Genomic DNA, 144,179 nt, shown 5'->3' on the forward strand with positions numbered 1-144,179 from the left:
GCTCAATCCCGATATGACCCAACCGGATTAGGCCCTTTCGGTACAAGATATAGCTGGCCCAAACCGCGTGGGCACGAGCCTCCTAATCCCAGTCCATTTCCTAGCTCCATGGGCGAATCTAGAGCCCACAGCCTCCTTAGAATACTTTCCTACTCCTGATCAATCTCCCATTCAAGGTCACCTTCCTATTCTTGATCACTTTCTTACTCGGAGTTACTCTCCTAATCAGAATCACCTTCCTATCCGGACACTGGTAAGACAGCTTACCACGGCCCTAATTCTTCTAGGGTTTGCATTAGAGTCACACTAGGACTCCTACTTCTGCCAGGATTGGGAGACCAGACAGTCACTATATAAACAGAGACCAGCCCTCTCACAAGGGAGAGGACATTACACCTTCACACCGAAAGCTTTGACTTGAGAGCTTCACATCACCGCCGTAGTCACAATCCCCAACTAGACTTCCGGTAACCTCTACTCCCTAGCCCTCACTATATTAGCCACTCTCAGCCTTGCTGACTTAAGCGTCGGAGTGCCTACGGCAAACACCACTCCGGTGTTTTCCGTTCGCTTCACGCGTGTGTTTCTCTACGTGTGAAGGTGCAGCGGATCGTTAGTAACCTCAACCTCACGGGATCAAACCCCCGTACAGGTAGATTTTTACATCTACAATACCCTGACTTGTTTTTATTGTGCTCGATAGAATAGCGGTTGGGGATAGAGTTGACTTGCACCCTTATAGAAAAGCAAACCCTCTCAAGGATCATTTTTGAGTTTTGCAACAGTTGAAGACCAAATTTCATATACGACACGTTGTATTTACTAGTGAACCCCTTGAACCTTTTTGGGTGTTAACAATATTATTAATCTGATGTAGAATTATAAAGGATCATCATACACTATTTCAGATTTTGATTTGCCTAACGTTAATTTCATATGACATTTTGAAAATGGAAGAAATATCATTTTAAATTTGAAATAGTCAACTACTTTAGAAACAAGTATGACAGATCCAACCTCTTCGAAGTAAAAAATCAGCCGAATACCATCTTATTTTGCTCAATCTCACAACCACAGAAGGACAAATTTCCCTCTTTGCACTTAATCACAACCATACACGTTGCTCTGCCTCACCTAAAACTCTTCAACCATCCCCACTTTTATTTAATATTCAACCCACTTTATCACATGCATTCCCCAATTTCCACTATTTTTCTTTTTCCTAAATATCAATAATCACATCTTTTCTTTTTTTTTTGGTGGTGGCTCTATTTAATTTAATGGAATTATTTGAAGTTTGGTTGAAATTCCATAATATTAATATTAATCTAAGTATCTAACAACCAAACCACACCTCACCTACCAACAAATAAAATAAGATTCCAAGCAGAAAGAAAGAATATTTTTTTTGAAAAAAAAAAAAAAAAAGAAGAAAACAGAAATTAAGATTATATTTTAATTAAGCTTAAAATATGACTGAATTTACATAGACCACACAAATTGACAATACTACCCCCACCAGCAACAACTATCACGTCCGACGCCGCCGACCCCCATCACCACATGAAACCACGCCCCGCAAAGACACAACAAATATCTCAAATCTCAAATCTTTTGAAGCTTCTCAGCCTTAATAACAGGATTAGCCTTGGCGATCTGCTCCTTCCCCATCTCCTTGAAATCAAACGTGCATTGGTGCTGTTCCGGGTACCTGTGGGTCCCACAAAACAACGACCCACACCTGCACTTGAACCCCGTCAATCCCACGCGCCTCCTACACGTCAAGCACCTGTTCACCCCCGTCGCCACCTCGACATGTTTCTTTTCCTCCTCTTTCACGACCGGAGCCGAAACCGTAATCATCTTCTCGACGACTTCAACGGCCGGAGATGGAACCGATGACGATGCCGAAGAGGAGATCAGGGTTTGGTTAAGGGCTTGTTTGGCCGAGGAAGATTGTTGTTCTTTTAACGCAAGATCTCGGTAACATTTAGAACAGAGATTTTGAGTCGCCGGACTCCCGAAAAATCCGCAGTTGTTTACGCACAAACGCGGTGCTTGGCATCTGTGTTCTTCCGCCATGGTTTTTCTTTTTCTTTTTCTCGTGAACAACCTGGAAAAAATTAAAATCCATAAAACTAATAAATAATAAAGATAATAAAAACAGAAAAGAAAATCTGATGAAAGAGGAGATGAATCAGTGGTGGTGGTTACCTGAAATGGAGATTGGTGATTGATTTGAGAAAAAAAAAAAAGCGTAGAGGGAGAGATTTAAAAGAGAGAATTTGAGAGAAATTTAAAAATTGTTTGCTTGGAGAGAGAGAAAACAGAAGGGAAAAGAAAGGAAAGGAATATAAGGGAAAGGAGAAGAGTGACGGGTTGGGTTCCTCCTCCACATAAAAGGAAAGGGAAAGGGAAAGGGAAAGACAAACTCTAAAGTCTTAAGAGAGAGAGGAATCCTGGTCCTGGGTGAAGATTCCAGCCACCTTCTTTTCTCTTTTAGAAACCAAACAAACAAAACAAAACAAACTCTCTTTTTAAATTACGCGGCGTTGAAACATAATTATACTAATAAATAAATAAAACGGTTTCAATTGGATGGTTTTAGCCTGTTACGAAGCTTCAGCCGTTTAAGTTACTCCAGAGGCAGACGCCAACTTGGACCATTTCTCTTCATCCTTTTTGGAATGTTAAATTATTCAATTAATTGAATAATAGGAGAAGATGTATGTAGTGGGTTGAGGTTCTATTTTAATAGGAAACCATACGGCTACGCGGATGTTAGTTGGCCGATGGTCACAACGTGTATCATCTCCACCCCATACCACAATTATATTTAAGAAACCACACTCACTACAGTTTAATTTTTTAAAGTAAAATTAAACAATGCTTATTATTATGTCACCAAACACTAAACAATAATTCTAATTTACAAAATGTCACAAATCAACATCTCAATAATATACTCGTTGTGATGAATTTGACAAATTAGATGGAAGATGTTTACGTCTTCAGGTTGAGCCAGGTAAATAATTTACTTGAATTTTGTTGTTAAAATAATTAGTGAAAACATGTATCATTGGGAGAAAGTAATTAAAAAGCATAAACTTTTTTTTAAAGAAAATGATAGTTCTATTCTATTTATTTGCCGAAAATGAAACAAATTCTCTTGTTATTGGTGGTCTTGATGAGTTTTTGAAATTATGAGGATAGCAAGTGCCAATAAAAACCAAAAGCGTTGCAGGGGTATTGAGTGAAATTTGTCCATTTAAAAAAAAAAAACATAATTATACTAGTTAATTATCTTAACTCTTATCTTATTTTCATGAGTAAAATTTTCAATTACAATGTCAAGTATAATATATTAATATATAAGTTGTGAAAATACAAACGTATAACGAGGAACAAGGTACTGAAAAACAAAATGGGATCGGTTTTTTATATTTTTGAATATGGGTGGGACACCTATCACAGGACTCGTACATCCATTATAGAAAAAAAGAAAAAAAAGTTGATAACTACTTGGTAATTACCATTAGGGTTGTGCAAAAAAATCCGATATCCGATATCCAATCCTGATTCGATCCGCTCTGATTCGAAAATATCAAATATCCGAAAATTCAGATCGGATACGGATCGTTATTTTAAAAAATCCAATTTCAGATTTAAGATTTAAGATTAATTTTGTTTTTTGGAGTTGATTTTCTAATTTTAATTAGTATTTTAGTTGGTTTTCTAAGTTTAGTTAGGATTTTACATTTGGAAGTTTAATTATTTTAGGATTTTAGTTAAATTAGGAAGATTTGTTTTAGTTAGTTGTTGCTTTCTTATGGTAAGACTGCTAGTACTAGTAGAATGAAGGTTTTTATATTCTTATTATAGTAGTATTTAGGATTACTTTAGTATAAATATGTTTGTTATCCTACAAACAATTATCAATGGATTATTAATAAAATTTCTCAACGAGTTGTTTCGTCAGGAGTCATTGTTTGTGAATTCGAGCCACTATGTTAGAGCATATCTAATGTTTGTTCTTATTGAAGAAAGAAAGGAACATAACCACTAAAATACTGAAGTGGTCAAAGTTTTGACATCTAAACATTTGACTGCCATTTGCAATCAAAAATCATAGGGTGCGTTTGGTTCAATATTTCTACCCATATTCTCAATCCTATTCTTCAAATATTGTTTGGCACATTATTCCAGAAATAATACTATATATTTTTAATTACTTTTAGACCCCTTAAGTTCATTAAATACCCCTCCAAAAAAAAGTTTAAAAATTAACAAAAACACCTCCATTAACCCACACTTGCCAGATTCTGGCAACCACCGTCGGTGGTAGCCGAAATCTGTACAACGGTCTACACCACGATGGACACTGGCCGGTAGGTTATCGATCTGGCCTTTTCCGGCCAGATCCACAGTGTTTGTCGTGTAGGTTATTGATCTGGCCTTTTCCAGCCAGATCCACAGTGGATCTGGCCGGAAAAGGCCAGATCTAGTCATCAACGACAGCCAAATCTTGGCCATTGTTGATAGAAAATGACGGCCATATCTTTGCCCTTTTCTGACCGTTGACGGCCACATTTGGCCGTAGATCTGGCCTTTTCTGGCCAATCCGTGTTACGACACAGATCTGACCAGTCTGTGTCGTAATGTAATTTTTCGGCCAGATTCTGACGGTGGTGGCCGGAATCTGGCACTGCAGGTGATGGAGGTGTTTTTGTCATTTTATATGTTGGGGTGTTTAATTAAATTAGTAAACCTAGGGGTTTTTTTATAAATTTTTAAATTTTACCTCGTAATACTCTTCTATTCAACTACCCAATATTATTTCCAAAATCCTATCCAAAATAATAAATCAAAAGCACTCATACATTTTTGGACTGAGATGACCATGCCGTTGGGTAAAAAAGAATTTAAGGATTATTTCCATGAGTAATACTACACATACATCATTTTCATACAACATTTCCCATATAATATTATGTGACAAGATATGATTGGCTAATTTAAAGTTAAAATTAAACTTTCACCCAATTATATCTTGTCAAGTATTGTTGTATGAGAAATGTTGTATAAAAATGATGTATGTATAGTATTATTCTTATTTTCATATAAACGGTTTCGCTGGAAAAACTATTGAGATGGTGAACATCGACGACAATTAAAGTAATTTAGTGATAATCATTTTATTTTGAAATTTTATATTAAATAAAATAATTATACTAATTATAATTGTTTAAAAAGGGTTATGGGACCCTTGTGGTATGATAAAACAACAAAAATCTCTTTGACATTTCTAAAATAACAAAAAATTCCTTGCCATTAATGAACTGTTAGTGAGTCGTTAAAATTTACACTGTTAAGAGTTTGTAAGTATTACTAAATTACCCTTCTACCATTTATTTTAACACTTAAAAGTTAACAGTTAGGGGATTTATACTATTTCTGAAACCTCAGAGAGACTTATGTTATTTTATCATAGCTAGAAGTATTAATTCATTAACCCTTGTATAAAAAATTAAATTAGTGGGCAACCCAAACCCAGCCATACCCATTACAAGCCCAAAAGATTTACCCAAATATAACCCAATCCTTAATGGGGTGAACCCAACCCAGGCTTCATCCGCCTTTGGAAATGTTGGATCCTTTAATATGTCTAAAAATTCTCTCTTAATACTGACAAAAATTGACTCTGGAAGAAGCGAAGTACTCAACCATTAATGTCAATTTCCCTCCATAATGTAGTTAAAAGACAAAGAAAAACTCTACTCTCTAAAACACATTCGTACTCCTGCTCATTATAATACTAGGCCTTTGGATACGATTCAGAGTAACTGTTGATGCGATTCCAGTGGTGGGTTTTGCCAAAGGATCATTCTCTTCTACAGGTTAGTATAGGTTAACATTTAATGTTTCTGTTTCTGTCTTGAAATGCTGATTTTCATATGTTTCTTTGATCAATCAAACTTGGTTAAACATATAGGGGCTAGTGGTACTGAGGAGACAAATTAAAATTTTATCATTAACAATTTCTAAACAAATAAGTCATAAGTAATTTCATGTTATATCTCAATCTTCTAATTTTATATGTTTTTCAATTCTCAATGTTTTCATTGTATCTTTAGTTTCGTGAAGAGACTTCAAAATTGGCTTATATCTGGTTTAACAAATAAGGATGAAGGTTAAAGAGTGGCTCATTGCAATACTCTTTGTCTGCGTTAAGTTCCTTTATCCCTCCTCAGTTTCGGTTGTGACTAATGGGAGTGAAGTTGATTAGCTTATTTTCTTCTTCCCCGGAAACTTTGTAATATGACATTAATTAACTGCTCTAAGAAATGTGTTTTGTGCAGGATCCCGAATTCTACCTCCTTAAAGAATATGATTCCCCATGCATTCTTGGCTTAATTGATAAACAAAGATGGACCTATGCCTGTGCAAAGCAGATGATTGAAAGGCTAATATATGGTACATTAATTTTTTTATTTGGCTTTTTGAATCTCTGTGTGTTATACTATCTAAACCTTGTTTCAACTTACACCTGTAGCTGAATCTGCATAGCGTTCCCTCGAGTTTACGATTGTAGGACCTTTCAATTGGATTGGTCGAAGGATGGACTTCATTCCAGGCACTGAAAGAGGAGAAGGAGTTCCATCAGTTTTAGCTTGCTTTACCAGTGTAACTCAAGCTTCTTTCACTTCCAACACTGTTTTTTCTTTAATTTTTACAGTACATTTTTTTTTTCTTCCTAATGGTGCACTCAAGCTTTTTGATGGTGGGAAGTCTCAGAGGAGCTTCTGCTATATCAATGATGCCGTTGAAGCTGTTCTTTAATGATTGTAATTTCAATTTAGTACCAATCATTATTGATCTGAAAGCTGCTATAGAACTGGCCCTTTACAAACTAATCTTTTGCAGGAAAACCCAGCGCGAGCAAATGGCAAGATTTTTAATGTGGGTAATCCTAAAGACGCCACCTAGTTTCCTTTTTGGCTTCTGTTCTTCATTTAACACAAAAATTTGCTAAGAGTTTTGACATTCTTCCCATTTTGTATTTTGTTATAGGTTGGACGCCTAAAATGCCCCTTCGTACTATTTTAACACTTTTGCTTATGTCCAGAACGTGGATGAGGAACTATCAGGTCTGAAAGAAGCTTTGAAGTTGACATCTGAAACGATTTCCTTCTGTGCTGCTCCTTTGTTTTCCCTTCCATACAAGATATTAACCACCTCTATAAATTATTATCCATTTCCTCTCTTATAACCTGACTTGTAGTAAAGGAGAAAAAAATGAGGTCCAAACTGATAACAATGTATAATGATCATGCAATAAAATCAGGGAATAGGCCCTTCTGTTAAGGCCACAATGTAGAATATCCATCATTGCATTTGCTATGGAACTGACTGGTTATCTTGATAAAAAAATTACTCAACAAAACTGTCAATTTTAAAAAGGCAGAATTCTCTATGATAGAAGCAGACCCAGTGAAGCAAATGAGAGAAGAGGGCTTAAAATATTGATAAACCCATAGGCCTGAAGAATCCTGGTTTCCTTTTCTCCTCTTTTGCTTTTGTTTTATTTAACACAAATATTTTCCCTAAGGTTTATGCAGAAAGATCTGGTGAGTCTGCCTCTAAGCCATTACTGTCATAAATTTTTTCTTTGACGTAACCTTTTCAATAAGAAGATCAATCTTTTCTGGTATTCGTTGCATGTAACTAACTGAAATTTGTGCGACTTTTATTGTATTTACTAAACTACCCCTCCTTGTTGGTTAATCCCCTGCTTCGTTTCCCTCCATAAAGCAGTTATAAGATTCTCCAAAACACATTCATTCTTGACACTCTCTCCCCAAACCTGGTGACTCCATTTTTGTTTATTCAATGGAAAGATTCAACTTAGACGGTGAAAAAATCAAACCCTTAACAATCTGCTTGATTGGTGGCGGTGGCTTTATCGGCTCACACCTTTGCGAGAAGCTCCTCTACAAAACTCAACACACTGCCATAATCATTGATGTCTCCTCCACCAAGATAAAACATCTCTTGCGTCCTTATTCTTGCTGGTTTGGTCGAGTTCAGTTTCATGAAATTAATGTCAAGCGTGACACGCTACACCAGCACCTTGAACCCCTCATTGCAGCCTCTGATCTTGTAAATGACTTTTCTTGTTTTAACTTCTTTGTCTACTTCACTATTTCTCTTGGATGTTTAATTTCCGGGAATTGATCGAGTTTTTTTTTTGGGTAGGTTATTAATCTTGCAGCCATTCGCACTCCTGCTAATTATAATACTAGGCCTTTGGATACGATTAAAAGTAACTCTGTTGATGCGATTCCAGTGGTGAGTTTTGCATTTTTGTAAAACTTGGTTGCTATTTGGTTATTTTTGCTGTAAATTTGAGTATTTTGTGATCTGGGTTTGATCTTTTTCGGTTAGGTTGAGTTCTGTATCAAGTACAAAAAGCGATTGATCCATTTCTCTTCTTGTGAAGTCTATGGAAAGACTATTGGAAGCTTTTTACCAAAGGATCATGCTCTTCAAAATGTAAGTATAGGTTAACATTTTAAGGCCTCTCGTTTGTTTCACTGAACCAGTTTTCTTATGATAGATAATCTTACTTTCTTGAAATGTTGAATTTCATTGGTTTCTTGTGTAATTCTTTGGTCAATCAAACTTGGTTAATCAAGATTAACCAAACTTTGTGATTAATCGCTCTAAGAAATGTTGTTGGATGATGGTAATTGTCAGTTTTTGAATGAACATTAATATTGCCGTTTGTGCAGGTATCCGAACTCTACCTCCTTAAAGAATATGATTCCCCATGTATTTTTGGCTCAATTGATAAACAGAGATGGACCTATGCCTGTGCAAAGCAGATGATTGAAAGGCTAATATATGGTACTGTAATTTTTTCATTTGGCTCTTTGAATCTCATTGTGTTATACTATCTAAACCTTGTTTCAACTTACACCTGTAGCTCAATCTGCATTGCATTCCCTCGAGTTTACCATTGTAAGACCTTTCAATTGGATTGGTCCAAGAATGGACTTTATTCGAGGCATTGATGGTCCAAGAGAAGCAGTTCCAAGAGTTTTAGCTTGCTTCACCGGTGTAACTTAAGCTTCTTTTATTCCCAACACTTTGCTTTCGCTTCTTTAACTTCTGCTGTGCGCGTTTTTATTTTCTTCCTAATAGTTCTGAATTGCAGAATCTCCTGCGTGGAAAACCACTTAAGCTTGTTGATGGTGGGCAGTCCCAGAGAAGCTTCTGTTATATCAAGGAAGCCATTGAAGGTGTTCTTTTAATTATTGTAAGTTCATTTTAGAATCATCATTCATCTGAAAACTGCTATAGAAATGGCCCTTCAATTACAAACCAATCTTTTGCAGGAAAACCCAGCACGAGCGAATGGCAAGATTTTTAATGTGGGTAATCCTGAAAATGATGTTACAATAAAGCAATTAGCAGAGTTGATGATAGAGGTATACTTAAGCCTAAAGATGCCGCCTAGTTTCCTTTTTCGCTTCTGATATTCATTTAACACACAAAAATTTTCCATTAAGGTTTATGCAGATGTAACTAAACAGCCTGCCTCCAAGTTTACAACCATTGATGTAAGCTCAAACAATTTCTACGGTCCAGGATATGATGACAGCGATAAGCGGATCCCTGACATTACAATTATCAACAGAGAGCTTGGTAAGCAACCACTTTTTCTTCACTCTATGCAGTTTTGTTGCCAAGATTTTTGAAACTCTTCTCATTTGTGTTTTTGTACAGGTTGGAAGCCTGCAATGCGCCTTCGTACTATTCTAAAACTGTGCCTTGACCACGCGATAGATGAGTATAAGTCGGCAATTAAGAATGAATGTGACAGTCTGTTGGAGTTTCACACTGGTTATGAATATTTCTCTGGTTCTGAATAAATTCTTCAGATTCAATGCAATTTTGTTTTTGTAGATAGGTTCCACAGTTCTAAGAGCCATTTCTGACCATTAGTCTTGCTGAGGCCATTGTTGCAAACGTGGGTGTATTGTATATCTCTGCTTTTGTTCAGTTGTCTTGCTTCAAAGTTCAGTGGAACCAATTTTACACTTCGGATAATGAATGAAAATCTAAAGTGCAGTAAACGAGCAGAAATGAAGCGAAGGGCTAGATGTCCAAACTGATAACAATGTATAATGATCATGAAAAAATTTGCTTTTGTCTTCAAATCAGGGAATGGGCCCCTTTGTTAAGACCACAATGTGGAATATCTCTCCTTGCATTTGCAATGGGGTACAACACTAAATTATTTCATTACTCTGCTAATTTTAGGTGGTTCTGTCTCTTACTAAAGCTTGATTCCTTTATTTGTTCTTTATTCAAGCATTTAAGTTCAATATTATATCCCTATTCTATTCTACTATTATATCCTAAAAACCCAAAAAATACATTTGTTTCAATATTCTCAAAATCTTATTCTACTTTATTCATCTCACAAAACATTAATAATTATCTTTCTTGTAAAGATAACCCAATTTTACTTTTTTCTTTTTCTAAATACTATTTTAAAAATCATCCAATAATGAACCAAATGAAGCCTTAACTATTAAGAAAAGAATGGAGGTTATTACAAAATTGGGAATCAATTAAAAATTTTAATCTTTTAAGATATAAGTGTTTTCATTGTCCCAAATACAAAATTTTGATTACCTATTTATATTGGGAACAATATCCAATAAAATATGAAGAATTTAGTTAAACTATTTAATCTGCGTGAACACCTAAGCCCATTGTAAACACCCTTAATTTCAACTTGAAAAATACCAACAGTCACTCAATCAATCTTCCCCCGCCTCTCGAATTTCATTGTTTTTCATTCAATCATTTAAAAATACCAAACTGATCATGGAGGTGGTCACCAAAATCCCTTCGGCTAAGACGTACAAAGCCTTTGTCCTTGAAAAATGACTTAGGAAACCAAGATAAGACCCTCTCCAGACGGTGGATCCATGTGCAAGAGCATCAGCAGGTACTATAGCATTGGTGAGTTTGAGATCAATGAAGAACAAATTAAGGCTGGCAAAGAAAAGGCTAAAAGAATGGTCAAGGCTATTGAAGCTTACCTTTTGGCAAATCCCGATGCCTATTAAACACAAGTCTTGGTGATTGTGACCCCCAAGTGGCTCGTAACTTTCTATATGAACAAAGAGTCTTGAGAGTAATAAATTTACTGATAAGAATTATCTTGGAGCCTCTCTACATATCACTTGCAATTGATGGGTGCACTTTGTTCCAAATTTTGGAAAAACAAGGCAATTATAAGAGCAATGTTCAGAATGATTCCATGTGAGCAAAACTAGACCTATTTTTAAGACTTGCTGGTGAATTTTCATTAACTAGTCGATGTACTGCTAACATTGTTAAACAATCCAAAGAAATAATAATAAAAAAGAGGAGGCTAGGGTTTCATTGATACTGCAAAATTCAATTGAATACTAAAAGTATGATTTAACCTAAATACAAAGATATATATAGACTAAACAAAGGAAATAATGAAAAGACAGATCTACCTTTAATAAACAATAAAACAAAATAACCTATATTTCTTAACAAGATCACCAATGATGCAATCACTTTTAACGAATGCGAAAATATAAATATGGGTTTACATTGGATCTCACCCGAATCGCCCATCTATCCTCTAAGGAAGAGTTTGGTTTTGACTAATTACTGTTTGACAAAAGTCTAGGAAAGGTAAAATTGTTAGAATTTAAGTCTGAGGAATTTCCAAGTTTAAGACAAGAATATTATTTCTGACAACACAAAAAGAAAGTCATGGTGATGTTTCTGAAATATCCTTTTCTTTAACTAGCCCAAAAGAATGTCGTGGTTTAAAAATGATGGTGCTATGAGCATCTAATCAAACCAGCAGATTGCTTAATGGACCTTTTGTAAAGATACTGAGTATAACAAACAAGGAACCACGGGCTAACCCAGATAGACAGGAGGGGCAAAAACCACATTATTTGACACTGATGAGGCCTAAAGAGATTGTCGAAATTAGTTGCTATAACTGTATAACCTAACTGTCTGCATACATTTCTTGAAGCTAAAATCTTATATGGTAAACATCATTCCAGATGGAAACTTCATAGTAACCTCCACTCCGCATGGTCAATACAGGATTCTTACGGGTGTTAACTGGTTTCGTTTAGCAATCAAGTAATTCTACAAAACATCTACTGACTGAGTTGGCATATTGGGAATTTTCTTGATTATATGTTGTTCTGACTATACTAATATCCATGTACCGTAAGGTTCATACTGTTTTTAGAAAGAAAAAAAGGAAGCATACAAATTCAGAGACTATAAGATAAATTTGAGAAATCCTGAATGCATGACAGTTATCATACAAATATAGTTTTGAAACCTAAAATTTGTAAGGGAAATTAACCAAAAAAAAAAAAAAAAAAGACGTGAGAGTTTACAGCCTTGAAAGTATTTGTTTCACCAACCACTTGCTCACAGGAGCAACTGTCTCAGCAACATTAAGAAGTTCTACCAAAGGAGGAGCTCCGGATTGACTAGGCAACAGCAACAATATATGCATTCCAAGCATCTTTCTGTTGAAAACTTCTAACCTCTTCATACTTCGCATCTTGTGCAACTCCAAAGCCCTCTGTACTTCTGTTTTCTTGCGTGTCTGGCATCTCACGAAGCCAAAAATGGACAGATTGGAACCCGGCTTCTTCTAAGCAGTCCTTAATCTCCGGTAGTGACCACCTGGGAGATGAGCAACCATATTCCAATATTTAAAAGAATTTACCAGAACATGATTTAGTAAAAGTCAATATGAATTACAAGGGGAAAGCCCTGAGCTCATGTGCAATTATGTAGAATGCATTGAATACTTACAGCCTCCAGCTGTATGAAAATGCATGTCGAAGTTTTTTCTGCTGCTTTTGAAGATGAAAGTGGAGGCTAATTCTTGTTTTTCGCTCAACAATGTCAAACTCAGCTTGCTCCCAAACATACTGTGAACACATAATAAGCAAAATGGAATTTGATACAAAAAGCTTCCCATGTCAAACAGATATCAATTTACAATTAGACTGGAAAAGTTCAATAATCAAGAGAGGTGAAAAAAATTAGATATCCCTTGCCTTGATACTTCTTAAATGCTTTGATGTTGACAACATATATGACTTCTAATGAAAAAATTCTAAGCGTTTTCAAATGTTTGACAATCCTGGTTCAGAATTAATAACACTCAAATAATTAAATTAAGGTCAAATATTGTGGAGCACTGTGTGTATCTTATATAAGTTCCGCTGCAAACCTTGTGCTGATAACAATTCATGTCAGACATTTTACATTTCTGTTAAAAAGGACATTGACCCATCATGTTAAATTTTGTATTTGGAGTGTTCAAACTAATGTTATGATAGTCAAGAATTTTTGGAGTGGGATAGATTATACCGTAAAATTGGCAAATCTCCTCTGGAGTCTTAACTTCTGCTCTGATGATGTGCCACCATATAAATCCATCACAAATATACCACCTTTTTTAGACAGGGCACCAAGAGCATGCTTGAAATACAAAACCAAATCTGCACGTTTGTGGAGACAACAACAGCTGTAATTGAAAGCACACACAATGTCTCTTGCCTGCAGTGGATAAGTCCTCATTGAGCAGTTGTTATCACTAGAAGCAGTAGAGCCATCTTGCCTCGCAGAATCCAAAGTGGAAGCCTCAGAACTATTGTCATTCTCCTTTAATGTAATGTTCCTTACCAACTCTTGAGGGTCACATCTCACTAGTTTGGCCTCAAGAGGTTGCAAAACATTCCCATGAAAAAGGGATATTCTGGAATAACAATCAGCGCCAACTTTGTTAACATTATTCTCCATGCACCATTCTAGTGCCTCCAGGTCCAAATCCAAACCCACAGCGGTCCGTCTTGAGTCACTCCGGAGCCATTCTGTACTGTCAAACAAATAGCATAACAGTCATGTTATGTATTTAGGAACATATGTTGGCAGTTGAGAAGCATCAGGACTGTGTATTTGCAATAAACCATTTAAGATTCTAATAGAAAAGAAATGTCTTGTTGATTAGCCACATCCTGAAAATTACACTGAAACCCATAAACTACCTTACATTGTTAAGAAGTTAGAACAGTGAGAGAGTAAGTGCATGACAGTTTGTACATACATTCAAAAAACTCTTGAAATTGCAAAAAGACTGCAAATTCACTCACCATGGCTTTTATTAAAAAAGATCATGGCTCATAAAACGTAACTTTCTTTGCCGAGATGACAATCTCTTCATAGATTCTAATACAATTGATGACCAGTTAAAATCTTTGAGAAACATGTAGTTCTGCCTATCTGCATTAATTAATATAATTTCAGAGAAGGTGAATTTCATTTTATTTTGCTAATGATATCAGTGTTTTAGGTGTTATACCAAGCGGGGGTGTTTAACCCTGCATAAAGTCTCAAATCAACCTAAAAATTACAAAGATCAAACATTTCATCAAATGAAAGCAGTCTATACTACAAACCCATCCAACACATTCATTTGTTCTACAAATTCATATCACAAACTCCCAAAAAAAAAAAAAAAGAAAAAAAAAAAAAAAAAGAAGGAAGTCCTAAAATGAAAGCAAGTACCTAAGTAAAGCAGTGCCACAAAAATCTTCTTGAAGATGAAGTGGCTGCCTCCCACCGACATACATCAAAAAGAACTTCTGCAAATAACTTATGTCCCCTTTTGGTGACTGCATTCAAAACACAATTCACAAAATCCCATTAAACTTTTACTGCATAAAACAATCCAATTCTGTTAATTCAAATTCACTTGTATATATCCTAAGATGAAAAGTTGGTTCATATTGATACCTGTACGGATTGCTGGTAGAGAAGAAACTTAGAGGGCATGTTTGTTGATGGGTGAGGGTCATTTTGATCATCTTGTTCTTGTAGACCATCATCATCATCATTATCAAAAATTTGAGGCAGTTCTTGATCAGAAGAGGAGGGTAAACTTGAAGGGTAGCTATAGTCAGCTTCATAACCTTCTTCATGGTCTTGAGCGTTGTATGAAAAGTCACCTCTTCGTGAAGCTGAAGCTTTTTGTTGGTGCTTCTGTTTCTTCTCTTTCTTTCCCATTCTTCAAAATATCAAATCCGCCGCCAACACTCTCCACCTACTCTGAATTTTACCAATTTTCAATCGTTAACCTATAACTTGATTGTGACATCTTTATTGTTTGATTTTTATTACCTAAATTTCTAACCATTCATTTGTTTATTTAATCTAACGGTTTAAAGACTGAAAATTAGGTCAAGGCTGTAAATATTATTTATTTATTCAAAAATTTAAATTGTTAATTTAAGTCAAAATTTTGGAATTTTTGTTTTCTTTATTCAAAAGATTAAACACACAGTAACCCTTTCACAAATATTATTTATGATATAATAAATTAATATAGTTTATTCAACAATTAAAACATATGGGGTAAAAGAAATCACGAGGATTGAAATAAATAAAACAATTCATTTATCTATCAAATAAAATGCTTTAATTTGAAAAGGAGAATAGCATAAAATACAGTTAAGGTTTCTGACTTTAGTTTTAAGACAACATTTTTTGTTATTTTTAAATGGATTCTCAAAAATTAAAAATTGTATAATTAATACCTTTATCTTATCAAATGGGCCTTCAAAATTTAATCACTGACATCTTTTTTCCCTATTTTTATTAAATTTACAAACATTTTTTATATGAACAAAATTGTCATTTTCAGAAGGTTATTATTTTACCCATCTAACTCTAATGATAACACGACAAATATTTAAAATTTTTATTTTGGTATCTTTGCCCTAACTCAATTATATTGCTATTAAGTTTACAAAACACTTCCTTATATGATCAAATTGATCATTTTACTCATCTAATAAAAAATTATTAATGATACAATTTTTAAATTTTGAAGGTGCTTTTAATAAAACTTGCAAAAGTTGTCAGAAAAATAAATTCAAAAACATTAATTCACAAAGGGAGAAAAATTAAATTATTTAAAAAGTTAACAAAAAAAAGGAAGTAGAAAAATATACAAGAAGTAATCTAGCGTTTGTAGTCCATTAAACGGAAAGGGCGGAATTGGTACGCTTGAAAGCTTAAGCCTTTGGATTTTGGCCCGTCCCTTCCCAGAAACCACACCATTTCTTTTAGTTAAATCCCATCTCACAACACGCTTTTTCACTTTGACATTTAATCAAACGAATCAGAAATTATCTATTTCGCTCTTTTTTTTTTTCTTTTTTCTTTTTTTCAACATCAATTTCATCAATCTATCTATCTCTCATGCGATTCGATCCAAAGCCCTAAAAATATGTACAGCAACTTCAAAGAACAAGCAATCGAGTACGTCAAACAAGCCGTGCTGGAAGACAATGCCGGAAATTACGCTAAAGCCTTCCCTCTTTACATGAACGCTTTGGAGTACTTCAAGACCCATTTGAAGTACGAGAAGAATCCCAAGATTAAAGAAGCTATTACCCAGAAGTTTACCGAATATCTCCGTCGTGCCGAGGAGATCCGTGCCGTTTTGGACGATGGTGGGCCCGGTCCGGCCCATAACGGCGACGCTGCTGTGGCCACCCGCCCCAAGACGAAGCCCAAGGATGGTGGTGGCGAAGGTGGCGATGGGGAGGATCCCGAACAGGCCAAGCTGCGTGCCGGCTTGAATTCGGCGATTATTAGAGAGAAGCCCAACATCAAGTGGAATGACGTGGCGGGTCTCGAGAGCGCCAAGCAGGCGTTACAGGAGGCTGTGATTTTGCCTGTTAAATTCCCTCAGTTTTTTACGGGTGGGTTTGTTTTTATTTTGTTGTGGGATTGTTTATTTGGTTGTTATTGAGTTGATTGCGATCGAATTTTTGGGATTTGTGAGATTGAATTGAATTCTTTTGAGTTGTTTGTTCTAATCATGCTTTTATATTTGTTGTTAAGGCGATTGAATAATTGATTTGTGTTACAAACTGGTTCAAAGTTAGATTAGATTTTATGAAGAGGGAAATTTGCTGTTTTTGTTTCTGGTTGGCACTTACGTTAGGGATCATGTTGGTAGAATTGAACATAGGGAGGATAGTGGCTAATTATGCTGAGTTTTCTGATTGTTGGTGGATTTTAAGAGGTAAATTTTGGTTTTGGCACTTCTGCTCTTGTTGCAGTTAACATCAGATAGACTATGCAGTGCTGGACTTGTAAAGGAGTAGGAGTTTCAGCGTTCTTTTTTAATGAGATTCTGCATTGACTGTTGTGGAAAGGCTGTGGTGAATGTTGAGGTTTTTTCTGTATCTGCCATTTTGGCTATGCAACAGTCACAATTGTTTCTGCTGTTTGATAAAGCAGGGAGGGCAAATTAGATTAGTGAATTGTGTATCTTATGATATATTTCTTTCTTTCTTTTTTTAAACAGTTCTGTTCTTTATTATATAGCACATTCTAGTTGTGGGTTTGTTCTTTCATTCATTTTGTTTAAATTCTAAGCTTTTCATGCTTGTTTTATTTCAGGCAAGAGACGACCATGGAGGGCTTTTCTATTGTATGGGCCACCTGGAACTGGGAAGTCATATCTAGCCAAGGCTGTTGCTACTGAAGCTGATTCTACATTTTTCAGGTGACATTCATCAGCTAACAAAATGCAAGATTGTTGTGCTGCTATTATACATGTATAGAAAAAAATTAAAGGCTAGAGCATATGGCAATTTATGCATTGGTCATGTTACGAAGATGCAGGGATCTTGGGTATTTGTACCATAAGTTTAAGTTTTTTGAATATTTTTTTATCACATCCCGAGTTGTGTATCCTTTTGGCTGACCACTTTACCAAGATATGAGGGCATGAAAATATAAGTATTCCAAACTTAAATGATGACCTTTTCATCCCTGATGGCCGGAGTCAACAAGGCCTCATAATTGGTTATGATTATAATATTGTTGCTACACTTGCATACGATGATTTTTATCGTTAACTTTTCTGTCAAACTCAAAATCAAATTATATATGTTTTCACACCGGTTCTCTGCATCTCCACTATATGAATTTCTGCTGAGATTTTCTATGTTTATGGATGTAGGTCAATAAATGGCATGTGCTTATTGCTGGTGATTAATATATTCTTTTTTCTTGGTGGATAGTGTTTCTTCTTCAGACTTGGTTTCAAAGTGGATGGGTGAAAGTGAAAAGCTTGTTTCAAGCCTCTTCCAGATGGCTCGTGAAAGTGCTCCTTCTATTATCTTCATTGATGAGATAGATTCATTATGTGGAACACGTGGAGAAGGAAATGAGAGTGAAGCTTCTAGACGTATCAAAACTGAACTTCTTGTGCAGATGCAGGTATTGTTTTCTTTTGATAAAAAAATTATCTACTTAAATGTCTAAAGTATATCATTTATATCTGCTAAATATGTTTTCCTATTTGGCCAAGAAAATGTAGTAACTGTCATGGCACTAGAATAGTTAAATTAATGTGTATGAATATTTGCAGCTTCCCTCTCCTTCATCATCTTTGTCTTCTTTCTTAAATGACATCATCCCATGACAGCATGGGAATGGGGGTTAGTAAAGCTGTATTGGATAATGTATAAGTAATTTAATATTTTGGGTGATAGGAAAATTTACTACATTTTATGACACTCGTACAAATTATTTGGGTAATATGTGTAATAAATACTTCTGTTTAATGCATATTGAATTTTGATGTCAGCTTTTAGTTTACAGCCTTCTTATGTTTAGGAGCCAGGCATGATAATTGTAGTTTGGTAGCTCTCTTATATAATTGATTTTTTTTGAAGTACAATAGTTGGATTTTTTTTTTTTTTTTAATGAATCGTTTATGAAATTTTGATGCTGGCATTGCTGTTTTGTTTTTGTGTTCTGGATTCTGCATCTGTAGAGTGCTTCCACTTGTATTTGTTGTGCTGCTTTGCAGTTAGGTTGCAAAGCCATGCCTTGATCACGTGCAAATACTAAGTACATTTTTAATCCAGTCTTGAGCTTGAGTTGTTAATCAATTGAACAAGCCTAAGGTAAACTTAGTGGAGCTAGGTTTGGTGAGTTCCTAAGCTGAAACTTTCTGAGTCAGAATTATCCTAAAATTAATCTCAAGGTTTGGTTTGAGCAGTTAAAATTTTTGGTTTTGATCAAGAGGCCAGGTTTTAACTCCCTTTTGGGCCACATACTTAGAATATGGTCTCCCACAAGTTCTCTAATTACAAAAATTGCAGGGTTTGACAGTAGTTTCTAACTTAAAGGTCGAGGGATTTATGGGTGATGTAAAATAAAAAAGCATTATCCCAACATTGGGTTGCAGTGGGTTTAATCAAGATGATATTGATATGATCAACCTTTTCTTTGGCAAGAAAATTGGGAAACAGAGTCGGAGATGTGATGTTCGTTAGCAATCATTTGAGGGAAACTAAGGCTAAATATTTAGCATTTTGCTTTGCGGTATGTATTTATTCTTTAAGGAGACGAGTTGCTGGATTGTATGAAGCTAATGGATGATGAAGAAATCTACTTCTATTTTGTTACTGATGCCAACTTAAGCGCTGATATAAGCTAAAATTGAGTTCTCGTTGCCATGTAAGCTGGTTCTTGTTTTTAGTGTATAAGGTGACTGGGGGTTGGTGGTCACAATTCAAGTAATTTTAGTTGAGGAGGTAATTAGCATGATTAGTTCTGATTGTTTTGGTCTCTCTTTTCTCATGTATTTTGTCATAAATATTGCAGCACACCATCTCCAAATCAAGGTGGATGCTAGTCTGTAATTTTTTGGTCACCTCTCATTAACCTTAATTTTTAAGTGTATGTAAACTATGAGGCATATTGTAGTCATGTTACAACCGAAATATATCTTTTTAGGTAGAAAGGCATTGATTACTTATTATTAGCTTAAGCTGCATGTTATATAATATTGTGATCAATATCAAATCGTAGATGCCTAAATTTGCCAGCTCCAGGCTACCTTTTTTCTTGAGTATAATTGTCTTACCATTTGTCCTTATGATTACGCATTTGTGCTTTTGATGCCAATGCTTTCAAAATTGCTTATGAACAAATTGGTTATTGAAGGTAGACAAGTGCTGAAGCTGGAAAGATTTGTTCTAAGGATGTGTTTGTATTTACAGTGAGATTTGTAAATCCAGTGTGATGATTAGTCTTGTTGACTAATTTGTGTGTTAAGTTTGTGCTGATGGAGAAGATATTTAGATAATGGCATAGAACTTGCGATGTAGCCCATTTAACTTCTTGTATTGCATTGCTGTGAATATGAATTATAAGTTTTAACTTCTGCTTTGTGATGTATTTCTTGCCAAATTCATGGATGTTGATCAGCTCTTTTCTTTGTTTGCAATCTTAGTCCTCAGCTGTACCTTATCTATCTCACTTGTTTTTAGGGTGTAGGACACAATGATCAGAAAGTTCTTGTTCTTGCAGCAACAAATACTCCCTATGCCCTAGATCAGGTAAAAGGAATGTTTGGGCAATTATTTTTGTGATTTCATCTTGCATATTTGGATTATTATGTACTGTCGTTAATAATAGTAACTACAGGCCATCAGACGGCGTTTTGACAAGCGTATATATATCCCACTTCCAGATTTGAAGGCACGACAGCACATGTTCAAAGTATGTGAACTTGCCCATTATTTTTTGTTTTTGTTTAAAATGTTATTGCTAAAAAATATTTGGCTACTCTGTTTTTTTCCCCTGTGGTGAACAATTTACCTTACTTGTTTGGCTTAAAAAACTGAACAGGTGCATCTAGGAGATACTCCACACAACTTGACTGAAAGTGACTTTGAAAGTTTAGCTCGCAAAACTGAGGGGTTTTCGGGTTCAGATATTGCTGTTTGTGTAAGTGTCATGCTTATATGAGATGCTGTCAATAGAGTTGATTGAAACTAGCCAACTGTTGCCTTTTGTTGTGTGGTCTCAACCAATGTTTCTGTTCGGCCATGGTTGTTTCAGGTTAAGGATGTCCTTTTTGAACCTGTTCGGAAAACTCAGGATGCCATGTTTTTCTTTCAAACTCCTAATGATATGTGGATGCCATGTGGACCAAAGCAGCAAGGTGCTGTCCAAATTACCATGCAGGATCTGGCAGGACAAGGACTTGCAGCTAAGGTATGGAGCATTGCAATTTTATGAACTTGCTATGCTGCTTTGGTTAAGATATTTGGGTTTTGCTTGTTTCAAAATTTCTGTATACCACAGTTTTGTAGTTTATCAGACATCTAACAGATTCCATTTTTAAACTTTTCTTCTGACCAAAGAAGAGAAAACAAAGTTGCATAAGATATCCAGAAACATTAGATTTTTATTTAGTATGTTTAGATTGGTTAACCTATTGCTGATTCATGCCGATGCAGATACTTCCTCCCCCAATCTCAAAAGCAGATTTTGATAAGGTACTTGCGAGACAGAGGCCAACAGTGAGCAAGGCTGATCTTGAAGTTCAGGAGAGATTCACAAAGGAGTTTGGAGAGGAAGGTTAACGAGACGAAGAATATGACAGTGAGTCACACTAGTGAGTGCAACCACTATGATTGTATTTTTATTTATCACTTATGGAGCCAATGATTTACTTAAAATGGGGAAGGTGACTTGACTTCCCTTTTTCTGTATTCTGATGGAAAAACTGGAGTTTGATACTTGTTAATTGTTGTTTCAAATTGTGTAAAGAACAGTTCCGAAATTACTGCCTATGTTGAACAAGATGCATATATTGCTGGTTGCCTTCATTGTTCAGACCAATGATTTTCGCCAACTAATTTTATCTGGTTTGATAGATTTTTTGTTTTCCAGATATGTTTCAGAAATTGCTATAAAAAACGTATTGGAAAGGCTGAGATGGCTGGAGGCAGCAGCAATTGTGTATTTTGTGAATTTATTTCTGGTTTTTTGTTCCTCATCCTTTCTTCTTCTTTTTTTTTTTTTTTTTTTTTTTTTTAGGTCTAATAGGTTTGGAAAATGTGATTATATTCATTAACATAGCATATAACTTGTCAATAAATGTGTAGACAATTTTATGTTCTAAGTTGGTATTATGGGATATGAAATCATGCATTTAATTAATTATGCAATTATACGACATTTCCACCTGTTATTTTTACTCAAAGAAACGACACTTTCCACTTGGTTTGTTTATCATCTGGAACTCTGATTTTGATGACCAAGTATTCATTACATTATTGATAATTATTGTTTTCATTACAGAGAGGACGCAGCCAGCAGAAATGTAAAATTACAATATGATATTTCAACATTTAAAATTATATACTTTGAAAATTTAGTGTTACAATTAAAAATATATATTTTATATCTTCCTAATTATACATTGTTATATATTTCTAATTCTAGATTATTTGGAACAATGTCAACATTTTTATCATTTTTAATTACTTTTCACCTAAAGCTATGTTCACTTCTTGGAATCGACAATGAATGGAATGATATTGGGAGATTGAGAATGAATGAGATTATCTTCTTTACTAAATGAAGGAAATAGAATGAAAGATATAATATATGAACAAAATATCCTTAAATTTACATAATTTTATCTTAACTTTAACAAGAAATAGGATATTAACAAATTATTTAGAAAAGGAAAAAATTACCCAATGATTTAAAATATTTCATAATAAAAATTAGATATTATAAGTTAAGTCAACGGCAATCAATAATGGTCAATGTCGACCAACTAATATTAACATTTATAAATATCTATTTTAATAATCTATTAATTTTATTTAATACCCAAACTTGTCAAAGTATTTTTATATACATAAGAATTTCATATAAATTTAGTAATTACCTATAATAATTTGTTTATTCTAAGTTTACTCTTAGGATGCTTTTCTTAAATGAATGTTGAATTATTGAGAATGTCATATTAATGGAAAAATAAATTACCTTGAGGGTGCGTTTGGTTCAGGGGATGTTGGATTACTGAAAAGTTATATTACTTTGAAGATTACTGGAAAGTTAGATTACCTTGAAAATTACTAGAATCTTCAAGAAAATGTGTTTGGTTAGTTAGTAGGTATGTTATATTTGGTTGGAAGGAATAAATTGGTGTGTATGTTATTTAAATTACTGAATTGTCATTTAATTAAATATTATTATTATATTATTTTTTAATATTGATTATTATTTAGATTATTATAACCCCCCTGCATTTAAAAACTTAGCAAAAACAACACCATAATAAAAGTTTAGAAAATTAACAAAGCACCCCCACCAACTCAGCCACTGCCGGCCGCCAGCAACCACCGTAGGCCGTTGACAACAGACAACTTAACGACGCACGGAAGGCAGGAAATGGCCTTCGTGCACCGTATGGCCATTTCCGGCCAGATATTTGGTCAGAAACGGCCATATCAGCGCATGGCCACCATTTCCGGCCTTTCGTGTGCCATTCCAGCAGTGGTTGCCAGCAGCAGGTGGGTAGGGGTGGTGGCTAGGGTGGGCTGCAATTTGTTTTGAATTCAAGGGTAATTTTGTCCAAAAAGTTAATTAATTGGGGTGAAATAGTAAAAGTCATATTCATGTAAATAAACTTAAAAATAAGGGCATTATTGTCCTAAAATTTTATGAATAAGGGATAGAATTGTAACAAAAAAAAGATTACCTTGGTAATCTTAAAATACCTAAGAAAATGGAGGTAATCAGATTACCTCCAATATTACCAACAGTAACTACTATTGGTATTTGAAGATTATCGGAATTTTATATTACTTGACAACCAAACGTGGTAGTCAAGTAATATAAGATGACATAACTCCAGTAATTCCACATTACCCCCAACCAAACGCCCCCTGAAGATTATTGTCAATGTTTAGGGAAATGTGTTTGGTTAAGTTAGAATAAATTGGTGGGTATGTTATATAGATTACTAAATTGCTATCCTTTATAGATATTAATATAATATTATTTTTTAAATCATTTCTTTTAACCCCCTACATTTGAGATTTTGCTAAAACACCTCAGCTATATAAAAGTTTAATTTCTAACAAAATCACCCCCACCTACCCCAAGTCACTACCGGTTGTGGGCAGTTGCTGGAACAACGCATGATAGGCTGTATATGGCCGATCGTGTGCCAATATGACCGTTTTCGGCCAGATCAACAGTGGATCTGACATTTTCCGACTATATCTATGACCAGATCTGACTATTAACAACGACCAGATTTTGGCCATCGTTGTCGACTAGTTCTCTAGCCGTAAATATAGTCGGAAACGGCCAAATCAATGCACGATAGACCAGATTCAGCCGATAGTGCACTGTTTCAGCCAGGTCGGCCTATGGTGATGGTCTTGGGTGACTTGCAATTTGTTTTAAATACAAGGGCATTATTGTTCAAAAACTTAATTGATTAGGGTAAAATTGTGATACAGGTTTATGTAAATTAATTTCAAAATAAGGGCATTATTGTCCAAAAATTTATTAATAAAGGATAAAACTGTAACAAAATTAACATTGCTAAGTAATCTTAAGATAATTAAGAAAATGGAGGTCATCAGATTATCACTTATATTACCAACAATAATTATTCTTGGTTTTGGAAGATTATTAGAATCTTATATTACTTGATAACCAAACATGATAATTTGATAATATAAGATGATATTACCTTAATAATGAGAGCTAACCTCCAACCAAACACCCCCTCAGGGTGCGTTTGGTTAGGAGTTTGGGAAGATTACTCCTATAATCTATCTTTTATTACGGGTATTAAGTTGTTGGTTGTCAAGTGATAAGAAATTATGGTAATCTCTCATTGCCAATAGTTGTTACTGTTGGTAATATAGTGGGTCATTAGATTACTTTCTCAACAGGTGTTATTAGAAGAGTACTAGGGTAATCCACTATTCATACCAATTTTACCCGTAATTAAAAAACACTTCGGACATAAATGTCCTCATATATCTACCAAATAACAATTACCCAATTGTGCAAAATGACTTCTATAACCTCCAAATTTTTTTTCGATAGAAATGCCCCTACTATTTATATGAATGCCACCCAAAATATTTACCACTGCAGATGACTGCGGCCACTCCACTGTTGCCTGCCATCAATAGTCGTCGAAACGGCGTACAATGGGTCAGATCTAGGTGATTGTGTGTCGGTATGTTCGTTTTCGGCTAGATTGAATGCCGAAAACAGCCAGATGGCCTTGGATCTAGCCAAAAATGGCCAGATCCACGACCATCTAGCCGTTTTCGGCTTTCGATTTGGCCAACAACGATCAGATCGGTGCACAATCGACCAAATCCGATCGGTCATACGCTCCGGTGATTGCCGGAGGAGCCTATCGGTGGTGGCCGACGGCCAGCAATTGTCTGCACTAGCTAGGGGCATTTTGTTAAAATTTAAACTTTTGTTGTTGGGGTGTTTTAGTAAATTCTTAAATGTAGGGGTTAAAAGTAATCTATCTAAATAATAATAATAATATTATTATTATTATAAAAAAAGGAAGGACAATTCAGTAAAAACCTCTATTGATAATATTTTATCCTTCCCAACCAAACATTTTAATTATTTATATCCACCAATCTAACCAAACATATTGATATAAAATTCTTCCATAATCTTCAAGGTAATCTATCTCATTGGTAATCCTACTTTTTCAGTAGTAAAATATTCCCCGAACCAAATGCACCCTTATAATTACAGTATAATAATATTTACTCATTTCTAAAAAATAGTAACAAAAGAAACAGATTGAGGGGGCATTTGGATTATATAATGTTTTATAATGGGGGTATATTATATTAACGGAAAAAAAATTATCTTGAAGATTACTGGGAATATTTAAAAAATATGTTTGGTTGGTTCGAATAAATTGGTGAATAATATGTTTGGTTGGGAGGATAAATAGATGGGTATATTATATAAATTACTAAATTGCCTTCCTTTTTAAATATTAATATAATAGGATTTTTTATTATTATTTTTTGAATCATTTCTTTTAACCTTCTACATTTGAAATTTTGCTAAAATAATCCAACCATATAAAACTTTAATTTTGTAGCAAAATCACCTCCACCCACCCCAAGCCAATGCCCGCAGCCAGCCATCACTACTGATAGTCGACAGAATGATGTACGACTGGCCGCATATGGCCGACTGTGCACCGGCAAAGTCAGAAATGGCCATGGATCACAAATCCATGGCCTTTTCAAGGCCAAAGATGTGGATGTGAAACGACCACAAATTGGGTAGTGAAAAGGCTAGATCTTTGGTCGTGAAATGTCATAACCAAAGATCTGGCATTTTCACGGCCATAGAAACGCTAGATCTAGTAGTTTTCAGCCATGGATATGTGATCCATGGCCGAAAAAGGCCTTATTGGCACACGACCGGCCAGATCCCACCGGTCGTGCACCATTACGGCGACTGACACTGGTGGCCGACGATGGTGAGTCATGGTCGACGGTGGTCTTGGATGGCTAGGGGTATTTTGTTAACTTTTAAACTATTTTGTGGCTGTGATGTTTTAGCTAATTTCTCAAATGTAGGAGGGCTGGGTAATTGTTATTTGGTAGACATTTGAGGGTAATTATGTCCAAAATAGATTTTAATTAAGGGCAAAATAGGAAGAAAAATCATATTACCCTGATAATGTTTTAATAACAGTCTCTAGCAAGGTAATAAGATTACCCCCATATTACTAACAGCAACCACTATTTGCAATAAAAGATTATTGTAATATTTTATTACTTGCAAACCAAACACATGAATCTTACAAAATAAACTAATATTACCCCCGTTATCTTATTTACCCTCGATCCAAACGGCATTGAAAGGTAAAAGTAGCATCTTAGTCAAAATACTTGCCGGAAAAGGCATCAATTTAACTGATATCACTAGAAAAACAAGTGTTAAATGTTTTAATAGTGAGGAAACGTGGTTTTTAAATCATGCTATTTATACAGATGTTGAGCTTGAGTAAGCATACTCTTCTGTACTTAATGATATAATCCATTGGAATACGTCAAATTGACAAATGAAATTCGACTCATAGGCATTTGACCCAACACTAATTGCCCTCCAATAATAATCATGTTCTAAGGCCAGGTTTGGAAGCTAGTTTTGAAAAAGCCGGCTATAAGAAGTCCCAGTTGCATGCAACAAATTATCACAAGCCTTAACCAAAAAAACAAATATGGCATTTGAATACTTCAACTTATCACTTGTGCAAACAACTGATAATAGATTAGCCGGCATTTGGATTTTGATAATATCTAAGTTGAGCTCTCTCTCTTTATATCTATATATATTTGAAGAACATGAATCCTACTGCTAAGTGACTTCAGCAGCTTCAATTTTTAATTGCAATGAAGAGAGTTGCTCAAGTTATCACTCTTCTCTTTTTCATTAACTTTGCTTTGGTGCACGGAGCCACCAACACCAAGGTAGTAAATGGAATTGGTATTAACCACTAGTAGTACTAATGTTATTATCAAATTAATTCTAATTGTTGGTAATGTTATTGGTAAATTCGCAGCATTACATAGTTTACATGGGAAAACATTCTCTCCCCAACTCAGAATTTGTCACCACTGCCAACTGCTATTTACTTGCTTCAGTTACTGGAAGGTAATGCCTATAAACTTACAAGGTGATGAATTAATAATTCATTGGCACTATTCTTAACCCAGAAATTATTGGATATTCTGTTGCTAAAACTTGTGTTGAATCATTTCAGTTTACATGGAGCACAAAAAGTGGCACTTCATCATTATACTAAAAGCTTCAGAGGTTTCTCAGCAATGCTTACACCACAAGAAGCTCAACAACTTGCCCGTATTGCAATTTTAACCCTACTCACCTTTGACTCTTCTATGAATACTCGTAATTTCGGTATAAAGATTATAGGAAAACAACAAAGCCAAACTTGAGTGACATGGTTGTTACAGTTTCATGATCCCATATTACAAATTTGAACAAAGAGAGCTGAAATCTTCGAGGAAATATTACAGGTTCAAAAGACAAATGAATGCAATACATAGCATAGATGTGGTATACATTCTCTAATTTGTATCACTTCTTTTTTGCAGAAAAAGACGCAGTTGTTTCTGTATTCGAGAGCCGAATGAACCCAGTTCACACCACACGTTCATGGGACTTCTTAGACATAGACTCCATTAACCAATATAATCAATTACCTATGAACTTGAAATCTGACGTTGTTATTGGTGTCATCGACTCCGGTAATTCTTCATATAGTTCTGATCTTGTCTTCCTTGCTATGCCATCATAACACTGTAGTTACATCATCTACACTTACTTTATTTTGCAGGAGTTTGGCCTGAGTCGGAGAGCTTCAATGACAACGAATTAGGTCCTGTGCCCGAAAAATTCAAGGGACAATGCGTTCCTGGAGACAATTTTACATTGACCAACTGCAACAGGTACCTAGCATTTTATCGAGCAATAAATAAATAAAGTAAATTATTAAGTGGTCAATACTTTCTAGTGAAACTTCTTTGTGGATTTCACCACACTAAAGACATGATCATATGCACTCAACATACACAATGAATGCAAGCTAACCAAGAATCCAAAATGTCGCTTCAAATGGAAATTTCAGGAAAATTATAGGTGCACGGTTCTATTCGAAAGCGTTTGAAGCAGAAAATGGTCCTCTTGAATCTTCCAACAGCATCTTTTTCCGTTCACCTCGGGACAGTGATGGGCATGGAACCCACACTGCCTCAACCATAGCTGGACATATGATACGAAACGTCAGTTTATTTGGTATGGCTAGAGGAATTGCAAGAGGTGGTGCACCAAATGCGAGACTGGCCATTTACAAGGCTTGTTGGTTTAACCTATGTAGTGATGCTGATATTCTTTCTGCCATGGATGATGCAATTAATGATGGCGTTGATATCTTATCACTTTCCCTCGGCCCTGTTCCTCCCGAACCCAGTTACTTTGAAAATGCAATATCAGTTGGAGCTTTCCATGCATTCCAGGAAGGAATTCTCATTTCTGCTTCAGCTGGAAACTCTTTTTTCCCAAAAACTGCAACCAATGTTGCTCCCTGGATCCTCACTGTCGCTGCAAGCTCCGTTGACAGGCAATTTAACACAAATATATATCTTGGAAATTCAAAAATTTTGAAGGTAATCTTTTCTAATATATTCCACACTACCTGCCTCCTCTACTCACCCCCTTCTCTTTAAAGGGGAAAAGTTACTGCTGAAAAAAGGTTAAAAAACTAGGAACTTCTGTGCTTTCAGGGCTTTTCTTTAAATCCTTTGCAAATGGGAACTTTTTATGGTTTAATAGCTGGGAGTGCTGCAGCTGCCCCGGGAGTTCCAGCAGCGAATGCAAGGTATCTTCTACAGCTGATGGAATGAACAATATATCAATGCTTGTTACAGACATAGTCGTCACATTCAGAAGTACTAATTATATTGCATTAATGTTATGAAATTTTGGAATTTAATTTTATAAAGTTACCCCTCAAAATAAATACGGCATCAATATACAATATTATAAATATGAGTTGTAGTCATCGTAGATATCACAAATGGCATGCGTATGGCACTGCTAGCTCAGCAGTAGTTAGCCAGATGGTCTATACCTGACCTCCAAGAAAAGTCAGCATTCACATGCTCTAAAAGCTTTGGTGTTACATTGTGTATCAGCATTTGCAAGAACAATACACTAGACCCAACCTTAGTCAAGGGGAAGATAGTGGTGTGCACATTGGAGGAAGTTACTGATGACAGAAGAGAAAAGGCCATATTTGTAAGACAAGGTGGTGGTGTTGGAATGATACTCATTGATCCATTTGCCAAAGATGTTGGCTTTCAGTTTGTAATCCCAGGAACCCTAATTGGTCAAGAAGAAGCACATGAACTTCAAGCATATATGACTATGGAAAAGTGAGTTTTTGAGATTCCCATGCTTGAAGAACATAAGTACTTTAAAAAATTATATTCGCAGTGTCAATATTGAAAAAAAGAAAATTGAATAATTATCATTTTATAAAAACTTTGGCTGTTACAGAAATCCAGTAGCCAGAATCTATCCAACACAGACAGTTCTGAAAACCAAACCTGCACCACAAGTGGCTGTGTTTTCCTCAAGGGGACCAAATATTATTACGTCAGATATCATTAAAGTAAGTTCTACTAAATTTTCCAGTTTATCTTTCGACACATACATTGCAATAAACCTCAAAGTTTAATATTAATAATGGCATGGGGAAAATGAAAAGAAAGTGTTAGAGCTATAGAATGAAAGAAGTTAATCGAACAGTCCATGAAAATAGTACCTTACTATTTACAATGCAATTACAGCCAGATGTTACTGGACCTGGACTGAATATCTTGGCCGCATGGTCTCCAGTAGCAACTGAAGTCACAGGTGAACGATCTGTTAGTTACAATATAATCTCGGGGACCTCCATGTCCTGCCCACATGTTTCCGCTGTTGCAGCAATTATAAAATCATACCGACCTTCTTGGAGCCCAGCAGCCATAATGTCTGCAATAATGACAACAGGTTAGTTGCTTCAACAATAAAAAGTCATCAGAATATTTTCTATTTATTTAACCACAAACTGAATCTCCTTTCAATTCATTTTGCTGTTACAGCTACAGTCCTAGATAACAACAACCAACTTATTGGAAGAGATCCAAATGGTACTGAGGCCACACCTTTTGACTATGGATCTGGACACATAAACCCATTGGCAGCTATAAATCCTGGATTAATTTATGACTTTGATTCCCACAACATCATCAATTTTCTCTGCAGCACAGGTGCAAGCCCTGCACAACTGAAAAATCTCACAGGAGAGATAATTCATTGCCAAAATCCTCCCACATCCTCCCACAATTTTAACTACCCCTCAATAGGCGTTTCCAACATGAATGGAAGTTTATCTATTTATAGAATAGTTACATATTTTGGCGAAGGCCCAACAGTATATGTTGCACAAATAAATCACCCAACTGGTGTAAATGTCAGTGTTACACCTGCTAAACTGAAGTTCACAACAACTGGGGAGAAGATGTCTTTCAGGATTGATTTCATACCTTTTGAGAAAACTGATGGAAGTTTTGTGTTTGGTGATTTGACATGGAGCAATGGCATCCATAGAGTCAGGAGTCCTCTTGCTTTGAATGTTCTTTCCCTGTAGGAAAAAGTGTTTTGATATATATTTTGAATTCAAAAGAAATTAGACTTTGTCTAGTGGGTTACACCGTCATGGATCTATATGCATCCACAGCTGAAAGGGTTTAATATGAATACAGCCTGTACTGTACAAGCAAACCATATGATTTTCCAAAAATTTCTCCTCTTCACTTATCCTTCATTTGGAGGAAATCAAACGTTCATGCTCAAGCTATTCATAATTTGGTGGTTTTGGTTGGAAAGATCTATTTAATCAACTCCTAAAACATTACCATATGATTTTCAATTTTGAGCATACTGTAAATTGTTATGCTGTTTTTCATTGACTCGATTTTCTATCATTTTACAAAAACCTTTCCAATGTCAGAGAGGTTTAACACAGAGAAATGCTCCATTCAATGTAACAACAGTCAATTCCATAGAAACTGAAAATTTGGTAATGTATATAATTTAATCCTCAGATATATCTTACAAAAATAATTTTTCTGCAAGTTATAACCTTCATTCTAAAATTTGAATGCCAGAAACTTTAAGAACCAACTCATTTAATTTCAACATCTCAATCATATCAAGATTGACACCTGAGTGCTTTATGCTAATGTCATGGGAAATCTGGCTATAACTGTGGAGCAAAACGCATACTGCAACTCAAAAACCGAAAATTGGCAGGGAAGCATCACAAATAAGATATAGATGAAACCAAATGAATCCAGTTGATATAATTTGTGTAGAAGCAGAACAAAAAACCGCAGGTAAGCCTTTGTATTACACAACTGGAAGTCATGTCAGATAAAATTTCATTTTTTAAGTAAGGCAGAGATAAAATCAAATATCTTCATATATTAAGGAACCTAAATGCATTAACAGAATGAGATAATATACCACAGAAGAATCAAACAGAAAACTTCCGCATTTACGATATTAATCCACAAATGCCTCTGAAGCAGCATGTGTTTGATGAAACTTGGAAGAAATCATCCATTGTGACAATTTATCAACCAATCAATGTGAGTCAAGGTCCCTTTGGCAGCAGTTAAGACCTACAAAACCTTGGCAGCTTTCCACTGATGTAATCAAACTTTATAATTTGATGTTATCCAATTTCAATACATCTTCTTCTTGGAATGAACAACAAACAAGTTTATACTGACTATGATATCAGATCCTGACTATCCATCAAGCTTCTTGATGAACCTTTGCTAATTAAATTGGCAAATACCTGATTTAAATTGTGTAACCCTCTTTGCATCTCTTCCAAATGATAAGTAGTATGCAGTACATGGAAGTACTCCTTTGACAGACAAGAATCATTCCACGACTGCTAGACTGTCACCAATAGTCCCCACAAGAGCAAAAACCTTCCTTAAAGTGGTGAAATCGGTTTGTATCTCTAACAACAATCTCTCTCCCTTCAATATTTGATATTAACTTAATGACATTATGACAGTCTCCACAGACTCTAAGGTTCTTAACAATCTGTAAAGGAACCCCTGCAGGGGTGGTAACCAATCCAAAAGCAATGGCCAACCTCTCGCTGTGTTGAGAAAGAATGGCTTCTTTGTGTTCATCATCAATGTCCTGAAGCACATAATTTAAATCAGGCTGATAACCTGCATCCTTTAATCGGGTACTTAACTCCTCAAGTTTAGAATAAATTCGACCCGACATTGGATGTGAAAGATCACCAGCCAAGAATGAGTAGGTTTTGTTCTTTACCTCAATCCAGCTGTAACCAGCTTCTTTTTTCACTTTTCTGTCATCCATTAATTTCCTCGTTTTAGCTCTCTCCTGCCAATGTCCTGCTGCAGCATACAAATTGGAGAGCAATACATATGCTGCTGAGTCTTCTGGCTGAAGTGAAATGAGCTTTTCCCCAGCAAGTTTTCCCAGATCTAAATTACGGTGAACACAGGAAGCAGCCAAGATAGTTCGCCACACAGTTGCGCCTGCAGCAAATGGCATTGTGTTGATGATATTCAAGGCTTTTTCAAGCATTCCAGCTCGGCTATATAGATCAACCATGCAAGAATAGTGCTCCATTGTCAGATTAATGCGGTGATCTTTTACCATGATATCGAAATATAGTTGACCTTCATCCACAAGTCCAGCATGAGTGCAGGCAGTAATGACACCAATGAATGTTATACCATCCATTTCCAAGTTCTGTCGTTGCATTTCCCTAAATACCTCAAGAGCCTTCTTCCCATCACCATGCTGAGCATATCCGGAAATCATTGAGTTCCATGACACCAAGTCTCTCTCGCCTTGCCTCTTGAAAACTTCATTTGCACTCTCAATATTCCCCTTCTTTGCATACATGGTAACAAGAGCACTACTGACACATAAAGCATTATTCAGCCTTGATTTGATTGAGTACGCATGAAATTGCTTCCCCTGTTCCACTGCTGCTATAGGTGCAGCACAGGCATTTATGACACTAGAAAAGGTAAACTCATTAGGTTTAACTACTTCAGTTGCAATATTTTTGAATAGATTAACAGCTCCTTCAGTGTCTCCTATTTGAGCATATCCAGCTAGCATGGCTGACCATGCCACAATGTCCTTCTCATCAATTAGTTCAAAAACTTTTGCAGCTTCATTGATGTTTCCTAACTTAACATAAGCATCTAAAAGGGCAGTTCCAACAGAAGATGATTTCTCATAATTAGTTTTGATGACTTGTGCATGTACTTGAAAAGGTGAAACAACAGGCTGAGCTGTCAGAATTACAGAATAAGTAAAATGGTTTGGTCTGACACCTTCACTGTTCATTTGGCGAAAAAAGTTCACAGCTTGTTCAGTTCCACCATTCTGCAAATAGCCAGTAATCATGGCAGTCCATGAGACCACATTTCTAGTTTCATGCATCGCTGAGAATATTTTACTGGCATATTCCATTTCACTGCACTTACTGTAAGCAACCATGAGTACTGTTCTAATGTTGTGATTAAATCCAATCCCATTCTTCAAGACCTGAGAATGAAGCTGCTGCAAGAATGCCAATTTCTTAAGATTAGCACATAACTTAATAACAGAGGCAAAAGTTGACTGAGTCAGGTTTGCACCTGCAAGCCCCATATGGTGAAATATTTTAAAAGCTTCCATATCAAGCCCATTAGTAATGTAACCTGCAACCATACAATTCCAAGTAACCGAATCCCTAACCACCATATCATCAAAAACAAGCTTAGCATATCTAACCATCTTTGACTTAAAGTACATACTAATCAAAGCATTGCAGACAGAGGTAACCGCTTCAAATCCATTCTTTATAACAGTGGTATGAACTTGAACTCCTTTCTCAACCATCCCCTCATCTGCTAAAGCTCCAAGAACAGTCGCAAAGGTAAACGGATTAGGCTTTATACCCTCAACCCGCATTCTAAGAAACAACTCTAGCACACTCCCATTCATTCCATTGCACGCATAACCTGTTAACAACGAAGTCCAAGATATCACATTCCTCTCATTCATCTCATCAAAAACTCTCCTTCCATCTTCAACATGATCCGTCTTCATATACATATCTACGAGGGAAGTACCTACACTAACATCCTCCAAAAGACCAGACTTAACACACTCAGAGTGCACTTGTCTACCAGTAACATGGTCAAACAAACATCCACAAACCTTCAACACGCAAGACAGGGTGGACCCATCAACAGGTAAACCCGAACGATGAATACCCAGAAAGAGATTAAGTGCCTGATGGTTGAGGTTATCACGAGAGTACCCAAAAAGCAGGTGGTTGTATTCCGCCACATCTTTTTGGGGACTTCTGTCGAACGGGTGGTGTTGCAGTCTGAGAGGGTCGAATTTGGAGACGTCTGGAGGGATTTGAGGATTTAAGTGAGAATGAAATGATGCTAATTTAAGAATGTTGAAAGGTTGCTTTGTTGATCTTAGAATCATGATTTCTTTTTAGTTAAAGAATGTTAATTCAACAGTTACTGCACTCGCATCTGTTTGTAATCGACGAGAGCGCGGGAGAGAGAAAGAAGAAGACTTGAAAATGTTTGATAAAAAAAAAACAAAATTATTGTGCCAAGACCAATGTACTAACTACTAAACATGAAATATTATAATAAGATTTATTTTATTTATTCTTATATTTTCCAAATTATATGTTTATCTTATTTACTATTGTTATGTTATTCACTTAGCCACTATTTTATTTATATCTTAATATTAACTTTTAAGATAATTTTTAGGATGTGTAATATTGATTAATTCAATAATATTATTTACACAAAAATAATTAAAATAATCTTCATTAAATATATATATATATAAAAAAAAACCAATAAAAGGTATAGCATGAGTAGTATCCTTGAACCTTTCTAATTTTGGTTTTGGTTTTGGGCACATGGCCTTGTTGAGGAAAAATGGAAATGATAAATTAACATAAAAAGCAACACATAGTTTTGTTTGTGGTTCAACAAATGAAGTCATTCAAAAAAAGGGCAAACAAAATCCCTAAACACAACTTAACATTATTTCAATCTAATCTAACATTCTCTCTTCCTTTGTCCTTTTCATATCCATTTCCAATTCTTCCAAAAACTTCTAACCCTACCCTTCTTTGTCTTTTACTTTGCCCTTACAAATTTATTAATTAATTGAAAATTTCTTTTTCTACTTTTTCTTTTTTGTTTTTATTTTCTTAAGTTCTATTCTAAGCAACCTCACAATCTGCTAGGACTTGGAGATAGATTTTGACCGTTAAATAACTTAGATCTTCCTCTTTTCTTTAACCCCAATTAGGGTTTAACATTTTTTTTTTTTAAATTTCAATTTAGGGCTTTTCTTGTACCAATTTGTGTACCCATTAAGCTTCAATTGTTTTTCTTCTTTCAAGACTCTTAATTCGCTTACTGGGTTACTGGGTTTTCGAGGAAAAGAGGTAAAGATTGTTCTTTTAACACTGTGTGTTCTTGTATATAGTTGGGTTTATCGTCATTGATCCATCTCTTTTCCTTATGCAGGAAAAATATGAACTTGTGTATTCTTTTGGTGGGTTTTGAAGAAACTATTTAGAGGAAGCTGGTTGAGTTAGTTTTTCGAAGAGAAACGCAAGATGATTGCGGAGAAACCCGGTTGGGTTAGGCATGAGGGAATGCAAATTTTCTCCATTGATATTCAACCTGGGGGGCTCAGGTTTGCTACTGGTGGAGGTGACCACAAGGTATATTTACTTCTCATTACTCTGCATGTTCTATTTGGTTCCTAGTGAACTGCACAATGCGAATACCGAGCATTTTAGATGTGTTTAAACGGAAAATTTTGTTTCTATTCAAAGTTCTGTTCTCTTTTCTTTACTTATTCCACTATACGGATGTTTTAAGTGAAGCTTTATTTATTAGCTCTTCTTCCACTGTGATTTGATATTGCTAGAATTTGTGCTACACATTATGTTTTTTCTTCATTGATTATTGCTATGGGCTCATTGGGGTGCAATGTGTTAATTTTTATATGTGTGTTTCTTCTGTTTCAAAACTCTTGAAGATCTGTTACTCTATGTGGCAATTTTGTGTGGCAGTGGCATCTTTTGTATGTATTGTTATAATCCAGTGCTGCTACATACTAGAGCCAGCATAAAGTTGACATTGTAGGTGGAGCTGATGATAATGTTGGTTGAATCAGTGGTGCATATTCATGGTTCAATTTTTAAATTTTAACATATTGCAACAATAATTTTAGCAGTATAAAATCTTTAGTACTTGCAACTGTATGGAGCTATGGATTGTTAATATAACTTTTCTAGTTAATCGCGAGCGACTGGGTTCCACTCTCATACATGATTCCTGAAGGCTTTCGATGTAAATTTGTTCAGTTACATTGCTTCAATGGCTTTGATTTGCAGAGCAGTTGCTATATACATAAATTTTTTAATTGTTATTCTCAAGCATGATTACTATTTTTCTCCTTCATTACTTGCAGGTTCGAATTTGGAACTTGAAGTCTGCTGGCAGGAGTTTGGAAAATGATGAATCAACACACAGGCTTCTTGCAACCCTCCGTGATCATTTTGGGTCAGTCAACTGTGTTAGGTGGGCTAAGCATGGTCGGTATATTGCATCAGGGTCTGATGATCAGGTGATTTTGGTTCATGAGAGGAAACCTGGTTCTGGAACTACTGAGTTTGGTAGTGGAGAGCCCCCAGATATTGAGAACTGGAAAGTTGCTATGACTTTGAGAGGACACACTGCCGATGTGGTAATTAAATTGATGCTATTGTGGTGATGTTTTGACTTCAAATAAAAGCAAAATTGTCCATTCTCCTGTTTTTGAATTGCGTTTATTTTGGTCACTTTTTTCCACTAACGAATTCTTTTGTTATCAAAATACCTGTTTTTGCATATAAAGAGAACAAAACAAATATATAAACAGATTAAAGTGAAAGATTTAGCTTAACATGTCACTTGAATGTGTTAATTTGAGATAATAATTGCTAATAGTTCCTCTGGTACTGTCTAACTGGGGAACTATATTTTCATGCGTAAAGTAGGTGGATCTTAATTGGTCTCCTGATGACTCAATACTGGCTAGTGGAAGTTTAGACAACACCATCCACATATGGAATATGAGCAATGGCATTTGTACTGCTGTTCTTAGGGGTCATTCAAGCCTGGTTAAAGGAGTTACTTGGGATCCCATTGGTTCCTTCATAGCAAGTCAATCTGATGATAAGACTGTCATTATATGGCGAACAAGTGACTGGAGTCTTGCTCACAGAACAGATGGCCACTGGGCAAAATCAGTATGTTCTTAATTGTCCAATTTCCTTTCTTTCTGAGTTTTGGTTTTGTTTCTAATGGGAGTGTGTCCTTTTCAGCTTGGATCTACGTTTTTTAGACGGCTTGGATGGTCTCCCTGTGGCCATTTCATAACAACCACTCATGGTTTCCAGAAGCCAAGGCATTCTGCACCTGTTCTAGAGAGGGGGGAGTGGGCAGCAACATTTGACTTCCTAGGACATAATGCCCCAATTATAGTGGTGAAGTTTAATCATTCAATGTTCAGGAGGAATTCTGCCAATTCACAGGAAGTGAAAGCTGCACCTGTTGGGTGGACAAATGGGACATCTAAGATTGGAGGCAAAGAATCTCAGCCGTATAATGTTATTGCAATTGGAAGTCAGGATCGCACTATTACTGTATGGACGACTGCAAGTCCTCGCCCTCTCTTTGTAGCCAAGCATTTTTTTTCTCAAAGTGTTGTGGATTTATCCTGGTAAATTTATAATGTTCTGGCACGAGAGAACATTAGGTTATTGATTTGTGTCTTCCATTTCAATTTTGACATTTATGTTTTTGCATCCAATGTCTCTTTTTTTCCTTCTCATAAATTGTTCGTTTCCAAATTCTTGAAACAGGAGTCCTGATGGGTATTCACTTTTTGCCTGTTCCTTAGACGGAACAGTTGCTACTTTCCACTTTGAGGCAAAAGAACTGGGTCATAGACTGAGTGATACTGAACTTGATGAGTTAAAGCGGAGTCGTTATGGTGATGTCAGAGGTCGACAGGCAAATCTAGTAGAGAGTCCGGCACAGTTATTGCTTGAAGCAGCCTCAACTAAGCAAAACACAACTAAAAAAGTGGTTTCAGATGTTCAGCCAATTCAGACACCTTCAAAGTCTACTGTCAATGTAGAGGTTACCACAAAGACTTCTGAGCCTCAGGTTGATGATGGGAAGAAAAGTGGGGCAGCTGCTGGTGATGGTGGGTTAAATAAAGTGGCAACTTCAGGCCGAATTTCCAGTCCAGTAAAACAAAGAGAATACAGACGCCCTGATGGCAGAAAAAGGATCATTCCAGAAGCAGTGGGAGTGCCTGTTCAGCAGGAAAATATTACTGGTGGTGCGGCATCTCAAACGCTGGAGTTCCCTTCTGTGCCATGTGATAACAGAAAGCATAATGGGGTGGTTCCAGCGGATGGTGGTACGAGAGAAGTTGTGAGGGGAACACTTGGCAGAAGCTCCGACATAAAGGAGCGTACTGGAGTTACTGCCAAGGCTAGTGTTTCTGAGAGCCTGGTTATTGAGAAGGTTCTGGTATCTGCGGGCGGAGATGGAAGTGTTAATGTGGAACAATCTGGGAGTGCAAAGGCTTCTGGTTCTTTGGCTGCTAGCAGTACAACTCTTTCTATTAGGGTATTTGATAAGAAAGAAGTGGTAGATACTATACCAGTTTGCTTGGAAGCTCGTCCTAGAGAGCATGCTGTAAATGATATTGTTGGAATGGGGAATACATGTATGATGAAAGAAACAGAAGTTGTTTGCACAAGAGGAACCCAAATTCTTTGGTCTGATAGGATTACTGGGAAAGTCACTGTTTTAGCTGGAAATGCTAACTTCTGGGCTGTTGGGTGTGAAGATGGTTGCCTGCAGGTAAGTTAATACCAGTTAATCCAACCTTTGCTTGTTAAATTTTTGTAACTGTCTGCTTAACATGGCCATTGGCTTATAAGTTAAAGATGCTCTCTCAATATAGTTAAGTCATAATACTTTGGTTTTTGCTCATCTCATATCGCTGTTGTGAAAATTTATCTTGATTGATTTTGGTTTTTATCACTTCTATATAAATTTCTGATGCCATTGTCAAACATTTTGTTCTAGTTATTGATGTTTGTGAATTTCCACAAGGAATCTGTAGTTTTTATGCCTAGTCTTTTAAATTTTATGTGAATTTGGATTGAATACTGCGAATCTAATTTGTATTTAGATTAAAAAATAATGTGTATCTTCTGAAGAATGGTTATGCCATTGTTTAGAATTCTAAAGTTAGTCAAGCATCCAAATGTACATGTGTAGATGAAACTCTTAAGAAACAATTTACTGTAGTTTTGGCATATGGTTGCCAATGTAATATATAGCTGCACAACTTGATATTAGTAAGATAAATGTGAGAGGCAGGGACCATTCTCAATGAAGAGTTATTTTTTAATTTTATTTTTCTGTATGAATATTCTAATATGCTAAGCAATATTGAAATTATTGAGAGAGTTCTTGCTGCTGATTTATTGTACGCTGAGATTGAATCTGCAAATTAGAGCTGTCAGAAATTCAACTTTGTTTCCATATGACCACAATGAGGAAAATTGAAAATGAAACAACAATTTTTATGGTAATGCAGATTTGGTTTTGGAGGCTGGTTCTAAAGTAGTTATTTTGATGTCCTCTATGCGTCCTCAATTTGTAACTCAAATCCGTAGACAAATTTCATCTCATAGCAATATGATTTTTATTCATTCACGATTTATAACAATCAGGGGTTTGTGACCCTTCTCACCTGGTAACTTATCCAAAATATCATTACTTCTTATTTAGACTTCTGTTTTTCTATATATGCATTAACACCTCATTTGTTTCTAGCTTTCAACAGCTAGAACTGTCTAGCTTTGTAATAATTTTTTATTTTTATTTTCTTAAAGTCTTGCAAATATACTACATATGGGAGATTAGCATGTTCCTGTTTTTAGTGGACTTTGATCCTTAATTTTATCTCTTTTACAGTCATGTATGACCTTCCCCCTCATTTCATGGTTTTATCTGGCTAGAGTCATGTCATCATAATAATAACCAAAGTCACCCACCAACTGTATAAATTAGTCTTACCTTGTGTTTTTCCCTGTCACATTTCTTATGATTCTGGTGATAATGGTTATTAACTTGGCTTGTAGAGACATAGGGCTTTTGATAAGAATGCAGTGATGAGGGTAGAATTGATTGTTGTGGTTCATGATGGTGCTGATGCTTGATGAGGTAATTACAGTGCAGGAGTTTGAGTGATTGATTTTGATCTAGATGGTCAATTGGGGTGCCTTAGATCATTCCTGTTAGAAGCTCAGATTGCAGGTCTCTATAATAACCAGTGTGGTTGTGAATGCATTGGAATTTGAGAGACAATGAAAGTTCCAGTTCTGTAACAAAGTATTACATGGATGTGAACTAGTATTACTCAAGTTGTAAACCTTTTCTCCCTAGAAATATGATCCTTTTGTGGAATGATTGCATCCAAATTACGTTAAATGTATAAAATTTAATACATATTTGGTAATAGGATTTTGCCAACTTAATTTCTAAACTTTCTTTTCAAATATATATTTAGGATGTCAAAATTGTTTTTGATGAACATAATAAATTATCTTTTTCCCTTTCCTTTTCGGGTACATTAAGTAATACCTAGTAGCTAGTACTTGGCCTTCGACCTGACACTTGATTCTGATAACCCCTCATCACAATGGTTGTCCTTTAGTCTGTCTTTTGTCCTTTTTCCTTTTCCTTTTATACCCTTTCAATAGATGTGCTTGTATTAAATTTTATGTGAGAAAAGAATTATACATAAAATTCAATAAGTTGATGAAGAGAGTTTGGAAATTCGTATGATAATCTTTTTGTTCATGTTGAGAAGGTTTACACTAAATGCGGAAGACGAGCTATGCCAACCATGATGCTGGGATCTGCTGCCACATTCATTGACTGTGATGAGAGTTGGAAATTGTTACTTGTCACGAGGAAGGGATCCTTGTATGTATGGGATCTCTTCAACAAGAAGTGTCTCCTTCACGACTCATTGGCATCTCTTATCACTGCAGACCTTAATTCTTCTGCTAAAGGTGCAGGTAGTCTGTAAACTTGGACCTGTATTGGAACTAGAAAATTTGTTACAACAGTTGCTCATAATCCATAATGAAGTTTTAATATTTGGAGTGGGTTTCTTGTGTATTGCCTGACAACTATGTTTTAATTGGATGTTTCTACTTTTCATCACCTTTTCAGGTACAATCAAAGTCATATCTGCCAAATTATCAAAATCAGGTTCTCCCCTTGTTGTTCTGGCCACGCGCCATGCCTTCCTTTTTGACACAAGTCTCATGTGTTGGCTGAGGGTTGCGGATGATTGCTTCCCAGCATCAAATTTTGCTAGCTCCTGGAATTTCGGCTCAGTTCAGAGTGGTGAGCTGGCTACATTGCAGGTGGACGTTAGGAAATATTTAGCGAGAAAGCCCGGCTGGAGCAGGTTTTTATATGATTTGACCCTTTTCTACATTTGAAATTTTTTGAAGAATTATTAGATTCTGTGACAAATATTAAAGGGTCTCTTTGATATAAAATTTAAGTAGAGTTTTTCGTTTTAAAAAAAAAAAATGGATGAAAAAAACTTTATGAAAACTTGTTTGGTTGAAATGAGTTGAAATGTTTTCAAAAATAGTCTTAGGATTCCTAAAAATTAATGTAAAATTATTAAGCAAAAGTTGTTTCCTCAATTTTTTGTAGTTTTTAACTTTGAAAATGATTTTAAAATATTATATTCAACATATTTTTAGATATTAATAATATTGTGATACAACTCAGATATTTTAATTGAATTTTAGTTTTTGAACATTGTTTTCAGCCTGCAAAACAAACAGACCCTAAGAAATTTCTTTTGGGTGAATATTTGTGCTTGTGTATGTGTCTGTTTTATGCTTGTGCATGTGTATGTGCATGTGCGTGCACATCATTTTAGGTATTCTCTACTTTCAATTTATTCTTGAGCTGTTATTATGCTATAAGAATCCTGCTTCTGTAATTTGATCAGTTCTCATATCTTGTAACAGGGTAACTGATGATGGAGTGCAGACACGTGCTCATTTGGAATCTCAGTTGGCATCTTCGTTGGCTTTGAGATCTCCCAATGAATATCGCCAGTGCCTCCTTTCCTACATCCGCTTCCTAGCAAGGTTTGATTCACGCTTATTCTTTTATTTCCCAGATGCATGTAATATTTATACTAGGGAGTAGATTGGATTGGCTTTCTGCTATTATGTTACTAATCATGGTGCTCTTTTTATCGTCATCATCATTACCATCATCATCATCATCATGAAGCAGTGCAATATAACGTTTGCATACCTTTAATTGCAGAGAAGCAGATGAATCTCGTTTACGAGAAGTATGCGAAAGTTTTCTTGGACCTCCAACTGGGATGGTTGAAGCCACATCTGCAGATTTAAAGAATCCAGCATGGGAACCCTGTGTACTTGTAAGGCTTTTTATACACTTTTAAAGTGCCATATAAATTCAATGAAATATTGAAATACATATTTCCTTTGAGCATTGCACCATATAAATACTTTTTTGAGAAGATTTGTTTTGGAATAATACATTTGAGATGCTTTGTGCACTTTTAAAGTGCCATATAAATTCAGTGAATATTGGAATACATATTTTCTTAGCACATAGCACCATATAAACATATTTTTGGAAGAAGGTTTGTTTTGGAACTATACATTTGAGATGCTTTGTGCATCCTGTTCCCTCTGTTGATTTTTATCCATCATTTGTTACTATTTGTACATATATATGCATACATATACATACACAAGACATGCGCATGCTTATGTAGAGGGCTATAGTTGGCTGATATCTTCTGCATGATCCTCAAAGCCACTTCAGATTGTGTTGTAATTTTTTCAACTGGTTGCTAATGTTTTGAAATATCTATTGGTTGATGATTTGATGAGCTAAAAATTTATGCAGGCTTTTATGTGACTTCATGAAAATGCTATTTTATGAGTTAAACGGACTGAATATTTATCATATCGATGCATTGAAAAATGTGTTAACTCTGCCCTGTGGACAAAATAAGTTATAATAGAGCATCTGTTGTCCCATTGACTCTGCCCTGGGGATCCACCTGTCTGCATGGCCTATCACATTGTATCAAATTTAAGGGTACTGTCTCAACAACTGATTTGAGTTCCAGTTCGACCTCTTAGTGTGTACACTGATTAAGTTGCTTATAGCATATTCAGGATATATACAAGCTCTTAGACAGTGACTTCATGTTCTTGTGGTTTTAATGTTTTGAACTATCCTTAAATTTCATGTTTGGACTTCTTCAGGGAATGAGAAAGCACAAACTTTTAAGAGAAGATATTCTTCCTGCAATGGCAACAAATAGGAAAGTCCAGAGGTTGCTCAATGAGTTTATGGATCTCTTGTCTGAATATGAAAGCACTGAAATTAACATAGACTAAAAGGATCCTGCACCTCCCACTAGATCTGCATTAGCAACTGAGAAAACGGACTCTGCCCCACCAGCAACTGATCAAATGGACTCTGCCCCACTGGCAACTGATAAAATGGACTCTGTCCCTACAGCAACTGATCCAATGGACTCCACCCCACCGGCAACTGACCAAATGGACACTGCCATCCCAGCAACTGAGCAAATGGACACTGCCGCGCCAGCAACTGACCAGATGGACTCTGCCCCGTCAGCAACTGACCAGATGGACTCAACCTCAATAGCAACTGACCAGATGAACCCTGCCCCGGAGGCAAATGACCAGATGGACCCTGTCCCACCAGCAACTGATCAGATGGACTCTGCCTTCCCTACCACTGATCAAAAGGACTCCGCTACATTGGCTACAGATGGGAAGGAATCTGCATCTTTAGCGTCAGATATAGTGAATTCAGTTTTACCAATGACAGAACAAGTAAATCCTGAGCCCGTTCCGGATCAAGGTAATCTGGCCCCAGCTGCACAAGAATCTGGTTCCTGAATTTTGCATCTTTGGGATGATAAGAATCAGAGGTAATTTTTGAGTATAAGAGCTTACGTACTCATGGTGTTGCTGTAGAGGGAAGTGAAGAAAGATACATCTTTTGGTTTTTGGTTTATTTTGCCCTCTTCAGCTTATTGCATGAAATACATCCTCCTATAGGCTATAGTATATGCAGTAAAAAAGCTATTTCAGTTTAAATAGCTCTGGTTTCTCTCTTAAGTTCGTTGACGCTTCACCTTGGAATGTAACAGAGGATCTCACTCCTTTAGTTAACAAATTTTCAATATCTTCCCGTTTATAGGTTTGTGTAACCAATTTGATGGATTTTATTTCTTGTAAAAATTTTAAGCATAATGTGAATTAGATTAGTGGCTAAGTTAGGTTATCCTCATTTTCAGTTGTAAATTTGTTACCCATATGGGTTAGAGATTTATAGCTAACATCTTACATGGCTCAAAATTTGTTGAGGTTTGACCGTTCGAGGTTGTGACATCTCCGAATCATTTATACTTAAGACTGCTGCATATCGAAGCTGACTACCAGGATTGTATAATTTTGTGATGTTTTATGTGTGTTTTTGTTGGCTGCATCATTTTTTTGCACACAATCTTGAATATCAGAATTTGTTTGTGGTGTAGGAAAATTAGATATGTATTTCGACCGTTTTTGTTCGACTACGCAAGTATTTGTCTAGCTTGAAGGTATAGTATAGATAATTTGAGATTCTTTTTTAAGGGCTGATCCTTGATACATTTAAATTTCAGAGGCTTATGAAGTGAAGAATTCGTATTAATGAATGGGGGTTATTTAATTCTTTGTTTTTCCTAAAGGTTTGATGTAATATAAAATGGATGTTGAAATTTATTAGGAATTTTCCTTGTACTTCATTCTAAAATCACTTTGGATTTTGCCAATCAAGTAATGAAATGTGCATACGAAAACGAAATTATAAATTATTAAACTTGTAGTTTATTGTTATGCTTCTTCTCAATACCACAGAGAGTCCCTTGGAATGTAAATGTATGATCCTGGAAACCTTTACAAACTCAATACATGAAATCTATTTAAAAAATAACTGATTAATATTTAGGGAGGAAGTAAAGGAACTCAAAAAATTCTCTCTTATTTTCAACTCTTTTTTAGGAAATAACTTCAAGATTCTGTGAGAGAGTTTTTAGAAATATACATTGAAATTGCTAATTAAACATACAATAAAATCTCTATACTCTATATAAGAATAATCTCTATATAATCATAAAAAAATTTAGTCTCAACTAAAGATAATTATAAATAAGAATAAACTTTACATTGTAATAAATTATAATTTTTCTAATTCTCGTCTTAAAAAAGTTGTTTTCACATAGTAATAATTATATGTATATTACTAAAAAAATATATGCTATGTTATATTAAAGGTCTAAAATAAAATAAATTTTTTATCTAAAGTTGTTTGGGACAATGAGTTATGCTTTAGGACACCTTCTTGTTAAAACCAAAATATTTCTAACTTCTCAAGCATGTTTATAGTTTCTTGGCGTGAAACTTCTTGTATTTTCTTACTATCATCGTCAAGTCATTTCTCTTCTTGTCTAATTACATCAAGATTACTAAAACAATGAATTGAAATCTTAATACATACTACTAAAATGTGAATTATAAAATAAGAAATCAAAACAGTAATTTTTGTAACTACATATCTATTAAGTTATAACCTTTTTATAATAATAAATTAGTTTAATTTCACTATTGCAACTATAGAAAAGTTTTACTGTATATTTTATAAATTACGTGTAAATGTTCTAATTATGGAAAGAATTAGATGATGATAAATTAAAAATTAAGGCATTCAAGCACGCAACTAAGTTAATCATACTCTCCCTCATGTGGTTAATGTGCAAAAATGTAAAATATAAGACACATTAATCCATATCAATAAAGATTGACTCATAATCTAATCTCACAAACTCTCTCTCACAATCCTGACGTAACAGCTCGCAATTGGTTAGGCGGGGTTTTATCAGAAACTAATTGCGAGCTACCATGTCGGGGTTATGAGAGAAAGTTTGTGAGATTGAGTTATTAATGTAGTATTGTCCAATCCTTATAATGTTAAAGATCAAATGTTTGCTACTTGCTAGGTTAAAGGTACAACTATTAGTAGAGACACATCAATTGAGGTGACTTAGCCTCTAAACTTGGTTACATTAAGATATGAGTTTATCTAACTAAGAGTTACTTCCTTAAAACTTGTATGCAAACATTCTCCAATTGTGACCAAATTTTGATATCACCTACCATGATCAGACAATCACTACAGCAATATTATTTCTTTAAGAGTAATACTACAGCCACCGACGGTAATGCATCGAATTTGTGCACTGAATGACGTGATAAAATCCTGACCGTTGATTAATATTAAGTTAAAATTAATTAACGGTCAGGATTTTGTTACGTCATTCGATGCACAAATTCAGTACACTATCATCGATAACTGTATTATTTTTCTTTCCTTAAACTGATCATAAGTCAACAATTTGAGGTGACTTCCCGAGGTACAATACTTGCTCAAGAAACATATGAAACATGGACAGAATCACCGAAAATTTAAAAGATGTAATAAGTATTTCTTGGTTTTTCTTTTTAATATGGTTGAAAGTTGAAACTTTCAACTAAAAAAATAATGATAACAAGACTAGTAGTACTAGAAGAAACAAAATGTTGGCCTTCGACTTATTGGCTCGTTTATGTGTAAAAACGTAGGATACGGTTTGATGAATCATATTGGAGAGGACCATGAATCAACTAATAATTATATTGAAATAGGTTGGAGAATTGACATGTTGATGAATATTAATTATAGTTGATGACTTAGTTGAATCTTTTGAAATCCAAATATCCTACTCCAGTCCTTGATATTTTGATTTGGCTAAATATTACATAAACATTTGTTGATGTTGATCGTCATAAATAATAAATTGAATAAATGAATCCTCAAAATTAGGTAGACTTTTATTGACGAAATGGATCTTCTAAATCAGAAGTTAATTAATTGTCAACATGTGTCAATCATCATAAACAAGAAATGTATGGGTTCTTAGGACTATTATGTGATAATTGTTGAAATTGAAAGTAAACACGTTACAAGAAAAACATGGAATAATAATATAATACAATGATTTATCCTTATTTGTTTCCTTTAAGGAACCATGTCTAAGATTCAAATAGAGCAATTTTATTGAATATTAGAAAATTGTAGAATACAAATATGAATAGTATTGACAACTTACTTTTCTCTTTTAACAATAATAATTTATACTACAGTAGATGATGGGGTACTTTGAATTATGTCTTCAATTTAATATAATTTAACAAATATAACTTGTGCTTAAGAAATTTGACCTTAAGGTCACACAATTTGCCGTCTTAATTTTATTTAGGGACTTGTAGTTTTAACTTATGTACAAACCAATTACTAACTATATTAATCATATTATTAATGTCTTCACTTTCTTTTACTTGTTAACAAAATCTTAAAAGCAAAAGGGTGATCGATCATTCACCTTTATATATGTTTAATTTTTGATAAATTTTAGTTTGGTGAAATGCTTTATATGACAAAATTAGCTGGATTCAAAACGTGTTTAATTACAAGTGTTTTTACAGAAATTGTTTTCCAAATATATAAGAATTAGAATTTCTACAAGTAATGTAATTTCTTTTCTAAGCTAAATGGATTAAATAAGGTATTTTATGTATCTAATTTAGCGGATTACTATTTACTATCAAACAGAAATAAAAAAATCTTTTGACTAGCTATTGAAAATGTTTGCTTCAATCGATTCAAATATATTAAACTTGAGAAATAATTTTGTTTAAATAAAGAAACAGAGCTTAATTTATATTTTAAAAACCTTTATTTTTTGACCATATGAGAAGCCATATGATTCGGGGCCTGTTAGCAGGAAATTGTCTCCTGATTAGATATTGACTTTTTCAAGCTCTCTAAAATCATCCCTTCTTATTCGTCTTCTTGTCACTATAATCTAATAACTTAAACGAAACTTGATTCACCATTATAGTATATTATAATAAACCTTTAATTTTCGGTCTGAACAAAGTTAATTATTTATCATTTCAATAGACGACATTGATTGTTTACCTATATGTCCAAAGAAATTGACCAAGTTTTCGACACTTTGCACATGGTCCAATTGCTATATCTTATACACTTTCTTAAATTTTGTCCTTCTTTAATATGTCTGTATTGTTAATAATAAATTAGATTGTTCACCAGTGTCCTACGATATTGACCTTGAGATAAGCTTGCTCAAGGTCTTCTCCATTATTATATTCATTAGGGCAAATTATTAAGTGTGAATTGGTCGATCGACCGGGCCTAACTACAGTGATATTTCAAACCTATTTTTGGCAGCAATTCTTTTTCTGGGCATATTTAACATACAACAGTTAGATCAACTTCCATTTATGTTCTTTAAAGAAAAATAAATTACTATTTTAAGATGGGAAACATGGACAAAAGATGTATTATTTAAAAGATTATTAAAACGTTCATGGTCTTTCCAGCGACCATCTCACCAAATCCATAAAGAGACTGCTCACCTAATTCTAATTTACCAATATTGATTAGGGATATTCATGTCACCGATTATGTAAACCATAGTAATAAGAAATGCATCGAGACTTGTCGTGTCGAAATTATATGTTAAGCCACCAAATTTACATCCTATTTGAGCCAATTATAACAGAATGCTTAACATGAAAACGATTTGCATGCTTAATTTGTTGAGATTTGTTTGATGGCAAAGCAAGCTTATATAAGGACAAAACTTTTCATTCATTATATTAAATATATCATGTGAGATATCATTCAAGATCTCATCTTTGTAGTGTTCATATTTTGAATGATCTTACAAGTTACAATAACAATTGCTAATAAGGATTGTTTTATTGATCAAGTGGTTAATTTTTGTGAGAAAAGCTTGTATTTTAAACATGTTATCGCCGGTGTTCACTATTCTTTTTTTTTTTTTTTTAAACAATTGGGGTATCTGATCTAACTTGTACAGATTTTAGCTAATTTTTAAGGTTCATTGAACACCCTACAAACCTAATATTCTAAGTAAACCACAAATGTAAAGATATAAAGAGAGCAAATCTATCAATAGTGCTGTCTAAATCTAGTATATATATTTTCATCCACTAGCTCACTTTGAAATAAAATAACAATAGAAACAATAATTATTAATTATAAGAGTCCACAATGGACATTATTAGGGTAAACTTTACACCCTAAAGGTTTTTATAATATCATAAGAAACCCATACCCTAAGTTATTTTAATAATTAGAGATGTGAAATAATGCATGATTTGTTCCCTTTTCCAATTTTTTTATAATTCATATTAACAAAATCTTATATCTCTAACCATCTTTTTAATTAAAGGCATAGGAGGTTTGATGATATTCTCGAAATCATTGAGCTATAAGGGAAAGGGAGATAAAGGTTTTAAACCATATTATTTATTGTGAAATACACCATGTGGGAAACCTGGACGAGAAATTAAGCATCCACCTTGAAAGGAATGTGAAAACGTGAAAAAATTAAGCTACATTCCCATACAGAAGAAGAGGAATTTTTTTTCTTCTTTTTCTTCCTTAATTATATTTTGGAATGTAAGCCATATGCAATGTATTTCTTAAATGTGCTCCATAACTTGTGACATTCTTTGCCCACAACGCCCATAAATTAAGCCGTCGGCGATGGATGTGTTGACCGTTGAAGGATCCCAAACCCAGTAAAGTAAAATTAATTATATGATGGCCAACTCCTAGTGTTCCAACTTCCAACCTCGTAGTCCCTTGCTTTGTCCTATTTTTACTAAACCAACTGCCCTTTAATCTTTGATTCAGGGACTGGAATTCAAGACTTTTGAATACACCATATCCATTCAAACTTTTATTCTAAGATGAGTATTAGTCATACCGTTCTCACTTCTCAGTCGGGTGTGAAGGGACATATTGCTATTTCCAGTACTGTTATATATATATATATATAAACCAATGAAATTAATCAAAAGGATTCCGAGTGTAATACTATAGATGAGCTAATGAAATTAATTAACAGGGTTTCAACTCACGTTCCACAATGTATCGTGTTATTTACAAATATTACTGTACTAAAGAGGGTATTACGAGACAGCTTCGACGCTGTAATAGACCCTTTTTCCTTTTATTGTTAAGAATCTTATAAATATTCCATCTTTTTAATTTTTTTTCTTATTTTGTTCAATAGTTTTCAGAATTCAGATATTTTTATAAATAATAATAATGCAATATAAAGCCTTCATAAGCAACAAAACAATATTATAATCGAGACCGAGACCGAGACCAAGCAAATAATTAATCAAAACATGCGCGCAATGGCCTTCCTTACAGCAACAGGATGGGCAAGGAGAGAAACAAATAAATGATCCCACTGTCATTATTCCAGGTTAGGTGGATCTATGTATGCATTAATTAATTAATTAATTTGCCAGTGAAATTCTTGTATGAATTCTCAGTTTCCGAATGGACATTCATTCACTACTTTAAATTTAATACCTCAATAATCACATATACTTATATACAGTAAAACCTCTCTATAGTCATAATGATGGGACTAACTAATTTTATTACTGTAATGAGGTTATAACTTAATAAAGTTGTAGTTACAAAAATTATAGTTTTGATTTCTTAGACTCCGTTTGGTTCCCTTTTGGGAATACTACCATTAGTATTCCCAATAAAGTTAATAAGTAAAATTGTAAAAACTCACAAAATTATTCAATATTATTCAACTTTTTTTAAACCCCCTAAATTTGTTAATTTAATTAAATACCCCTAAATTTTTTTTTAGAAATTGCAAAAAAACCCCAGCAACCCATATTTACCAGATTCCGGCCACCACCGTCGGAAAATGACCAGAATCTGGTATAATAGCGCACTACCAGCTGAATCTGGCCGGTAGTGGCCAAAGATTTGACCGTCCGTAGCCAGTCGTCAACGACGGCCAACACATGGTCGTCGTTGACCATCAACGACGGCCGTATCTTTGGCCGTCGTTGACGAGAAAATATGGCCAGATATGGCTATCAATGGCCAGATCTAGCCATAGATCTGGCCTTTGCCGGCCATATCGGCGCACGACCGGCAAGATCCAGTCGGTCATGCGCCGATACGACGACTCCGGCCGCCCTCCGACGGTGGTGGCCGGCTGTCCATATTTAATGGGTGGGTTATGGGTGTTTTTGTTAACTTTTAATATTTTATTATAAGGGTGTTTAGTAAATAAACAAATATAAGAGGTATTTTTATTTATTTCCAAATCCTACATCGTAATACCCGCCCAATTCAACTTTTTTTAACTTTTTTCTAAATTTTTTTCTAAAAAGTGTAAAAAAGTGAACCAAATAGAGTCTTATTTTTTAATTCATGTTTTAGTAGTACAATATTAGGATTTTAATTCATATTTTAGTAGTATTAGAATTTTAGTTCAGCGTTTCACTGGCCTACTTTTGAATAGATAGAAGACCGTGTCTTGGAACCAGCAAAAATAAGTGTCATTGATGAAACTATAAATGCAGTTGATGCATGGTCAATTGATGTGAAACCACAGATAATTGCCAATGGTTTTAAGCATTGCAAAATTAGGACTCCCGATTTCGATGAATTGCAACTTACAAATGAAGTGGACAAGAAAAATAAAAGAGTCATTGCAAAATTGAGTGATCAGATTCGACAATTTCACTACATTAATCGAATAGATATTAATGTCATCCTCGATCATCCAAATGAGCAACAAATCATGTATACTTTAACCGAAGAATAAATCATTACTACAATTAGACAAGAAGGTAAAGGAAATAATCTTAAGGATGATTGTATGGAAATATAAAAAGTTTCGTGTCATGAATCTCTAAACATACTTGAGAAGCTAAAAATATTTTGACTTCAACAAAAATGTATTTATGCTAGCAAGTTATTACATACTAGTAAGGTAAAAGATGTAGAAACAACTCTAAAAATATAAATCATTGTCCCAAACAACTTTAGATAAATATTTTATTTCATCTTAAACCTTTAATGTAACATAACATATATTTTTTTGGTAATATACAGATAATTATTACTATATGGAGGTGACTTTCCTTAAGACGGGAATTAGAAAAATTATAACTTATTACAATGTGAAGTTTATTCTTATTTATAATTATCCTAAATTGGGACTAGATTTTTTTATGACTATATAGAGTTTATTTCTATATTGAATATCATTATAGAGGAGTTTTACTGTATATATCTATTGTCTTCATTTATCTTAGTTGATGAAGGCACAACAAATGGCTGGCTGCCTGTCGGCTGAGCTCTCCCGAGTCTCAAATGCCAACCAATTTTGTTATTAATTTGTGCTTTAAACGTGATATCTTGAAGATGAACTGTTCAGACATGTTTAATTTTAAAGAACAGTTAATCTATCAAAAATAATTCCAAAAAAAAAAAAAAAAGAAGTCGGTTCAAAGTATATATTGAAAGCCATCGTAATTAATATTTAGCCCCATTTCTGTTCACAAGTCAAATTCATTGAACCAAATAAAAGTAGTACAGAGACTTTATGATGAACCAAATTTGAAAGCAATTTGTACCCAAAATACAGACTTGAAAGCCTATGTTTTTATACTTACACGTGTATGCATCAGAACTCAGAAAAGTCGACTGACCTGAAGTGAACAGCAGCAATTACTGAATATCAAAATCAAGTAAATATCAGATAAACACCTAATAAAAGTTGGCTTCATATTAATACAATTCTTAATAATTTAAAAATCGTAGTGACAGTCCAATATTAGGGTATTTTATTTTAATAAAAATTATTTTAACTATTGACTTATTTTGAAATGTGAAATTCAAAGACAAATATATCTTAGCTTTTCTTTTGCAACTTCAATTAAAGTCAACTTCATTTTGTATTATGAAGCAAAAGGAAAGGGATGTTCATTATTTTATTAAAAAATTTCAGTAGTCAATATAGTATGTTCTCAAACTTCTAAGGGGTGTAGATGAAGTTATCCATAATGTGAATGGGTAGATATAGCAGCAGCGAGCCAAGACAGTCTTATTCCTAGACGGCAGGGCGCGTAAATATCTGAAGAGGTTAGGTCAAGAACCCTATCCAACAGTGTGACATGTAAAATGGCTTTGTGTAGGTGACCATCTCACCCAAATGCATCACAGCAAATAATTAAAGTTATTAAACCCGTATAGTATTTTATTAAAGAATTCGGTGTAGTGTTATATTGTTTGATTAAAAAAGAGAAAAAAAAAATGGTTCAAGTAAACTGACAACCAATCTACCAGGGAAAATAATGAGCAACTGTTAGCGTGCACTCAACCTCATAAATGCTGTCTCTTCCTAGGGTCTATATCAACTCAAGGCTCCAGCCACATATTTTCCTTAAACCATTCTGCCAATTTGTTTCTCTTCAACGTTCAGTACTACTAGTACTACTACTACTCATTCATTTCTCTCTGTTTAATATCATTCCAATGGAGTTGGGAAGTATTCTCCAGTTTCTTGAAAATAAAAGCATTCTAGTCACTGGTGCAACTGGGTTCTTGGCAAAGAGTATATACATATGCTTCTTGTTTCTCTTCTCTTTCTTTGTCAGCTTTTTCTTTTTAATATTGTACTGATCGGTTTTGTTGTTTCAGTTTTTCTGGAAAAAATTTTGAGGGTTCAACCAAATGTGAAGAAGTTGTATCTTCTCTTGAGAGCTGCAGATGCTAAAGTAGCCACTCATCGCTTCCATAATGAGGTATATAAATATGTATACGTAGTTGAATATTTTAATTTCCTTCTCAACTAAACATGACATGAACGATGAAGAAGAAATGGCAATCTTGTTTTATGCTGTTTATCTTCTTTCTCCTTTTTTTAGCTACAATGAATTATTCGTTAAAAGGCTAAATAATATATCATCTAATCTTTTCATTATTGATTTATTCTACCAATTTATTTACAGGTGATAGCGAAGGACTTGTTTAGGGTTCTAAAGGAAAAATGTGGTACAAATCTAAATTCGATTTTCTCAGAGAAGACCACTCTAGTCCCTGGAGACATTTCTTTGGAGAACTTGGGATTGAAGGACTCTAATTTAAGAGAAGAGATGTTGAAAGAATTAGATGTCGTCATTAATTTAGCCGCGACAACCAACTTTGATGAAAGGTGACGAATCAAGTAATCATCAACTGTTTGATTAAACAATTTATTCTGAAAAATAGATAAAAAAAAATTAATTCAAATTCCTTCTAATTTTTATGCAGATATGATGTTGCACTTGGTATTAACACATTGGGAGCTAAGAATGTCTTGAACTTCGCAAAGAAATGTAATAAGCTAAAGGTCTTTGTTCATGTATCCACTGGTAAGTATAATCATTAATAATTTATTTAATGTGTTATGTGTTTATAGAAAAAAATAAAAAACTTTGATATTAATTAAGCAAGTGATTTCGTAATTTCAGCTTATGTTAGTGGGGAAACGCCAGGATTGTCACTAGAGAAGTCATATCGTATGGGCGAGACACTTAATGGTACATCTGGATTAGATATTGATGTGGAGAAGAAAGTGATGGAGCAAGAACTTAACGAACTCCAAGCCGAGGGAGCTACAGAAGATGAAATTAAATTGGCCATGAAAGATTTGGGACTCAAAAGGTTCGTGAAACATATACCAAATCATAAATTAATCTCTATAAGTTATTTCAATTTCAAAGTTTTTTTATTGAAGTTTTCTTTACAATAATCAATTTCCTAGTACTAGAACCTTGAATTAATTTCTCTTTAATCTTACTTATCTTTTTATTAATATCACTACGTATGCAGCTTGCTATATCTAGGACTATTTCCATGTGCATATATAAGAAGAAAATTAATAATTCCGTTAGGTCATAGGTCCTTATTGACATGATAAATCCTCTATTATTCATGCAAGAAGATAGCTGGACCGGGCTGATAATATTTAAAAGAGGAATTCTATTAAATTGTTTGTCCTCAATTAAGGGATCTCAGATAGTCTGTTACCACATCAATTAATTATTTCTTAATTTGTGGAAGTTGGTATGTATGGTTACCGGCTAAAGTAATAAGGACAAAGTTGCTTGGTATTGCATATGTCCAAATATTGACACTAGAAATATACTAATGGCAACAAAATTTTAAACAAAAGTCTTAGTCGCTCCTGCTGTCATTGTTTAACAGTGTAGTTAAAATGTTGAATAATTTACTCAATTTGCCACCACTGGGTAGATTGATTAACATGCTCATCAAAAGCTTAAAATATAAACCACCGTTGGATGGTCCGCGGTTGACTAAGACTCTTGGATGTATTATTTATAAGGTTTTGAATTTGACCGACCTGAGTTGTTAATAAGGGATGGCCATTGAGGAAATTTATCCAACCGTTAACTTCTGAGCTCCAGAGGATTAGTTAGGGTGCATACAAGCTGATTCGAACACACTCAATCACCAAAAAATGAAAAGGCTTAAAATATAGTAATTCATAAATAAAGCACATTAAGTAAAGCTTATATTTCATATTGAGGATAATCCAAGAGTGGCTAGTGGGTTAACCCCAATGATGGAACACTTAAGTGAAATCACTCATATTAATTATTTAAGTTGGGGTATTTTCAACTCAGATCTAGGATAAATAACACGTATAAACGTCACACTCGAGTTTAGAGGTCTTAGCTTATAAGTGAACGTCCATTCTACCTTTAGCTATCACATTTTTGGTTGCCTCGAAGTCCATTCAGTGCACTCCTATCAGAATATTTATTACTTAAATTGACTCACCACCCAAACATCGGCCTCAGCTTCTCAAATTGATGGAAGGAATCGTCAATTCTTCCAGTTATTCAGAAGCTGGCAGACCTCAGAACATGCACTACCAACTCACGAGTTGGTTAAGCTTTAATTAATTCCATGCTGACTACAAAAGGAAAATTAAGAGCTTCATAAATGCTATTTTAATTAGTAAAATGATAGAGTTACCGAAAATTACACATCGAATCTATGCACCGAATGATGTGGTATAATCTTGACTGTTGATTAATATTAATTTATAATGAATTAACTTTCAGGATTGCGCTACATCATTTGGTGCACTAATTTGGTGTTCATCCTTTGTTAACTATAGTATTACTTTTTTAATTATATAATTGATTTTTCATAAATGTTTTAGCTTAGTTGAATTAATTAACATCTACTAATAAATGATCAAAAATATTTTTCTTGAATTTGCGTATGAAGATTTTATTACTCAAAGTTGTTTTATATATGTTTGGTAAATTTTTTTTTTTTTTTTCCAGCTATAGTGTCTTTTGAGATAACGCTAAATTAATAGGTCGCTGTCCAACAATTAGACCCATATCATATGCATCTTAAACTACTATGATCAATCTTTTTTTTTTTTTTTGGTTGAAACAACGTTGGATGTTGATATTTATCTGTAATTTTATTTCTTTTTGGGTCTTATGTTTATGTTAATTCAGTATGTGTAGTTACTTTTAGTGAGTTCATCTTCCATTTACAAACTTGGGCCACCATTTTTTCCTTGGTTTTACCAACAGTCCTTTTAAGTTTATGTCACTCAGCCGAAACTGATAATTGTGACAAATTTATCAGAGCAAAGATGTATGGATGGCCGAACACATATGTATTCACAAAGGCAATGGGAGAGATGCTAGTAGATGACTTGAAAGAAAATTTATCTGTGGTCACCATTCGCCCTACTATCGTAACCAGTACTTACAAAGAACCATTCTCCGGCTGGGCTGAAGGTATAAGGTAGGTCATTCTATTCTTATAATTGCACACTATTTCCTATTTTATCCATCCAAATTCGAACTTTATCATTCATTTGGATTGTAGCATTATCTTAAATTAGGGTTTCTGAAAGTGTATAATTTTTGTTTACAGAACAATTGATAGCTTAGCCGTTGGCTATGGTAAAGGGAGATTAACTTGCTTTCTGGGAGACCTCAATGCAGTTATTGACGCGGTAATCCTATTTCCTTTAACTTATTTTTACGTGTATTTAATTACATTTGGATATAGAATAAGCACATGCATACTTTGCTCTTCGGCTTTTAAAATTTAAAAGGTTGTTAATTATGCAGATACCGGCTGATATGGTGGTGAATGCTATAATTGTGGCTATGGTCGCTCATGCAAAGCAACAATCTGGTAATGTAATTTACCAGGTCGGATCCTCTTTAAGAAATCCTCTGAGATACAGCGACCTTCAAGATTACGGCTATCGATATTTTACTAAGAGACCATGGATTAATAAGGATGGAAAGCCAGTCATGGTTGGCAAGATTAATGTCATGGATAGCATGGCTAGCTTTCACAGATACATGGCCATTCGTTACATGCTACCGCTCAAGGTGTACTACTAAACCTCTAGTTATATTATATTTTCGCAAAACATATATACAAGGTATTATTATTTGGAGGGCACCTGGTTTAAAAACTAAATTAAAAAAGAACACAAACTTGTTTGTACAACTTTTTTATCAATCAACGAACACTACTCTGTCACTAAATAAACAGAGTATTTTACACGTTTTATTAGTAAACGAATACTTTTTTCTCGAAACGTACGTTAAAAAGTGTCATTTGAATTTTAGCATAATATCTTCAATTTGACCTTGGTTGAATACCATTTACAGGGATTAGAATTGGTAAATACAGCATTTTGCCAATACTTTAAGGGGATGCATAGTGATCTCAGTCGGAAGATAAAATTCGTGATGCGATTAGTGGAACTTTACCGGCCATACTTATTCTTCAATGGCATGTACGTATCTATGCTTAATTTTAGTGATACATCTACCAAAGTAAACTAAATTCATTACTTGATGATGATCATATCGGAAATATAATTAACTATTTGTTTTGCATGTATATATATATAAATATATATAGATTCGATGACAAAAACACGGTGAAGTTGCTAACGGCAGCCAGAGAAGATAGTTCAGTAGAGACAGACATATTTTACTTCGATTCCAAGTGCATTGATTGGGAAGATTACTTCATGAATACTCATATTCCTGGAATTGTGAAACATGTATTCAAATGAAAGCCACAAGTAATGCGTTTCCAAGAATTGGTAATGGCATCTCAAAATACGTATGTGTAGAAGTAAAATTGTTTAGCGTCATTTATTGAAGTATGATTTTAATCTGACATGTTCAGGTACCTCCGTCAAATTTATCCGATATAATATATTTTCTATAATTTTTGTTCTTATATTTACATGAATTATGTTCAACCATTGTTGGGATTATTAATATGTCACAAAGTTTGTGAGGGTCAGAATTGAAAAGATGTACTCATATATTCTTCAATTTGTTGTTATGTTGTGCTCTGATTAATGTAAAAGAAAAAATTGGAAGATTTCTCCACTTTGTTCTTTTCAAGAAATGAAGAATAAAATAATTGCTTTATTATTCTATATCTACTATTGCATGTACAGCAGTATATTTATACAACTATCAAAACAAGAATCGTGAGAGTCTCGCTAAGATAGAAACAAAACATAAAAGGATAAAAACATGAAAATCTTGCTGATATGATCTGCAGCAAATCAAAATTCTGGTGCGAATATCTTGGGATCTTCTTGTCGTTTGACTGGGTAATCAAATACCGTTCAATATGCCCCCTCAAGATGGTGTGTTTACGTCATAAACACCCATCTTGGATAGTAAAGAGGAAAAGGGTCGATAACCAAGTGCTTTTGTGCAGATGTCAGACAATTGATTCTCAGTACAAACATGATGAGTTTTGATTGCACCATTTTGTATCAGCTCCCGAATGAAATGACAGTTTACTTTGACGTGTTTTGTACGTTCATGATAAACCGGATTTGCTGCTATATGAAGGGCAACCTAATTATCACAAAATAAGAGTGCTGGTTGAGAATGTTCAATTGATAAATCCCTAAGTAGCTACAGCAACCATACTAATTCAGATGCAGTAGAACTCATTGCTCTGTATTCTGCTTCAGCAGAAGACCTAGAGACAGTCTTTTGCTTTTTTGATTTCCATGACATAAGAGAATTCCCAAGAAAAATACATGTCCATATGACTGATCGCCTTATGTCAATACAACCTACCCAATCTGAATCAGAAAACCCTTTTAGATGAACTTGTGATTGACAAGAATAAAATATCCCTTGTGCTAAAGCAAGTTTGATGTACTGGAGAACTCTTATAGTAGCATCCCAATGTGGTTTTCTCAGCTCAGCAAGAAACTAACTAAGAGTTTGAACTGCATATGACAAATCGGCCTTGTGATAGTTAGATACAACAATCGTCTAATCAATCTTCGATACTGCGTTGCATCTGTAAGCAATTCACCCTCCAATCTTGACAATTTAATCTATGTATCCATAGGAAATTTAGCAGGTCTGGCAGCAAGAAGACCAGTCTCCTCTAACAATTCCAAAGCATATTTACGTTGACACAAAGTAATCCCATTTTTAGCTCTAGAAATTTCCAAGCCAAGAAAATATTTCAAAGGACCTAAATCCTTTAATTTGAACTGTGCATTTAAATATGTAGTGAAGTCTTGAATTCGATGAGAGTCATTTGAAACTAAGACAATATCATCTACATAAACCAATAAAGCAATAAAGAAGTTACCATCTTCTTTGATAAACAATGAGTTGTCTATCCTCGATTTTTGAAAGCCACTAGACAAAAAAGTGTTTGAAGATTTGGCAAACCATTGTCTTGAAGCTTGCTTTAATCCATAGAGGGACTTGTTTAATTTCAACACTTGTGATGGTTTCGTAGCATGAAAATCAAGAGGCATCGCCATATAAACTTCTTCATCCAACCCACCATGCAAAAAAAACATTATTAACATCAAGTTGATGAAGATACCAATCATGAATTGCTGCTAAAGCAAGTATAGTACGCACTGTTGTTATTTTCACAGCTAGTGAAAAAGTTTCAAAATAGTCAATTCCTTCACGTTAAGTATAACCCTTAGCTACCAAACGTCTTTGTATTTTTCTATACTTTCATCAGAATTGTGTTTAGCTTTGTATACCCATTTACACCTAATGGGGATTTTACCAGATGGCAATTAGTAAGTGTCCAAGTATTGTTATCCTCAAGTGCTCTAATTTTTAAATCCATAACATTCTGCCACTGAGGTAAACTACAAGCTTCATGATAGTTTTTAGGTTCATAATGTTTAGATATAGCTAAAGAAAAAAATTATGTGTAGGAGACAAGCGATGATAAGATAAATAGAGGCAAGAGGATACTATTGGAGTCCCACACCGACTAGGCACGCTCAAGCCTACTGGTTTATAAGAGTGGGTAATCTTCCAATTCCACAAGACTTTATTGGGTGAGGAGTCAGGCCCACCTCAAATTTTATCATGGTATTAGAGCTAGGCCCAATTGAGTTGAGTGCTTGAGTAGCGGGTGAAGAGTTACAGCTAGCAACTACCTCCATCAATAGGCATGACCCAATATATGGACTTGACCGTGAGGGGGAGTGTTAGAGTCCCACACCGACTAGGCACGCTCAAGCCTACTGGTTTATAAGAGGGGGTAATCATCTCATTCAACAAGACCTTATTGGATGAAGAGTTAGGCCCACCTCAAATTCTATCATACAAAGCACCAGATGGTATTGATTGATCCTTGGATTGGACAGAGTGACAGCGGAAGTCTTCAAATATCTTGGTTGTTGCCAGGTTCTTTTTGACCTTCTAGGAGGTACAAAATCTGTAGGAGAGAGTGTGTTATATTCGAAGGTGTTGAATTTTGCTGATTCAAGTTTGCAACAGATGGATGAGGTTCATAAATGGATGGACTTTCGGAGGATGGATTAGATGGACCTTAAGTAGCCATTCGAGATTAATCATCTTTAAAATTGCTAGGGTCTGATCTATATTGTCTAGGGAAAAAATCAAACAAGTCATATGTATTAGAGGAACATGGCCCACAAGAATCAAAATTTTGTAGTTCAACGATGTATTTTTGTGTGGCAAGGGGAAACAAAGACTCATGGCATATGACATTTTGAGAGATAAAACAATATGATTGGTCATATCATACAATTTATATCCTTTAACACCATGTGGATAGCCAAGAAAAATACAAGGTTTGGCTCATAGTTCAAACTTGGTTATATTATGCATGAAAGTAGAAGCATAACATAAACAACTAGTTTTGAGATGTGAGTATGAGGGTGAGGTAGAAAATAGAATTTCAAAAGGTGATTTGCCCCCTAAAACTAAGGATGGTATGCGATTTATAAGATAAGTAGCAGTCAAGATGCTTTCACCCTAAATTTTAATTAAGCAGCCACCTGAAAGGAATGTGAAAACGTGAAAAAATTAAGCTACATTCCCATACAGAAGAAGAGGAATTTTTTTTTCTTCTTTTTCTTCCTTAATTAATTTTGGAATGTAAGCCATATGCAATGTATTTCTTAAATTGCCCATAACTTGTGACATTCTTTGCCCACAACGCCCTAAATTAAGCCGTCGGCGATGGATGTGTTGACCGTTGAAGGATCCCAACCCAGTAAAGTAAAATTAATTTATATGGGCCAACGCCTAGTGTTCCAACTTCCAACCTCGTAGTCCCTTGCTTTGTCCTATTTTTACTAAACCAACCGTCCTTTATCTTGATTCAGGACTGAATTCAAGACTTTTGAATACACCATATCCATTCAAACTTATTCTAAGATGAGTATTAGTCATACCGTTCTCACTTCTCAGTCGGGTGTGAAGGGACATATTGCTATTTCCAGTACTGTTATATATATAAACCAATGAAATTAATCAAAGGATCCGAGTGTAATACTATAGATGAGCTTGAAAAATTAATTCCAGGTTTCAGCTCACGTTCCACAATGTATCGTGTTATTTACAAATATTACGTACAAAAGAGGTATTCGAGACAGCTTCGACGCTGGTAATAGACCCTTTTTTTCCTTTATTGTTAAGATCTTATAAATATTCCATCTTTTAATTTTTTTCTTATTTTGTTCAATAGTTTTCAGAATTCAGATATTTTTAAATAATAATAATGCAATATAAAGCCTTCATAAGCAACAAAACAATATTATAATCCACCGAGACCAAGCAAATAATTAATCAAAACATGCGCGCAATGGCCTTCCTTACAGCAACAGGATGGGCAAGGAGAGAAACAAATAAATGTACCCACCGTCATTATTCCAGGTTCGGTGATCTATGTATGCATTATTAATTAATTAATTTGCCAGTGAAATTCTTGTATGAATTCTCAGTTTCCGAATGGACATTCATTCACTACTTTAAATTTAATACCTCAATAATCACAATACTTATATACAGTAAAACCTCTCTATAGTCTAATGATGGGACTAACTAATTTTATTACTTTAATGAGTTATAACTTAATAAAGTTGTATTACAAAAATTATAGTTTTGATTTCTTAACTCCGTTTGGTTCCCTTTTGGGAATACTACCTTAGTATTCCCAATAAAGTTAATAAGTAAAATTGTAAAAACCACAAAATATTCAATATTATTCAACTTTTTTTAAACCCCCTAAATTGTTAATTTAATTAATACCCCTAAATTTTTTTTTAGAAATTGCAAAAAAAACCCCAGCAACCCATATTTACCAGATTCGGCCACCACCGTCGAAAATGACCAATCGTGTATAATAGCGCACTACCAGCTGAATCGGGCCGGTAGTGGCCAAGATTTGACCGTCCGTAGCCAGTCTCAACACGGCCAACACATGGTCGTCGTTGACCTCAACGACGGCCGTATCTTTGGCCGGTTGACGAAAATATGGCCAGATATGGCTATCAATGCCAGATCTAGCCATAGATCGGCCTTTGCCGGCCATATCGGCGCACGACCGGCAAGATCCAGTCGTCATGCGCCGATACGACGACTCCGGCCGCCCTCCGACGGTGGTGGCCGGCTGTCCATATTTAATGGGTGGGTTATGGTGTTTGTTTTGTAACTTTTAATATTTTATTATAAGGGTGTTTAGTAAATAAACAATATAAGAGGTTTTTTTATTTATTTCCAAATCCTACATCGTAATACCCCGCCCAATCTCACTTTTTTTAACTTTTTTCTAAATTTTTTTCTAAAAAGTGTAAAAAGTGAACCAAATAGAGTCTTATTTTTTAATTCATGTTTTAGTAGTACATATTAGTTATTTTAATTCATATTTTAGTAGTATTAGAATTTTAGTTCAGCGTTTCACTGGCCTACTTTTGAATGATGAAGACCGTGTCTTGGAACCAGCAAAAATAAGTGTCATTGATGAAACTATAAATGCAGTTGATGCATGGTCAATTGATGTGAAACCACAGATAATTGCCAATGGTTTTAAGCATTGCAAAATAGGACTCCCGATTTTTCGATAATTGCAACTTACAAATGAATGGACAAGAAAAATAAAAGAGTCATTGCAAATTGGTGATCAGATTCGACAATTTCACTACATTAATCGAATAGATATAATGTCATCCTCGATCATCCAATGAGCAACAAATCATGTATACTTTAACCGAAGAATAATCATTACTACAATTAGACAAGAAGTAAAGGAAATACTCTAGGATGATGTATGAAATATAAAAAGTTTCGTGTCATGAATCTCTAAACATACTGAGAAGCTAAAAATATTTGCTTCAAACAAAATGTATTTATGCTAGCAAGTTATTACATACTAGTAAGGTAAAAGATGTAGAAACAACTCTAAAAATATAAATCATTGCCCAAACAACTTTAGAAATATTTTATTTCATCTTAAACCTTTAATGTAACATAACTTATTTTTTGGTAATATACAGATAATTATACTATTGGAGGTGACTTTCCTTAAGACGGGAATTAGAAAAATTATAACTTATTACAATGTGAAGTTTTTTCTTATTATAATTATCCTAAATTGGGACTAGATTTTTTTATGACTATATAGAGTTTATTTCTATATTGAATATCATATAAGGAGTTTTACTGTATATATCTATTGTCTTCATTTATCTTAGTTGATGAAGGCACAACAAATGGCTGCTGCCTGTCGGCTGAGCTCTCCCGAGTCTCAAATGCCAACCAATTTTGTTATTAATTTGTGCTTTAAACGTGATATCTTGAAGATGAACTGTTCAGACATGTTAATTTTAAAGAACAGTTAATCTATCAAATAATTCCAAAAAAAAAAAAAAAGAAGTCGTTCAAAGTATATATTGAAAGCCATCGTAATTAATATTTAGCCCCATTTCTGTTCACAGGTCAAATTCATTGAACCAAATAAAAGTATACAGAGACTTTAGATGAACCAAATTTGAAAGCAATTTGTACCCAAAATACAGACTTGAAAGCCTATGTTTTTATACTTACACGTGTATGCCAGCAACTCGAAAAAGTCGACTGACCTGAAGTGAACAGCAGCAATTACTGAATATCAAAATCAAGTAAATATCACATAAACACCTAATAAAAGTTGGCTTCATATTAATACAATTCTTAATAATTTAAAATCGTAGTGACAGTCCAATTAGGGTATTTTATTTTAATAAAATTATTTAACTATTGACTTATTTTGAAATGTGAAATTCAAAGACAAATATATCTTAGCTTTTCTTTTGCACCTTCAATTAAAGTCAACTTCATTTTGTATTATGATGCAAAGGAAAGGGTGTTCATTATTTTATTAAAAAATTTCAGTAGTCAATATAGTATGTTCTCAAACTTCTAAGGGGTGTAGATGAATTATCCATATGTGAATGGGTAGATATAGCAGCAGCGACCAAGACGTCTTATTCCTAGACGGCAGGGCGCGTAAATATCTGAAGAGGTTAGGTCAGAACCCTATCCAACAGTGTGACATGTAAAATGGCTTTGTGTAGGTGACCATCTCACCCAAATGCATCACAGCAATAATTAAGTTATTACCCGTATAGTATTTTATTAAAGAATTCGGTGTAGTGTTTATTGTTTGATTAAAAAAGAGAAAAAAAAAAATGGTTCAAGTAAACTGACACAACCAATCTACCAGGAAAAATAATGAGCAACTGTTAGCGTGCACTCAACCCATAAATGCTGTCTCTTCCTAGGGTCTATATCAACTCAAGGCTCCAGCCCATATTTTCCTTAAACCATTCTGCCAATTTGTTTCTCTTCAACGTTCAGTACTACTAGTACTACTACTACTCATCATTTCTCTCTGTTTAATATCATTCCAATGGGTTGGGAAGTATTCTCCAGTTTCTTGAAAATAAAGCATTCTAGTCACTGGTGCAACTGGGTTCTTGGCAAGAGTATATACATATGCTTCTTGTTTCTCTTCTCTTTCTTTGCCAGCTTTTTCTTAATATTGTACTGATCGGTTTTGTTGTTTCAGTTTTTCTGGAAAAAATTTGAGGGTTCAACCAAATGTGAAGAAGTTGTATCTTCTCTTGAGAGCTGCAGATGCTAAAGTAGCACCATCGCTTCCATAATGAGGTATATAAATATGTAACGAGTTGATATTTTAATTTCCTTCTCAACTAAACATGACATGAACGATGAAAAGAAATGGCAATCTTGTTTTATGCTGTTTATCTTCTTTCTCCTTTTTTAGCTACAATGAATTATTCGTTAAAAGGCTAAATAATATATCATCTAATCTTTTCATTATTGATTTATTCTACCAATTTATTTCAGGTGATAGCGAAGGACTGTTTAGGGTTCTAAAGGAAAAATGTGGTACAAATCTAAATTCGATTTTCTCAGAGAAGACCACTCTAGTCCCTAGACATTTCTTTGGAGAACTTGGGATTGAGGACTCTAATTAAAGAAGAGATGTTGAAAGAATTAGATGTCGTCATTAATTTGCCGCGACACCCACTTGATGAAAGGTAACGAATCAAGTAATCATCAACTGTTTGATTAAACAATTTATTCTGAAAAATAGATAAAAAAAATTAATTCAAATTCCTTCTAATTTTTATGCAGATATGATGTTGCACTTGGTATTAACACATTGGAGCTAAGAATGTCTTGAACTTCGCAAAGAAATGTAATAGCTAAAGGTCTTTGTTCATGTATCCACTGGTAAGTATAATCATTAATAATTTATTTAATGTGTTATGTGTTTATAGAAAAAAAAAAAACTTTGATATTAATTAAGCAAGTGATTTCGTAATTTCAGCTTATGTTATGGGGAACGCCAGGATTGTCACTAGAGAATCATATCGTATGGGCGAGACCCTTAATGGTACATCTGGATTAGACATTGATGTGGAGAAGAAGATGGGCAAGAACTTAACGCCTCCAAGCCGAGGGAGCTACAGAAGATGAAATTAAATTGGCCATGAAAGATTTGGGACTCAAAAGGTTCGTGAAACATATACCAAATCATAAATTAATCTCTATAGTTATTTCAATTTCAAAGTTTTTTTATTGAAGTTTTCTTTACAATAACAATTTCCTAGTACTAGAACCTTGAATTAATTTCTCTTTAATCTTACTTACTTTTATTAATATCACTACGTATGCAGCTTGCTATATCTAGGACTATTCCATGTGCATATATAAGAAGAAAATAATAATTCCGTAGGTCATAGGTCCTTATTGACATGATAATCTCTATTATTCTGCAAGAAGATAGCTGGACCGGGCTGATAATATTTAAAAGAGGAATTCTATTAAATTGTTTGTCCTCAATTAAGGGATCTCAGATAGTCTGTTACCACATCAATTAATTATTTTTTAATTTGTGGAAGTTGGTATGTATGTTACCGGCTAAAGTATAAGGACAAAGTTCTTGGTATTGCATATGTCCAATATTACACTAGAAATATACTAATGGCAACAAAATTTAAACAAAAGTCTTAGTCGCTCCTGCTGTCATTGTTTAACAGTGTAGTTAAAATGTTGAATATTTACTCAATTTGCCACCACTGGGTGATTGATTAACATGCTCATCAAAAGCTTAAATATAAACCACCATTGGATGGCCCAGCGGTTGATTAAACTCTTGGATGTATTATTTATAAGGTTTGAGTTTGACTGTGTTGTTAATAAGGGGTGGCCTTGAGGAATTTATCCGGCCGTACTTCTAAGCTCTGGAAGATTAGTTAAGGTACATACAAACTGATTCAAACACACCGATCGCCAAAAAATAAAAAGGCTTAAATATAGTATTCATAAATAAAGCATATTAACTAAAGCTTATAGTTCATATTGAGGATAATCCAAGAGTGTTAGTGGGTTAACCCCAATGATGGAACACTAACTGAAATCACTCATATTAATTATTTAAGTTGGGTATTTTCAACTAGATCTAGGATAAATCACACGTATAACGTCACACGCAGTTTAGAGGTCTTAGCTTATAATTGAACGTCCATTCTACCTTTAGTATCACATTTTTTGCTTGCCTCGAGTCCATTCAGTGCACTCCTATCAAATATTTATTACTTAAATGACTCACCACCCAAACATCGGCCTCAGCTTCTACAATTGATGGAAGAATCGTCAATTCTTCCGTTTTCAGAAGCTGGCAGACCTCAGCACTGCACTACCAACTCACGAGTTGGTTAAGCTTTAATTAATTTCATGCTGAATACCAAGGAAAAATAAGACTTCATAAATGCTATTTTAATTAGGAATGATAGAGTTACCAAAAATTACACACCGAATCTATGCACCGAATGATGTGGTATAATCCTAACCTGATTAATATTAACTTATAATGAATTACGGTCAGGATTGCGCTACATCATTGGTGCACAAATTTGGTGTACATCCTTCGATAACTAAGTATTACTCTTTTAATTATATAGTTGATTTTCTAAGTTTTAGATTAGTTGAATTAATTAACATCTACTATAAATGATCAAAAATATTTTCTTGAATTTGCGTTGAAGATTTATTACTCAAAGTTGTTTATATATGTTTGGTAAAAAAAAAATTTTTCCAGCTATTGTCTTTTGAGTACGCTAATTAATAGGTCGCTGTCCAACAATTATGATCCATATCATGCATCATAACTAGTATGATCAATATTTTTTTTTTTTTTTTTTTTTTTTTTGAAACAACGTTGGATGTTGATATTTATCTGTATTTTATTTCTTTTTGGGTCTTATGTTTATGTTAATTCAGTATGTGTAGTTACTTTTAGTGAGTTCATCTTCCATTTACAAACTTGGCACACCATTTTTTCCTTGGTTTTACCAACAGTCCTTTTAAGTTTATGTCACTAGCCAGCGAAACTGATAATTGTGACAAATTTATCAGAGCAAAGATGTATGGATGGCCGACACATATGTATTCACAAAGGCAATGGAGAGATGCTAGTAGATGACTTGAAAGAAAATTTATCTGTGGTCCCATTCGCCCTACTATCGTAACCAGTACTTACAAAGAACCATTCTCCGCTGGGCTGAAGGTATAAGGTAGGTCATTCTATCTTAATTGCACACTATTTCCTATTTTATCCATCCAAATCTGAACTTTATCATTCATTTGGATTGTAGCATTATCTTAAATTAGGGTTTCTGAAAGTGTATAATTTTTGTTTCAGAACAATGATAGCTTAGCCGTTGGCTATGGTAAAGGGAGATTAACTTGCTTTCTGGGAGACCTCAATGCAGTTATTGACCGGGTAATCCTATTTGCTTTAACTTATTTTTACGTGTATTTAATTACATTTGGATAAGAATAAGCACATGCATACTTGCTCTTCGGCTTTTAAAATTTAAAAGGTTGTTAATTATGCAGATACCGGCTGATATGGTGTGAATGCTATAATTGTGGCTATGGTCGCTCATGCAAAGCAACAATCTGGTAATGTAATTTACCAGGTCGGATCCTCTTTAAGAAATCCTCTGAGATACAGCGACCTTCAAGATTACGGCTATCGATATTTTACTAAGACCATGGATTAATAAGGAGGGAAGCCAGTCAGGTTGGCAAGATTATGTCTGGATAGCATGGCTAGCTTTACAGATACATGGCCATTCGTTACATGCTACCGCTCAAGGTGTACTACTAAACCTCTAGTTATATTATATTTTCGCAAATAATATACAGGGTATTATTTTTGGAGGGCACTTGGTTTAAAAACTAAATGAAAAAAGAACACAAACTTGTTTGTACAACTTTTTATCATCAACAACACTACTCTGTCACTAAATAAACAGAGTATTTTACACGTTTTATTAGTAAACGAATACTTTTTTCTCGAAACTACGTTAAAAAGTGTCATTTGAATTTTAGCATAATATCTTCAATTTGACCCTGGTTGAATACCATTTACAGGGATTAGAATTGGTAAATCAGCATTTTGCCAATACTTTAAGGGGATGCATAGTGATCTCAGTCGGAAGTAAAATTCGTGATGCGATAGTGAACTTTAACCGGCCTAACTTATTCTCACTGGCATGTACGTATATTGCTTAATTTAGTGATACATCTACCAAAGTAAACTAAATTCATACTTGATGATGATCATATCGAAATATAATTACAATTTGTTTTGCATGTATATATATATATAATATATATATATATAATATTATAGATTCGATGACAAAAACACGGTGAGTTGCTAACGGCAGCCAGAAATAGTTCAGTAAGACAGACATATTTTACTTCGATCTCAAGTGCATTGATTGGGAAGATTCTTCATGAATACTCATATCCTGGAATTGTGAAACATGTATTCAAATGAAAGCCACAAGTAATGCATTTCCAAGAATTGGTAATGGCATCTCAAAATACGTATGTGTAAAAGTAAAATTGTTTAGCGTCATTTATTGAAGTATGATTTTAATCTGACATGTTCAGGTACCTCCGTCGAATTTATCCGATATATATTTTCTATAATTTTTGTTCTTATATACATGAATTATGTTCAACCATGTTGGGATTATTAATATGTCACAAAGTTTGTGAGGGTCAGAATTGAAAAGATGTACTCATATATTCTTCAATTTTTTGTTATGTTGTGCTCTGATTATGTGTAAAGAAAAAATTGAAGATTTCTCCACTTTGTTCTTTTCAAGAAATGAAGATAAAATATTGCTTTATTATTCTATATCTACTATGCATTACAGCAGTATATTTATACAACTATCAAAACAAGAATCGTGAGAGTCTCCTAAGATAGAAACAACATAAAAGGATAAAAACATGAAAATCTTGCTGATATGATCTGCAGCAAATCAAAATTCTGGTGCGAATTCTTGGGATCTTCTTGTCGTTTGACTGGGTAATCAAATACCGTTCAATATGCCCCCTCAAGATGGTGTTTTACGTCATAAACACCCATCTTGGATAGTAAAGAAAAAGGGTCGATAACCAAGTGCTTTTGCAGATGTCAGACAATTGATTCTCAGTACAAACATGATGAGTTTTGATTGCACCATTTTGTATCAGCTCCCGAATGAAATGACAGTTTACTTTGACGTGTTTTGTATCGTCATAATGCATGATTTGTTCCCTTTTCCAATTTTTTTATAATTCATATTAACAAAATCTTATATCTCTAACCATCTTTTTAATTAAAGGCATAGGAGGTTTGTGATATTCTTGATATAGAGGTTCAAAGACCCGTGTATATGTGACTGAAATCCTCAATGAATATTGAGGCAATCTGTTTCATTATATAAAGTGTATTTAGAATAGGAAAGTCCTATAATAAAATATATGCAGTTGAGATTATCCTATAAAATATAAATACAGGATATTTAAGATAAATACAGTATACAATCATCTAAGATCAAGGAAAGACTAATCCGAAGAGGATTCATCCTTATCACCCCCCTTCAAGCTGAGCGTGGCAGAAGGAAGCACGTGAAGTTTGTTACGGAAAAGTAGAAACTGAGGCTTGGTGACGCCCTTGGTAAATGAATCGGCAAGCTGAAGATGGGAGGGAACAAAGGCGACTTTGAGAGAACCATTGGCAATTAATTCACGAACAAAATGGTAGTCAATTGCAATATGTTTAGAGCGAGGTCGAGTGACAGGATTGACAGCCATAAAAATAGCACTCTTGTTGTTGCATAATATTTTTGGAGGAGAAGGCATTTGAAGATGTAGATCACGGAGTAGCTGAACAATCCAAGCAACTTCAGCGGTAGCAACGACTAATGATCTATACTCAGCTTCGACACTAGAGCGAGACACAGTGGATTGTTTCTTGGAGCACCAAGAAACAAGATTGGCACCCAAAAAGATAACATAGCCGGTGGTAGACCGACGTGTATCAGGACATCCCGCCCAATCCGCATTAGAATAAGCAAGCAACTCACGGGAGGAGGTGCGGTGGAGTTGTAGACCATGATGGACCGTGCCTTTAACATAACGCAATATGCGTTTGAGTGCGCGAAAGTGTTCTTCAGTTGGAGCATGCATGTACTGGCAAATGGAATTGACACTGAATGAGAGATCAGGCCGAGTAATTGTCAAATACTGTAGAGCTCTAGCAAGAGACCGGAAAAGGGTGGGATCCGAGAAGAGCTTCCCTTCGGTAGAGAGATGTTGTCCAACTACAAAGGGAGTGGTAATGGGTTTGGCATCAACCATGTCAGCACGCTGTAGCAGATGAAGAGCATACTTGGTTTGGCTAAGAAATAAGCCTTGAGAATTAGGTTGAACTTTGACACCAAGGAAATAGTGGAGAGAACCCAAATCTTTCATAGCAAATTCGGTGGATAACCGTGTAATAAGAGTCTTGATCAAAGCGGGATTATTGCCAGTAAGCACCATGTCATCAACATAGAGCAAGAGATAAACCGTGCCAACCGTGGTGTGATGAACAAACAGGGAAGAGTCAGCCTGACTGAGACAAAACCCAAGTTTATGCAAAAAGGAGCCAAAGCGTTGGAACCAAGCACGAGGGGCTTGTTTGAGACCATAAAGAGCACGCTTCAAATGGCACACATGTTGAGGAAATTGTGGATCGGTGTAGCCAGGTGGTTGATCCATGTATACTTCTTCAGAAAGATGACCATGGAGAAAGACATTCTTAACATCTAATTGATTTAAACGCCATCCAGAAGTGACGGCAATGGATAGAGTAATCCGAACAGTAGCAGGTCGTACCACAGGACTGAACGTATCTTCAAAATCAAGTCCATGAATCTGAGAGTAGCCCTTGGCCACAAGGCGAGCCTTATGATGTTCAATAGAACCATCAGCATGAAGTTTGGTCTTAAAGATCCAACGACAACCAACCACATTGTGATTACGAGGGCGAAGTACAAGAGCCCAAGTATCATTTTTCGTCAAAGCTTGTATTTCATCATCCATAGCCGAGAGCCATTCAGGGTGCTTGGCAGCATTGAGCTATAAGGGAAAGGGAGATAAAGGTTTTAAACCATATTATTTATTGTGAAATACACCATGTGGGAAACCTGGACGAGAAATTAAGAGCACTGAAAGGAATGTGAAAACGTGAAAAAATTAAGCTACATTCCCATACAGAAGAAGAGGAATTTTTTTTCTTCTTTTTCTTCCTTAATTATATTTGGAATGTAAGCCATATGCAATGTATTTCTTAAATGTGCTCCATAACTTGTGACATTCTTTGCCCACAACGCCCATAAATTAAGCCGTCGGCGATGGATGTGTTGACCGTTGAAGGACCCAAACCCAGTAAAGTAAAATTATTATATGGGCCAACGCTAGTGTTCCAACTTCCAACCTCGTAGTCCCTTGCTTTGTCCTATTTTTACTAAACAACCGTCCTTTAATCTTTGATTCAGGGCTGGAATTCAAGACTTTTGAATACACCATATCCATTCAAACTTTTATTCTAAGATGAGTATTAGTCATACCGTTCTCACTTCTCAGTCGGGTGTGAAGGGACATATTGCTATTTCCAGTACTGTTATAATATAAACCAATGAAATTAATAAAAGGATTCCGAGTGTAATACTATAGATGAGCTAATGAAATTAATTAACAGGGTTTCAGCTCACGTTCCACAATGTATCGTGTTATTTACAATTACTGTACAAAAGAGGGTATTACGAGACAGCTTCGACGCTGTAATAGACCCTTTTCCTTTTATTGTTAAGAATCTTATAAATATTCCATCTTTTTAATTTTTTTTCTATTGTCAATAGTTTTCAGAATTCGAATTTTATAAATAAATAATGCAAATAAAGCTCATAAGCAACAAAACAATATTATAATCCGACCGAGACAAGCAAATAATTAATCAAAACATGCGCGCAATGGCCTTCCTACGCAACAGGATGGGCAAGGAGAGAAACAAATAAATGATCCCACCGTCATTATTCCAGGTTCGGTGAATCTATGTATGCATTAATTAATTAATTAATTTGCCAGTGAAATTCTTGTATGATCTCAGTTTCCGAATGGACATTCATTCACTACTTAAATTTAATACCTCAATAATCACATACTTTATACAGTAAAACCTCTCTATAGTATAATGATGGGACTAACTATTTTATTACTGTAATGAGGTTATAACTTAATAAAGTTGTAGTTACAAAAATTATGTTTTGATTTCTTAGACTCCGTTTGGTTCCCTTTTGGGAATACTACCATTAGTATTCCCAATAAAGTTAATAAGTAAAATTGTAAAACTCACAAAATTATTCAATATTATTCAACTTTTTTTAAACCCCCTAAATTGTTAATTTAATTAATACCCCTAAATTTTTTTTTAGAAATTGCAAAAAAAACCCAGCCACCCATATTACCAGATCCGGCCACCACCGTCGGAAAATGACCAGAATCTGGTATAATAGCGCACTACCAGCTGAATTGGCCGGTAGTGGCCAAAGATTTGACCGTCCGTAGCCAGTCGTCAACGACGGCCAACACATGGTCGTCGTTGACCATCAACGACGGCCGTATTTTGGCCGTCGTTGACGAGAAAATATGGCCAGATATGGTATCAATGGCCAGATTCGCATAGATCTGGCCTTTGCGGCCATATCGGCGCACGACCGGCAAGATCCAGTCGGTCCTGCCGCGATACGACGACTCCGGCCGCCCTCCGACGGTGGTGGCCGGCTGTCCATATTTAATGGTGGGTTATGGGTGTTTTTGTAACTTTTAATATTATAAGGGTGTTTAGTAAATAAACAAATATAAGAGGTATTTTTATTTATTTCCAAATCCTACATCTAATACCGCCCAATTCAACTTTTTTTAACTTTTTCTAAATTTTTTTCTAAAAAGTGTAAAAAAGTGAACCAAATAGAGTCTTATTTTTTAATTCATGTTTTAGTAGTACAATATTAGGATTTTAATTCATATTTTAGTAGTATTAGAATTTTAGTTCAGCGTTTCACGGCCTACTTTTGAATAGATAGAAGACCGTGTCTTGGAACCAGCAAAAATAAGTGTCATGATGAAACTATAAATGCGTTGATGCATGGTCAATTGATGTGAAACCAAGATAATTGCCAATGGTTTTAAGCATTGCAAAATTAGGACTCCCGATTTCGATGAATTGCAACTTACAAATGAAGTGGACAAGAAAAATAAAAGAGGTCATTGCAAAATTGAGTGATCAGATTCGACAATTTCAATACATTAATCGAAAGATATTAATGTCATCCTCGATCATCCAAATGAGCAACAAATCATGTATACTTTAACGAAGAATAAATCATTACTACATTAGACAAGAAGGTAAAGGAAATAATCTTAAGGATGATTGTATGGAAATATAAAAAGTTTCGTGTCATGAATCTCTACAACATACTGAGAAGTAAAAATATTTGACTTCAACAAAAATGTATTTATGCTAGCAAGTTATTACATACTAGTAAGGTAAAAGATGTAGAAACAACTCTAAAAATATAAATCATTGTCCCAAACAACTTTAGAAAATATTTTATTTCATCTTAAACCTTTAATGTAACATAACATATATTTTTTGGTAATATACAGATAATTATTACTATATGGAGGGGACTTTCCTTAAGACGGGAATTAGAAAAATTATAACTTATTACAATGTGAAGTTTATTCTTATTTATAATTATCCTAAATTGGGACTAGATTTTTTATGACTATATAGAGTTTATTTCTATATGAATATCATTATAGAGGAGTTTTAGTATATATCTATTGTCTTCATTTATCTTAGTTGATGAAGGCACAACAAATGGCTGGCTGCCTGTCGGCTGAGCTCTCCCGAGTCTCAAATGCCAACCAATTTTGTTATTAATTTGTGCTTTAAAGTGATATCTTGAAGATGAACTGTTCAGACATGTTTAATTTTAAAGAACAGTTAATCTATCAAAATAATTCCAAAAAAAAAAAAAAAGAAGTCGGTTCAAAGTATAATGAAAGCCATGTAATTAATATTTAGCCCATTTCTGTTCACAGGTCAAATTCATTGAACCAAAATAAAGTAGTACAGAGACTTTATGATGAACCAAATTTGAAAGCAATTTGTACCCAAATACGACTTGAAAGCCTATGTTTTTACTTACACGTGTATGCATCAGAACTCAGAAAAGTCGACTGACCTGAAGTGAACAGCAGCAATTACTGAATATCAAAATCAAGTAAATATCACATAAACACCTAATAAAAGTTGGCTTCATATTAATACAATTCTTAATAATTTAAAATCGTAGTGACAGTCCAATATTAGGGTATTTTATTTTAATAAAAATTATTTTAACTATTGAATATTTTGAAATGTGAAATTCAAGACAAATATATCTTAGCTTTTCTTTTGCACCTTCAATTAAAGTCAACTTCATTTGTATTATGATGCGAAAGGAAAGGGGTGTTCATATTTTATTAAAAAATTTCAGTAGTCAATATGTATGTTCTCAAACTTCTAAGGGGTGTAGATGAAGTTTCCATAATGTGAATGGGTAGATATAGCAGCAGCGAGCCAAAGCAGTTTATTCAGACGGCAGGGCGCGTAATATGAAGAGGTTAGGTCAAGAACCCTATCCAACAGTGTGGACATGTAAAATGGCTTTGTGTAGGTGACCATCTCACCCAAAGCATCACAGCAAATAATTAAAGTTATTAAACCCGTATAGTATTTTATAAAGAATTCGGTGTAGTGTTATATGTTTGATTAAAAAAGAGAAAAAAAAAAAGGTTCAAGTAAACTGACAACCAATCTACCAGGAAAAATAATGAGCAACTGTTAGCGTGCACTCAACTCATAAATGCTGTCTCTTCCTAGGGTCTATATCAACTCAAGGCTCCAGCCACATATTTCTTAAACCATTCTGCCAATTGTTTCTCTTCAACGTCAGTACTACTAGTACTACATACTCATTCATTCTCTCTGTTTAATATCATTCCAATGGAGTTGGGAAGTATTCTCCAGTTCTTGAAAATAAAAGCATTCTAGTCACTGGTGCAACTGGGTTCTTGGCAAAGAGTATATACATATGCTTCTGTTCTCTCTCTTTCTTTGCCAGCTTTTTCTTTAATATTGTACTGATCGGTTTTGTTGTTTCAGTTTTTCTGGAAAAAATTTTGAGGGTTCAACCAATGTGAAGAAGTTGTATCTTCTCTTGAGAGCTGCAGATGCTAAAGTAGCCACTCATCGCCCATAATGAGGTATATAAATATGTATACGTAGTTGAATATTTTTAATTTCCTTCTCAACTAAACATGACATGAACGATGAAGAAGAAATGGCAATCTTGTTTTATGCTGTTTATCTTCTTTCTCCTTTTTAGCTACAATGAATTATTCGTTAAAAGGCTAAATAAATATATCATAATCTTTCATATTTGATTTATTCTACCAATTTATTTACAGGTGATAGCGAAGGACTTGTTTAGGGTTTCAAGGAAAAATGTGGTACAAATCTAAATTCGATTTCTCAGAGAAGACCACTCTAGTCCCTGGAGACATTTCTTGGAGAACTTGGGATTGAAGGACTCTAATTTAAAAGAGAGAATGTTGAAAGAATTAGATGTCGTCATTAATTTAGCCGCGACAACCAACTTTGTGAAAGGTAACGAATCAAGTAATCATCAACTGTTTGATTAAACAATTTATTCTGAAAAATAGATAAAAAAAATTAATTCAAATTCCTTCTAATTTTTATGCAGATTGATGTTGCACTTGGTATTAACACATTGGGAGCTAAGAATGTCTTGAACTTCGCAAAGAATGTAATAAGCTAAAGGTCTTTGTTCATGTATCCACTGGAAGTATAATCAAATAATTATTATTTTTGTTATGTGTTATAGAAAAAAATAAAAAACTTTGTATTAATTAAGCAAGTGATTTCGTAATTTCAGCTTAGTTAGTGGGGAAACGCCAGGATTGTCACTAGAGAAGTCAATTACGTATGGGCGAGACACTTAATGGTAATCTGGATTAGACATTGATGTGGAGAAGAAAGGATGGAGCAAGAACTTAACGAACTCCAAGCCGAGGGAGCTACAGAAGATGAAATTAAATGGCCATGAAAGATTTGGGACTCAAAAGGTTCGTGAAACATATACCAAATCATAAATTAATCTCTATAAGTTATTTCAATTTCAAAGTTTTTTTATTGAAGTTTTCTTTACAATAATCAATTCCTAGTACTAGAACCTTGAATTAATTTCTCTTTAATCTTACTTATCTTTTTATTAATACATAGTATGCAGCTTGCTATATCTAGGACTATTTCCATGTGCATATATAAGAAGAAAATTAATAATTCCGTTAGGTCATAGGTCCTTATGACATGATAAATCCTCTATTATTCATGCAAGAAGATAGCGGACCGGGCTGATAATATTTAAAAGAGGAATTCTATTAAATTGTTTGTCCTCAATAAGGGATCTCAGATAGTCTGTTACCACATCAATTAATATTTCTTAATTTGGAAGTTGGTATGTATGGTTACCGGCTAAAGTAATAAGGACAAAGTTGCTGGTATTGCATATGTCCAAATATTGACACTAGAAATATACTAATGGCAACAAATTTTAAACAAAAGTTAGTCGCTCCTGTGTCATTGTTTAACAGGGTAGAAAATGTTGAATATTACATCAATTTGCCACCACTGGGTAGATTGATAACATGCTCATCAAAAGCTTAAATATAAACCACCATTGGATGGCCCAGCGGTTGATTAAGACTCTTGGATGTATTATTATAAGGTTTGAGTTTGACTGTGTTGTTAATAAGGGTGGCCATTGAGGAAATTTATCGGCCGTTAACTTCTAAGCTCTGGAAGATTAGTTAAGGTACATACAAAATGATTCGAACACATCGATCGCCAAAAAATAAAAAGGCTTAAAATATAGTAATTCATAAATAAAGCATATTAACTAAAGCTTAGTTCATATTGAGGATAATCCAAGAGTGGTTAGTGGGTTAACCCCAATGATGGACACTTAACTGAAATCACTCATATTAATTATTTAAGTTGGGGTATTTTCAACTCAGATCTAGGAAAATCACACGTAAAACGTCACACTCGAGTTTAGAGGTCTTAGCTTATAAGTGAACGTCCATTCTACCTTTAGCTATCACATTTTTTGCTTGCCTCGAAGTCCATTCAGTGCACTCCTATCAGAATATTTATTACTTAAATTGACTCACCACCCAAACATCGGCCTCAGCTTCTCAAATTGATGGAAGGAATCGTCAATTCTTCCAGTTATTCAGAAGCTGGCAGACCTCAGAACATGCACTACCAACTCACGAGTTGGTTAAGCTTTAATTAATTTCATGCTGAATACCAAAGGAAAAATAAGAGCTTCATAAATGCTATTTTAATTAGGAAAATGATAGAGTTACCAAAAATTACACACGAATCTAGCACCGAATGATGTGGTATAATCCTAACAGATTAATATTAACTTATAATGAATTAACGGTCAGGATTGCGCTACATCATTTGGTGCACAAATTTGGTGTACATCCTTCGATAAACTATAGTATTACTCTTTAATTATATAGTTGATTTTTCATAAATGTTTTAGATTAGTTGAATTAATTACATCTACTAATAAATGATCAAAAATATTTTTCTTGAATTGCGTATGAAGATTTATTAACTCAAAGTTGTTTATATATGTTTGGTAAAAAAAAAAATTTTCCAGCTATACTGTCTTTTGAGATAACGCTAAATTAATAGGTCGCTGTCCAACAATTATGATCCATATCATATGCATCATAAACTAGTATGATCAATATTTTTTTTTTTTTTTTTTTTTTTTTTGAAACAACGTTGGATGTTGATATTTATCTGTAATTTTATTTTTTTTGGGTCTATGTTTATGTTAATTCAGTATGGTAGTTACTAGTGAGTTCATCTTCATTTACAAACTTGGGCCACCATTTTTTCCTTGGTTTTACCAACAGTCCTTTTAAGTTTATGTCACTCAGCCGAAACTGATAATTGTGAAAAATTTATCAGAGCAAAGATGTATGGATGGCCGAACACATATGTATTCACAAAGGCAATGGGAGAGATGCTAGTAGATGACTGAAAGAAAATTATCTGTGGTCACCATTCGCCCTACTATCGTAACCAGTACTTACAAAGAACCATTCTCCGGCTGGGCTGAAGGTATAAGGTAGGTCATTCTATTCTTATAATTGCACACTATTCCTATTTTATCCATCCAAATCTGAACTTTATCATTCATTTGGATTGTAGCATTATCTTAATTAGGGTTTCTGAAAGTGTATAATTTTTGTTACAGAACAATTGATAGCTTAGCCGTTGGCTATGGAAAGGGAGATTAACTTGCTTTCTGGGAGACCTCAATGCAGTTATTGACGCGGTAATCCTATTTGCTTTAACTTATTTTTACGTGTATTAATACATTGGATATAGAATAAGCACATGCATACTTTGCTCTTCGGCTTTAAAATTTAAAAGGTTGTTTATATGCAGATACCGGCTGATATGGTGGTGAATGCTATAATTGGGCTATGGTCGCTCATGCAAAGCAACAATCTGGTAATGTAATTTACCAGGTCGGATCCTCTTTAAGAAATCCTCTGAGATACAGCGACCTTCAAGATTACGGCTATCGATATTTTACTAAGAGACCATGGATTAATAAGGATGGAAAGCCAGTCAGGGTTGGCAAGATTAATGTCATGGATAGCATGGCTAGCTTTCACAGATACATGGCCATTCGTTACATGCTACCGCTCAAGGTGTACTATAAACCTCTAGTTATATTATATTTTCGCAAAATATATATACAGGGTATTATTATTTGGAGGGCACTTGGTTTAAAAACTAAATGAAAAAAGAACACAAACTTGTTTGTCAACTTTTTTATCAATCAACGAACACTACTCTGTCACTAAATAAACACAGAGTTTTACACGTTTTATTAGTAAACGAATACTTTTTTCTCGAAACGTACGTTAAAAAGTGTCATTTGAATTTTAGCATAATATCTTCAATTTGACCCTGGTTATACCATTTACAGGGATTAGAATTGGTAAATACAGCATTTTGCCAATACTTTAAGGGGATGCATAGTGATCTCAGTCGGAAGATAAAATTCGTGATGCGATTAGTGGAACTTTACCGGCCATACTTATTCTTCACTGGCAGTACGTTATATGCTTAATTTTAGTGATACATCTACCAAAGTAAACTAAATTCATTACTTGATGATGATCATATCAGAAATATAATTAACTATTTGTTTTGCATGTATATATATATATATATATATATATAATATAAAATTCGATGACAAAAACACGGTGAAGTTGCTAACGGCAGCCAGAGAAGATAGTTCAGTAGAGACAGACATATTTTACTTCGATTAAGTGCATTGATTGGGAAGATTACTTCATGAATACTCATATTCCTGGAATTGTGAAACATGTATTCAAATGAAAGCCACAAGAATGCATTTCCAAGAATTGGTAATGGCATCTCAAATACGTATGTGTAGAAGTAAAATTGTTTAGCGTCATTTATTGAAGTATGATTTTAATCTGACATGTTCAGGTACCTCCGTCGAATTTATCCGATATAATATATTTCTATAATTTTGTTCTTATATTTACATGAATTATGTTCAACCATTGTGGGATTATTAATGTCACAAAGTTTGTGAGGTCAGAATTGAAAAGATGTACTCATATATTCTTCATGTGGATGTGTGCTCTGATTAATGTAAAAGAAAAAATTGGAAGATTTCTCCACTTTGTTCTTTTCAAGAAATGAAGAATAAAATAATTGCTTTATTATTCTATATCTACTATTGCTGTACAGCAGTATATTTATACAACTATCAAAACAAGAATCGTGAGGTCTCGCTAAGATAGAAACAAAACATAAAAGGATAAAAACATGAAAATCTTGCTGATATGATCTGCAGCAAATCAAAATTCTGGTGCGAATATCTTGGGATCTTTGTCGTTTGACTGGGTAATCAAATACCGTTCAATATGCCCCCTCAAGATGGTGTGTTTACGTCATAAACACCCATCTGGATAGTAAAGAGGAAAAGGGTCGATAACCAAGTGCTTTTGTGCAGATGTCAGACAATTGATTCTCAGTACAAACATGATGAGTTTTGATTGCACCATTTTGTATCAGCTCCGAATGAAATGACGTTTACTTTGACGTTTTGTACGTTCATGATAAACCGGATTTGCTGCTATATGAAGGGCAACCTAATTATCACAAATAAGAGTGCGGTGAGAATGTTCAATTGATAAATCCCTAAGTAGCTACAGCAACCAACTAATTCAGATGCAGTAGAACTCATTGCCTGATTCTGCTTCAGCAGAAGACCTAGAGACAGTCTTTTGCTTTTTTGATTTCCTGACATAAGAGAATTCCAAGAAAAATACATGTCCATATGACTGATCGCCTTATGTCAATACAACCTACCCAATCTGAATCAGAAAACCTTTTAGATGAACTTGTGATTGACAAGAAAATATCCCTTGGGCTAAAGCAAGTTTGATGTACTGAAGAATCTTATAGTAGCATCCCAATGTGGTTTTCTCAGCTCAGCAAGAAACTAACTAAGAGTTTGAACTGCATATGACAAATCGGCCTTGGATAGTTAGATACAACAATCGTCTAATTAATCTTCGATACTGCGTTGCATCTGTAAGCAATTCCCTCCCAATCTTGACAATTTAATCTATGTATCCATAGGAAATTTAGCAGGTCTGGCAGCAAGAAGACCAGTCTCCTCTAACAATTCCAAAGCATATTTACGTTGACACAAAGTAATCCCATTTTTAGCTCTAGAAATTTCCAAGCCAAGAAAATATTTCAAAGGACCTAAATCCTTTAATTTGAACTGTGCATTTAATATGTAGTGAAGTCTTGAATTCGATGAGAGTCATTTGAAACTAAGACAATATCATCTACATAAACAATAAAGCAATAAAGAAGTTACCCTCTCTTTGATAACAATGAGTTGTCTATCCTCGATTTTGAAAGCCACTAGACAAAAAAGTGTTTGAAGATTGGCAAACCATTGTCTGAAGCTGCTTTAATCCATAGAGGGACTTGTTTAATTTCACATTGTGATGGTTTCGTAGCATGAAAATCAAGAGGCATCGCCATATAAACTTCTTCATCCAACCCACCATGCAAAAAAAACATTATTAACTCAAGTTGATGAAGATACACTCATGAATTGCTGCTAAAGCAAGTATAGTACGCACTGTTGTTATTTTCACAGCTAGTGAAAAAGTTTCAAAATAGTCAATTCCTTCACGTAAGTATAACCCTTAGCTACCAAACGTCTTGTATTTTTCTATACTTTCATCAGAATTGTGTTTAGCTTTGTATACCCATTTACACCTAATGGGGATTTTACCAGATGGCAATTAGTAAGTGTCCAAGTATTGTTATCCTCAAGTGCTCTAATTTTTAAATCCAAACATTCTGCCACTGAGGTAAACTACAAGCTTCATGATAGTTTTTAGGTTCATAATGTTTAGATATAGCTAAAGAAAAAAATTATGTGTAGGAGACAAGCGATGATAAGATAAATAGAGGCAAGAGGATACATTGGAGTCCCACACCGACTAGGCACGCTCAAGCTACTGGTTTATAAGAGTGGGTAATCTTCCAATTCCACAAGACTTTATTGGGTGAGGAGTCAGGCCCACCTCAAATTTTATCATGGTATTAGAGCTAGGCCCAATTGAGTTGAGTGCTTGAGTAGCGGGTGAAGAGTTACAGCTAGCAACTACCCATCAATAGGCAGACCCAATATATGGACTTGACGTGAGGGGGATGTTAGAGTCCCACACCGACTAGGCACGCTCAAGCCTACTGGTTTATAAAGAGGGGTAATCATCTCATTAACAAGACCTTATTGGATGAAGAGTTAGGCCCACCTCAAATTCTATCATACAAAGCACCAGATGGTATTGATTGATCCTGGATTGGACAGAGTGACAGTGGAAGTTTTCAAATATCTTGGTTGTTGCTAGGTTCTTTTTGACCTTCTAGGAGGTACAAAATCTGTAGGAGAGAGGTGTGATTCAAAGGTGCTGAATTTTGCTGATTCAAGTTTGCAACAGATGGATGAGGTTCATAAATGGAGGACTTCTGGAGGATAGATTAGATGGACCTTAAGTAGCCATTCGAGATTAATCATCTTTAAAATTGCTAGGGTCTGATCTATATTGTCTAGGGAAAAAATCAAACAAGTCATATGTATTAGAGGAACATGGCCACAAGAATCAAAATTTTGTAGTTCAACGATGTATTTTTGTGTGGCAAGGGGAAACAAAGACTCATGGATATGCATTTTGAGAGATAAAACAATATGATTGGTCATATCATACAATTATATCCTTTAACACCATGGGATAGCCAAGAAAAATACAGGTTTGGCTCATAGTTCAAACTTGGTTATATTAGCATGAAAGTAGAAGCATAACATAAACAACTAGTTTTGAGATGTGAGTATGAGGGTGAGGTAGAAATAGAATTTCAAAAGGTGATTTGCCCCTAAAACTAAGGATGGTATGCGATTTATAAGATAAGTAGCAGTCAAGATGCTTTCACCCTAAATTTTAACGGTAATGAAGCTTGAAACAGTAAAGCGTGAGCAACATTCAATAAATCTTGATGTCTAGTTCAACAATAGCATTCTATTGAGGTGTTTCCACATAAGACAAATGATGAATAATTTCCCTTTGACTGAAACATTCTTTCATTCGAAATTCTAAACCATCGTTTGATTGTATGATCTTAATAAAGGTAGAAAACTGTGTGGAGATCATTTGAACAAAATGTGAGAATAGTTGAGTTTGAGATTTTTGTGCCTTGAGGAAAGTCCATGTAACTAGAGTATAATCATTACAATAGTTAGAAAAATCATATCCATCCAAAGCAACAAAAGAGTAGGATCCTAAACATCACAATGAAGCAACTCAAAAGCTAGATGTGTGAATAGAGCTTGCATTAAAAGGCATTTTTGTTGTTTTGCTAAGGGACAAATGTGGCAAGATGAAATATGCCTTGTTTGGTATTTGGAAGTACAAATTGTAACAAAGAAAGTTTTGAGTTAGATAGATGCCCCAAATGACGATGCCATAAATCTTTTTCAAAATAAGAGAATTAATACAGGTGTGTTAACTGAAGATAAAAGAGGAAATGAATTTGCGTCTAGAAAAATCAAAGAACTAGATTCCAGCAGATAGTAGAGTCCATTTGTCACATTACCTAGTCTAATTATCTTCAATGTCACCAGGTCCTGTATATAGTAATGAGAAGAGACAAAAGTATGAAAAAGCTTTGAATCTGAACATAATTTACTGATTGAAAGGAGGTTAAAATGGAAAGATGATACGCATAATAGTTGTTAAGAAACAGATCATCAAATAACTTAACTGTTCCAATATGAGTAGCTTGAACTTTTCCCCATTAGTTAAATGAACCTTAGAAGAAAATTGAGAATTAGTGTGAAGTAGACAATGAGAGTGTATGATATGATCAATAGCTCTGTATGATGATTTAAGGGTTGTATGAACAAGCGTTCATAACAGAAATAACAACAAGAGAGCAAGGTAAACCTGACATATTGTAGGAGGGTATGTTGCCTATAGAGAAATCAGAAGATAAAGATGAAGAGTTAGCAGACTTGAGGAGACCCAATAATTGTTCACACTGTTCTGGAGTGAACTGGAAGGTGTAGGAACTGAAGGTGATTCCTTTTTACCTTTTTGATCAATAATTGTTGCAATAGCATGATGACAAGAATGGCTAGATTCATGGCTACATGTGCTACCAAATGATTGGATTCTGTTTGATTTATATCTTAGAGGGTAACCTTGTAGTCAAAAACACTTGTCAATAGTATAGTTATCCCTTCCACAATGTGTACAATGTAGTTTCCTAACATTACGTTGTTGTGGCTTATGTTGACCTGCATTAGCTCTGCTCAGCAAGGTTGCAAGATCAACAATAGGACCTGTGGATGAAATATCTTGTTGACGCTCTTCTTGTACAATTAACGCATACACTTTACTCAGCAGTGGTAATGGATCATTGAGTAAAATTTGTCCCCTGATTTGTGAGTATGAATCATCCAGATCCATCAAAAATTGAATCACTGGATCTATTTGATGAGCTTTTGAGGCTTCACAATGTTCGCAAGCATTATTTGTGGTGTAAGTACTGAGCTCATCCTACAATCCCTTGAGTTTGGTATGATAAGTAGTCACTGGAAAGTTGTTATGTGCCAAATTTGCAATGGCTTTCTTAATCTGAAAAATACGAGGTGCATTAGACATTGTAAATCGATTAGAAAGCTCATCTCATTCCTCTTTGGCTATGTCTAGAGACCAATGTTCTGAAAATCAGACCGGACAATGACCCGTTCAAGGGTCCGGTTTCTGGTTTGACCGGTTGGTTGGACCGTAATTTATAAAATTCTATTTTAGTCCCTGAAGGTTTAAAATTCATAAAAAACACCCCTATAATACTCCCTTAAGATTTGAAATCTATCTAAAACACCCCTGTCACGAGAAGATTCTGGTGAGTGGTGGCGGCAGCAACGATCGACAGCCAATTGAAGCTGGAATCTTAGGGCTTTTGATGTGTAGGTGCCGGCGACTCTGATGGTGGTGCTAGGGAGTTCCATCGGCGTTGGAACTCGCCGAAATCAACAAAAGAAATCTGACATCGCGTAACTTTAGGTGGACGGCTAGCGACGAAGGTTGGACGACGGCGACTGAAAATGGATGGGTTTGGTTGTGGAGATGCCGTCACGTCGAATGGGGGTGTTTTCTCCGTCGAAAGATGCCGGAATTCGACGGGATTTAACTGCGATTGGACCACGATTCAACACTATTCCGACTGTCCAACAGCGATCCAATCCGATTTAAATCAAAATAACAGTTTTTCATATATACTGGACTGGATTTGCCGCCAGTTGTCGGTCAAACCGGTCCGACCGGACGGTCCGGTCCGGTTTTCAGAACATTGTCAGAGACATCACATTTGAAGCAATTTCATAAGAGACGGAATTCCAATGGCCATGAAAGTATCATTGTATTGCCATGACCCCATGCTAGAAAGGAAGGATCCTCTTTTGCTAGTTTGTAAACAGTCCCATCAAGAAACCCATGTTTGTTTTTGGCAGCAAGTACTAAAAGGTTTGAACATTTCCAACCATAATAACCATCACTATCAGTTAAGGGTTGTGAAACCAAACTAGCACCAGGATTTTACTCATGGTGCATAAAGAGAGGATTGTTAAAATCATGATCAACCATGATAATGAGAAACAATGAAACAAAAAGGTGGAAGACTTAATCTTACTCTGATACCATTTCCAGAAATGAAGAATAAAAGAATTGCTTTATTATTCTATATCTACTATTGCATGTACATCAGTATATTTATACAACTATCAAAACAAGAATCTCGCAAAGATAGAAACAAAACAGAAAAGGATAAAAACAAGAAAATCTTACTGATATGATATGTAGCAAATCAAAGTTTTGGTGCAAATATCTTGGGATCTTCTTGTCATTTGATTGGGTAATCAAATACCATTCAAGTGTTCTCTTTGTTTTCATGGTATCTTATTTTAGATGGTCGTAGAATCTTAAGACCGAAACTGGATTTTTGTTCATTAACTGCTGGAAGCCTAATCCCCAAAAAATCCTGTTACAATGTACAAATTATTGGAGATGTGGTGGACTATTTGATGAGATTGAAAATTATATATACACTAAATAGAGTATCGATATATAGTATAATCTCTATAAATAATACTCAATAAATTAATAACCTCTATGATATAATATTATTTTTACGGTCCTGACTTAGGCTAGTAGATTAAGTTGATAATTTCGATAAATTAATAAAATAACACTTTTCTGAAAAACTTTACATAACTCTATGGTCTCATTCATATAATAAATAAATAATTTGCTAATTAACTATAATATTTTATTAAAATATGACTCTATTATTACTTGTTTTTTCTTGAAATTTAAATCTTGTTGGATCTTATCTCTAAATTTTTTCATTTTGCATCTTGAAGTTTTGGGGTTGAATTCTCGAATTGCAATAAAAAAATTATAGAGTGTTGTTGATGCTTTGACTGCTTTCCTACGCGCAAATTCGTAACCAAGATTTTTAATGAGTGGGTTCAAAACATCTAAATTGATGAATTTACAATGAAACATATATTGAATTAATAAGCATAATAAATGTACTTTTAAAAGTTATACATACTAAATTATTAATTTTACAATTGTCCTTGATGATTTTTCATATTTTGAAAACATTGCATAATTGCTTCATTGACAATTCCATCAAATATCTCTCTCTCAATATATGTAATAAGACAATCATTTAACAATTGATCTCCCATTCGATTTCGTAGTTGATTTTTCACAATCTTCATTGCAAAAAATGTTCTTTCAATGCTTTCTAATTACACTTAATTTATCAAAATTCAATTCATAACTTAGGATTTTCCAACAATTTCTACTAACCCAATAAAATTCAACTCATCAAATCCAACTCTAAATATCAAGCAATCAACCAATATATCAAAATTAAACCAAATCCCCAAATCTTTACAACTTNTAATCACATATACTTATATACAGTAAAACCTCTCTATAGTCATAATGATGGGACTAACTAATTTTATTACTGTAATGAGGTTATAACTTAATAAAGTTGTAGTTACAAAAATTATAGTTTTGATTTCTTAGACTCCGTTTGGTTCCCTTTTGGGAATACTACCATTAGTATTCCCAATAAAGTTAATAAGTAAAATTGTAAAAACTCACAAAATTATTCAATATTATTCAACTTTTTTTAAACCCCCTAAATTTGTTAATTTAATTAAATACCCCTAAATTTTTTTTTAGAAATTGCAAAAAAACCCCAGCAACCCATATTTACCAGATTCCGGCCACCACCGTCGGAAAATGACCAGAATCTGGTATAATAGCGCACTACCAGCTGAATCTGGCCGGTAGTGGCCAAAGATTTGACCGTCCGTAGCCAGTCGTCAACGACGGCCAACACATGGTCGTCGTTGACCATCAACGACGGCCGTATCTTTGGCCGTCGTTGACGAGAAAATATGGCCAGATATGGCTATCAATGGCCAGATCTAGCCATAGATCTGGCCTTTGCCGGCCATATCGGCGCACGACCGGCAAGATCCAGTCGGTCATGCGCCGATACGACGACTCCGGCCGCCCTCCGACGGTGGTGGCCGGCTGTCCATATTTAATGGGTGGGTTATGGGTGTTTTTGTTAACTTTTAATATTTTATTATAAGGGTGTTTAGTAAATAAACAAATATAAGAGGTATTTTTATTTATTTCCAAATCCTACATCGTAATACCCGCCCAATTCAACTTTTTTTAACTTTTTTCTAAATTTTTTTCTAAAAAGTGTAAAAAAGTGAACCAAATAGAGTCTTATTTTTTAATTCATGTTTTAGTAGTACAATATTAGGATTTTAATTCATATTTTAGTAGTATTAGAATTTTAGTTNTTTTTATTTTTTAATTCATGTTTTAGTAGTACAATATTAGGATTTTAATTCATATTTTAGTAGTATTAGAATTTTAGTTTAGCGTTTCAGTTGCCTACTTTTGAATAGATAGAAGACCGTGTTTTGGAACCAGCAAAAATAAGTGTCATTGATGAAACTATAAATGCAGTTGATGCATGGTCAATTGATGTGAAACCACAGATAATTGCCAATGGTTTTAAGCATTGCAAAATTAGGACTCCCGATTTCGATGAATTGCAACTTACAAATGAAGTGGACAAGAAAAATAAAAGAGTCATTGCAAAATTGAGTGATCAGATTCGACAATTTCACTACATTAATCGAATAGATATTAATGTCATCCTCGATCATCCAAATGAGCAACAAATCATGTATACTTTAACCGAAGAATAAATCATTACTACAATTAGACAAGAAGGTAAAGGAAATAATCTTAAGGATGATTGTATGGAAATATAAAAAGTTTCGTGTCATGAATCTCTAAACATACTTGAGAAGCTAAAAATATTTTGACTTCAACAAAAATGTATTTATGCTAGCAAGTTATTACATACTAGTAAGGTAAAAGATGTTGAAACAACTCTAAAAATATAAATCATTGTCCCAAACAACTTTAGATAAATATTTTATTTCATCTTAAACCTTTAATGTAACATAACATATATTTTTTTGGTAATATACAGATAATTATTACTATATGGAGGTGACTTTCCTTAAGACGGGAATTAGAAAAATTATAACTTATTACAATGTGAAGTTTATTCTTATTTATAATTATCCTAAATTGGGACTAGATTTTTTTATGACTATATAGAGTTTATTTCTATATTGAATATCATTATAGAGGAGTTTTACTGTATATATCTATTGTCTTCATTTATCTTAGTTGATGAAGGCACAACAAATGGCTGGCTGCCTGTCGGCTGAGCTCTCCCGAGTCTCAAATGCCAACCAATTTTGTTATTAATTTGTGCTTTAAACGTGATATCTTGAAGATGAACTGTTCAGACATGTTTAATTTTAAAGAACAGTTAATCTATCAAAAATAATTCCAAAAAAAAAAAAAAAAGAAGTCGGTTCAAAGTATATATTGAAAGCTATCGTAATTAATATTTAGCCCCATTTCTGTTCACAGGTAAGTCATTGAACCAAATAAAAGTAGTACAGAGCTTTATGATGAACCAAATTTGAAAGCAATTTGTACCCAAATACAGACTTGAAAGCCATGTTTTTTATACTTACACGTGTATGCATCAGAACTCAGAAAAGTCGACTGACCTGAGTGAAAGCAGCAATTTGAATATCAAAATCAAGTAAATATCACATAACACCCTAATAAAAGTTGGCTTCATATTAATACAATTCTTATAATTTAAATCGTAGTGACAGTCCAATTTAGGGTATTTATTTTAATAAAAATTATTTTAACTATTGACTTATTTTGAAATGTGAAATTCAAAGACAAATATATCTTAGTTTTCTTTTGCACCTTCAATTAAAGTCAACTCATTTTGTATTATGATGCGAAAGGAAGGGGTGTTCATTATTTTATTAAAAATTTCAGTAGTCAATATAGTATGTTCTCAAACTTCTAAGGTGGTAGATGAAGTTACCATAATGTGAATGGGTAGATATAGCAGCAGCGAGCCAAGACAGTCTTATTCCTAGACGGCAGGGCGCGTAATATCTGAAGAGGTTAGGTCAAGAACCCTATCCAACAGTGTGACATGTAAAATGGCTTTGTGTAGGTGACCATCTCACCCAAATGCATCACAGCAAATAATTAAAGTTTAACCCGTATAGTATTTTATTAAAGAATTCGGTGTAGTGTTATATTGTTTGATTAAAAAGAGAAAAAAAAAAAATGGTTCAGTAACTGACAACCATCTACCAGGAAATATGAGCAACTGTTAGCGTGCACTCAACCTCATAAATCTGTCTCTTCCTAGGGTCTATATCAACTCAAGGCTCCAGCCACATATTTTCCTTAAACCATTCTGCCAATTTGTTTCTCTTCAACGTTCAGTACTACTAGCTACTACTACTCATTCATTCTCTTCTGTTTAATATCATTCCAATGGGTTGGAAGTATTCTCCAGTTTCTTGAAAATAAAGCATTCTAGTCACTGGTGCAACTGGTTCTTGGCAAAGAGTATATACATATGCTTCTTGTTTCTCTTCTCTTTCTTTCCAGCTTTTTCTTTTTAATATTGTACTGATCGGTTTTGTTGTTTCAGTTTTTCTGGAAAAAATTTTGAGGTTTCAACCAAATGTGAAGAAGTTGTATCTTCTCTTGAGAGCTGCAGATGCTAAAGTAGCCACTCATCGCTTCCATAATGAGGTATATAAATATGTATACGTAGTTGAATATTTTTAATTTCCTTCTCAACTAAACAGACATGCGAGAGAAGAAATGGCAATCTTGTTTTATGCTGTTTATCTTCTTTCTCCTTTTTTAGCTACATTATATTCGTTAAAAGGCTAAATAATATATCATCTAATCTTTTCATTATTGATTTATTCTACCAATTATTTACAGGTGAAGCGAAGGCTTGTTTAGGGTTCTAAGGAAAAATGTGGTACAAATCTAAATTCGATTTTCTCAGAGAAGACCACTCTATTCCCTGGAGACATTTCTTTGGAGAACTTGGGATTGAGGACTCTAATTTAAAAAAGAGATGTTAAAGAATTAAGATGTCGTCATTAATTTAGCCGCGACAACCAACTTTGATGAAAGGTAACGATCAAGTAATCATCAACTGTTTGATTAAACAATTTATTCTGAAAAATAAAAAAAATTAATTCAAATTCCTTCTAATTTTATGCAGATATGATGTTGCACTGTTATTACACATTGGAGCTAGAATGTCTTGAACTTCGCAAGAAATGTAATAAGCTAAAGGTCTTTGTTCATGTATCCACTGGTAAGTATAATCTAATAATTTATTTAATGTGTTAGTGTTTTATAAAAAAAAATAAAAAACTTTGATATTAATTAAGCAAGTGATTTCGTAATTTCACTATGTTATGGGGAAAACGCCAGGATTGTCACTAGAGAAGTCATATCGTATGGGCGAGACACTTAATGGTACATCTGGATTAGACATTGATGTGGAGAAGAAAGTGATGGAGCAAGAACTTAACGACCTCCAACCGAGGAGCTACAGAGATGAAATTAAATTGGCCATGAAAGATTTGGGACTCAAAAGTTCGTGAAACATATACCAAATCATAAATTAATCTCTATAAGTTATTTCAATTTCAAAGTTTTTTTATTGAAGTTTTCTTTACAATATCAATTTCCTAGTACTAGAACCTTGAATTAATTTCTCTTTAATCTACTTATCTTTTATTAAATCACTACTATGCAGCTTGCTATATCTAGGACTATTTCCATGTGCATATATAAGAAAATTAATAATTCCGTTAGGTCATAGGTCCTTATTGACATGATAATCCTCTTTATTCATGCAAGAAGATAGCTGGACCGGGCTGATAATATTAAGAAATTCTATTAAATTGTTTGTCCTCAATTAAGGGATCTCAGATAGTCTGTTACCACATCAATTAATTATTTCTTATTTGTGGAAGTTGGTATGTATGTTTACCGGCTAAAGTATAGGACAAAGTTGCTTGGTATTGCATATGTCCAAATATTGACACAAGAAATATACTAATGGCAACAAAATTTTAAACAAAAGTCTTAGTCGCTCCTGCTGTCATTGTTTAACAGGGTAGTTTAAATGTTGAATATTTACTCAATTTGCCACCACTGGGTAGATTGATTAACATGCTCATCAAAAGCTTAAAAATATAACCACCATGGATGGCCCAGCGGTTGATTAAGACTCTTGGATGTTTATTTATAAGGTTTTGAGTTTGACTGTGTTGTTAATAAGGGTGGCCATTGAGGAAATTTATCCGGCCGTTAACTTCTAAGCTCTGGAAGATTAGTTAAGGTACATACAAACTGATTCGACACACTCGATCGCCAAAAAATAAAACTTAAATATAGTAATTCATAAATAAAGCATATTAACTAAAGCTTATAGTTCATGAGGATAATCCAAAGTGGTTAGTGGTTAACCCCAATGATGGAACACTTAACTGAAATCACTCATAAATTATTTAAGTTGGGTATTTTCAACTCAGATCTGGATAAATCACACGTATAAACGTCACACTCGAGTTTAAGGTCTTAGCTTATAAGTGACGTCCATTCTACCTTTAGCTATCACATTTTTGCTTGCCTCGAAGTCCATTCAGTGCACTCCTATCAGAATATTTATTACTTAAATTGACTCACCACCCAAACATCGGCCTCAGCTTCTCAAATTGATGGAAGAATCGTCAATTCTTCCAGTTATTCAGAAGCTGGCAGACCTCAGAACATGCACTACCAACTCACGAGTGTGTAAGCTTAATTAATTTCATGCTGATACCAAAGGAAAAAAGAGCTTCATAAATGCTATTTTAATTAGGAAAATGATAGAGTTACCAAAATTACCCACCGAATCTATGCACCGAATGATGTGGTATAATCCTAACCATTGATTAATATTAACTTATAATGAATTAACGGTCAGGATTGCGCTACATCATTTGGTGCACAAATTGGGTGTACATCCTTCGATAACTATAGTATTACTCTTTAATTATATAGTTGATTTTTCATAAATGTTTAGATTAGTTGAATTAATTACACTACTAATATGATCAAAAATATTTTTCTTGAATTTGCGTATGAAGATTTTATTACTCAAAGTTGTTTTATATATGTTTGGTAAAAAAAATTTTTCCAGCTATACTGTCTTTTGGATAACGCTAAATTAATAGGTCCTGTCCAACAATTATATCCATTCATATGCATCATAAACTAGTATGATCAATATTTTTTTTTTTTTTTTTTTTTTTTTTGAAACAACGTTGGATGTTGATATTTATCTGTAATTTTATTTCTTTTTGGGTCTTATGTTTATGTTAATTCAGTATGTGTAGTTACTTTAGTGAGTTCATCTTCCATTTACAAACTTGGGCCACCATTTTTTCCTTGGTTTTACCACGTCCTTTTAAGTTTATGTCACCAGCCGAAACTGATAATTGTGACAAATTTATCAGCAAAGATGTTGGATGGCCGAACACATATGTATTCACAAGGCAATGGAGAGATGCAGTAGATGACTTGAAAGAAAATTTATCTGTGGTCACCATTCGCCCTACTATCGTAACCAGTACTTACAAAGAACCATTCTCCGGCTGGGCTGAAGGTATAAGGTAGGTCTTCTATTCTTATAATTGCACACTATTTCCTATTTTATCCATCCAAATCTGAACTTTATCATTCATTTGGATGGTAGCATTATCTTAAATTAGGGTTTCTGAAAGTGTATAATTTTTGTTACAAACATTGATAGCTTAGCCGTTGGCTATGGTAAAGGGAGATTAACTTGCTTTCTGGGAGACCTCAATGCAGTTATTGACCGGTAATCCTATTTGCTTTAACTTATTTTTACGTGTATTTAATTACATTTGGATATAGAATAAGCACATGCATACTTTGCTCTTCGGCTTTTAAAATTTAAAAGGTTGTTAATTATGCAGATACCGGCTGATATGGGGGTGAATGCTATAATTGTGGCTATGGGTCGCTCATGCAAAGCAACATACGTGTAATGTAATTTACCAGGTCGGATCCTCTTTAGAAATCCTCTGAATACAGCGACCTTCAAGATTACGGCTATCTTATTTTACTAAGAGACCATGGATTAAAGGATGAAGCCAGTCGGGTTGGCAAGATTAATGTCATGAGATAGCATGGCTAGCTTTCACAGATACATGGCCATTCGTTACATGCTACCGCCAAGTGTACTACTAAACCTCTAGTTAATTATATTTTCGCAAAATATATATACAGGGTATTATTATTTGGAGGGCACTTGGTTTAAAAACTAAATGAAAAAGAACACAAACTTGTTTGTACAACTTTTTTATCAATCAACGAACACTACTCTGTCACTAAATAAACAGAGTATTTTACACGTTTTTATTAGTAAACGAATACTTTTTCGAAACGTACGTTAAAAAGTGTCATTTGAATTTTAGCATAATATCTTCAATTTGACCCTGGGTTGAATACCATTTACAGGGATTAAATTGGTAAATACAGCATTTTGCCATACTTTTAAGGGGATGCATGTGATCTCAGTCGGAAGAATAAATTCGTGATGCGATTAGTGGAACTTTACCGGCCATACTTATTCTTCACTGGCATGTACGTATATATGCTTAATTTTAGTGAACATCTCCCAAAGTAAACTAAATTCATTACTTGATGATGATCATATCGAAATATAATTAACTATTTGTTTTGCATGTATATATATATATATATATATATATATATTATATAATATAGATTCGATGACAAAAACACGGTGAAGTTGCTAACGGCAGCCAGAGAAGATAGTTCAGTAGAGACAGACATATTTTACTTCGATTCCAAGTGCATTGATTGGGAAGATTACTTCATGAATCTCCATATTCCTGATTGTGAAACATGTATTCAAATGAAAGCCACAAGTAATGCATTTCCAAGAATTGGTAATGGCATCTCAAAATACGTATGTGTAGAAGTAAAATTGTTTAGCGTCATTTATTGATATGATTTTAATCTGACTTTCAGGTACCTCCGTCGAATTTATCCGATATAATATATTTTCTATAATTTTGTTCTTTATTTACATGAATTATGTTCAACCATTGTTGGGATTATTATATGTCACAAGTTTGTGAGGGTCAGAATTGAAAAGATGTACTCATATTTCTTCAATTTGTTGTTATGTTGTGCCTGATTAATGTAAAGAAAAATTGGAAGATTTCTCCACTTTGTTCTTTCAAGAAATGAAGAATAAAATATGCTTTATTATTCTATATCTACTTGCATGTACAGCAGTATATTTATAACAACTATCAAAACAGAATCGTGAGAGTCTCGCTAAGATAGAAACAAAACATAAAAGGATAAAACATGAAATCTTGCTGATTGATCTGCAGCAAATCAAAATTCTGGTGCGAATATCTTGGGATCTTCTTGTCGTTGACTGGGTAATCAAATACCGTTCAATATGCCCCCTCAAGATGGTGTGTTTACGTCATAAACACCCATCTTGGATAGTAAAGAGGAAAAGGGTCGATAACCAAGTGCTTTTGTGCAGATGTCAGACAATTGTTCTCAGTACAAACATGATGAGTTTTGATTGCACCATTTTGTATCAGCTCCCGAATGAAATGACATTTTACTTTGACGTGTTTTGTACGTTCATGATAAACCGGATTTGCTGCTATATGAAGGGAACCTAATTATCACAAAATAAGAGTGCTGGTTGAGAATGTTCAATTGATAAATCCCTAAGTAGCTACAGCACCCATACTAATTCAATGCAGTGAAACTCATTGCTCTGTATTCTGCTTCAGCAGAAGACCTAAGACAGTCTTTTGCTTTTTTGATTTCCATGACATAAGAAATTCCCAAGAAAAATACATGTCCATATGACTGTCGCCTTATGTCAACACACTACCCAATCTGATCAGAAAACCCTTTTAGATGAACTTGTGATTGACAAGAATAAATATCCCTTGTGCTAAAGCAAGTTTGATGTACTGAAGAACTCTTATAGTAGCATCCCAATGTGGTTTTCTCAGCTCAGCAAGAAACTAACTGAGTTTGAACTGCTATGACACAATCGGCCTTGTGAAGTTAGATCAACAATCGTCTAATTAATCTTCGATACTGCGTTGCATCTGTAGCAATTCACCCTCCAATCTTGACAATTTAATCTATGTATCCATAGGAAATTTAGCAGGTCTGGCAGCAAGAAGACCAGTCTCCTCTAACAATTCCAAAGCATATTTACGTTGACACAAAGTAATCCCATTTTTAGCTCTAGAATTTTCCAAGCAAAGAAAATATTTCAAAGGACCTAATCCTTTATTTGAACTGTGCATTAAATATGTAGTGAAGTCTTGAATTCGATGAGAGTCATTTGAAACTAAGACAATATCATCCATAAACCAATAAAGCAATAAGAAGTTACCATCTTCTTTGATAAACAATGAGTTGTCTATCCTCGATTTTGAAAGCCACTAGACAAAAAAGTGTTTGAAGATTTGGCAAACCATTGTCTTGAAGCTTGCTTTAATCCATAGAGGGACTTGTTTAATTTCAACACTTGTGATGGTTTCGTAGCATGAAAATCAAGAGGCATCGCCATATAAACTTCTTCATCCAACCCACCATGCAAAAAAAAACATTATTAACATCAAGTTGATAAGATACCAATCATGAATTGCTGCTAAGCAAGTATAGTACGCACGTTGTTATTTTCACAGCTAGTGAAAAAGTTTCAAAATAGTCAATTCCTTCACGTTAAGTATAACCCTTAGCTACCAAACGTCTTTGTATTTTTCTATACTTTCATCAGAATTGTGTTTAGCTTTGTATACCCATTTACACCTAATGGGGATTTTACCAGATGGCAATTAGTAAGTGTCCAAGTATTGTTATCCTCATTGCTCTAATTTTTAAATCCATAACATTCTGCCACTGAGGTAAACTACAAGCTTCATGATTTTTTTAGGTTCATAATGTTTAGATATAGCTAAGAAAAAAAATTATGTGTAGGAGACAAGCGATGATAAGATAAATAGAGGCAAGAGGATACTATTGGAGTCCCACACCGACTAGGCACGCTCAAGCCTACTGGTTTATAAGAGTGGGTAATCTTCCAATTCCACAAGACTTTATTGGGTGAGGAGTCAGGCCCACCTCAAATTTTTCATGGTATTAGAGCTAGCCCAATTGAGTTGAGTGCTTGAGTAGCGGGTGAAGAGTTACAGCTAGCAACTACCTCCATCAATAGGCATGACCCAATATGATGACTTGACCGTGAGGGGGAGTGTTAGTCCCACACCGACTAGGCACGCTCAAGCCTACTGGTTTATAGAGGGGGTAATCATCTCATTCCAAGACCTTATTGGATGAAGGTTAGGCCCACCTCAAATTCTATCATACAAAGCACCAGATGGTATTGATTGACCTTGGATTGGACAGAGTGACAGTGGAATCTTTCAATATCTTGGTTGTTGCTAGGTTCTTTTTGACCTTCTAGGAGGTACAAATCTGTAGGAGAGAGTGTGTTATATTCAAAGGTGCTGAATTTTGCTGATTCAAGTTTGCAACAATGGATGAGGTTCATAATGGATGGACTTTCGGAGGAATAGATGGACTGTAGCCTTAAGTACCATTCGGATTAATCATCTTTAAAATTGCTAGGTCTGATCTATATTGTCTAGGGAAAAAATCAAACAAGTCATATGTATTAGAGGACATGGCCCACAAATCAAATTTTTGTAGTTCAACGATGTATTTTTTGTGTGGCAGGGGAAACAAAGACTCATGGCATATGACATTTTAGAGATAAACAATATGATTGGTCATATCATACAATTAATATCCTTTAACACCATGTGGATCCAAGAAAAATACAGGTTTGGCTCATAGTTCAAACTTGGTTATATTTGCATGAAAGTAGAAGCAACATAAACAACTAGTTTTGAGATGTGAGTATGAGGGTGAGGTAGAAAATAGAATTTCAAAAGGTGATTTGCCCCCTAAAACTAAGGATGGTATGCGATTTATAAGATAATTAGCAGTCAAGATGCTTTCACCCTAAATTTTAACGGTAATGAAGCTTGAAACAGTAAGCGTGAGCAACATTCAATAATCTTGATGTCTACGTTCAACAATAGCATTCTATTGAGGTGTTTCCACATAAGACAAATGATGAATAATTTCCCTTGGACTGAAACAATTCTTTCATTCGAAATTCTAAACCATCGTTTGATTGTATGATCTATAAAGGTAAAAACTGTGTGGAGATCATTTGAACAAAATGTTGTAGAATACGTTGAGTTTGAGATTTTTGTGCCTTGAGGAAAGTCCATGTAACTAGAGTATAATCATTTACAATAGTTAAGAAAAATCTATATCCATCCAAAGCAACAATAGAGTAAGGATCCTAAACATCACAATGAAGCAACTCAAAAGCTCTAGATTTGTGAATAGAGCTTGCATTAAAAGGCAATTTTTGTTGTTTTGCTAAGGGACAAATGTGGCAAGTATGAAATATGCCTTTGTTGGTATTTGGAAGTACAAATTGTAACAAAGAAAGTTTTGATTTAGTAGATGCCCCAATGACGATGCCATAACTTTTTTTCAAAAATAAGAGATTAATACAAGTGTGTTAACTGAAGATAAAAGAAATGAATTTGCAGTTCTAGAAACTCAAAGAACTAGATTCCAGCAATAGTAGAGTCCATTTGTCACATTACCTAGTCTAATTATCTTCAATGTCACCAGGTCCTGTATATAGTAATGAGAAGAGACAAAGTTAATGAAAGCTTTGAATCTGAACATAATTTACTGATTGAAAGGAGTTTAAAATGGAAAGATGATACCATATATGTTGTTAAGAAACAATCATCAAATAACTTAACTGTTCCAATATGATAGCTTGAACTTTTTCCCCATTAGTTTAAATGAACCTAGAAGAAATTGAGAATTAGTGTGAAGTAGACAATGAGAGTGTATGATATGATCATCTCCTGTATGATGATTTAAGGGTTGTAGAACAGCGTTCATAACAAATAACAACAAGAAGCAAGGTAAACCTGCAATTGTAGGAGGGTATGTTGCCTATAAGAAATCAGAAGATAAAGATGAGAGTTAGCATCTTGAGGAGACCCAATAATTGTTCACACTATTCTGGAGTAACTGGTAGGTGTGGAACTGAAGGTGATTCCTTTTTACCTTTTTGATCAATAATTGTTGCAATAGCATGATGACAAGAATGGCTAGATTCATGGCTACATGTGCTACTAGATGATTGGATTCTGTTTGATTTATATCTTAGAGGGTAACCGTGTAGTAAAACACTTGTCAATAGTATGGTTATCCCTTCCCAATGTGTACAATGTAGTTTCCTAACATTACGTTGTTGTGGCTTATGTTGACCTGCATTAGCTCTGCTCACAAGGCTGCAGATCAACATAGGACCTATGGGGAATATCTTGTTGACGCTCTTCTTGTACTTAACGCATACACTTTACTCAGCAGTGGTAATGGATCATTGAGTAAAATTTCCCCTGATTTGTGAGTATGAAATCCCAATCCATCAAAAATTGAATCACTAGATCTATTTGATGAGCTTTTGAGGCTTCACAATGTTTGCAAGCCTTATCTGTGGTGTAAGTACTGACTCATCCTACAATCCCTTGAGCTTGGTAGATAAGAGTTACTGGAAAGTTGTTATGTGCCAAATTTGCAATGGCTTTCTTAATCTGAAAATACGAGGTGCATTAGACATTGTAAATCGATTAGAAAGCTCATCTCATTCCTCTTTGGCTATGTCTAGAACCAATGTTCTGAAAATCAGACCGGACAATGACCCGTTCAAGGGTCCTTTCTGTTTTGACCGGTTGGTTGGACCGTAATTTATAAATTTCTATTTTAGTCCCTGAAGGTTTAAAATTCATAAAAAACACCCCTATAATACTCCCTTAAGATTTGAAATCTACAAAACCCCCTGTCACGAGAAGATTCTGGTGAGTGGTGGCGGCAGCAACGATCGACAGCCAATTGAAGCTGGAATCTTAGGGCTTTTGATGTGTAGGTGCCGGCGACTCGATGTGGTGCTAGGGAGTTCCATGCGTTGGAACTCGCCGAAATCAACAAAAGAAATCTGACATCGCGTAACTTTAGGTGGACGGCTAGCGACAAGGTTGGACGCGGCGACTGAAAATGGATGGGTTTGGTTGTGGAGATGCCGTCACGTCGATGGGGGTTTTTCTCCGGTCGAAAGATGCCGGAATTCGCGAGGGATTTAACTGCGATTGGACCACGATTCAACACTATTCCGACTGTCCAACAGCGATCCAATCCGATTTAAATCAAAATAACAGTTTTTCATATATACTGGACTGGATTTGCCGCCAGTTGTCGGTCAACCGGTCCGACCGGACGGTCCGGTCCGGTTTTCAGAACATTGTCAGAGACATCACATTTGAAGCAATTTCATAAGAACGGAATTCCAATGGCCATGAAAGTATCATGTATTGCCATGACCCCATGCTAGAAAGGAAGGATCCTCTTTTGCTAGTTTGTAAACAGTCCCATCAAGAAACCCATGTTTGTTTTTGGCGCAAGTACTAAAAGGTTTGAACATTTCCAACCATAATAACCATCACTTCAGTTAAGGGTTGTGAACCAAACTAGCACCAATTTTACTCATGGTGCATAAGAGAGGATTGTTTAAATCATGATCAGCTATGATAATGAGAACAATGAAACAGAAAGGTGGAAGCCTTAATCTTACTCTGATACCATTTCCAGAAATGAAGAATAAAGAATTGTTTTTATAGTCTATAGCTACTATTGCATGTACATCAGTATATTTATACAACTATCAAAACAAGAATCTCGCCAAAGATAGAAACAAAACAGAAAAGGATAAAAACAAGAAAATCTTACTGATTTTATGTAGCAATCAAGTTTTGGTGCAAATATCTTGGGATCTTCTTGTCATTTGATTGGGTAATCAATACCATTCAAGAGTTCTCTTTGTTTTCATGGTATCTTATTTTGATGGTCGTAGAATCTACGACCGAAACTGGATTTTTGTTCATTAACTGCTGGAAGCCTAATCCCCAAAAATCTCGTTACAATGTACAAATTATTGGAGATGTGGGTGACTATTTGATGAGATTGAAAATTAAATACACTAATAAGTATCGTATATATTATAATCTCTATAAATAATACTCAATAATTAATAACCTCTATGATATAATATTATTTTTACGGTCCTGACTTAGGCTAGTAGATTAATTTGATAATTTCGAAAATTTAAAAATAACACTTTTCTGAAAAACTTTACATAACTCTATGGTCTCATTCAAATAAATAAATAATTTGCTAATTAACTATATATTTATTAAATATGCTCTATTTACTTGTTTTTTCTTGAAATTTAAATCTTGTTGGATCTTATCTCTAATTTTTTTCATTTGCATCTTGAAGTTTTGGGGTTGAATTCTCGAATTGCAATAAAAAAATTATAGATGTTGTTGATGCTTTGACTGCTTTCCTACGCGCAAATTCGTAACCAAGATTTTTAATGAGTGGGTTCAAACATCTAAATTGATGAATTTACAATGAAACATATATTGAATTAATAAGCATAATAAATGTACTTTTAAAAGTTATACATACCAATATCAATTTTACAATTGTCCTTGATGATTTTTCATATTTTGAAAACATTGCTAATTGCTTCATTGACAATTCCATCAAATATCTCTCTCTCAATATATGTAATAAGACAAACATTTAACAATTGATCTCCCATTCGATTTCGTAGTTGATTTTTCACAATCTTCATTGCAAAAATTTCTTTCAACGCTTTCTAATTACACTTAATTTATCAAAATTCAATTCATAACTTAGGATTTTCCAACAATTTCTACTAACCCAATAAAATTCAACTCATCAAATCCACTCTAAATATCAGCAATCAACCAATATATCAAAATTAAACCAATCCCCAAATCTTTACAACTTAGGGTTTCATCAATTCTTTAAACCATTCGAAATTAACTTAATAACTAATCAAAATTTATCAAACCCAACTTAAAACAACAATTAATTAACTCATACCTCAACATACCAAGACTAATCAAAACCCACATCAAATATAAGAATTTAATCTTCCAATTTCGAACCCATTTATTAAACTCAACAAAAATCCATAGCTCATGATCTTTTATAATTAAGAAAGCTAAAGAAAAGTTTAAGTAAAAAAAAAAAAAAAAAATGAGCATCACCTTACCTTGTAGTCCAAAAAGTAGCCTTTCTTGAGTATCCAACTAAAATAATATAAGAGAGAAAAAGAGGAAAAAGAAGAGAGAAAAATTAAAAAAATTTAATTAATATATTCATTTTATAGGGTCAAAATTGTAAATTTCATAAAATATAAAGATTTTTTTTTTTTTTTTTTTTTTTTTAAAAGTTGAGTGGGTTCAATTGAACCCCATGTTTGTATGTGTTATGTGTCTGCTTGTGCATAACATGCTCTAAAGCTATTATGCCAATAAACTTCGAACTAAAGTGGACGTGCACACAGGAGAAAATGTCTTTTCATAATCAATTTCATACTCTTGAGTAAACCCCTAGCCACTAAACGTGCTTTACAACGTTCCACAGACCCATCTGGAAGAGTTTTGATCTTGTTGACTCATTTACAACCACACGTATTTTTATTTGGCGGAAGATCTACCAATTCCCATGTCCTTGTCTTTTCTAAAGCTTTGATCTCTTCGTTCATTGCTTGCTACCAAAGAGGGTTAGAGCGAGCCTCACAATAAGTGTGAGGCTCATGCAAGGAGACTATAGCTGAGAAACAATGAAATTACTAAGGTGGTAAAAAGGTTCTCTTACACGAGTAGAGCGACGAAGAGCCAAAGTATGTGACTCATCGGGGAGATTAGAATGTGCCATAGGTGTCGAATCCTCATAAGATGCAAAATCATCGGAGCAAGCATAGGAGGAATGACATGATCAAGCTCAGAAGAAGTACTTGCATTAGATGGAAATAATTTTGTAAAAGAGTGGGTAATAGGGGAAGAAGATGAGATACGGAATTTTGACAAAGAAGAGAATATTATATGTTCCAAATACACTACATGATAGGAGACACGTAAGCATTTGGAGATGGGATTCCAATATCGGTAACCCTTATGTTATATACCATATCCCAAGAAACAACAGAAATCGTTACATGGTTCAAGTTTGGACCGCTCATGGAGCTGCAAAAGAACGAAACAAGCACACTCGAGCACTTTTAAGAAACCATAGTTGGAAGTGCAGTCAAGAAGACGCTCATAGGAGTTTGATTATCTATGACAAGAGAAGGCATGCAATTGATGAGAAAGACGGTAGTGAGAGCGAGTTCTCTCCAAAATGATTCGGATAGAAGTATAGCCAGGGCAAAATCCTAGATATGCCAATGTTTGCATTCGGCACGACCATTCTGTTGAAAGGTTCCAGTACAAGACCGTTGAATGATGGTTCCATTGGCAAGAAGAAATTCACTGAGGATAGAATCACAATACTCCATGGCATTATCAGTACGAAGCATTTTTATTTTCTGGGTATATTGTGTAAGTACCATGGTCACAAAGTTTTTATATGTTTGAGAGACTTTAGACTTGTTTTTCAAGAGATATATCCAAGTAAAACGAGAAAAATCATCTATAAAAATGATAAAGGATTGTGAACCTCCCTATAGTACAAGTCGGTGCAGGACCCCAAACATCAGTGTGAATTAAATCAAAGGAAGCTTAAGAAACCGAGTCATTATTATTAAAAGGCAAACCAAATTGTTTGGACAAAGGACATGACACAAAATCAAATGTTTCAAGTTTATTATAACCAAGGCGACCACTGGAAACAAGTGAACGTAAGTTAGTCAAGGAAACATGACCTAAATGAAAATGCCATAAGTGAGAAGTGGATAAGGTAGATGCAACTAACAGGGAAGGAGATACTTCAGAAGGTGAAAGGTGGAAGGAGGTGAGCTCGAACAAGCGTTCCAACTTACGCCCTGTCCCAAGAATCTAACCCATCTGAGAATCCTGCACACGACAACCATGAGAAGAAAAGGTAATGTCAAGACTAAGTTCACACAATTGACCGACAGAAACAAGATTATAATTGGGTCCCACACCGACTAGCACCTCAAGCCTACTGTTTATAAGAGTGGGTAATCTTCCAATTCCACAAGACTTTATTGGGTGAGGAGTCAGGCCCACCTCAAATTTTATCATGGTATTAGAGCTAGGCCCAATTGAGTTGAGTGCTTGAGTAGCGGGTGAAGAGTTACAGCTAGCAACTACCTCCTCTCAATAGGCATGACCCAATATATGGACTTGACCGTGAGGGGGAGTGTTGAGTCCCCACCGACTAGGCACGCTCAAGCCTACTGGTTTTATAAGAGGGGTGAATCATCTCATTCAACAAGACCTTATTGGATGAAGAGTTAGGCCACCTCAAATTCTATCATACAAAGCACCAATGGTATTGATTGATCCTTGGATTGGACAGAGTGACAGTGGAGTCTTTCAAATATCTTGGTTGTTGCTAGGTTCTTTTTGACCTTCTAGGAGGTACAAAATCTGTAGGAGAGATGTGTGTTTATCAAGGTGCGAATTTTGCTGATTCAAGTTTGCAACAGATGGATGAGGTTCATAAATGGATGGACTTTCGGAGGATAGATTAGATGCCCTTAAGTGCCATTCGAGATTAATCATCTTTAAATTGCTAGGGTCTGATCTATATTGTCTAGGAAAAAATCAAACAAGTCATATGTATTAGGAACATGGCCCACAAGAATCAAAATTTTGTGTTCAACGATGTATTTTTTGTGTGGCAAGGGAAACAAAGACTCATGGCATATGACATTTTGAAGATAAAACAATATGATTGGTCATATCAACAATTATCCTTTAACACCATGTGGATAGCCAAGAAATACAAGGTTTGGCTCATAGTTCAAACTTGGTTATATTATGCATGAAAGTAGAAGCATAACATAACAACTAGTTTTGAGATGTGAGTATGAGTGAGTTAGAAAATAATTTCAAAAGGTGATTTGCCCCCTAAAACTAAGGATGGTATGCGATTTAAGAAATGAGCAGTCAAGATGCTTTCACCCTAATTTTTAACGGTAATGAGCTTGAACGTAAAGCGGAGCAACATTCAATAAATCTTGATTGTCTACGTTCAACATAGCATTCTATTGAGGTGTTTCCACATAACAAATGATGAATATTTCCCTTTGACTGAAACAATTCTTTCATTCGAAATTCTAAACCATCGTTTGATTGTATGATCTTAATAAAGGTAGAAAACTGTGTGGAGATCATTTGAACAAAATGTTGTAGAATACGTTGAGTTTGAGATTTTTGTGCCTTGAGGAAAGTCCATGTAACTAGAGATATAATCATTTACAATAGTTAAGAAAAATCTATATCCATCCAAAGCAACAATAAGTAAGGATCCTAAACATCACAATGAAGCAACTCAAAAGCTCTAGATGTGAATAGAGCTTGCATTAAAGGCAATTTTTGTTGTTTTGCTAAGGGACAAATGTGGCAAGTATGAAATATGCCTTTGTTGGTATTTGGAAGTACAAATTGTAACAAAGAAAGTTTTGAGTTAGATAGATGCCCCAAATGACGATGCCATAAATCTTTTTCAAAAATAGAGATATACAAGGTGTGTTAACTGAAGATAAAAAGGAAATGAATTTGCAGTTCTAGAAAACTCAAAGAACTAGATTCCAGATAGTAATGTCCATTTGTCACATTACCTAGTCTAATTATCTTCAATGTCACCAGGTCCTGTATATAGTAATGAGAAGAAACAAAGTTAATGAAAGCTTTGAATCTGAACATAATTTACTGATTGAAAGGAGGTTAAAATGGAAAGATGATACGCATAATATGTTGTTAGAAACAGATCATCAAATACCTTAACTGTTCCATATGATTAGCTTGAACTTTTTCCCCATTAGTTAAATGAACCTTAGAAGAAAATTGAGAATTAGTGTGAAGACAATGAGAGTGTATGATATGATCAATAGCTCCTGTATGATGTTTAAGGGTTGTATGAACAAGCGTTCACAGAAAAACAACAGAGCAAGGTAAACCTGACATTTTAGGAGGGTATGTTGCCTATAGAATCAAAGATAAAGATAAGAGTTACAGACTTGAGGAGACCCATTATTGTTCACACTATTCTGGAGTGACCTGGTAAGGTGTAGAACTGAAGTGATTCCTTTTTACCTTTTTGATCAAATTGTTGCAATAGCATGATGACAAGAATGGCTAGATCATGGCTACATGTGCTACTAGATGATTGGATTCTGTTTGATTTATATCTTAGAGGGTAACCGTGTAGTAAAAACACTTGTCAATAGTATGGTATCCCTTCCACAATGTGTACAATGTAGTTTCCTAACATTACGTTGTTGTGGCTTATGTTGACCTGCATTAGCTCTGCTCAGCAAGGCTGCAAGATCAACAATAGGACCTATGGTGAAATATCTTGTTGACGCTCTTCTTGTACATTAACGCATACACTTTACTCAGCAGTGGTAATGGATCATTGAGTAAAATTTGTCCCCTGATTTGTGAGTATGAATCATCCAGATCCATCAAAAATTGAATCACTAGATCTATTTGATGAGCTTTTGAGGCTTCACAATGTTTGCAAGCCTTTCTGTGTGTGTAAGTACTGACTCATCCTACAATCCCTTGAGCTTGGTATGATAAGTAGTTACTGGAAAGTTGTTATGTGCCAAATTTGCAATGGCTTTCTTAATCTGAAAAATACGAGGTGCATTAGACATTGTAATCGATTAGAAAGCTCATCTCATTCCTCTTTGGCTATGTCTAGAGACCAATGTTCTGAAAATCAGACCGACAATGACCCGTTCAAGGTCCGGTTTCTGGTTTGACCGGTTGGTTGGACCGTAATTATAAAATTCTATTTTAGTCCCTGAAGGTTTAAATTCATAAAAACACCCCTATAATACTCCCTTAAGATTTGAAATCTATCTAAAACCCCTGTCACGAGAAGATTCTGGTGAGTGGTGGCGGCAGCAACGATCGACAGCCAATTGAAGCTGGAATCTTAGGGCTTTTGATGTGTAGGTGCGCGGCGACTCTATGTGGGTGCTAGGGAGTTCCATCGGCGTTGGAACTCGCCGAAATCACAAAAGAATCTGACATCGCGTAACTTTAGGTGACGGCTACGACGAAGGTTGGACGACGGCGACTGAAAATGGATGGGTTTGGTTGTGGATGCCGTCACGTCGAATGGGGGTGTTTTCTCCGTCGAAAGAGCCGGAATTCGACGGGATTTAACTGCGATTGGACCACGATTCAACCACTATTCCGACTGTCCAACAGCGATCCAATCCGATTTAAATCAAAATAACAGTTTTTCATATATACTGGACTGGATTTGCCGCCAGTTGTCGGTCAAACCGGTCCGACCGGACGGTCCGTTCCGGTTTTCAGAACATTGTCAGAGACATCACATTTGAAGCAATTTCATAAGAGACGAATTCCAATGGCCATGAAAGTATCATTGTATTGCCATGACCCCATGCTAGAAAGGAATCCTCTTTTGCTAGTTTGTAAACAGTCCCATCAAGAAACCCATGTTTGTTTTTGGCAGCAAGTACTAAGGTTTGAACATTTCCACCTAATAACCATCACTATCAGTTAAGGGTTGTGAAACCAAACTAGCACCAGATTTTACTCATGGTGCATAAAGAGAGGATTGTTTAAATCATGATCAGCTATGATAATGAGAAACAATGAAACAGAAAGGTGAGACTTAATCTTACTCTGATACCATTTCCAGAAATGAAGAATAAAAGATTGTTTTATTAGTCTTAGCTACTATTGCATGTAATCAGTATATTTATACAACTATCAAACAAAATCTCGCAAAGATGAACCAAAACAGAAAAGGATAAAAACAAGAAAATCTTACTGATATATATTTAGCAATCAAAGTTTTGGTGCAAATATCTTGGATCTTCTTGTCATTTGATTGGGTAATCAAATACCATTCAAGAGTTCTCTTTGTTTTCATGGTATCTTATTTAGATGGTCGTAAATCTTACGACCGAAACTGATTTTTGTTCATTACTGTGGAAGCCTAATCCCCAAAAAATCTCGTTACAATGTACAAATTATTGGAGATGGTGGACTATTTGATGAGATTGAAAATTATATTACACTAAATAAGAGTATCGATATATAGTATAATCTCTATAAATAATACTCAATAAATTAATAACCTCTATGTATAATATTATTTTTACGGTCCTGACTTAGGCTAGTAGATTAAGTTGATAATTTCGATAAATTAATAAAATAACACTTTCCTGAAAAACTTTACATAACTCTATGGTCTCATTCATATATAAATAAATAATTTGCTAATTAACTATAATATTTTATTAAAATATGACTCTATTATTACTTGTTTTTTCTTGAAATTTAATCTTGTGGGATCTTATCTCTAAATTTTTTCATTTTGCATCTTGAAGTTTTGGGGTTGAATTCTCGAATTGCAATAAAAAAATTATAGAGTGTTGTTGATGCTTTGACTGCTTTCTCCGCGCAAATTCGTAACCAAGATTTTTAATGAGTGGGTTCAAAACATCTAAATTGATGAATTTACAATGAAACATATATGAATTAACTAATAAAATGTACTTTTAAAAGTTATACATACCAAATTATCAATTTTACAATTGTCCTTGATGATTTTTCATATTTTGAAAACATTGCATAATTGCTTCATTGACAATTCCATCAAATATCTCTCTCTCAATATATGTAATAAGACAAACATTTAACAATTGATCTCCCATTCGATTTCGTAGTTGTTTTTTCACAATCTTCATTGCAAAAATGTTCTTTCAACGCTTTCTAATTACACTTAATTTATCAAAATTCAATTCATAACTTAGGATTTTCCAACAATTTCTACTAACCAATAAATTCAACTCATCAAATCCAACTCTAAATATCAAGCAATCACACCATATATCAAAATTAACCAAATCCCCAAATCTTTACAACTTAGGGTTCATCAATTCTTACACATTCGAAATTAACTTATAACTAATCAAAATTTTATCAAACCCAACTTAAAACAACAATTAATTAACTCATACCCCAACATAAACAAGACTAAATCAAAACCCACTCAAATAAAGAATTTAATCTTCCAATTTCGAACCCATTTATTAACTCAACAAAACCATAGCTCATGACTTTTTATTAATTAAGAAAGCTAAAAGAAAATGTTAAGTAAAAAAAAAAAAAAAAAAAATGAGCATCACTTACCTTGTAGTCCAAAAAAGTAGCCTTTCTTGAGTATCCAACTAAATAATATAAGAGAGAAAAGAGGAAAAAAAGAGAGAAAAATTAAAAAAAAATTTAATTAATAATTCATTTTTATAGGGTCAAAATTGTAATTTCATAAAATATAAAGATTTTTTTTTTTTTTTTTTTTTTTTTAAAAGTTGAGTGGGTTCAATTGAACCCCCTGTTTGTATGTTATGTGTCTCTTGTGCATAACATGCTCTAAAGCTATTATGCCAATAAACTTCGAACTAAAGTGAGACGTGCAACGAAAAATGTCTTTTCATAATCAATTTCATACTCTTGAGTAAAACCCCTAGCCACTAAACGTGCTTTACAACGTCCCCAGACCCATCTGGAAGAGTTTTTGATCTTAACACCCATCTTGGATAGTAAAGAGGAAAAGGGTCGATAACCAAGTGCTTTTGTGCAGATGTCAGCCAATTGATTCTCAGTCCAAACATGATGAGTTTTGATTGCACCATTTTGTATCAGCTCCCGAATGAAATGACAGTTTACTTTGATGTGTTTTGTACGTTCATGATAAACTGAATTTGCTGCTATATGAAGGGCAACCTAATTATCACAAAATAAGAGTGCTGGTTGAGAATGTTCAATTGATAAATCCCTAAGTAGCTACAGCAACCATACTAATTCAGATGCAGTAGAACTCATTGCTCTGTATTCTGCTTCAGCAGAAGACCTAGAGACAGTCTTTTGCTTTTTTGATTTCCATGACATAAGAGAATTCCCAAGAAAAATACATGTCCATATGACTGATCGCCTTATGTCAATACAACCTACCCAATCTGAATCAGAAAACCCTTTTAGATGAACTTGTGATTGACAAGAATAAAATATCCCTTGTGCTAAAGCAAGTTTGATGTACTGAAGAACTCTTATAGTAGCATCCCAATGTGGTTTTCTCAGCTCAGCAAGAAACTAACTAAGAGTTTGAACTGCATATGACAAATCGGCCTTGTGATAGTTAGATACAACAATCGTCTAATTAATCTTCGATACTGCGTTGCATCTGTAAGCAATTCACCCTCCAATCTTGACAATTTAATCTATGTATCCATAGGAAATTTAGCAGGTCTGGCAGCAAGAAGACCAGTCTCCTCTAACAATTCCAAAGCATATTTACGTTGACACAAAGTAATCCCATTTTTAGCTCTAGAAATTTCCAAGCCAAGAAAATATTTCAAAGGACCTAAATCCTTTAATTTGAACTGTGCATTTAAATATGTAGTGAAGTCTTGAATTCGATGAGAGTCATTTGAAACTAAGACAATATCATCTACATAAACCAATAAAGCAATAAAGAAGTTACCATCTTCTTTGATAAACAATGAGTTGTCTATCCTCGATTTTTGAAAGCCACTAGACAAAAAAGTGTTTGAAGATTTGGCAAACCATTGTCTTGAAGCTTGCTTTAATCCATAGAGGGACTTGTTTAATTTCAACACTTGTGATGGTTTCGTAGCATGAAAATCAAGAGGCATCGCCATATAAACTTCTTCATCCAACCCACCATGCAAAAAAAACATTATTAACATCAAGTTGATGAAGATACCAATCATGAATTGCTGCTAAAGCAAGTATAGTACGCACTGTTGTTATTTTCACAGCTAGTGAAAAAGTTTCAAAATAGTCAATTCCTTCACGTTAAGTATAACCCTTAGCTACCAAACGTCTTTGTATTTTTCTATACTTTCGTCAGAATTGTGTTTAGCTTTGTATACCCATTTACACCTAATGGGGATTTTACTAGATGGCAATTAGTAAGTGTCCAAGTATTGTTATCCTCAAGTGCTCTAATTTTTAAATCCATAACATTCTGCCACTGAGGTAAACTACAAGCTTCATGATAGCTTTTAGATTCATAATGTTTAGATATAGCTAAAGAAAAAATTTATGTGTAGGAGACAAGCGATGATAAGATAAATAGAGGCAAGAGGATACTATTTGGATTCCCACCCGACTAGGCACGCTCAAGCCTACGGTTTATAAGAGTGGGTAATCTTCCAATTCCACAAGACTTTATTGGGTGAGGAGTCAGGCCCACCTCAATTTTATCATGGTATTAGAGCTAGGCCCAATTGAGTTGAGTGCTTGAGTAGCGGGTGAAGAGTTACAGCTAGCACCTACCTCCATCAATAGGCATGACCCAATATGGACTTGACCGTGAGGGGGAGTGTTGAGCCCCACACCGACTAGGCACGCTCAAGCCTACTGGTTTATAGAGGGGTAATCATCTCATTCACAAGACCTTATTGGATGAAGAGTTAGGCCCACCTCAAATTCATCATACAAAGCACCAGATGGTTTGATTGATCCTTGGATTGGACAGAGTGACATGGAGTCTTTCAATATCTTGGTTGTTGCTAGGTTCTTTTTGACCTTCTAGGAGGTACAAATCTGTAGGAGAGAGTGTGTTATATTCAAAGGTGCTGAATTTTGCTGATTCAAGTTTGCAACAATGGATGAGGTTCATAAATGGATGGACTTTCGGAGATAGATTAGATGGACCTTAGTAGCCATTCGAGATTAATCATCTTTAAATTGCTAGGGTCTGATCTATATTGTCTAGGAAAAAATCAAACAAGTCATATGTATAGAGGACATGGCCCACAAAAATCAAATTTTTGTAGTTCAACGATGTATTTTTTGTGTGGCAAGGGAAACAAAGACTCATGGCATATGACATTTTGAGAGATAAAACAATATGATTGGTCATATCATACAATTTATATCCTTTAACACCATGTGGATAGCCAAGAAAAATACAAGTTTGGCTCATAGTTCAAACTTGGTTATATTATGCATGAAAGTAGAAGCAACATAAACAACTAGTTTTGAGATGTGAGTATGAGGGTGAGGTAGAAAATAGAATTTCAAAAGGTGATTTGCCCCCTAAAACTAAGGATGGTATGCGATTTATAAGATAAGTAAGTCAAGATGCTTTCACCCTAAATTTTAACGGTAATGAAGCTGAAACAGTAAAGCGTGAGCAACATTCAATAAATCTTGATGTCTATTCAACAATAGCTTCTATTGAGGTGTTTCCACATAAGACAAATGATGAATAATTTCCCTTTGACTGAAACAATTCTTTCATTCGAATTCTAAACCATCGTTTGATTGTATGATCTTAATAAAGGTAGAAAACTGTGTGGAGATCATTTGAACAAAATGTTGTAGAATACGTTGAGTTTGAGATTTTTGTGCCTTGAGGAAGTCCATGTAACTAGAGTATAATCATTTCAATAGTTAAGAAAAATCTATATCCTCCAAAGCAACAATGAGTAAGGATCCTAAACATCACATGAAGCAACTCAAAAGCTCTAGATGTGTGAATAGCTTGCATTAAAAGGCAATTTTTGTTGTTTTGCTAAGGGACAAATGTGGCAAGTATGAAATGCCTTTGTTGGTTTTGGAAGTACAAATTGTAACAAAGAAGTTTTGAGTTAGATAGATGCCCAAATGACGATGCCATAAATCTTTTTCAAAAATAAGAGAATTAACAAGGTGTGTTAACTGAAGATAAAAGAGGAAATGAATTTGCAGTTCTAGAAAACTCAAAGAACTAGATTCCAGCAGATAGTAGAGTCCATTTGTCACATTACCTAGTCTAATTATCTTCAATGTCACCAGGTCCTGTATATAGTAATGAGAAGAGACAAAGTTAATGAAAGCTTTGAATCTGAACATATTTACTGATTGAAAGGAGGTTAAAATGGAAAGATGATACGCTAATATTGTTGTTAAGAAACAATCATCAAATAACTTAACTGTTCCAATATGAGTAGCTTGAACTTTTTCCCCATTAGTTAAATGAACCTTAGAAGAAAATTGAGATTAGTGTGAATAGACAATGAGAGTGTATGATAGTGATCAATAGCTCCTGTATGATGATTTAAGGTTGTATGAACAAGCGTTCATAACAGAAATAACAACAAGAGAGCAAGGTAAACCTGACATATTGTAGGGTATGTTGCCTATAGAGAAATCAGAAGATAAGATAAGAGTTAGCAGACTTGAGGAGACCCAATAATTGTTCACACTATTCTGGAGTGAACTGGTAAGTGTAGGAACTGAAGGTGATTCCTTTTTACCTTTTTGATCAATAATTGTTGCAATAGCATGATGACAAGAATGGCTAGATTCATGGCTACATGTGCTACTAGATGATTGGATTCTGTTTGATTTATATCTTAGAGGGTAACCGTGTAGTAAAAAACACTTGTCAATAGTATGGTTTCCCTTCCACAATGTGTACAATGTAGTTTCCTAACATTACGTTGTTTGGCTTATGTTGACCTGCATTAGCTCTGCTCAGCAAGGCTGCAAATCAACAATAGGACCTATGGATGAAATATCTTGTTGACGCCTTCTTGTACAATTACCGCATACACTTTACTCAGCAGTGGTAATGGATCATTGAGTAAAATTTGTCCCCTGATTTGTGAGTATGAATCATCCAGATCCATCAAAATTGAATCACTAGATCTTTTGATGAGCTTTTGAGGCTTCACAAGTTTGCAAGCCTTATCTGGTGGTGTAAGTACTGAGCTCATCCTACAATCCCTTGAGCTTGGTATGATAAGTAGTTACTGGAAAGTTGTTATGTGCCAAATTTGCAATGGCTTTCTTAATCTGAAAATACGAGGTGCATTAGACATTGTAAATCGATTAGAAAGCTCATCTCATTCCTCTTTGGCTATGTCTAGAGACCAATGTTCTGAAAATCAGACCGACAATGACCCGTTCAAGGGTCCGTTTCTGGTTTGACCGGTTGGTTGGACCGTAATTTATAAATTCTATTTTAGTCCCTGAAGGTTTAAAATTCATAAAAAACACCCCTATATACTCCCTTAAGATTTGAAATCTACTAAAACACCCCTGTCACGAGAAGATTCTGGTGAGTGGTGGCGGCAGCAACGATCGACAGCCAATTGAAGCTGGAATCTTAGGGCTTTTGATGTGTAGGTGCCGGCGACTCTGATGGTGGTGCTAGGGAGTTCCATCGGCGTTGGAACTCGCCGAAATCAACAAAGAAATCTGACATCGCGTAACTTTAGGTGGACGGCTAGCGACGAAGGTTGGACGACGGCGACTGAAAATGGATGGGTTTGGTTGTGGAGAGCCGTCACGTCGAATGGGGGTGTTTTCCTCCGTCGAAGATGCCGATTCGACGGGATTTAACTGCGATTGGACCACGATTCAACACTATTCCGACTGTCCAACAGCGATCCAATCCGATTTAAATCAAAATAACAGTTTTTCATATATACTGGACTGGATTTGCCGCCAGTTGTCGGTCAAACCGGTCCGACCGGACGGTCCGGTCCGGTTTTCAGAACATTGTCAGAGACATCACATTTGAAGCAATTTCATAAGAGACGGAATTCCAATGGCCATGAAAGTATCATTGTATTGCCATGACCCCATGCTAGAAAGGAAGGATCCTCTTTTGCTAGTTTGTAAACAGTCCCATCAAGAAACCCATGTTTGTTTTTGGCAGCAAGTACTAAAAGGTTTGAACATTTCCAACCATAATAACCATCACTATCAGTTAAGGGTTGTGAAACCAAACTAGCACCAGGATTTTACTCATGGTGCATAAAGAGAGGATTGTTTAATCATGATCAGCTATGATAATGAGAAACAATGAAACAGAAAGTGTAAGACTTAATCTTACTCTGATACCATTTCCAGAAATGAAGAATAAAAGAATTGTTTTTAGTCTATAGCTACTATTGCATGTACATCAGTATATTTATACAACTATCAAAACAAGAATCTCGCAAAGATAAACCAAACAGAAAAGGATAAAAACAAGAAAATCTACTGATTAATATGTAGCAAATCAAGTTTTGGTGCAAATATCTTGGATCTTCTTGTCATTTGATTGGGTAATCAAATACCATTCAAGAGTTCTCTTTGTTTTCATGGTATCTTATTTTAGATGGTCGTAGAATCTTACGACCGAAACTGGATTTTTGTTCATTACTCTGGAAGCCTAATCCCCAAAAAATCTCGTTACAATGTACAAATTATTGGAGATGTGGTGGACTATTGATGAGATGAAATTATATATACACTAATAGAGTATCGATATAGTATAATCTCTATAAATAATACTCAATAAATTAATAACCTCTATGATATATATTATTTTTACGGTCCTGACTTAGGCTAGTAGATTAAGTTGATAATTTCGATAAATTAATAAAATACACTTTTCTGAAAAACTTTACATAACTCTATGGTCTCATTCATATAATAAAATAATATTTGCTAATTAACTATAATATTTTATTAAAATATGACTCTATTTACTTGTTTTTTCTTGAAATTTAAATCTTGTTGGATCTTATCTCTAAATTTTTTCATTTTGCATCTTGAGTTTGGGGTTGAATTCTCGAATTGCAATAAAAATTATAGAGTGTTGTTGATGCTTTGACTGCTTTCCTACGCGCAATTCGTAACCAGATTTTTAATGAGTGGGTTCAAAACATCTAAATGATGAATTTACATGAAATATATTGATAATAAGCAAATAAATGACTTTTAAAAGTTATACATCCAAATTATCATTTTTACAATTGTCCTTGATGATTTTTCATATTTTGAAAACATTGCATAATTGCTTCATTGACAATTCCATCAAATATCTCTCTCTCAATATATGTATAAGACAAACATTTAACAATTGATCTCCCATTCGTTTCGTAGTTGATTTTTCACAATCTTCATTGCAAAAAATGTTCTTTCAACGCTTTCTATATCACTTAATTTATCAAAATTCAATTCATAACTTAGGATTTTCCAACAATTTCACTAACCCATAAAATTCACCTCATCAAATCCAACTCTAATATAAAGCAATCAACCAATATATCAAATTAAACCAAATCCCCAAATCTTTACAACTTAGGGTTTCATCAATTCTTAAAACCATTCGAAATTAACTTAATAACTAATCAAAATTTATCAAACCCAACTTAAAACAACAATTAATTAACTCATACCTCAACATAAACAAGACTAAATCAAAACCCACATCAAATATAAGATTTAATCTTCCATTTCGAACCCATTTATTAAACTCAACAAATCCATAGCTCATGATCTTTTATTAATTAAGAAAGCTAAAGAAAAGAATGTTAAGTAAAAAAAAAAAAAAAAAAATGAGCATCACCTTACCTTGTAGTCCAAAAAGTACCTTTCTTGAGTATCCAACTAAAATATATAGAGAGAAAAGAGGAAAAAGAAGAGAGAAAAATTAAAAAAAAATTTAATTAATATTCATTTTTATAGGGTCAAATTGTAAATTTCATAAAATATAAAGATTTTTTTTTTTTTTTTTTTTTTTTTAAAAGTTGAGTGGTGTCAATTGAACCCACATGTTTGTATGTGGTTATGTGTCTGCTTGTGCATAACATGCTCTAAAGCTATTATGCCAATAAACTTCGAACTAAAGTGAGACGTGCAACAGGAGAAAATGTCTTTTCATATCAATTTCATACTCTTGAGTAAACACCCTAGCCACTAAACGGCTTTACAACGTTCCCAGACCCATCTGGAAGAGTTTTGATCTTGTTGACTCATTTACAACCCACAAGTATTTTATTTGGCGAAGATCTACCAATTCCCATGTCCTTGTCTTTTCTAAAGCTTTGATCTCTTCGTTCATTGCTTGCTACCAAAGAGGGTTAGAGCGAGCCTCACAATAAGTGTGAGGCTCATGCAGGAGACTATAGCTGAGAAACAATGAAATTACTAAGTGTGTAAAAGGTTCTCTTACACGAGTAGCACGAAAGAGCCAGAGTATGTGACTCATCGGGAGATTAGAATGTGCCACAGTGTCGAATCCTCATAAGATCAAAATCATCGGGCAAGCATAGGAGGAATGACATGATCAAGCTCAGAAGAAGTACTTGCATTAGATGGAAAATAATTTTGTAAAAGAGTGGGTAATAGGAAGAAGATAGATACGGAATTTTGACAAAGAAAGAATATTATATGTTCCAAATACCCTACATGATAGGAGACATGTAAGCATTTGGAGATGGGATTCCAATATCGTACCCCTTATGTTTATACCTATCCCAAGAAACAACACAAATCGACACGGTTCAAGTTTGGACCGCTCATGGAGCTGCAAAAGAACGAAACAGGCACACTCGAGCACTTTTAAGAAACCATAGTTGGAAGTGCAGTCAAGAAGACGCTCATAGGAGTTTGATATCTATGACAGAGAAGGCATGCAATTGTGAGAAAGACGGTAGTGAGAGCGAGTTCTCTCCAAAATGATTCGGGACAAGAAATGATAGAAGTATAGCCAGGGCAAAATCCTAGATATGCCGAAGTTTGCATTCGGCACGACCATTCTGTAGAAAGGTTCCAGGACAAACGTTGAATGATAGTTCCATTGGCAAGAAGAAATTCATTGAGGATAGAATCACAATACATGGCATTATCAGTACGGAGCATTTTTATTTTCTAGGTATATTGTGTAAGTACCATGGTCGCAAAGTTTTTATATGTTTGAGAGACTTTAGACTTGTTTTTCAAGAGATATATCCAAGTAAAACGAGAAAAATCACTATAAAAATGATAAAGATTGTGAACCTCCCTATAGTACAAGTCGGTGCAGGACCCCAAACATCATGTGTTTAAATCAAAGGAAGCATAAGAAACCGAGTCATTATTATTAAGGCAAAGCAAATTGTCTGGACAAAAACATGACACAAAATCAAATGTTTCAAGTTTATTATAACCAAGGCGACCACTGGAAACAAGTGAACTAAGTTAGTCAAGGAAACATGACCTAAATGAAGATGCCATAATTGAGAAGTGGATAAGGTAGACGCAACTGACAGGGAAGGAGATACTTCAGAAGGTGAAAGGTGGATGAAGGTGAGCTGGAACAAGCGCTCCAACTTACGCCCTGTCCCAAAATCTAACCCATCTGAAATCCTGCACACGACAACCATGAGAAGAAAAGTTAATGTCAAGACTAATTTCACACAATTGACCGACAGAAACAAGATTATAAGCGAGTTTTGGAATGAAAAAAAGTATCAGGTAGAGACATAGTTGGAGTAGAGAGGGTTCCTATATGACTAACATGCATATGAGAGCCGTCTATAGTATGAATGTTAGGTGTATTTAAATTAAGAGATGTCTCAGATTGACAGATGAATCAGGAGTCAATAATTACAATACAGCAGAATCACGAAATAGTACTTGAAGTGGTGGACAAGGCAGTATAGAACCAGAAGAATGGGACAAACCCTGTAATAAGAGACCTATATCATGAAGCTAGGCTGGATGGAGACTCTATATCTAGGGTAGGCTAGGATGGAGCTGGGGATGTCTCAGTGGCAACGACAGCAACGTGTGAAGAAGATCTGAATTTTCCAAGCTGGAGACAACGAGACTTAGTATAATTGTTCTTTTTGCAGTAATTGCACTGAATGCTTGGACAATAAAGAATGAGATGTCCATTTTGGTGATAGTATTGCAAACAAGTGAATCAGACTGTTTGGTCGGACGAACGTGAACTGCTTATCAGGAATAGTGATAAGACTGCATCTGATTTTTTTATACCTTGGTGTGAAACTGAGTCTCATCAGATTGAATTCAAAGAAGAGTCGTGTCTAAAGTTGGCAAAGGCATACGATGAGGGCATGGATCGAGTAGGCTCATACTCTAGGGTGAGAGCCATCAAAAACTGGATCAAACGCATGATCACAATACTTTCATATTGAGTGGCATATTTAATGCATGTCTAACTAGGATCAGATTGAGCTAGTTGATCCCACACAATTTGCACTTGAGCATGGAAATTTGTGATAGACTGCGTTGGCTCTTGCTTCATGTGTTGTAGAGACTACCAGAGTTGATACTGATGAGAGAGTCCCTTGGTAGTAAATCGAGTGGCAAGCATATCCCAAACTTCTTTTGTAGTTTCATAGTGGCCAAACTAGAGATGAATAGATGGAATAGAAAATTTCGGAACCATGTAATAATCTGGTGATTGTTGCTATCCCAATCTCAAGTCTCTGGCTAAACTTGTCATCTTCTCAATGTTTGCTTTAACTGGTGTTTTAATATCCCAGTCACATAACGCCAAAGTTTTTGTCCTTTTAGAAAAGATTGCATTCCTTGACTCCATGAGGTGTAGAATTTGTGCCATCTAAGATCCTGAAAATTGGACATTGGATCTCTATTTTGTCCATTGAAGACAAGAATTTTGATGCTGGAATAAGGCAAATCGATCATGTATGAGCAAAGTCATTGTTGATGTGGCGAGTCAATGATAATGTGATGTGGCAAAAAAACTATTGAAGTGGCTTTGCTGACTTGGCAAGAAGTTGTTGTTTGTTCAATGATGACAGGGCAAAGGAGCAACTGACAAAGTAGGTCAACACTCATATGGCAATGCTAACAAGGCAAGGCATTGCAGATGCGTGGCAAAGGCAGAGGACCGTAATGGCAAAGGCAAGGGTCCTAGATGGCGTAGAGTAGTAATCCAAGATAGTAGTAAGTGCTATGCTAATATGATTTAATATGCACTAGGAAAATTCCGAAGAAATTAGATGGGTCACAAACAGTCCCACTTAAAACCTAGCCTCCTTAGACTATTATCGTCTTTGTGACAAAATTTTCCTAAACATACATATAACCATAGAAATAGCAACTCACTGTCCTAACCTGGACTTTGATACCATGTTAGAATTCTAGAGAGAAAGGCAAAGAATGAAATTTTATTTCAAGTGTATATTTTCCAATGTAGAAGAGTTCTATTTATACTTACAATACATGCTAGAATCATGCTAATGGCTAAAATAAAGCTTTGCTTGATTGTGGCTAACACCGCCACTCAAGCTTAAGGTGATTGTGTAGATTCCAACTTGAGATTGGAAACTAACTCCGGGAATCGTCCAAGGTGATGAGCTTTTGTGAAGACATCGGCAAATTGATCAACAGAGCGGACAAATAACAAGTCAACAGTGCCTTGTACGATGTGGTGGTGAATGAAGTGACAATAAATCTCAATGTGTTTAGAGCGTTCATGGAAGATGTCATTATGAGCGATCTGTATAGCACTCTGATTGTCACAATGAATAGGAACGACAGAGGAATGAGAAACAACCATATCTTTTAGGAGCCACTGGAGCCAAAGTAGTTCGGTAGTGGTATCCGCTAAGGAACGATATTCGGCTTCTATGCTAAATCAAGCTGCAACTGATTGTTTCTTACTTCACCAAGAGATGAGTGGGTCACCAAGGAAGAAACAATACCCAATGGTGGAACGTTAATCAGTAGGATCCCCTACCCAGTCAGCATCAGAATAAACACGCAACTGTAGTGAGGAATAAGAAGAAAAGAAGAGACCCATATAGAGAGTGCCTTTGATGTATGCAAAATCCGCAGGATAGCGGTATAATGGGTGGAGCGTCGAGCAGACATGAATTGGCTAACAATATGAACAACATAACCGATGTCAAGCTGAGTGACAATGAGATAAACCAAACTACCTACTAACTGTTTGTATAGGGTTGGATCTATAAAGGGTGTACAAGATCAAAACTCTTTGTTTATTTGTTGAATGCATTTAAGCAAATTAATGTCATTATATACAATGAATATTATTTAATTAAGTAATGAATTTATTATATACAATGAATATTATTAATTAAGTAGATAAGTACAATGAATTTAAATTAATGCTTTAATGTATATTTAGTGGATTAATTCATATTCAATTGATTAGATTAGTAAAATACAATGAATTTTTAGTTGATTAAATGTGTGTTCGTCGAATCGTAAATACATTCTATAAATTATTAATTTATTGATTAATTAATACCTCTTTTAATTTATAGAATTTATATAGTCCGAAGGTTATTAGTTTATAGAGGTTATACCGTATATCTAGTCGTTATGTATTCTAATTCCTTTATTTATTTGACAAAAGCCTAAATGCATCATTAATTTGCTTCTTAATTCTACAGTTTGGATGACACTTAACTCAGAGAAGTTGCGATTGAACAGAAAGTTGATGCATTTAACTTTGATCCGAAATGCATTGATTGGGAGGACTACATTCTTAATACTCATATCCCTGGACTTTTAAAATATGTACTCAAGAGATACGTGGCATAAGCATCCTGGTCCTTTTGTTGGTTCACTTACTCTCATTTTATATTATGTAATATCAAATGTCATGTGTAACGTAAGATCCTTGGATGTTACCTACAAATGTCAGTTGCACTAAAATTCAATTTGTTTATGTTACAACTTTTCACTTCAGAAGTACAGCTAATTCGTTTATCAGGAACGTGGTATAAGCAATGAGGTCAAGAATCTCAACAACTCCATGGTAGAAAATTTTGCAGGATTTTCTTCTTGTTAATGGTGTCACGCAAATGCAATTTTATTTCTATATATTACCAATTATTTAAAATAAAATTTAAAACCTAAACTTTTATGAGTGACAAATTGTGTTTACAAAATAATATTTTATGATCATACAACAATATAATATGTCTAATTCTAACATGTGCTCACGGAGAGGCGGCACACGAATTAATGTTGTCCTAAAACCAAATAATATTCCCCTTGTGGTTATGACTGGTTCTCAAACCTTTTTTTTTTTTTTCTGTGGGTAAGTTAATTGTCTCTCTTAAGACTCCCACACAAGATTGCTAGATATAACTCACCCCAATAATACATGTTAAGTCATAGAGTATTCTAAACAAAGAAGTGAGTATCCAACCATTGTCATTAGTATATATATAAATAAAATTTGTTTTCTAAATTGTTGGGTGCCTTTTTATTCTCCTCCTGTTATAATTAGGAAGAAACAAAAAGACAAAATATGAGAAATGACCAGGGAGATTCAAAATTAAAAATAGAGAGATGACGTGAGAAAATGAGTAAAGGTTGCGTCTAACACACTGCATTGGACTGAAGTAAATATATTAATAATCAGAGACTTGTAATAGAAAACCGAGTTTACAATGGTGGAACACTCAAAAAGTATGCGTGAATTGGATATCAAAGCTGAAAGGACATTGATGGAGAAAATTTTAAATATACTTCAAGCGGAAGATGCTATTCAAAAGGAAGTTATCTCAACCATGAAGGATATAGACATCCAAAGGTTTAAACGTTAAAGAATGAACTGTTCTTTTGCTACTAGCATAAGAGACACTCGTATAAATTCTCTTTAGCAAACAGATAATGTATATGTGAAAAGAAAATTCTCTTTACATAAAATTTGAACTAAAATTGGAATGCTAGATTCACTAAAAAAATAAAATTAATTATTATGTACCAAAAGATCAAAAGCCAACTAAGGAAAACTAAATAGTAAGTTTAACAACATAACTTTTTACTGAAACGGAAAGGAAAAAAGAAAACATGCATGCATGGGTTAAACAAATAAATCATTCATTAATTAGTATTATAGAAAGGATACTAAAACAAGCAAACAATCCTTTCAAGTTTGGCTTCTTGCTATTAAATAAATATGTAATGTTTTTTTTTTTTTTTTTTTTTGTAACTGGGTGATCCGAGTCAACTTGCATGCACTTCAACTAATCATTGTGATCTATTAAACACCTTACAAGCCCAAAGGACTAGGTAAGTCACAATGTGATCGGTGGTTCCAAGGTTCGAACCTTGGAACTCAATGAAGGGAGCAAACTTCTTTGACCGTCAGGTCAACCTCTTGAGGTTATAAATATGTGTTGTTGCTTCGCATTGTGCCTAAGGAAAAAATGACCATACACCAACAATGATTGAACGCGAAACAACTATGCCACTCTGCTTCATAGTAAAACCCTTAAAGTTTTGTACGACCTAATTTACCTCTTTCACATTACAATTATGTTAACAGCAAATTCATAGACGAACTTGTGAAGTTTGGCCATCTAAAAAGTCCAATGCCCTCATCAATCTGAAGATTAATTCAACTTAAGAGTTATACACACACACACACACACACACACACGTAAATAAGAGCATTCTTTATCATGAAGCCCATGAACAACAGATAGGCTCCGCTCCTAGACTTCGTTGTAGACATGAAACAAAACCGTTATATAGTAACTATATTTTATATATCAATCACAGTACGTGAAAGAATCTCAACCAAAATCATAAATAATGAAGGTATGATTTTTGCCAGGCCACAAAAAGTTGCATCTAAATACAGTTGATTCGAAGAATTGCTTATTGAACTAAAAATGCCAAGACTTTTCAAAACCGAGCACTTTTACGCCAAGGTCATTGTTTGATCGGCAATGAAAAGTAAGGAATTTCTTTGGCATTGTAGGTAAAAGATTAGTTATATTAACAATTATTTTGGCATTGCTCAAAATCAAGTATGGCAAAAGAAGAGTTACTGACAAGATAACCTTGTTAAAAGGACTCATTTTTTTCCTTCTTTTTGGATATTCTTAGATTTGTCTTTATGTAGGTATAAGAAAATAATTGAACAACTTATTTATAAGTAGGAGTGGTGTGCCGAATATAGTGCATGTAGCTTCTCCTTTTACTATTTACATATTATAGTTTTGAAGAAATGGCCGAAAATTGTTCAACGACAACTTGGGTTGACACATTGTATTGATATGTTTTGACCATAACATTTCTTTGTTAGTTTAGTAGGATAACACCAACGTCCCTTGCATTGATGAGATATTAACAACGGACTATTACTTAATAACTAAAGGGAAATGAGTTTGTAACTCGAAGGTAGGCGTAAAATCAAATTTCTTTTCATTGACAATCACTTTATCAAAAAACTACAGAAACAATAATCTAACTGTCATCGATATTTTTCTTGGAATCATTCAAGACCTGCTTAAAAGGATTTCTAGAAAACAATTTAGTTTATAGTTTAGTAAAAAGAATTAAAAATCTTTAATTTTTTTTTAAAAGAATCATAATGTGACACTGATCAATTAATACCGTATGGAATCTAAACTTGAGATCCAAATTTGGGATAAATAATTAATAATATTCTTAGTTCTCCTGTTTCACCAATTGAATGTCAGATTGGCTTGAAAATCTTATTTATTCTAGAAAGTTTAGAAGAGAACATATACATAGCATAACCATTGAAAGACCCCATTTCAATTCGTCGTCTATACAACCTACCCTGTAATTAAAATACCATCTTTGAAATAAGAGTCATGAGTTTTCGTTTCACGAATTGTCATGTAAATTTCTAATTGGAAAAAGAATTTATTAATATTACTCATGCAGTATTTGCAAAAGGGAACTCATCAAAATCCCATTTGATTATTGAATTTTTCTTAATTGAAGAAAAGTTCTCCAAAGTATTTAAAATGGTAAATCATTAATGCTATCATTATCAATTAAGTAAATAAATATTGAGTCACCTTAGCATTATGAAGAAAATTAATTTGGAAAAAGATGAGTAGGTAATCGTATTGATTTTTTTGTATTGTGATTTATTATCACAGTAGAACATAGTTTTTTTCTAGCAACAGGTAAATCATAAGCTTATCATAAACGGGCATCATTTCACCAAGATAATCGTCCATTGATCGGCCACAAAGTTGAGCTTGTTTGAAGGTAAGGTATTTGTTATACCAACGGCTATTTTCTCAAGTCAAATTGGTGTTGCGCACAATATAGTTTGGAACAAGAAGTGTTATTAACCTGATAAAATTATTCATCAAGCTTTGAGATATGGTGCCTTAACATTCATGTAACATTCTCAAATAAAGTATGGAAAAGATCATTTTTTATATATTAATAATAACTCAACACTGATGACAAGTACATAATCATATGGGTGTGTTTGGTTCATATAAGGTTTTATTATGAGGGATTTTATATTAATAGAAAGATAGATCACCTTGAAGATTACTAAAAATGTTTAGGGAAATGTGTTTGATTGGTTCGAATAAATTGGTGAGTATATTATATTAATATGTTTGGTTGAAAGGATAAATGAGTGGGTATGTTATATAGATTACTAAATTGCCCTCATTTTTAAATATTAATATAATATTATTTTTTGAATCATTTCTTTTAACCCCCTACATTTGAGATTTTACTAAAACACCCCAGCTATATAAAACTTTAACTTGTAGCAAAATCACCCCCACCCACCCGCCCACCCTAAGCCACTACCAATAGCCAACCACCACCTTTGGCAGTCATCGTAATGGCGCATGACCGGTGGGATCTAACCGATCGTGTGTCGGTAAGGCCGTTTCCGAATCCATAGCCAGAAACTACCAGATCTGACTGTTTACGACCACAGATTTGACAGTGAAAATGCCAGATCCACGACCCTAGAAACGGCCTTATCTGTACACGAATTGTCAGATCCCACCGGTCGTGCGTCATTACGACGATTGCCGCCAGTGGTTGACATTGGTTATGGGTGGTTGTGAGTATTTTTGTTAACTTTTAAACTTTTTTGTACCTAGGGTGTTTTAGCTAAATTATCAAATATAGGGGCTCTAGGTAATAGTTATTTGTTAGACATTTGATCGAGGGTCATTGTGTCCAAAATGGTATTTAATTAAGGGCAAAATAAGTATAAAAATTAAATTACCTGATAATTTTTTAATAACACCTCCTAGGGAGGGTATCTAATTACCCCTTATTTAACCAACAATAAACATTATTTGTAATAAAAGATACCCATACTAATTTATTATTTGCAAACTAAATAAAAGAATCTTGAAAATTGAGCGAAGATTACCCTCGTAATCTTTTATGACCTCGAATCAAATGGACCCTTAGTAAAAATAGTTTACTCTTTTAACAGGGCAACATTGTACGGGATGCCCAAACACATATGTAATTACAAAGGCAATGGGAGAGATGATGTTAGATTTTATTATTTTATAGAGATGATATGCCCTTTGTCATAATTCGCCCCACCATGATAACCCGTAACTATGCTGAACCATTTCCAGTTTGGATCAAGGGCGTGAGGTGTCATCATAAGAAATATTTAAAATAATTATATATTTTTTTTCTATAATTTAGATTCCATTTTGAGAAGTTAATTCATCAATCTTCACAGGAAATAGGAACCATGTAAATCTGAAGATATAGCACTTCATTGTCATCATTAAGTTTTTTATTTTGGTCGTTAACGGAACAATTGATGGGCCAATTCTTGGTTACGATGAAGGGAACTAAAATTCTTGCCTGGCAATCCTGATACCATCCTCGATTTTGTAGGTCAACTCTTATGTATGAATTTACATACCTTTAAACAAAATCCATGTAATATGGTTTAACCTTATGTTTGTACCATATATATTCCTTGCACTTTTCCAAACTTTAAATTCAGGGAATCATAACCATGCAGATCATACCACCAGACATGGTGGTAAATCAAATGATCATAGCTATGACTATGGCAAATGCCAAACACTCTTCTCAAATCATTTATCAGAAACCCTACAAACTTGTCAAATCATCAAGAGTTTAGCTTTCAGTATTTCACTAAACATCCATTGATTAACAAAAATGGGAAGCCAGTTACAGGACTCGACAAGTTCAAAATATTGAAAATATCAACTAGATTCCACATAAACATTGGTATCAGAAATGTGCCACTAAAGGTTTGTTTTAATTATGCTTGTATATATAATTAACATTTAAGAAAAAAAAAAAAATTAACGTCAGGTACCTGTCAATCACTGTCCCATTCCTGATGGGTTGTAATTTGTTTTTCACATTAATTTTATATGTTCTCATTTGAAGATACTGAAAGTGAAGAGTTCAGTTTTTGACCAAATATATAAGGAAATTAGCTGTGATCTTGATTGGAAAATCAAATTGGCAATGCAATTGGCAGAACTATACATTACAAGCCCTACATGTATATCTATATCCACTCATTCTAATTTTATATTTATTCCATTCCTTTTATTAATTTGACAGAAGGACCTCGGTTATCACGTTTCACAAGTGAAAAAAATAAAAACCTAAATTTACATTTAGATTGCTTTGTTAATTGTACAGCTTTGATGACACAAATCCAGAGAAGTTACGAATGATAATAACAGGAAATTGATGCTTTTTGGTGTCGTATTGAGATGGAAATGACAAGTGTTTCCAACAGGTTTCTCAACATCGTTTGACATTGACGGGTGACGCAGTCTGCGTAGGCTTATACTTAATTTTCCAGTGGTGATACTTATTATATCCCTAAACTTGTAAATTATGCAGTCAAGAAATAAGGAACATAAGCATTCTGATCCTTTGGTTGCAATATTTTATGTAATATTAAATATCATAAAACGAAACTTGAAGATCCTTTGGATGCTACCAGCAAATGTCAATTACACTAAGATCTCTGAGCCTCTAAAGGAAAAACTTTTACACGAATTTACTGCCAAATTTTTGGTGTCACGCAATTGATTTATATTACGTATTATTTAAGATAAAATTTAATGAGTGGTAAATTGTGTTAACAAAATAATAGATATATTACCATTCCCAGAGTTTCAAGTAAAAACTGCTCCGAGTACTTAAATATAGAGTTCGTGATCCTCTATAACTACGTGTAACAAATTATTGTTTCAAAAACAAACATTTCTTTCGGAACAAGAAAAAAAATTATTTGGAATGAGCTTATGCAATGTACAGTAACCAGACCAAAATACAGGAATAAAAGGGTTGTCAGTTGGGTTGGCGCATATCAGCATTCGAAACTGAAGAACATTGTGCTCAGAAAAATTCTTATAACTTAAATAAACAGGCAAGAGCTGCTTGTCATATGAAAGCAAGCTTCCTATAAGCATTGGTTGTGAGAAAAAACGCACCCGACAAGGGAAATGCTGACCTTCGATTTCCTTTTTAAATAGCTCTTGTAATTTATATATGCTTCGTACCTGTGCTAGTATTATCAGAATCATAACTACCATTATTTTCATTGTGACTTCAAAATTTCACTGTTACAGCACAGAACATGACCCTTCTCAGACGTTCCCATGGTCGCCAATTCTTGGTCATGTGATTTAAATACACTTGGTCTGGTAACGCACAGCCATGTTTGCGTAGACTCATTGTTGCTTTTTGCTACTATGGGCACATGCCATGATCCTTTTTCTGATTCCTGAAACGCAGATTGGAAGTCATCACTATGTATAAAAATATAAATAAAACCTATATCTCGATGAAAATAACATCAAATATTTATGCAGTAAAAATGAATTTGACGTGGCGTTCAAAACAATATCCAATCAATTCAATGTTTAGTGCAAGGTTTCAGAGGTAAACAGAGAGGCTAAAAACTTTAAACATGCTTTTCTTTTAAAGTTTAGTGAACTATCATACTAAAACAAGCACATCATGGCATGTTAACATTCCAGCATCTTTTCTATCGTTGGGTAGAAGTTATTTCCAAAACCAAATCTTCTTTCATTAAAACCATAACTTATCCAAATAACAAAGGAAAAGCTTTTAGCAGGTTTCATAAAATTGTCATGACTTCAGCACAACTGTGGGCAGAACAGGCTACTAAACGAAGCTGCAGTGACAATTAATATATGATACCTGGATCACGAAAGAATATGGTGGTGGCATCTCAAGTTTCAGATTACCTTTCACAAAAGTATATCGGACCTGAAATTTGCAGGAATATGTTTAATGAAAATAAATCCCCACCTGATTGTTCTAACAAAATCAAAGTTACAAGTCATGAAAACTGAAAATGGAATCAGGATACTTTGAGATCCTTACAAAATAGTACAACTACCACCTATTCAATATCATTTAGAACAAGTTTGTAAAAGCATGACTAAGTAACTTACTTCACAGGAAACATAGAACAATATGCATGTAACTTTATCGCTCTTCAGATGAATAAATAAAGAATAGGTTTAACCTTAAATTCATTGAAAATACGATGACACTTTTATCTTTTTTCATTTAACCCTTGATAAAATAAGTCTTATTCACTAGAATCATTGACAAACTTCCTCTCTCCCATCCCCTACGAAAAAAGAATGGAGTATTAAATGCCTTCACTTGCAGGATGTGACTTCACCAAGCAACCAAAAGGGGCATACAAAGCTATTAGATAGAACCACGGTGTACTATCAAAAAAGTCTTATCCAGGACAACTTTGACCAATAAAACCACTCATCATCGAATAGGATCACCTTTCATGGCTCTATATAGAAGACCAAAATCAATACAGTGGGTATGTTTCTACATTAAAACAAGTATTTTAATAAAAGAAATATCATGTATTGTGATCATATCCTAACATACACCTATGTTGTTCTACAAAACTTATAAGAAATGAAATTATTCAGCTAGAGAAGACCCGATAAATCACCAAACCATTGCATGATTTTCATCAAGAGCTTTAGGCGTTATATATCTATGGTACCAATAGAAATCTTTATGAATTCTCAAAAATTCAACTGCACAACTTACCATAAAAAAACAAAAGAAAGGAAGATTAATGACAGAGACAAATGAAATAACATAATAAACCTGAGAATTAACTGAGTATAAACTGTCTAAGGTATTAAGGATGCACATACTTGATGTCTTTCTTTCCATTTTTGAAGAAAGTTGCTTCCTAAGAGTTCGAAAATGTGATCACGCATTTCATCATTCGTCACAAGCAAACATTTGAGTTTGACAGCAGCATATAGCCAATACCTGAATTGAAGGGGCATTTATTAATCTTTGATCAATGTACCAGTAATAGTTAATGCGAAAAAACATGAACTACTAGGAAAAGGCAGGACTCAGCTTCATTAAATTAATCATTTAAACAGCTCACTCATCATGAAAGGAATATGTATGCATCCAGAACTTAAAAGGGGCAAAGGAAGCATGAGTAATGATGTTGCTTGAGTTTGATGGAAAAGTTGCAACAAAAGAATGTCAAAATTCAGATCATAAGTACTTTAGCCACACATGAAATAAGCAAAAATGCATTAGAGATGCATACCAGTCATCATTGGAACCATGAGGTGTCATATAAAGAACACCCTTATCCATCCACTCCTCAACTAGCTTTCTGTGGAAAGGATTCTCCAAAAGTGACCGAAGACGTTTATTGTGCAAGATTACAAGGGGCCATTTATTATTACTTCTATCATACAGTTCTTTCACAACAGCATCAAGCTGCTCTATTGCAATTTTCAAAGCATAAATGTAATGCATTAGAGAAATATACAGTTAGCAAAGGGCCAAGCAAAACATGAGATAAATAAAAACAAATCATCAACTTTAGGTGTACAACCTGAGGAATGCTGAATCCTCCCTCAGCAAAGTTCTGTTGGTAGAGCCCAATATTAGCTCCATCCAGAATAGCTTCATAATCACCATGTTTTTCCAGCCAATCCTTTAGAAAGAAAATAAAATTAAAAGATTAATAAGGAAAAGCAGAGGAAGAGTGTTGATAATACAGAATAAAGGAGAACTTATATAAACATAAAGCAACGTTATGATTTGCAATGAAAATGCAATATTCTATAGCTGATCGAAATTTACTTAATTCTATAATTTATTTACCACTTATTGAGGCTGACCAGTTTATAGATTTTTTGTATAAAATTCGGAAACTCATCACTCAAGATTCAAAAGCTGAGGAACTTAAGAAAGTATTTCAGTAGGTTATCAAAGTTCGCCCATATAAACCATCACTGGGTGGCCTGATGGTAAAAGAGCAAAAGGAGGTTTCATGAGCTCCTAAGTTCGAGTCCCCCAAACACTAATAGGGGTGGCCACTGGGGCTCTTACTAGGCCAGCAGTTCAAGGACCTCGAGGATTAGTTGAGATGCGCACAAACTGGAGTGAACACCTCGGTGATTTAAAAAAAAAAAAAAATTCACCCATATATCCTGCTGCTGTACAGAGACATAAAAATGCATATCTCTGTTCCCAAGAAAGAGTAAGGAGCCCTTAATTTCATTCCTTTCTTTTTCTTCATTGTAATGGGCATGCGTTGAAAACTGAAAGCAAAGTATATTTGAATTTTTCAATGCCATAGACCATAGATTTCAAGAAATCTATAAAATGGAAAGCTAAAGTATCAAACCATGCAGTGACAGAATCACCAAATTCAACCAGCCAATATCAAATACTGATCCCTTAAATGACTGTTCCATTTGACATTTATTCTATTCTCAAAAGGCATAATAACAATTCCAAGCAACAAATTTACAGCAAAATAACCTCAACATGACAATACGCATTGAAATAGGGAAAAAGAACCACTCACTTGAAACTCCCTAAAATTAGCCTTGACCTCTCTCTCCATAGCCAATCCGGCAATCGACAGCGCAAACCTCTCAGTCTCCATATCATCAGTATCAACACAACACAACTGCTCACCACAACAACACTTTCCAATCTCATCCACAATCCCTCTCTTCACCAACCACTTGCCCTCCCCAATCCACCCTATCCCATGCCACCCTCCTCCGTTCTTCAAAATCGCTTCTTTCAGCATTCCCACACCACAACTCACTCCTTTAACCTCACTACCCTTTTCTCCACAAAACCAATCCTCAATAACTCTCCCCGTCTCTTCACTCGCACACCCTCCACTATTCCTCAACTTCTGCAAGTACCCATAAACTCTTTCTCCTCTCCCAGTCTCCGAGCTCACTTTCAACAATGCCGCGATCTCCGGCTCTTCCAAACTTAGCCCCATTAAACCCATATGCTCTTCCACTTCATAGGCCTTCTCAGCCTCTAAATTTTCACAAAAACAGAACAATGCCGGATCATATGTTCTCAACCTCGGAACAATATTAAACTCTTTATTCATTCTTTTAATCAACTCAAAAGCGTAACAACCATCTTTTCTGCCCGCCGCCAGCCTGGTAACAGCCGTGACCGAAGCCTCGTTTGGGTTGACGTTACTTAATAGCATGTGATTGAACACGCGAAACCCATAATCGATAGCGGAGTCTTTAGATGATGGATCAGTGATGAAGTTTGAACATAGGTAAAGAATAGCATTGAAGTGGTGGAGGGAAAGACGGAGGTTCTGAGAGAGAGCTGATTCGTATAAGGAAATTGCAGTTTGGAGGTCCTTGGATTTGGAGCATGACTGAAGGTTAACAAGGAAAGTGGTTTCAGGGTTTTGGCCGGTTTTTCTTTTTTTATTGGGTCTTGAATGGTTTGTGGTGTTTTCCATTGATTTTTCGTGAAAGGTTTTAGGGAGGTTTGAGAACCCTAATTAAATCAGAAGTGTGATGCGTCTGGACTTCTGGTTTCATTATCCCTCTGTTTTGGTGTACTGCCCTTGTAATGCAATTTACTCATTTTTACCAAAAAAAAAATACAAATTTATATCTTTATATATTTTCTTAACTGTCTATTAAATAAATAAATAAAAAATACTCACTCCATCACTAAACAATATAAGGGGGTGTTTGGTTAAGAGTAACATGTGATTACTAGAGTTATGTCATCTTATATTACTTGATTATCACGTTTGGTTGTCAGGTAATATAAAATTCTGTTAATCTTCAAATACCAATAGTAGTTACTGTTGGTAATATTTGAAGTAATCTGATTATCTCTATTTTCTTAGGTATTCTAAAATTATCAAGGTAATCTTTTTTTTGTTACAATTCTATTCTTTATTAATAAATTTTAAGGACAATAATGCCCTTATTTTTAAATTTATTTACATAAATATGACTTTTACTATTTCACCTTAATTAATTAACTTTTTTGATAAAATTACCATTGAATTCAAAACAAATTGCAGTCTACCCAAGCCACCACCCCACCCACCTGCTGCCGACAACCACCATTGCAGCCAACCACTGCCACCACCGAAACGGCGCATGGAAGGCCGAAAATGGCTGTTATGCGCCGATATGGCCATTTCTGGCCAGATATCTGGCCGTCCATGGCCAGATCCTATATCGATCTGGCCGTCGACGGCCAGATCTGTCACGTTTAGTCATTTTCGGCTAGATCTTTGGTCGGAAATGGCCATACGGCGCACGGAGGCCATTTCCTACCTTTCGTGCGCCGTTAGGTTGCCGGCTGTTGGCAACCTACGATGGTTGCCGGCGGCAGGCAATGGTTGAATTGGTGGGGGTGCTTTGTTGATTTTCTAAACTTTTATTAAATGGTTGTTTTTGCTAAGTTTTTAAATGCAGGGGGGTTATATAATATAAATAATAATTAATATTAAAAAATAATATTTAATTAGAGGACAATTAAGTAATTTAAATTAACCAAACACAATTTTTTTAAAGATTCCCAATAATCTTTAAGGTAATCTAACTTTCTAATAATTTAACATTCCTAGTAATCTAACATTTCCCGAATCAAATGCCCTCTCAGAAGCAAAATGCATAGAGTGATTCTATATGCTCCCCATTAACTCTTTAACTAGTCCCATTTAAAACAAATTAACATTAATTCCAAAATTACCCTCAATTATAGATTTTTCTTTTTAAAAAAAAAAAAAAATCAGTTTTTAATTCCTTACAAATCGTAAAAACTAATTGAAGCATTATAATTTGCAAAGGAATCATTCATTCCATGAACATATGACTCAACAGACAATAAATCTTCACATAAAATTTTTTAAGTCATAAAATCTATATAATGAGATTAAATGTTTGTGTTCTGACCGAAAAAAAAAATAGACTTTGAATTGAATTCATAATATTTTATCCATTTAAAGAGTGTTGGAAGAAATGTAAAAATAAAAAAAATAAAAAAAATAAAAAAAAAAGGGTCAAGGTTATAGTTTGGATGCATTTAAATATTTGGCTGACTTAAAGTAGAAGATAAAATATTGCAGAAAAGACATTTAACGGGCTATTTACTATTTAGCATCACTCACTGATAAACAAAACAATGATAGAACATTAAAAGAAATAATCTCTTCTACCTATAAAGTTTTAAATTTTTAATAATATCATATAACTATATTCTTCTTTTAAAAATAATAAGAAATTTTATTCTGAATAATTTATGACTAATGGGTTAAAGACGCAAACCAACTGAGATATGATAAAATAACAAAACTCCTAATATTTCTGAAATAACATTTTTTTATTGTTAATGGACTGTTAATGGGTTGTTAAAATTTATACTCTTAAAATTTTATAAATATTACTAAATCTCTTTTATGCAGTTTATTTTAACATCTTAAACTTAATGATAGAGTCATAGAGGGGTGTTTATTATTTTCGAAATTTTAGAAAGATTTTTTGTCATTTTATCATAATTAAGAGATTAATATTGACCCTAAAATAATACCGCCCATTGGACATTTACTAGTGGTAGTAGGCCTAGAAGGTAGGTCCATAAAAGCCCAAACCAGCCCATTTCCACTGATAGGTTTGTCGTTGGTGAAACTTGGATAAGGCTCGACGCTGGAGTTAAGATAGACTTTACTGATCTTTAACCCCACATTTTATCGTTAGCTTCCCTTCTCAATTTTAAAATGGTTAAAAAGGTATTTTTGATTTATCTCTTTATTTAAGATTCCTAAACCATGCATGATACTGTATTTTTGGAAATAAAAAAAAAAAAAAAAATTCTTAACTACGTGACTTTTATGTGAAAATAAAGGTTGATATTTTGAACGAAAATTTAATTCTTTAGTATGAAAAGTGACAGTTTATATCAATATTATTGTTTGATCAATAAAAAATAAAAAAATAAAAATTCAGAGAAAATCTCACGTTTGGTGAAATTATAATTTCAAGTTTGGCAAAGAATTACCCAGATTGTAAAACTTTAAAATGTTTTTCTTTTAAAATTTCAATCAACTTATCAAAATTCTTGAAAGTTTGAATAAAATACACAAAGTTTTAATATCAATAACATGAAATGGAGTGATTGAAAGAAGAATGGACGAACCACTACTGGATGGCTTGATGGTAAAACAACAAAAGATGGTCTAACATAATCTTTCAAGTTTGAGTCCTCTCATGATAAAAGAGCAAGGGGAAAATTTAATATAATTTTTTAAGAGGATGATTTAACATGGTCTCCTAAGTTGGAGTCTCATTTAGGGTCAAAGAGCAAGATGAGTATCTAACATGATATATCGAGTTTGAGTCCCTACGGTTGCTGATAGAAGTGGTTACTAGAGCTTTTACCCGGCTGGTAGTTCTAGGGTTTCGGAAGATTAGTTGTGGTACACATAAGTTAGCCTAGACAGCTACGGTCATTAAAAAAAAAAAAAAAAAAAAAAAGGACAAAAAGTAATTGAATAGGAGGAAGTGATGTTCAAATAGTTTTCAATAATACACCAAGTTTTCTCAACTTTACATATACGAGCAAAACCTGGTGTGAGAGAAATTAATTAAAAACGGTGCCATACAAGCATAGATACATGAAAGGATTTGAGAGTTAACAATTTGAGCAGGTGTATTCCTTGAAGATGAACATTACTTTTTGTTGGCTTGGAGAGTGCTTAAAGTAAATCGTAATTAGATAAAATTGAGTATGGCCTATTGGTGGCTCCAATAGCCAATACAGCGCTGTAAGGGAAAGACTGTTTTATAGCCAGATTCAGAGTAGGTTTTGTAGACGTAAAAATCTACCTGTACGGAAAAAGGGTCTGATCCCGTGAGGTTAAGGCCATTAGCGATCCGCTGCACCTACACACATAAGGAAACCAACGTGAAGTGACATAAAACACCAGGGTGGTGTTTGCCATAGGCACTTTGACGCTCAAGTCAGCAAGGCTAAATGAGGCTAATTTAGTGAGGGCTAGAGAGAAGAAAGGTTATCGGAAGTTTAGTCGGGGACTATGACTATGGTTGTAATGTGAAGTTCTCAAGAGTAGGAACTTCAGGGTTTGAGGGTGTAATGTCCATCTCCTTTGTGAGAGGGCTGAGCTCTGTTTAAATAGTGACTGCATGATCTCCGAGTCCTGGTAGGACTGGGAGTCCTTATGATGGTAGTCTCCTCCAAAGGTGTAGCCTTTGGTTCCCTTATCTCAACACGAAAGGGAATTCAAATGTGCCCCGGGTACAGACCTTGGAGGAGTTGGGATAGTAATTGACTTCTTTGGCAGAGTTCAAGTAGGAATATACTTCATAGGCGACTGTGGGCTCTGAGTTGATCGTAAGCCCAATAGGTGTTCAAGGATCAAGAGGCTTGGGTCTAAACGGTGAGGAGCTGAGAAAGCCTACTAAATGGGCCTTATCTGCAGAACTCTGATTTGGGCCCCATCGGAGTTGGGCCCGAGCTTCCAACTTGGATGAAGGTATCTTCGTCTTTGGGCCAAGGACATTTTTTGGCCCTAACAGTTTGTCCCCCACTCTCTGAGTTAAGGAATGCTTAACTTAGAGAGTAGACATTGCTCGGAGGTGTATCTGGTCGGCCTCATCGGTCGACCGATTGAACGTTGTCGTATCAGTTGTTAGTAAGGGCTACGGTATGCTAGACCGGGTGAATAGAGGTGGCATGTGGTCATGAATGTACTCGGTGCCTTTAATCGAGTGGAAGTGTAAAATCGACCCACGGGGTGCCGTCCCTCGGTGTATGGAGTTGAGCGAGCGGGTGTATGAGCAAACTATGGTGAAGGTATAATAGCTTAGTGTGTCAGACCGAGTGCATAACTGAACGGGTATCTTGTGAAGCTATACTCGGCCAGTGTGTCCAAGCAAGTATGCGAATGAAAGAGTTCTCGTGAGGGAATATTCGCTTGGTGTGTCTGACCGAGCGCGTGGATGAATGACTTCTTTGGGAAGGTGTATTCACTAGGTGTGTCTAACCGAGCGCGTGGATGCATGACTACCTTAGAAGGTGTATTCGCTCGGTGTGTCTGGTCGAGTGGATTCCATTCTACCCAACATGGGGTGGATTGGTTGAGCCCAAGCGAAGTGACGTAAGCACGCTTACATTTCGTGCATTCCCGGATCAACCGTCCAAGATGGTCGAGTAAGTTGGTAGCCTTTATCTTTATTGTGCTTGTCTTGACAAAAGTTGGGTTGCCAGTTTCGGGATGGCCGACTGGTTGGGATGACCTCCTGGATGGGTAAAATGACAAAATTCGTTGGCTTTGTCACATGCAATTTAGTGGTTGGATTCGCAAAATCGGTTGGGTAAGATGTGCGACCCATCGTGGCATTTGTATGGGATTACGATTTCCTAGGTGTAACGGATCTCCTCCATGTGTATGGTGGTGATTTGGTCTTTGTTTTGGGTGGGAAAACAAAGAGTCACTCTGTCCCATAACCAATGGCGGGCCACCATGTGTCTCCCTTTATCAGGCTTCTTCCATAAATCCGAGGGAGCGGACTGTTCATCTTCATTTCATGTTTTTTCTTCGGTTTTCTTTAATTTTCTCCTTTTCTCTTCTGTCTCCTTCCTTCGTTTCAAGTTTTCTTCAGTAACGGTGATCCTCTTTTGTAGATTCTGGCTTCATTCACGGTAAACACTATGCTTTTATATCGTTTGTTTGTTGCTTTGTTTTTCCTCTTTTTCTTTGGTGTACGTTGAGTTTCGGTAGATTTAGAGTTGGATTTGATCGTATTTCTCTTTTTGAAAGATTTTGAAAACTTTGGAGAAGAGGTTTTACTTTGAAGAAGCTTAAAAATCGGGTTGAACGGAGCTTGAAATTCCGATTTGAATGGAAAAAGGTCTTGTCGGTTCATGGTGGTTTGGGGTGAGCGCCGATCAGGCAGCAGTTGGTTTTAAGAAAACAGATCGATCGATCGATCGTTCAGGGCAAGCGGTGAGCTGTTAGTACAAGGTTTTAAAGAGAATAGGTCGATCGGTCGTTCAGGGCGAGCGGTGAGCTGTTAGTACAAGGTTTTAAAGAGAATAGGTCGATCGGTCGGGATGAGCGATGATAGGTTTGAACGGCATAGGTCGGTTGGAGTAAGCGGTGGTCAGCTGGTGATGATTTTTAAGAGAATAGGTCGGTCGGCTTGCCGACGAACGGTGAGCTTGAATAGAGTTGGTTGGTCGATGGTGAGGGGCGAGTGGTGATCAAGCAGTTAAGTTTGAAGAAGGTGGGTCGGTCGGTCATGCAGGATGAGTGGTTATCAAGCAGTTAGGTTTGAAAGAAGATGGGTCGGTCGTGAAGGACGAGTGGTGATCAAGCTGTTAGGTTTGAAAAAAGCAGGTCGGTCGATCGGGCAGAGTGAGTACCTTTAGGGATGTTTGAGTTACAGTCAAGTGGTTCGAGTAGAGCTGAGGCAGATGTCAGGAATGAGTACGAGAATGCCCCGACTATAGTGATGATGCCTGAAGGTGGAGGCATTCTGGTCGATATATTAACCGGCATGAACGTAGCTACCCTAGGGACGAGTGAAGCTAATTCGAGTAATCCAGACAGGCAAGGGGGGAGTGGGGAAGACTTTGAAGGAGTTGATAGTCCATCCTCATCCGGTAGTGGTTCTGAGGATGAGCCGAGTCGGCTTGGTAGTGGGATTCTAAGCCAGGATTATCTGCCTGTACTTAAGGATAATGACGTGTGGTAGATCCGGATAATGTATCACATTCCAGATTCAGTTGAGATCAGGGCGCCGCGGTCGTATGAGTGGGTCAACTTGGAGGCAAAAGGTTGGATGAGTGTTTATGAGAAATGGTTTCACGATAGGCTGATGTTTCCCATTCCTCGCCCTGTCTAGGAGGTACGGAACCATTTCATGATTACCCCATCCCAGATTATGTAGAATGGTTAGAGGTTGCTGATGGCATTGGAGGACCTTTGTGTGCGGAACCAGGTGATGTTTGGGCTGCACGAGCTGCTATATTCGTATTTCCTAAAGGAAAACGATAAGGAGAAAGGTCGATATCTGATCAACCTTAGGCATGATCGGTCTCACCTAGTAACTGACCTTCGATTGAGTGACAAGAACTGGAAGGATAGGTACTTTTTTGTGAGCGGTGAGGCGGTCTTCGGGGAGAGAGGCCAAGGTGAGATTCCGTGCACTTGGCGAGCCACTGGTGAGAAACTTCGTCTTTATCTTGTATTTTGATTACTAAATCTTATTGTGTTTCTTGTTTGTAGAGCTTGAATTCAATTGAGCCAGGCAGAGTTGGGACGGCTTAAACGTGTAAACCCAGAAGGTTCTAGCCATTCCCAAAGCGTAGAGGGATTGGTGAGTGGTGTTGAAGGAAGCTAACCTCAGGACGAGCTATCTATGGGCCGGAGTAGGAGCGATTCAGCGAGGTATCCCCTTCCCTTCACTGAAGTAGACTTGGAATGTGCTTCTGACTCGCTACTAAAATCATATCGCTTATGGTAAGTCGAGGCTGAACCCACTAACTGTTGGAGAGTTTGCAATTGCAGAAAGGTTAATGAAGAAGCCGACCGTCCCAAGTACGAGCGAGTCTATTGCTAGGCGTTAGGAGAAGCAGAATAGGGAATCATCAGCCAGGGAGGAGATGAGAGTGGAGGATGTGGTGGCGACTCCACCAAGTCGTTAGCCCGCGACCGGAGCTGGATCATCTAAGACCGCGGTCTTCGATGAGGAGACTGAGATGATTACCTTTAACATTCCAGCTTCCGCGTTGACCTATTCGAACACAGCCTCCATGAGCCAATTGGCTGACTCATTCCTGTTCCCGGTGGACGAGACCCGTTTAAACTAGTTGGGTGCAGTCGCGGCCATTGATTAGGGGGTATCCTATGCTTTCCAGGTATGAGCCAGAGTCTTTACTTTATTGTGTTTATCATGGTCGTATACTGATCAAGTTGTTTTGTTATGCAGGCATTCACAAGCAGCCTACACCTGAGGAAGTGCAATGTGGCGTGGGAGAAGAGGATACAGGATGTGTCCAAATCAAATGCTAGTTTGAGAGAAGCGGCAGCCCAGAAGGCAGAACAGGAGAGCCAGCAACGTCTAAAGAAAGCCGAGAGTAAGTTAGAGTGGCTGAGGAGGGAGTTGGCCGAGAAGATTGCCGAGGTTGAGTCCCTAAAGGAGCAGTGTCTAAGCATAGCTGATGACGCCATCATTAGGGCTCGGGGAGAGCTTATGTGTAAAACCCCCCTCCAATCAGGTATCTTCTGAATATCCCTCAATGAGAATCCTGAGGATACATGTCTGAAGAACGAGTTGTATTTAGAAAAAATATCTATGTAAGGATAATAATAGTAATATCCAAAACATGCATATAAAATGTCACGCAGGATCCAAACTTATAATTTAGAAACTTTAAGAATTTATTCGGAAATTACACAATCAAAACATATTTACAGGGTGGAAGCTTCCAAAGGATTTACATTATTTACACCAAGATAAAAACATGAAGATGACAATAAATCATCTCCCCTCACGTGTAGCCCCGCTGTCTCTAGCATCCTTCGCTTCTGGTCTACCTGCAAAGCAATCAACAATGAAAGGGTGAGCGCTAATTGCTCAGTAAGGAATGATCCATTGCATTCTAATTGTGCTATTTGACCCTTATTTAAACATATTTATTAACACACCACTTATCTTTTACATCTAAGGATACTTTCTCCCCCTCCCCCCTTTTTTTTCCTTTCTATTTCATATGTCTTTCATCATTTTATCCCTTGGCTATATAACATCAATGTGTACACATACAAATGAGTATGTAAACATAGTACACACACATCACATGTCAGGATATAACATCTAATCATCTAACATGAGCATAAATCATCGCATAATGTAAAATCATCATAACTCATGTAATGCTACTAAACGCATATGAACCATTTAATGTCTAGCCGATCGGACTTTCTTAGCATCTTAAGCACTTCATTTCATCTAGCCTCAATCTCCTAGAGCTCATATCATCGGGAGGCGTGCTTGACGCTTATTTAGCATCTAAAGCATATATTCATCTTCCTCAACCGGTAACGAGGATATGCTTACGCGTTTCCCATCATGTCTATATGCACCTCCAACATCTTAGGCATGTAAATACATATTTTTGTGAGCTTAATATTTTTAATTCATTTATGGATTATCAATCCATTTACATTACCTGTTGCTCACATACATCATCTTAAAACATTTTTACATTGCATCTTCATGCCATTTCATAACATTAATCATGCATTGACATCATGACCATGTATGTCTTTCAAAGATCATCTAACTAATGGGTAAACATTATACATGTCATAATTACAATAATACATTAATAATCATTTATCATAAGAATTGAACATGTTAAATCTTAAACTTTAGTAACCAGTTTATACTTCAGGCCATTTTCCATCCATTTCTAAAATGGATTCGCTCCTGCATAAACATAAAGTTATAGGTCTGTGTCTTAGCTTCCTAATTCTTCAAGAATTATCTCATTTCAATTTTTATAACTAAAGTTACGGTCAAAATACTGAAGCAGGGTTAACAAACCCCTAAGCTTACTAAATCCGAATTTTCATATTAACTATGCCACATCAATTCCTATTGACATTAACCAATAGGTCAACTTATAGATCAAATAACCTCCCTTAAATAGTCTTTAACATCTTAGGAAGTGTAAAATCTCATTCCCATAATCATCCTTATTGCTATAACATTGTAAGCTAATGCAAACAACACCTCAACACTTCTAAAGCAACCATTCAACACCATGTGGCCTCCAATACTACAGTTTTGCCACATCAGCATCCACACTTCATTTTCTTCAATCAACAACCACAACTCATAAAACATAATAGCAAAACTTCATGTATAATGAATTCAGCATAAGTAGAATAAATGAGTTCAACTACACTTGTCATCAAATAATTCATGCCTTAAAGCCTTAATTTAAGGTTTCATAAAAATCTACAACCCTAGCATAAACCCTAAGTCATGGGAGGTTCTTCCTTACCTTTTTAAAGACTTCCACCAACAAATCCTTTGCCTTTGTCTTCTTTTACACCTTATCCTACATATATAACATTATACCTCAACATCTACTTCAACTTCAAATCACATCAAACTAAAGTTTTTAATCCTTACCTAAACCCTTCAAATTGAAGTCCAACGCTCTTATCTTGTTCTCCTTGAAAATAATGCAAACTCCTTTAAAACTTAGAGAAAGAAAGCTTGTTTCATAGAAGATTTAAGAGAAAATGAGAAATGCTCTTTCCTTGGCTTGAACGAATTTCATCTCATTTATAGGAAAATATTTCATTTATTTCCAAAATTATGCTATTGGCCGAATTATTTGTAGTTGTATAACTCATAAGTCCTTAATTCTTCATAAAAGGGCATTTTGGTCATTTCACACTAGACATAATTATTACTTAATTAATGCCATTAAATGCAATTGAG

At 34.8% G+C, this 144,179-nt stretch overlaps 9 protein-coding genes and 2 pseudogenes across 12 annotated transcripts; 7 read left to right on the forward strand and 4 right to left on the reverse strand.

Moving 5' to 3' along the window:
• Nucleotides 1-1,415: 1,415 nt before the first annotated feature.
• On the reverse strand, nucleotides 1,416-2,408 carry LOC116144689 (zinc finger A20 and AN1 domain-containing stress-associated protein 3-like). Its single transcript, XM_031430140.1, has 2 exons — nucleotides 2,215-2,408; nucleotides 1,416-2,113 (listed from the first exon to the last, which is right to left on the reverse strand). The coding sequence occupies exon 2, from the start codon at nucleotides 2,080-2,082 to the stop codon at nucleotides 1,606-1,608; it is 477 nt and encodes a 158-aa protein (XP_031286000.1). The 5' UTR covers nucleotides 2,083-2,113; nucleotides 2,215-2,408; the 3' UTR covers nucleotides 1,416-1,605.
• Nucleotides 2,409-7,890: 5,482 nt separating this feature from the next.
• LOC116144629 (UDP-D-apiose/UDP-D-xylose synthase 2-like) lies at nucleotides 7,891-9,935 on the forward strand. Its single transcript, XM_031430074.1, has 9 exons — nucleotides 7,891-8,160; nucleotides 8,257-8,349; nucleotides 8,446-8,553; nucleotides 8,793-8,907; nucleotides 8,987-9,120; nucleotides 9,218-9,319; nucleotides 9,399-9,491; nucleotides 9,573-9,708; nucleotides 9,790-9,935. The coding sequence occupies exons 1-9, from the start codon at nucleotides 7,891-7,893 to the stop codon at nucleotides 9,933-9,935; spliced, it is 1,197 nt and encodes a 398-aa protein (XP_031285934.1).
• A 2,343-nt stretch (nucleotides 9,936-12,278) lies between these two features.
• On the reverse strand, nucleotides 12,279-15,244 carry LOC116144708. The gene is made up of 5 exons (XM_031430151.1): nucleotides 14,899-15,244; nucleotides 14,671-14,777; nucleotides 13,474-13,981; nucleotides 12,910-13,028; nucleotides 12,279-12,777 (listed from the first exon to the last, which is right to left on the reverse strand). Exons 1-5 carry the CDS (start codon nucleotides 15,166-15,168, stop codon nucleotides 12,579-12,581), a joined length of 1,203 nt encoding a protein of 400 aa, XP_031286011.1. The 5' UTR covers nucleotides 15,169-15,244; the 3' UTR covers nucleotides 12,279-12,578.
• An 890-nt stretch (nucleotides 15,245-16,134) lies between these two features.
• On the forward strand, nucleotides 16,135-21,965 carry LOC116144683 (protein SUPPRESSOR OF K(+) TRANSPORT GROWTH DEFECT 1). The gene is made up of 8 exons (XM_031430135.1): nucleotides 16,135-16,871; nucleotides 17,578-17,683; nucleotides 18,204-18,402; nucleotides 20,466-20,534; nucleotides 20,623-20,697; nucleotides 20,827-20,925; nucleotides 21,040-21,195; nucleotides 21,441-21,965. Exons 1-8 carry the CDS (start codon nucleotides 16,394-16,396, stop codon nucleotides 21,564-21,566), a joined length of 1,308 nt encoding a protein of 435 aa, XP_031285995.1. The 5' UTR covers nucleotides 16,135-16,393; the 3' UTR covers nucleotides 21,567-21,965.
• Nucleotides 21,966-27,416: 5,451 nt separating this feature from the next.
• On the forward strand, nucleotides 27,417-31,240 carry LOC116144740 (subtilisin-like protease SBT5.3). The gene is made up of 11 exons (XM_031430177.1): nucleotides 27,417-27,494; nucleotides 27,587-27,678; nucleotides 27,788-27,885; nucleotides 28,140-28,292; nucleotides 28,382-28,493; nucleotides 28,673-29,210; nucleotides 29,328-29,422; nucleotides 29,739-29,978; nucleotides 30,103-30,217; nucleotides 30,396-30,600; nucleotides 30,693-31,240. The coding sequence occupies exons 1-11, from the start codon at nucleotides 27,417-27,419 to the stop codon at nucleotides 31,238-31,240; spliced, it is 2,274 nt and encodes a 757-aa protein (XP_031286037.1).
• On the reverse strand, nucleotides 27,994-35,216 carry LOC116144718 (pentatricopeptide repeat-containing protein At2g27610). Of its 3 annotated transcripts, XM_031430164.1 has the most exons (6): nucleotides 32,119-35,216; nucleotides 31,137-31,234; nucleotides 30,556-30,582; nucleotides 30,371-30,450; nucleotides 28,914-29,435; nucleotides 27,994-28,806 (listed from the first exon to the last, which is right to left on the reverse strand). In XM_031430164.1, the coding sequence occupies exon 1, from the start codon at nucleotides 35,146-35,148 to the stop codon at nucleotides 32,566-32,568; it is 2,583 nt and encodes an 860-aa protein (XP_031286024.1). In that variant the 5' UTR covers nucleotides 35,149-35,216; the 3' UTR covers nucleotides 27,994-28,806; nucleotides 28,914-29,435; nucleotides 30,371-30,450; nucleotides 30,556-30,582; nucleotides 31,137-31,234; nucleotides 32,119-32,565. The 3 variants fall into 3 exon arrangements, with proteins under 3 accessions (XP_031286024.1, XP_031286019.1, XP_031286029.1); XM_031430159.1 differs by having other exon boundaries at nucleotides 27,994-29,435; XM_031430169.1 differs by lacking the exons at nucleotides 27,994-28,806; nucleotides 28,914-29,435; nucleotides 30,371-30,450; nucleotides 30,556-30,582 and adding an exon at nucleotides 30,813-30,869.
• A 467-nt stretch (nucleotides 35,217-35,683) lies between these two features.
• On the forward strand, nucleotides 35,684-45,560 carry LOC116144640 (protein HIRA). Of its 2 annotated transcripts, XM_031430098.1 has the most exons (11): nucleotides 35,684-36,139; nucleotides 36,222-36,421; nucleotides 37,177-37,452; nucleotides 37,745-37,996; nucleotides 38,072-38,469; nucleotides 38,612-39,626; nucleotides 41,650-41,860; nucleotides 42,018-42,258; nucleotides 42,839-42,961; nucleotides 43,146-43,263; nucleotides 44,126-45,560. In XM_031430098.1, the coding sequence occupies exons 2-11, from the start codon at nucleotides 36,314-36,316 to the stop codon at nucleotides 44,258-44,260; spliced, it is 2,877 nt and encodes a 958-aa protein (XP_031285958.1). In that variant the 5' UTR covers nucleotides 35,684-36,139; nucleotides 36,222-36,313; the 3' UTR covers nucleotides 44,261-45,560. The 2 variants fall into 2 exon arrangements, with proteins under 2 accessions (XP_031285958.1, XP_031285964.1); XM_031430104.1 differs by lacking the exons at nucleotides 35,684-36,139; nucleotides 36,222-36,421 and having other exon boundaries at nucleotides 37,344-37,452; nucleotides 37,742-37,996; nucleotides 44,126-45,557.
• An 8,738-nt stretch (nucleotides 45,561-54,298) lies between these two features.
• LOC116144675 (fatty acyl-CoA reductase 3-like) lies at nucleotides 54,299-59,341 on the forward strand. The gene is made up of 10 exons (XM_031430128.1): nucleotides 54,299-54,474; nucleotides 54,561-54,664; nucleotides 54,872-55,074; nucleotides 55,173-55,273; nucleotides 55,373-55,565; nucleotides 57,537-57,698; nucleotides 57,831-57,912; nucleotides 58,031-58,300; nucleotides 58,586-58,713; nucleotides 58,842-59,341. Exons 1-10 carry the CDS (start codon nucleotides 54,396-54,398, stop codon nucleotides 58,996-58,998), a joined length of 1,479 nt encoding a protein of 492 aa, XP_031285988.1. The 5' UTR covers nucleotides 54,299-54,395; the 3' UTR covers nucleotides 58,999-59,341.
• A 17,869-nt stretch (nucleotides 59,342-77,210) lies between these two features.
• LOC116144696 lies at nucleotides 77,211-81,731 on the forward strand (annotated as a pseudogene).
• A 4,669-nt stretch (nucleotides 81,732-86,400) lies between these two features.
• On the forward strand, nucleotides 86,401-123,120 carry LOC116144664 (annotated as a pseudogene).
• A 6,400-nt stretch (nucleotides 123,121-129,520) lies between these two features.
• LOC116144637 (proteinaceous RNase P 2-like) lies at nucleotides 129,521-134,069 on the reverse strand. Its single transcript, XM_031430088.1, has 6 exons — nucleotides 133,211-134,069; nucleotides 132,230-132,331; nucleotides 131,936-132,111; nucleotides 131,520-131,640; nucleotides 130,522-130,590; nucleotides 129,521-130,081 (listed from the first exon to the last, which is right to left on the reverse strand). Exons 1-6 carry the CDS (start codon nucleotides 133,865-133,867, stop codon nucleotides 129,896-129,898), a joined length of 1,311 nt encoding a protein of 436 aa, XP_031285948.1. The 5' UTR covers nucleotides 133,868-134,069; the 3' UTR covers nucleotides 129,521-129,895.
• Between the last annotated feature and the right edge of the window lie 10,110 nt (nucleotides 134,070-144,179).

The sequence above is a fragment of the Pistacia vera genome, unplaced genomic scaffold (genome assembly GCF_008641045.1).
Source record: "Pistacia vera cultivar Batoury unplaced genomic scaffold, PisVer_v2 Contig1141, whole genome shotgun sequence".
NCBI classification, from domain to species: Eukaryota; Viridiplantae; Streptophyta; class Magnoliopsida; order Sapindales; family Anacardiaceae; genus Pistacia; species Pistacia vera.

What these genes read in the sequence shown, in the direction of transcription:
- LOC116144689 (XM_031430140.1), bottom strand. Translation starts at nt 2,082, where the DNA reads ATGGCGGAAGAACACAGATGCCAAGCACCGCGTTTGTGCGTAAACAAC.
- LOC116144718 (XM_031430164.1), bottom strand. Translation starts at nt 35,148, where the DNA reads ATGATTCTAAGATCAACAAAGCAACCTTTCAACATTCTTAAATTAGCA.
- LOC116144683 (XM_031430135.1), top strand. Translation starts at nt 16,394, where the DNA reads ATGTACAGCAACTTCAAAGAACAAGCAATCGAGTACGTCAAACAAGCC. An exon ending in ATTCCCTCAGTTTTTTACGG is followed by an intron (nt 16,872 to 17,577) that starts GTGGGTTTGTTT and finishes GTTTTATTTCAG; the next exon opens with GCAAGAGACGACCATGGAGG. An exon ending in GCTGATTCTACATTTTTCAG is followed by an intron (nt 17,684 to 18,203) that starts GTGACATTCATC and finishes CTTGGTGGATAG; the next exon opens with TGTTTCTTCTTCAGACTTGG.
- LOC116144675 (XM_031430128.1), top strand. Translation starts at nt 54,396, where the DNA reads ATGGAGTTGGGAAGTATTCTCCAGTTTCTTGAAAATAAAAGCATTCTA. An exon ending in CTCATCGCTTCCATAATGAG is followed by an intron (nt 54,665 to 54,871) that starts GTATATAAATAT and finishes ATTTATTTACAG; the next exon opens with GTGATAGCGAAGGACTTGTT. An exon ending in TACTTATTCTTCAATGGCAT is followed by an intron (nt 58,714 to 58,841) that starts GTACGTATCTAT and finishes AAATATATATAG; the next exon opens with ATTCGATGACAAAAACACGG.
- LOC116144629 (XM_031430074.1), top strand. Translation starts at nt 7,891, where the DNA reads ATGGAAAGATTCAACTTAGACGGTGAAAAAATCAAACCCTTAACAATC. An exon ending in GATTGAAAGGCTAATATATG is followed by an intron (nt 8,908 to 8,986) that starts GTACTGTAATTT and finishes TTACACCTGTAG; the next exon opens with CTCAATCTGCATTGCATTCC. An exon ending in AAGGTGTTCTTTTAATTATT is followed by an intron (nt 9,320 to 9,398) that starts GTAAGTTCATTT and finishes AATCTTTTGCAG; the next exon opens with GAAAACCCAGCACGAGCGAA.
- LOC116144640 (XM_031430098.1), top strand. Translation starts at nt 36,314, where the DNA reads ATGATTGCGGAGAAACCCGGTTGGGTTAGGCATGAGGGAATGCAAATT. An exon ending in GAGGACACACTGCCGATGTG is followed by an intron (nt 37,453 to 37,744) that starts GTAATTAAATTG and finishes TGCGTAAAGTAG; the next exon opens with GTGGATCTTAATTGGTCTCC. An exon ending in AGAAAGCCCGGCTGGAGCAG is followed by an intron (nt 42,259 to 42,838) that starts GTTTTTATATGA and finishes ATCTTGTAACAG; the next exon opens with GGTAACTGATGATGGAGTGC.
- LOC116144708 (XM_031430151.1), bottom strand. Translation starts at nt 15,168, where the DNA reads ATGGGAAAGAAAGAGAAGAAACAGAAGCACCAACAAAAAGCTTCAGCT. An exon ending in TGTGGCACTGCTTTACTTAG is followed by an intron (nt 13,982 to 14,670) that starts GTACTTGCTTTC and finishes TTTGTTTGACAG; the next exon opens with TACAGAATGGCTCCGGAGTG. An exon ending in GGAGATTTGCCAATTTTACG is followed by an intron (nt 13,029 to 13,473) that starts GTATAATCTATC and finishes ATGTGTTCACAG; the next exon opens with TATGTTTGGGAGCAAGCTGA.
- LOC116144740 (XM_031430177.1), top strand. Translation starts at nt 27,417, where the DNA reads ATGAAGAGAGTTGCTCAAGTTATCACTCTTCTCTTTTTCATTAACTTT. An exon ending in GTTCCAGCAGCGAATGCAAG is followed by an intron (nt 29,423 to 29,738) that starts GTATCTTCTACA and finishes ATTGTGTATCAG; the next exon opens with CATTTGCAAGAACAATACAC. An exon ending in GCATATATGACTATGGAAAA is followed by an intron (nt 29,979 to 30,102) that starts GTGAGTTTTTGA and finishes TGGCTGTTACAG; the next exon opens with AAATCCAGTAGCCAGAATCT.
- LOC116144637 (XM_031430088.1), bottom strand. Translation starts at nt 133,867, where the DNA reads ATGCTATTAAGTAACGTCAACCCAAACGAGGCTTCGGTCACGGCTGTT. An exon ending in CATGGTTCCAATGATGACTG is followed by an intron (nt 131,641 to 131,935) that starts GTATGCATCTCT and finishes CCTTCAATTCAG; the next exon opens with GTATTGGCTATATGCTGCTG. An exon ending in AATGGAAAGAAAGACATCAA is followed by an intron (nt 130,591 to 131,519) that starts GTATGTGCATCC and finishes TGCAAATTTCAG; the next exon opens with GTCCGATATACTTTTGTGAA.